General features: G+C 41.8%; 6 protein-coding genes and 1 non-coding gene across 19 annotated transcripts; 4 read left to right on the top strand and 3 right to left on the bottom strand.

Annotated features, from left to right (window-relative positions):
- Positions 1–25,485: 25,485 nt before the first annotated feature.
- On the top strand, positions 25,486–58,111 carry LOC135493249 (glycine receptor subunit alpha-4-like). 3 transcript variants are annotated; one of them, XM_064780387.1, is made up of 10 exons: positions 25,486–25,537; positions 43,284–43,376; positions 43,805–43,828; positions 45,207–45,298; positions 50,668–50,735; positions 54,502–54,722; positions 54,901–54,983; positions 55,228–55,365; positions 55,837–56,294; positions 56,760–58,111. In XM_064780387.1, the coding sequence occupies exons 2-10, from the start codon at positions 43,315–43,317 to the stop codon at positions 56,997–56,999; spliced, it is 1,386 nt and encodes a 461-aa protein (XP_064636457.1). In that variant the 5' UTR covers positions 25,486–25,537; positions 43,284–43,314; the 3' UTR covers positions 57,000–58,111. The 3 variants fall into 3 exon arrangements, with proteins under 3 accessions (XP_064636457.1, XP_064636455.1, XP_064636456.1); XM_064780385.1 differs by lacking the exon at positions 25,486–25,537 and adding an exon at positions 38,923–39,027; XM_064780386.1 differs by lacking the exons at positions 25,486–25,537; positions 43,805–43,828 and adding an exon at positions 38,923–39,027.
- Positions 46,530–46,601, bottom strand: Trnag-ucc (transfer RNA glycine (anticodon UCC)). Its single transcript has one exon. It is a non-coding gene; the product is annotated as a tRNA-Gly (tRNA).
- On the bottom strand, positions 57,888–64,240 carry LOC135493252 (C-C chemokine receptor type 7-like). Of its 2 annotated transcripts, XR_010448215.1 has the most exons (4): positions 62,093–64,240; positions 60,506–61,770; positions 58,667–58,887; positions 58,127–58,399 (listed from the first exon to the last, which is right to left on the bottom strand). XR_010448215.1 is itself a non-coding variant. In XM_064780389.1 (3 exons), exons 1-3 carry the CDS (start codon positions 59,296–59,298, stop codon positions 57,888–57,890), a joined length of 1,032 nt encoding a protein of 343 aa, XP_064636459.1. In that variant the 5' UTR covers positions 59,299–59,437. The 2 variants fall into 2 exon arrangements, 1 of the variants encoding a protein (XP_064636459.1); XM_064780389.1 differs by lacking the exons at positions 60,506–61,770; positions 62,093–64,240 and adding an exon at positions 59,000–59,437 and having other exon boundaries at positions 57,888–58,399.
- Positions 64,241–67,751: 3,511 nt separating this feature from the next.
- On the top strand, positions 67,752–78,374 carry LOC135493251 (uncharacterized). Its single transcript, XM_064780388.1, has 6 exons — positions 67,752–68,705; positions 74,938–75,145; positions 75,472–75,707; positions 76,070–76,194; positions 76,397–76,528; positions 76,725–78,374. The coding sequence occupies exons 1-6, from the start codon at positions 68,454–68,456 to the stop codon at positions 76,996–76,998; spliced, it is 1,227 nt and encodes a 408-aa protein (XP_064636458.1). The 5' UTR covers positions 67,752–68,453; the 3' UTR covers positions 76,999–78,374.
- Positions 78,375–78,587: 213 nt separating this feature from the next.
- On the bottom strand, positions 78,588–84,215 carry LOC135493136 (tubulin beta chain-like). Its single transcript, XM_064780101.1, has 7 exons — positions 84,105–84,215; positions 82,019–82,238; positions 81,565–81,809; positions 80,722–80,929; positions 80,059–80,301; positions 79,574–79,759; positions 78,588–79,203 (listed from the first exon to the last, which is right to left on the bottom strand). Exons 1-7 carry the CDS (start codon positions 84,159–84,161, stop codon positions 79,022–79,024), a joined length of 1,341 nt encoding a protein of 446 aa, XP_064636171.1. The 5' UTR covers positions 84,162–84,215; the 3' UTR covers positions 78,588–79,021.
- A 2,000-nt stretch (positions 84,216–86,215) lies between these two features.
- Positions 86,216–91,748, top strand: LOC135493788 (glutamate--cysteine ligase catalytic subunit-like). The gene is made up of 10 exons (XM_064781360.1): positions 86,216–86,385; positions 86,928–87,160; positions 87,471–87,539; positions 87,818–87,919; positions 88,310–88,556; positions 88,744–88,866; positions 89,016–89,255; positions 89,515–89,791; positions 89,911–90,123; positions 90,349–91,748. The coding sequence occupies exons 1-10, from the start codon at positions 86,254–86,256 to the stop codon at positions 90,516–90,518; spliced, it is 1,806 nt and encodes a 601-aa protein (XP_064637430.1). The 5' UTR covers positions 86,216–86,253; the 3' UTR covers positions 90,519–91,748.
- Positions 91,749–92,548: 800 nt separating this feature from the next.
- Positions 92,549–136,496, top strand: LOC135493778 (E3 ubiquitin-protein ligase MYCBP2-like). 10 transcript variants are annotated; one of them, XM_064781332.1, is made up of 64 exons: positions 92,549–92,820; positions 93,534–93,612; positions 93,834–94,058; positions 94,475–94,628; positions 94,881–95,252; positions 95,535–95,713; positions 96,295–96,462; positions 96,726–96,867; positions 97,151–97,227; positions 97,437–97,647; positions 97,884–98,051; positions 98,458–98,613; positions 98,817–98,997; positions 99,182–99,336; positions 100,145–100,207; positions 101,005–101,253; positions 101,397–101,478; positions 101,627–101,835; positions 102,137–102,422; positions 102,557–102,843; positions 103,027–103,246; positions 103,680–103,814; positions 105,010–105,190; positions 105,517–105,709; positions 106,071–106,342; positions 107,745–108,164; positions 108,284–108,505; positions 108,642–108,955; positions 109,163–109,403; positions 109,678–109,875; positions 110,046–110,390; positions 110,497–110,640; positions 110,838–111,350; positions 111,550–111,721; positions 112,298–112,512; positions 112,815–113,168; positions 113,409–113,667; positions 114,064–114,159; positions 115,135–115,419; positions 118,136–118,312; positions 120,289–120,390; positions 120,600–120,975; positions 121,174–122,746; positions 122,991–123,192; positions 123,420–123,625; positions 123,847–124,017; positions 125,744–125,791; positions 126,045–126,188; positions 126,421–126,661; positions 127,315–127,448; positions 127,593–127,898; positions 128,132–128,400; positions 128,689–128,839; positions 128,934–129,208; positions 129,408–129,498; positions 129,695–129,814; positions 130,089–130,187; positions 130,471–130,599; positions 130,864–131,115; positions 131,251–131,442; positions 131,645–131,752; positions 131,988–132,197; positions 132,392–132,665; positions 132,857–136,496. In XM_064781332.1, exons 1-64 carry the CDS (start codon positions 92,705–92,707, stop codon positions 132,970–132,972), a joined length of 14,304 nt encoding a protein of 4,767 aa, XP_064637402.1. In that variant the 5' UTR covers positions 92,549–92,704; the 3' UTR covers positions 132,973–136,496. The 10 variants fall into 10 exon arrangements, with proteins under 10 accessions (XP_064637402.1, XP_064637409.1, XP_064637403.1 ...); XM_064781339.1 differs by lacking the exon at positions 118,136–118,312 and adding an exon at positions 119,184–119,213 and having other exon boundaries at positions 99,182–99,354; XM_064781333.1 differs by having other exon boundaries at positions 99,182–99,354; positions 123,847–123,996.
- Positions 136,497–144,179: the final 7,683 nt, after the last annotated feature.

Raw genomic sequence — 144,179 nt, 5'->3', positions numbered from 1 at the left:
CTTGGGAATGTTTGTGATCGGTTTCCAGCGCATGATGATGGCTCTAGCCCAGTTCTCTGCTGTTTTCTTGCTTATATTCCTTTCATTCGCACTGATCTTTACAGAGCTTCTGAAATTGGACTGCTCCAGAATGGAATTCGCAAACTATGCCAATGGTTTCTACAGCACATTCACCATTATGTTAAACATGGTGCAAGTGACGGAATTCCGAGAGATCCAGGTCTTATTTCTCATTAAGATCCTTCACATCGCCTTTATTGTTGTTGTGACCATTCTCCTCATCAATTTCCTGATCGCTGTCATGTCGACCAAACACTCGGAGATTACAGAGAACGGCACGATCATTCACAAACTCCATCGCCTCGAGATAGCCATGACTGTCGAGCGGAGGATTGCATTTGTATTAGGCTGGGCCTTTCGCTGCAAGCGGCGGGTTTTTGATCATAAGATTCTTGTTCTGAAGAATGCAGCCAAAGCGGTGAGAGGATGACTTGACATTTTGGGAATGGAAATTTAAAGAGAGACTAGTGTAGGCGTGAGCCAGGTATGTCAGATTAAGTCACACGAAGGCAGGGCCTCTTCTATCTTAATACAGAACATAGTAAAATGTTCATGTTTGTATGAGGAATATAATATGTGCACAATATGCATGTAGCCACCTGAATACCTATTAAGAACCTGAGCCCCGTTTGTGCCACGGTTCTTAACACTTTGACCCAAGACACTGCTGTTCTTGACTTGATGATATAAGGACAGTGATAGATCTCTCTATACATACACATTAGACTAACGTTTAAAAATGATTGTTTGTTGTGTGTTCAAAACTTTCAAATATTCTACAAATGAGACACACTGCGTTTATAGAAACATTTAAAATCTGCACCCAACTTGACGAGTAATGTTTCATGTTGCTTTGTTTTTTGTGTGCATTGAAATGTTTTCGGATCACTAAAAGGGGCTGAGCGCGGTCAACGGATATTTAGTGCTGACGAATGCACAGCCCTGTGTTAGTGTATGGTGTCAACGTGCTTGTATCCATTGGGTAACCTTCTGCTTGACAAATACAAATGAACTAATTAGTACATATCACCACAGAATCTTCTGCTTTTTTTTGTCGTGGCAGTCATTGTGAGAGTGCTTTTTATTTTAAGAAAAATAGTTTTGTATACATTGCTAAGAAACAGGCATACCGTACCGTACCCAGTGTTAAATCTTCGAGACCACGGTAGATAATGGGTGCGGGCATTCTCTGAAGCTGACTTAATATTCAAGCAATAGTTCTCTCTGCATGGTTATCAGGTGTAACTGACACTTTGGATAACTGTTGGTCGAAATCACCGGTAAATTATCACGGACACCGGAATACATGAATTCTAGTGTTTACGATAAAATAATACATGACATTAGAATAGATGTACATTTATTCTAACATCAACGATAAAATAAATTGTAAAAAAATCGATATCTATGCATGCTCGTGAAGTCTACTGTCATTGTAGCCAATGATACCGCGGTGGAAATAATAACCACCGCGGTGGAAATAATATCCACCGCGGTGGAAATAATATCCGCCCGGTGTCAATAACGAATTAGCTCCCGCGGTGGATATTATTTCCACCGCGGTGGATATTAATTTCCACCGCGGTGGATATTAATTTCCACCGCGGTCAATATTAATTTCCACCGGGGTGGATATTTTTTTCTTTGGCGGTGGTGGGAATTATTATTTTTTACCCGGCGGTGGAAAATATTTTTTCGGCGGTGAGAAATGAATCCGACGGCGGTTGTAATTCGAGAGAAAAAAAACGCATTGTAAAAAGAAAAATTTCTATTATATTGAAAATAAACTCATGTCCTCTATGGGCCACTGCATCTATGGGCCACCGTACTGCATCAACCTGGATACACAATCAAACCTCATGACCCCACTCAACCTGAGCTATCTGATTGGCTCCTGCAAATGACATCATTTCAGCACGCGCGAGCATTAACAGTATTTCTGTGACGATAGAATAGTGCATTGATTGATTAACGATTCTTGAGATCAATTCAATTCTTTACAGCCGCTTAGATATCCGATATTTTTCTGTAATCCACATTCTTGAACCCCCAAATTTGATTTGATATGATTGGTTTGTTGTGCAGGTTCCCGGTTGATGTACACGTACACGTACATGAAGCACGTTCAAAATTACGAATGACTTTGGTGAATTTTAAAAAAAGTAGACGTTTCTGTAACTGATAATGACATTACGATTCATGTGATTAATTTGCTCTTTTCAGCGACTTAAATATCGAAGACACCGGAAATATTTAAAATGAAAACCGGAAATTGTATTCCATAGAATGAAAAAATTCCTAGACGGAACGCTTTTATAACTCTGTAACGCAGAAAAATCATGGCGACTACAGTCTACAATCATGTTCACGTACCTTGATTTAATAAACTAGGTCACATGCTTTGTCACTTTATTTTCTGTCATTTTTGTCATTGGCATGTGTTGAGGTTGAACTGAGGTATGACAACACCGGCTGGATGCTGATAGGAGAGTGACGTTACTTACATCTAAGCAGTTCAATCTCGCGCACTGCTCCTTCTTGTCAAACATCGTAGTGAAATCGTAATGGAAAACGTCTGGCTTTGCGCCAGACATTGAGACTAATAAGTGAAGAACTAATAGGTAAAGAACTTTTACTTGCGCGAGACTGCTGTGATAAAATTATCATTGCAGAGACTCCGGTGACGTACACATATATTTTTTACAATCAAATATGCCCTCAAAAGACGACATGGAATGATTATTTTATTGATATTTCCTACTATATACCTTCCAATTATCACTTTATACAAATAGATCGGCGTTAGGTCGCATGCTTTTATTTCCTGGTGACACTATAAAGCAAAATAGTTGCAACCCCGTAAATGCGCTATAAGTCCAATAATAAGTGACGGTGACCCGTTATAAATGTTTCGCCAGCTTCGCTTTTTTGCCGCTACGCGGCGCTTTGGGCCCTTGCGTCCAGCACGAAGGATCCAACTCTGGCCAGAATCTGAGAGGAAGTGGCGTTATTCGCCCGAGGCGCCTATGTAGTTACATGAGTGTTGAATTAAATTAAAAATTATCAGGATGTTTCAATAAAGAACACCTTTCGTGCCGTTTTGATATCATATCGAAAACCATGCAGGTTTAAGAGAATGATTATTAAGCTGAGACCTATATCCTCTCAAACTGCCATAACTGTCGATAAGAGGTACAAAGCAATTGAGATACATCCCACATCGGCAATGCAGGAGGTTGTGCTGCAAGTTAGTTCTCGGTTAGTCCAGAAGTCGGCGCTTTCCAAAAACATATATTTTATATCAACCTCGCAATCCATTTTGTCTAAATCGCTAGCTCTCAAGACAATATGTCCTCATGTTCTATTAATCTGCCAAGGGGCGAATCATTTAGCGCCATCTGAACTAAATGGTCATATCGGGCTCAGTCGTGGAGACATCCATTTCTCTCTGGCTAATGAACTGCGGACTCCCTTATGCAATTGACATTCTTTATGCTTCTTCTTAGCTGGTTCTTTTGACATATTCTGGCAAGCCGTCTGGTATAAACAATGATTTCATCGTCACTTAATTCGTTATCATCTTGTTGCGCTGTCGACCTTTTTGTTGTTTTTCGTTCGGTGAAAAAAGGGTATGCCTGGTTGCAAGAAGAAAAACTACATGCAAGCATTTAAAAAAGGAACATAATGAGACGTGTCAACCATCCATAAGAAATATTCCGGACACTTGCTCATTCCCATTCATAACCTATCATCATCATTCTGTCATCACCACAGCCGGCATCATAACCATATTGGATTTTTGTCGCAGGTACAGTACATATTATGTATATGGAGTTAACTATGTAGGCTATACTTTCCACCGGTGTATCTGTATATCTTGCTTTTTCTCTCTGATGGCTGAAGTAGGAGGCCTGTCTGATCATTGTGCCTTCACATGCCGATTAAAGGGATCATTTTATCAGCGTCTCGCTATAGGTTTCCTTTAAAGACGGCATCCTTTAGATTTGTGTAGATTGTGATTAGAGCTCTGAACAGAGAAGAAACAGGAGCCTACTCTGCTATGGCTCTGGTGTTTTAAAATCGGGGTAGTTGTTGTATTTTCTTAACTTATATTCCGATTTCTCTACTTCAAGGACAGTTTCGGCCATTGTGTGGGCTTCTTTGGGCAGTCAGGTCACGGGTATAACTTACTCTGCTGAATTATCTACCCCTCAACGACACAATAAGTCCTTTGACATGGAGCCCCATCACTCTTACACCATTGGCATCAATTATGCAGTACGGATTAGCGAAATAAATGAATGGGTATCAAACTTCTTATCTAACTTAATGTCAATTTGTGATGCTGCACATGTAAATGAAGATTTGTTGAGGGCTTCTTGGTATAATTCGGGTTTAAACGATTGATGCGAGATCGGAGCCAATTGTCTAACATACTCAAGAGGGCAACTACTAGTAGCTGGTAAGACAGTTAAACGCGCCAATGGGCCATAAATAATTGAGGGACTAACTTTGATCTCCTTATAACGAAACAAAGCTGAGAAACTTGATAACTTAAGCATCTCGGATTCATTCGTATAGTCATAATTACAATCAAAATGCGGTGTGCATTCCCCTGGTAAAAAACCTTTCGACGTGTATCGAAGTACCAATTTTATTTTCGTGTTAATGACATAAATGTTGCATTCGAGTAGACATTTGGTGAAATTTCACCCTGGCGCCAACATTGATTCCTAGTTGTGTCGGTCCCAATGGTTTCATCAAAGTCTTTGTACCCTCCCGACGAAGCCATTATTTGCAAGTCTAATACAAATTACATGAACATTTTAGCTACTTTCGGGATGTAGTTTCATCATGTATTGACTTAAAAGGCGATGCAATCGAATTAAGTGCCCAATAAAAATGAGTTTAGAACGATTGGACTTCATTATGTCTTTTTTCTTTTAAGATTCTCCCCAGTGGCTTCAAAAAGTCTTTGTAATATATCTCGCTGCATCATGACTACACACTGGTCCTTTACATTCCATTTTTGGGTTGATATCAAAGGCGCTATAAACGAATTAAATGCCATCGCAAAACTGCATGTCATGGCGAATCAGAATTCCGGAACAAATAACTGTCAGTGTAAACATGTAGATTTGTTTACACCCTTGTTTAAATCATTTCGCAAAAGCACATATCAGGGTCAGCCGTTTGAAGGGATAACCTGCGCGTTAGACGCGTTGCCAGGAGCCAAATACTCCTTCTTGCGCCGCCAGTGCATGGCCCTGCAGGAAGTAATGCATTGTCCATTAACCTCGCTGTGGATTTTGCCTATTCTTTGTTCAGAATGCAAAAAATTACGCTTGGTACTTTTTTGCAGTAGCATCCTCAATTTCTGGAGTTATGGATGCAAATCTCTATTTAATGTACATCTCGTCGCGCATGTATTCATAAATTCGGAATTAAAATTAATAACAAAAAAAATACAATGACACAGTGGGGAAATTGTGGCAAAGTTTGTCATGAATATGGATCCACTGTCGCGTCTGTTGACAAATTATGTGAACGTTTTTAAAAATCGTGGCGGCCTAGTGTCTCATAAATTGCACGATGTCATTATCGTCATAGATCAAATGCAACATCGGCTACCTTTGTTCGCCTAAATTCTCTCTCCAATTTGTTAAGTGCCATTCCACGGTGCCGGCCATCCACGATACATTTTTTTTAAAAATTATCGACATTCCTTTATAAGCAGTATGACCATGACTATACTATTCGAGAGCAATTTGATTTCACATTATAAACCAATATCTAGATAATGTCATTGGTTTGGTATATTTACTGAACATTCTAAAACTGTGGCAACTGTCAGGCTGACCAAATGTTACGGTTCTGCATGACAAAGACTTCCCAAATAGAATTAGCATCCGGTTGCGTTGGGCTTTCACGGATGATATCGGATCAGCCAGAGGAAATCATCACAAAATAGTCGTTTTCAAGTGCAAGTAAGTTTGTCATCCATTTCTGATTAGATATTCATAAAAAATTTCATAAGATATTCTCAGAAATTTCCTGCAAATACCTAAAAGTGCATTTCCAGTGCTCTGATTTAGAACTGTATACTGGCGTGATACCTGCTTCCTAAAAGTGCTTTTAGCCACATTGTGTGTTTGCATCGCCCCTGGCAACGTACTGTCAACTTCGAGGAGGAAAACCAAATAGTCCGCAGAGACCGCGTGCAACGTTTATGCTCACACACGTCATCTGGTAAATCGGAATATCAATTTCTATTTGTCAGAGGCTTTATTGACAAAAGCGGTACACAATTTAACAAATTCACTCATTGCAGGTCAAGATGAAGAACGGAGGTCAGCCCGAGCTGGCCTCTTCATCCAAAGTTCAGCCCTGGAATATGTGGTACGAGAATGAAAATGTCGAAGAACTTTCGCTGCAACCATGCCAGGATACACTCACCACCATGAACTCCGTGCTTCAAAACCCACAACCAATTCTGGCTGGCGAAAGCAAGTATGAGTTATTGGAAATACTGCAGTCAGATGATATCAGTTCATTTAAATATCTTCTGGAGAATCTATCTGAGAATGTGGACAAGAAGCGAATTGTGAGTTTACTGATAAAAAATGATGAATTCAAACACGGCTTTGAGAATAGTTATAACAAAGGCTTCCTCAAAATGTGCTACTTCTGTTACCCTGCGACATTGGCAGCCATGTTCTGTTCAAAACAAATCCTGGAGTACTTGTGCCGAGGGTTTGGGGACGAAGTTCTGCAGACGACGGATGTTTGGAATAGCAACATGGCGCATGCACTGATTCTTGGGAGTTCTATGGAATTTGCAGAAGAGACGGAATATGTTGATTTGTATCAAAGGCTTTTGCGATTTTATGGAAAAGAACACCAAAGGAAACGATTACTTCATGCAGAAAACGAGGACGGACTGAGGCCACTTGAGTTAGCTACCAAACTTGGAAAATTCAAAATCGCAGATAGCTTCATAGAAACAAAAGGTGTCTACAAGTTACAGGAAGAGGTGTCCGGTCCTGTCGTACAGTGCAGGTATGATTTTAGTGAATACATCATGGCCGGGTCAAGGAGGGAATTATCCCCGCTAAGAGACTTGGTTAATGTAACTGAGGACAGGATGTGCGCGCTCCGAAAGAGTGGCCTGATGTCCTCGCCAGTCATCGATGCCTGGCGGAGCCGTGTCATCTCCTTGATGCGCCCAGCCGTGATCGCCTGGTTCCTCTACCGAGTCGTCTACTTGATCTTCGTGTACATAAACATGATCGGCTCAGAGGCACTTTTTAGGAAAATGGAATACGTATTGCTTACCGGCGACAACAGTATGAAAGCAATTTTTGGTACCTATATCTCAAACGCAACAACCGATGCTGATATTCTTGCAAAGATGTACTCATTTGTACCAAATTTGCCGCGAAATAAGAATGCTTCATTGGTGTGCATTACTAGAGGCTTATTCAAGATGTACAGATCGCGGACTAAAAGTGATGAATTTGTTGACGATTCGCGAAGCATACTAATAGCCATAGGAGCGTTCTCCCTCAGCATTGATGCCGTTGAGCTGGTCTTGGTGGTGATACGCAGATGGAGAAACCGAAAATTTAAAAAACTCGCAGGGAAGAAAAGTCATGCTATCAGTTCGGCATTTTTCAGGGCTGCCTTTTTCCTGTTCAGTGTTGGGTACATGATCTTCTTCGCAATTGGCATGAACATCCTATCTGCTTCACCAACTGCAGAGAACCCTTCCGCATACTCCTCGGGTCTCGTCCGATTCGCGGTCACATCATACGGCGTAGCCAAAGTGATGACTATTTGGAGCTTGCTCTACTTCATGCAATGTCTCCCAGGCTTGGGAATGTTTGTGATCGGTTTCCAGCGCATGATGATGGCTCTAGCCCAGTTCTCTGCTGTTTTCTTGCTTATATTCCTTTCATTCGCACTGATCTTTACAGAGCTTCTGAAATTGGACTGCTCCAGAATGGAATTCGCAAACTATGCCAATGGTTTCTACAGCACATTCGCCATGATGTTAAACATGGTGCAAGTGACGGAATTCCGAGAGATCCAGGTCTTATTTCTCATTAAGATCCTTCACATGGCCTTCATTGTTGTTGTGACCATTCTCCTCATCAATTTCCTGATCGCTGTCATGTCGACCAAACACTCGGAGATTACCGAGAACGGCACGATCATTCACAATCTCCATCGCCTCGACATAGCCATGACTGTCGAGCGGAGGATTGCATTTGTACTAGGCTTGGCCTTTCGCTGCAAGCGGCGGGTTTTTGATCATAAGATTCTTGTTCTGAAGAATGCAGCCAAAGCGGTGAGAGGATGACTTGACATTTTGGGAATGGAAATTTAAGAGAGACTATAGTGGAGGCGCGAGCCAGGTATGTCAGATTAAGTCACACGAAGGCAGGGCCTCTTCTATCTTAATACAGAACATAGAAACTGTTCACGTTTGTATGAGGAATATAATATGTGCACAATATACATGTAGCCACCTGAATACATATTAAGAACCTGAGCCCCGTTTGTGCCACGGTTTCCCAAGACACTGTAGTTCTTGACTTGATGATATAAGGATAGTGATAGATCTCTCTACACATACACATTAGACTAACGTTTTGCAATGATTGTTTGTTGTGTGTTCAAAACTTTCAAATATTCTACAAATGAGACACACTGTGTTTATAGAAACATTTAAAATCTGCACCCAACTTGACGAGTAATGTTTCATGTTGCTTTGTATGTGTGCATTGAAAATTTTTCGGATCACTAAAAGGGGCTGAGCGCGGTCAACGGATATTAAGTGCTGACGAATGCACAGCCCTGTGATAGTGTATGGTGTCAACGTGCTTGTATCCATTGTGTAACCTTCTGCTTGACAAATAAAAATGAACTAATTAGTATATATCACCACAGAATCTTTTGACTTTTTTTGTCGTGGCTGTCACTGTGAGAGTGCTTTTTATTTTAAGAAAAATAGTTTTGTATACATTGCTAAGAAACAAGCATACCGTACCGTACCCCAGTGTTACATCTTCGAGACCACGGTAGATAATGGGTGCGGGCATTCTCTGAAGCTGACTTAATATTCAAGCAATAGTTATCTCTGCCAATATTAAGCTGCATGATTATCAGGTGTAACTGACACTTTGGATAACTGTTGGTCGAAATCACCGATAAATCATCACGGACACCAGTATACATGAGTTCTAGTGTTTACGATAAAATAATACATGACATTAGCATAGATGTACATTTATTCTAACATCAACGATAAAATAAACTGTAATAAAATCGATATCTATGCTCGTGAAGTCTACCGTCATTGTAGCCAATGATATGTTGATATGTTACATTGATATTTTTGGCATCAACTATAATCTTTAAAAAACCACTCCAAGCTGTCAGTCGCGGGACGCCGAGATGTCAAGTAGCTGTACATACATCGCATCATGAGCTAGACCTGTAAATAACGAAGCGGTGATCAGCATTCGACCGGGAATTACACCCATTTCCCTTGGTGTGTGAGGCACTGACCTTAACCAGTACGCCTCTGCACTCCAATCATCGTGTCCCTTTTCACAATACCTCCGATTTCTGGCCAAGTTGATATCATATTTGTCAATATGCTCTTGGTATAACCTTATTACAATTGGCATCCCCGAAGAGCCCTCGGAGACGATTTCATGGCCCCAATACTATTAAGGGTGATTGACTTGCCTCAAAGAGATGGCTTTACGCGAGGAGGGAATGTAATTTCCCGAAAGTGTTCTCAAGTAATGGCATTTGCAACTTTATCGGTTTTGGTGTGTACTGCCGTCCAGTATTGCATAAAGCTACTCTTCATCTTGTGCGTGCGCTTTCAACTTTCCCCTAGCGTGCGTAGTAAAATTTAAGCTATAGGTTCAAGTTAACGGAGCATGTCAAAATTAACTTACAGCTAACAAAGTCACTGCCGCTGTACGTTACTCCCTTGACCCCCCCCCCCCCTCCCCCGGGGAGACAAACAGCATTGTGTGCGGCGGGAATAAAATATTCTTCAGATGGCGCCGAATCTTCATTGGAAAATGCATAACATTATAAAAGTGTTCCGTGTACAGTTTCCGGCTTAAAAAATGGGTTACACTATTCGCTTTAGTCAACATTAATTTTCATATACATGTAGAAAACCTGAAATCGAAACTACTGCCAGAAGCACATTAAAAACTCAAACAGTGCTGTATTCAATTGGGGAAACTAGTTTTCCGTTCACATGTAGTTACACATTGATGCCAATTTACTCTGAGTAGTTTATATTGGCATATTCCAATGGTCAATAGTTGAAAAAGAGTTGGTCGGAAAAGAGGATAAACGGAAAATAAGTACTCCACTGAAGAACGATCTTATAAAAGTAGTCGATATTTGTGATTTAAAGCTATGAAGTATCTGCGATAGTAATTACTTTATGCAAACAGAAAACGATTAATTTTGACCGAATGCTACAGTAAATTATACTATAGGCTTCTGGTACATAACGCCATGAACAAGCAGACTTTTATGTTTTCAGCAATTTATTATGAAATGCATGCAATGTTCGTGCTATGGCTGTCGCTTGATGATGTTAAAGGCAAGAAAGCACCAAGTTATGAATATTGAGATAGTAACACATTTACCAACATCGCGTGTTCATCGGGCAATCAGACGTGAAGGATACGAGTACAGTAAAGTTTTGACACGCCAATAAAAGCTAGCGTAAAAACACTGAACATTTTAGGCTGTTGCAGTGCACTCTAATGTGGCATCGTCGTGGTTTTTGCCCATTCTCTCAAAATGAAAAAGCTCCTTTGACTACTTTTGCACTAGATCTTCAATTTCAAATGCAAAATTCCAGCTGTCTGAAATAATGTACAGATATCCAGAGACGGGTCTACCTGCCACCATCAGCTTCAGCACCATTATACTGCAACGTTATGTGTCTCTGAAAATAAGTTTAGTACCAGTCAGTCATTGTTAACCACTGCACCATTCATTTGCGATGTCGGTAAGGTTATCTTCTTGGCTGTCTTAGTCATTGAAAAGGCCTATTAACGTGTATTATCAGTGTTCCTGCGACCAGCCAATGACTAAGACAGTCGCGAATAGTCACCAATTCAAAACTGCTGCAACACCAGGAGAACAATCACGTAAAAGGCGAAACGTACGGCAGTTTGCGAGATTTAGAAAAAAATAGCCACTACTGTATCGCGTATCCAACGAGATGAAAGCAAAGACACATTTTAATTGGTCAATTCTCATGACCGGTCGGGTCTTCCTCAGCCACAGTATAAAACCAGATTAGTTTCGAGATTTACGTTTAACAGGACAAGCACCATAACGCCATAACTTGTTGCTTTCAATCCGACCCTCGAAAATGCAACTCCTGGTCATCATTGCTGGAGCAATCGATTCAACTAGACGTCAGCTGAACTGTATAACGCCAGGCGGGCTAGCTTGTGGCTCAGTTACCGGCCCGCTGGCAGCAGGGGCGGTCACGAGCTTTCTGCGATGGATCATACTTTATCACGGGACAAACTATCTATCGATTCTGTTTAATGGTGGATGATATTGTGCCTGATTCGCGGTTTTATAAGGTAAAGCGAGTTAGATTACCTTTTCTCCTTTTCTTTTTTAGATGTGGGCAAAAGCACATTACTTCAAAGTAATGTGTTTTGATGTAAGTTATTTGACTTAACAGAAAAAGACTTCAGCACTAAACTAGGTATAGTAAAGCTTGACACTCTATTTCGTTTATACTTAAAGGGGTTTTATAGGCAGCAGCTAGGTAGGCAAGCTAACGTTACACGAAGTCGCCAATAGGGGTCTCTCCTCTCTCACAGTACGTCAAAACTAGTCATACTTTGAGGAATGTAATGACCCAATGCAGTTATTGTGCATAGTCACCCGAACATCGCCAGTTTAACTTCCCGGGTCCTGCATATAGTCCTCTTTTAAGTTGTAATAGCCAATGTGTAACATCCATGTTGCTGATATCACGAAGAAGGATATATTGGTTCCTAAGCATCTTTGTCGTTGGTGAACAGGAATCATTAACCCTCTGACGAGATGTAGGAGAAGCCTGATCTCAGGATGCTATACTATTATGCATCGCATACAGTAACAAGTACATTACACGTGTATATATGAGACAGGCAATTACGGATGACGCTCAATTCCTCCCCTTCGTCATATTGAACTCTGCAGCCTCCACCCATACTGAAGTGCGCTGTCTGGAAGCTCAGCAATGTCAATACATTGAGGCTAAAGATGCCTTTAAATCGAATTCAGTTCGAAATCACACAACATCATCCAATCAAATTACTAGTATATATTTCATAATGCGAGTGATAATATTCGATCAGTAATTTCGTATACATCCTATAGTTCACAAACGTATCCCTGAATTCTGTGCCTGACATATGTGTCCATCAATCCCGGGGGCACATTCCACATGGCGAGAAATGTATTGGGGTTATGAAAGTTGTTGGGCTCTCCGCGTGTCCATCGGTCGAAATAGTCGAGTTCGATTCCTGATGACTGCCAGTAAAATTTATTTCTCTTGTTGCGCAGTCCTCCAAGAAATACCCAAGTTTTCTTGTCAGAAATACAGATTATCTGAAACATCACCATTATCAATATTAGACACGATTCTAAAGTGAAGGCAAAGCTTAAGGTCCCGGAGAGCGTCTGAGCATGGTTTGTGTCTGAGCTGGGGAACATTATAAGATACTTATTACAACATAGTATTTAGGAATCACAGAAAATCAACACAAGGAAAACGAATGACAGACAATTCGATTTTTTGTTTTCAAACATAATTTTCAAATCATTTTTTCTCTTTTTTTGTCAGCTAAAATACAAACCTTCGTGAAGAATTTATATAAAATATCGAATTCGTTTCGGGTTTCAGGCTCAACCAACTTTCCGCCATATTTGGTCCTACAAACATTCGAGGCAATGTTAAAGGACGCCATTGAGATCGTTGAGTGAATGTAACATTTAGAACCATGGTAGTCTCCAACTGTACGATATGGCAAAGGACAGTCTGCAATTGATAATAAAAACATATCTTGTATCCTCAACATGTTGAAGCGCATACTTCTTGTCAAATTCGCTGAGGCTTGTTTCATGCGGAGCTACGTCTCTGAACCAAACCACTAAACATGATTTACTAATTTCAGCCTGAGTCAATATGTAAAGAAGAAAAGACTTGTGATGAATACATTTGTGTATGGTGCTGCTCCCCAATTTCGAGTCATCCCCAATTTCGCGAAAACCCGTTTTTTCCCGTTTTCTCGCGCGTCACTTCGTTTCCAGAGAAGAAATTTTCTGATTTTTGATTTTCATTTCGTTCCGCAAAGAAAGCGCCCAAAATGCGTCCTAAACAGGCAAGCAATTCTCTAATTACGTTCAAAACACTGGGTCAATACCTAGGATCATGCACACTACACAGAAACACAACAATCAGTCGCGCATGCGCAATACCCGCGAAAATGGGGAGCCGCTTCGGATTTGTTTTGGTCTGCATCGATCTTTCAGTGAGCGATTTCAAGATTAATTCACGCTAAAAACATCCACGCAGCACCCCAGATATTTCATTATTGATCTCAAATTTCGTAATAAATAAGCTTTTGCGTGTATGGAATCGCTGGAAGCTAGTAAATCTGCACTTAGTGATAAGACCCGCGAAAACTGGCTCCTACATGATACATCGTATCATCTGACGTGGTGCTTGATTTTATCATACTACCTCTGACGAAGATACGCCTAACAGAAGACACTCGTTTTTATCCCAACTGTGATAAATGCTGAAGCCTCATGTAAAACAATCACGCGCCTATATTAATTCAATGTACTTATAAACCAACATCGACGGCATAGAATACTCTGATAGCCTATCAGCATGAAATAATTTCTTCATGCAATCGTACATCATGCGTAAATGCTCACCATAAAGGAATATCTGTAAGCTATCATGCACCATCATCATGCAATGTCAACTCGTTGAATGTTAAAAACAAATTTCTCGCTTTAAAATGTGTTTTTTTACCTCTGTGAAGATAATATGTTTTTCTTGACGTCATTACGAACGGTTTGCCTGATGACATCTTATAACCATTGCATGTCACCATCCCAGCTGGTCCAGTCTTCCTTATGCTAATCCCGGTACAGCTGGGCTTAAGATGACACAGGAAAGCACAAAATGTGACTTTCTTTACGACCCTTGGCCCAATGTCATGGCTCCAATAAACGTTCCCCATTTCGAAATGAAGTGTGTAAAATCGTCCGTTCCGAATGTCCATTTTTGGTTAAACAGTTTTAGACCAGTGACGGAACGATCTCGTGGATCGTGGTACCATTAGATCAACAGCGCCGGTACCTCAGGAATTCTAGGTACACGCAGTTGGAGGGATCCAGAACAGTAGGCAAATATGATCGGAGCATGTTGAAAGTGAGTTGCTTCCGTGACCGTGGTTGATTGAAGTTTTCTTTCAATTGTATGTTCATTCGTGAAAAATGGAACTAGCTGTATTTCGTCGGGAAGTCCATGATAGTGTCTGTGAGCCACCGAACTGCTACCAATTGATCTCCTTATCCAAGAGTATCTAAGTTGCAGGCACTGTTCATGCTCTTCTTTGAACTTAATTCTAATCCTCACGATCGATTTAATGAAATCCACAATAATAAAGTACTATACAAAGCAGTGTACAATATTGTGTGTGTGTATATCGATTTGGATAGCACATTTTGTGTGTTGTTTGAATATTGAAAATCAAGGTAAGCACTGACAAAAAAAATCAACGAAGTGTTCTAAAAATCTAAATCTTCTCCCAAAAATGGTGATGATGCTTCCCATTGTAGCTAATGTGAAAGTATTCTTCACTTGCACGTTTTCACCAAGACCACGGATGCAGTAGCTGGTTGGTATTCGTAACATTGGGAACCCGATTCTAGTTACCGGCTTAAAATAACACCTGATTGGTCATTCCGCAAGTTAGCAATATCATCTGTGTTGTAAACTCGTTCGAAGATATCGGCAACAGGGGTTGTTTAAACCATCGCATTCCCTTGGTATATTCGACCCTCGCATCAGATATTCAGTTGAGTTAGCATCACGCAGACATTTGATACGCTACCTCTTATCATTTGAGTGAATTCTGCAGCATTTTAATTACTAAATGCTTCTTTCAGATTCGTACTGCATGTTTTCTCAATTAGTTGTGTCTATGGTGTGACTCTTACAAAGGAATACCAAGGCGTGCTAGAAATTCAGCAAGAATGTCTGCAGAAAAAAACGTACATGTATAACTTAAAAACAGCTCTCTCACACTTCCTGAGCATTATTGATCCAACCTCAGTAAAGAAAGATTGGTCCCGTTGAACACAGATGTCGTTCTTTTCTGTTTAATTTTTTTTTTTGACAACGTGAATATTGAGATAGTAAAACATTTACCAACATCGCGTGTTCATCGGGCAATCGGACGTGAAGGATGCGAGTACAATAAAGTTTTGACACGCCAATAAAAGCTAGCGTAAAACACTGAACATTTTAGGCTGTTGCAGTGCACTCTAATGTGGCATCGTCGTGGTTTTTACCCATTCTCTCAAAATGAAAAAGCTCCTTTGACTACTTTTGCACTAGATCTTCAATTTCAAATGCAAATTTCCAGCTGTCTGAAGTAATGTACAGATATTCAGAGACGATTCTACCTGCCACTATCAGCTTCAGCACCATTATACTACAACGATGTGTGTCTCTGAAAATACGTTTAGTACCAGTCAGTCATTGTTAACCACTGCACCATTCATTTGCGATATCTTCTTGACTGTCTAAGTCATTGAAAAGGCCTATTAACATGTATTATCAGTGTTCCTGCGACCAGCCAATGACTAAGACAGTCGCGAATAGTCACCAATTCAAAACTGCTGCAACACCAGGAGAACAATCACGTAAAAGGCGAAACGTACGGCAGTTTGCGAGATTTAGAAAAAAATAGCCACTACTGTATCGCGTATCCAACGAGATGAAAGCAAAGACACATTTTAATTGGTCAATTTTCATGACCAGTCGGGTCTTCCTCAGCCACAGTTTATAAAACCAGATTAGTTGCGAGATTTACGTTTAGCAGGCCAAGCGCCATAACGCCATAACTTGTTGCTTTCAATCCGACCCTCGAAAATGCAACTCCTGGTCATCATTGCTGGAGCAATCGATTCAACTAGACGTCAGCTGAACTGTATAACGCCAGGCGGGCTAGCTTGTGGCTCAGTTACCGGCCCGCTGGCAGCAGGGGCGGTCACGAGCTTTCTGCGATGGATCATACTTTATCACGGGACAAACTATCTATCGATTCTGTTTAATGGTGGATGATATTGTGCCTGATTCGCGGTTTTATAAGGTAAAGCGAGTTAGATTACCTTTTCTCCTTTTCTTTTTTAGATGTGGGCAAAAGCACATTACTTCAAAGTAATGTGTTTTGATGTAAGTTATTTGACTTAACAGAAAAAGTCTTCAGCACTAAACTAGGTATAGTAAAGCTTGACACTCTATTTCGTTTATACTAAAAGGGGTTTTATAGGCAGCAGCTAGGTAGGCAAGCTAACGTTACACGAAGTCGCCAATAGGGGTCTCTCCTCTCTCACAGTACGTCAAAACTAGTCATACTTTGAGGAATGTAATGACCCAATGCCGTTATTGTGCATAGCCACCCGAACATCGCCAGTTTAACTTCCCGGGTCCTGCATATAGTCCTCTTTTAAGTTGTAATAGCCAATGTGTAACATCCATGTTGCTGATATCACGAAGAAGGATATATTGGTTCCTAAGCATCTTTGTCGTTGGTGAACAGGAACCATTAACCCTCTGACAAGATGTAGGAGAAGCCTGATCTCAGGATGCTACTATTATGCATCGCATACAGTAACAAGTACATTGCACGTGTATATATGAGACAGGCAATTACGGATGATGCTCAATTCCTCCCCTTCGTCATACTGAACTCTGCAGCCGCCACCCATACTGAAGCGCGCTGTCTGGAAGCTCAGCAATGTCAATACATTGAGGCTAAAGATGACTTTTCATCGAATTCAGTTCGAAATCACACAACATCATCCAATCAAATTACTAGTATATATTTCATAATGCGAGTGATAATATTCGATCAGTAATTTCGTATACATCCTATAGTTCACAAACGTATCCCTGGATTGTGTGCCCGACATATGTGTCCATCAATCCCGGGGGCACATTCCTCATGGCGAGAAATGTATTGGGGTTATGAAAGTTGTTGGGCTCTCCGCGTGTCCATCGGTCGAAATAGTCGAGTTCGATTCCTGATGACTGCCAGTAAAATTTATTTCTCTTATTGCGCAGTCCTCCAAGAAATATCCTAGTTGTCTTGTCAGGAATACAGATTATCTGAAACATCACCATTATCAATATCAGACACGATTCTAAAGTGAAGGCAAAGCTTAAGGTCCCGGAGAGCGTCTGAGCATGGTTTGTGTCTGAGCTGGGGAACATTATAAGATACTTATTACAACATAGTATTTAGGAATCTCAGGAAATCAACACAAGGAAAACGAATGACAGACAATTCGATCGTTTGTTTTCAAACATAATTTTCAAATCATTTTTTTCTATTTTGTCAGCTAAAATACAAACCTTCGTGAAGAATTTATATAAAATATCGAATTCGTTTCGGGTTTCAGGCTCAACCAACTTTCCGCCATATTTGGTCCTACAAACATTCGAGGTAATGTTAAAGGACGCCATTGAGATCGTTGAGTGAATGTAACATTTAGAACCATGGTAGTCTCCAACTGTACGATATGGCAAAGGACAGTCTGCAATTGATAATAAAACATATCTTGTATCCTCAACATGTTGAAGCGCATACTTCTTGTCAAATTCACTGAGGCTTGTTTCATGCGGAGCTACGTCTCTGAAACAAACCACCAAACATGATTTGCTAATTTCAGCCTGAGTCAATATGTAAAGAAGAAAAGACTTAGTGATGAATACATTTGTGTACATCGTATCATCTGACGTGGTGCTTGATTTTATCATACTACCTCTGACGAAGATACGCCTAACAGAAGACACTCGTTTTTATCCCAACTGTGATAAATGCTGAAGCCTCATGTAAAACAATCACGCGCCTATATTAATTCAATGTACTTGTGAACCAACATCGACGGCATAGAATAATCTGATAGCCTATTAGCATGAAATAATTTCTTCATGCCATCGTACATCATGCGTAAATGCTCACCATAAAGGAATATTAAGCTATCATGCACCATCATCATGCAATGTCAACTCGTTGAATGTTAAAAACAAATTTCTCGCTTTAAAATGTGTTTTTTTTACCTCTGTGAAGATAATATGTTTTTCTTGACGTCATTACGAACGGTTTGCCTGATGACATCTTATAACCATTGCATGTCATCATCCCAGCTGGTCCAGTCTTCCTTATGCTAATCCCAGTACAGCTGGGGTTAAGATGACATAGGAAAGCACAAAATATGACTTTCTTTACGACCCATGGCCCAATGTCATGGCTCCAATAAACGTTCCCCATTTCGAAATCAAGTGTGTAAAATCGTCCGTTCCGAATGTCCATTTTTGGCTAAACAAGGTTTCAGACCTGTGACGGAACGATCTCGTGCATCGTGGTACCATTAGATCAACAGCGCCGGTACCTCAGGAATTCTCGGTACACGCAGTTGGAGGGATCCAGAACAGTAGGCAAATATGATCGGAGCTTGTTGAAAGTGAGTTGCTTCCCTGACCGTGGTTGATTGAAGTTGTCTTTCAGTTGTATGTTCATTCGTGAATGGTTCAAATGGAACTAGCTGTATTTCGTCGGGAAGTCCATGATAGTGCTGCTGAAGATGACATAGACATGCTTCTAACTTGCCGTTATCTACTTTGAAATACAGTAGTCAAGGGTCGCCGATGATCTGGAGTCGCCGCTGAGTCAATCATATACGCGGCGGTACCTCTGCATTTCTGTCTGTGAGCCACCTAACTGCTACCAACTGATCTCCTTATCCAAGAGTATCTAAGTTGCAGGCACTGTTCATGCTCTTCTTTGAATTTAATTCTAATCCTCACGATTGATTTAATGAAATCGAATATTACAATAATAAAGTACTACAAAGCAGTGTACAATACTGTGTGACACTATAACGATTTGGATATCACATTTTTGTTGTTGTTTGAATATTGAAAGCAAGGTAAGCACTGACCAAAAAAAAATCAACGATGTGTTCTAAAAATCTAAATCTTCTGCCAAAAATGGTGATGATGCTTCCCATTGTAGCTAATGTGAAAGTATTCTTCACTTGCACGTTTTCACCAAGACCACGGATGCAGTAGCTGGTTGGTATTCGTAACATTGGGAACCCGATTCTAGTTACCAGCTTAAAATAACACCTGATTGGCCTTTCCGCAAGTTAGCCATATCATCTGTGCTGAAAACTCGTTCGAAGATATCGGCAACAGGGGTTGTTTAAACCTTCGCATTCCCTTGATATATTCGACCTTCGCATCAGATATTCAGTTCAGTTAGTATCACACAGACATTTGATACGCCACATCTTATCAGAAAAATACTTTTGAGTGAATTCTGCAGTATTTTAATTACTAAATGCTTCTTTCAGATTCGTACTGCATGTTTTCTCAATTAGTTGTGTCTATGGTGTGACTCTTACAAAGGAATACCAAGGCGTGCTAGAAATTCAGCAAGAATGTCTGCAGAAAAAAACGTACATGTATAACTTAAAAACAGCTCTCTTACACTTCCAGAGCATTATTGATCCAACCTCAGTAAAGAAAGATTGGTCCCGTTGAACACAGATGTCGTTCTTTTCTGTTTAATATTTTTTTTAACAACGTGAATATTGAGATAGTAAAACATTTACCAACATCGCGTGTTCATCGGGCAATCGGACGTGAAGGATGCGAGTACAATAAAGTTTTGACATGCCAATAAAAGCTAGCGTAAAAACACTGAACATTTTAGGCTGTCGCAGTGCACTCTAATGTGGCATCGTTGTGGTTTTTACCCATTCTCTCAAAATGAACAAGCTCCTTTGACTACTTTTGCACTAGATCTTCAATTTCAAATGCAAATTTCCAGCTGTCTGAAGTAATGTACAGATATTCAGAGACGATTCTACCTGCCACTATCAGCTTCAGCACCATTATACTACAACGATGTGTGTCTCTGAAAATACGTTTAGTACCAGTCAGTCATTGTTGACCACTGCACCATTCATTTGCGATGTCTGTAAAGTTATCTTCTTGACTGTCTAAGTCATTGGAAAGGCCTATTAACATGTATTATCAGTGTTCCTGCGACCAGCCAATGACTAAGACAGTCGCGAATAGTCACCAACTCAAAACTGCTGCAACACCAGGAGAACAATCGCGTAAAAGGCGAAACGTACGCCAGTTTGCGAGATTTAGAAAAAAATAGCCACTACTGTATCGCGTATCCAACGAGATGAAAGCAAAGACACCGGTCGGGTCTTCCTCAGCCACAGTATAAAACCAGATTAGTTGCGCGATTTACGTTTAGCAGGACAAGCACCATTACGCCATAACTTTTTGCTTTCAACCCGACCCTCGAAAATGCAACTCCTGGTCATCATTGCTGGAGCAATCGATTCAACTAGACGTCAGCTGAACTGTATAACGCCAGGCGGGCTAGCTTGTGGCTCAGTTACCGGCCCGCTGGCAGCAGGGGCGGTCACGAGCTTTCTGCGATGGATCATACTTTATCACGGGACAAACTATCTATCGATTCTGTTTAATGGTGGATGATATTGTGCCTGATTCGCGGTTTTATAAGGTAAAGCGAGTTAGATTACCTTTTCTCCTTTTCTTTTTTAGATGTGGGCAAAAGCACATTACTTCAAAGTAATGTGTTTTGATGTTAGTTATTTGACTTAACAGAAAAAGACTTCAGCACTAAACTAGGTATAGTAAAGCTTGACACTCTATTTCGTTTATACTTAAAGGGGTTTTATAGGCAGCAGCTAGGTAGGCAAGCTAACGTTACACGAAGTCGCCAATAGGGGTCTCTCCTCTCTCACAGTACGTCAAAACTAGTCATACTTTGAGGAATGTAATGACCCAATGCAGTTATTGTGCATAGTCACCCGAACATCGCCAGTTTAACTTCCCGGGTCCTGCATATAGTCCCCTTTTAAGTTGTAATAGCCAATGTGTAACATCCATGTTGCTGATATCACGAAGAAGGATATATTGGTTCCTAAGCATCTTTGTCGTTGGTGAACAGGAACCATTAACCCTCTGACGAGATGTAGGAGAAGCCTGATGTCAGGATGCTACCATTATGCATCGCAAGTACATTGCACATGTATATATGAGACAGGCAATTACGGATGATGCTCAATTCCTCCCCTTCGTCATACTGAACTCTGCAGCCGCCACCCATACTGAAGCGCGCTGTCTGGAAGCTCAGCAATGTCAATACATTGAGGCTAAAGATGACTTTTCATCGAATTCAGTTCGAAATCACACAACATCATCCAATCAAATTACTAGTATATATTTCATAATGCAAGTGATAATATTCGATCAGTTATTTCGTATACATCCTATAGTTCACAAACGTATCCCTGAATTCTGTCCCTGGCAAATGTGTCCATCATTCCCGGGGGCACATTCCACATGGCGAGAAATGTTTTGTGGTCATGAAAGTTGTTGGGCTCTCCGCGTGTCCATCGGTCGAAATAGTCGAGTTCGATTCCTGATGACTGCCAGTAAAATTTATTTCTCTTGTTGCGCAGTCCTCCCAGAAATAAAAAAGTCATCTTGTCAGGAATAAAGATTATCTGAAACATCACCATTATCAATATTAGACACGATTCTAAAGCGAAGGCAAAGCTTAAGGTCCCGGAGAGCGTCTGAGCATGGTTTGTGTCGGAGCTGGGGAACGTTATAAGATACTTATTACAACATAGTATTTAGGAATCTCAGGAAATCAACACAAGGCAAACGAATGACAGACAATTCGATCGTTTGTTTTCAAACATAATTTTCAAATCATTTTTTCTATTTTGTCAGCTAAAATACAAACCTTCGTGAAGAATTTATATAAAATATCGAATTCGTTTCGGGTTTCAGGCTCAACCAACTTTCCGCCATATTTGGTCCTACAAACATTCGAGGCAATGTTAAAGGACGCCATTGAGATCGTTGAGTGAATGTAACACTTAGAACCATGGTAGTCTCCAACTGTACGATATGGCAAAGGACAGTCTGCAATTGATAATAAAAACATATCTTGTATCCTCAACATGTCGAAGCGCATACTTCTTGTCAAATTCGCTGAGGCTTGTTTCATGCGGAGCTACGTCTCTGAACCAAACCACCAAACATGATTTACTAATTTCAGCCTGAGTCAATATGTAAAGAAGAAAAGACTTGTGATGAATACATTTGTTTACATCGTATCATCTGACGTGGTGCTTGATTTTATCATACTACCTCTAACGAAGATACGCCTCATAGAAGACACGAGTTTTTATCCCAACTGTGATAAATGCTGAAGCCTCATGTAAAACAATCACGCGCCTATATTAATTCAATGTACTTGTAAACCAACATCGACGGCATAGAATAATCTGATAGCCTATCAGCATGAAATAATTTCTTCATGCCATTGTACATCATGCGTAAATGCTCATCATAAAGGAATATTAAGCTATCATGCACCATCATCATGCAATGTCAACTCGTTGAATGTTAAAAACAAACTTCTCGCTTTAAAATGTGTTTTTTTTACCTCTGTGAAGATAATATGTTTTTCTTGACGTCATTACGAACGGTTTGCCTGATGACATCTTATAACCATTGCATGTCACCATCCCAGCTGGTCCAGTCTTCCTTATGCTAATCCCGGTACAGCTGGGCTTAAGATGACACAGGAAAGCACAAAATGTGACTTTCTTTACGACCCTTGGCCCAATGTCATGGCTCCAATAAACGTTCCCCATTTCGAAATGAAGTGTGTAAAATCGTCCGTTCCGAATGTCCATTTTTGGTTAAACAGTTTCAGACCAGTGACGGAACGATCTCGTGCATCGTGGTACCATTAGATCAACTGCGCCGGTACCTCAGGAATTCTCGGTACACGCAGTTGGAGGGATCCAGAACAGTAGGCAAATATGATCGGAGCATGTTGAAAGTGAGTTGCTTCCGTGACCGTGGTTGATTGAAGTTGTCTTTCAGTGGTATGTTCATCCGTGAATGGTTCAAATGGAACTAGCTGTATTTCGTCGGGAAGTCCATGATAGTGCTGCTGAAGATGACATAGACATGCTTCTAACTTGCCGTTATCTACTTTGAAATACAGTAGTCAAGGGTCGCCGATGATCTAGAGTCGCCGATGAGTCAACCATATACACGGCGGTACCTCTGCATTTCTGTCTGTGAGCCACCTAACTGCTACCAACTGATCTCCTTATCCAAGAGTATCTAAGTTGCAGGCACTGTTCATGCTCTTCTTTGAATTTAATTCTAATCCTCACGATTGATTTAATGAAATCGAATATTACAATAATAAAGTACTACAAAGCAGTGTACAATACTGTGTGACACTATAACGATTTGGATATCACATTTTTGTTGTTGTTTGAATATTGAAAAGCCAGGTAAGCACTGACCAAAAAAATCAACGAAGTGTTCTAAAAATTTTAATCTTCTGCCAAAAATGGTGATGATGCTTCCCATTGAAGCTGATGCGAAAGTATTCTTCACGTACACGTTTTCACTAAGACCACGGATGCAGTAGCTGGTTGGTATTCGTAACATTGGGAACCCGATTCTAGTTACCGGCTTAAAATAACACCTGACTGGTCATTCCGCAAGTTAGCAATATCATCTGTGCTGTAAACTCGTTCGAAGATATCGGCAACAGGGGTTGTTTAAACCATCGCATTCCCTTGATATATTTGACCGTCGCATCAGATATTCAGTTGAGTTAGCATCACGCAGACATTTGATACGCTACCTCTTATCATTTGAGTGAATTCTGCAGTATTTTAATTACTAAATGCTTCTTTCAGATTCGTACTGCATGTTTTCTCAATTAGTTGTGTCTATGGTGTGACTCTTACAAAGGAATACCAAGGCGTGCTAGAAATTCAGCAAGAATGTCTGCAGAAAAAAACGTACATGTATAACTTAAAAACAGCTCTCTTACACTTCCAGAGCATTATTGATCCAACCTCAGTAAAGAAAGATTGGTCCCGTTGAACACAGATGTCGTTCTTTTCTGTTTAATATTTTTTTTGACAACGTGAATATTGAGATAGTAAAACATTTACCAACATCGCGTGTTCATCGGGCAATCGGACGTGAAGGATGCGAGTACAATAAAGTTTTGACATGCCAATAAAAGCTAGCGTAAAAACACTGAACATTTTAGGCTGTTGCAGTGCACTCTAATGTGGCATCGTCGTGGTTTTTACCCATTCTCTCAAAATGAAAAAGTTCCTTTGACTACTTTTGCACTAGATCTTCAATTTCAAATGCAAATTTCCAGCTGTCTGAAGTAATGTACAGATATTCAGAGACGATTCTACCTGCCACTATCAGCTTCAGCACCATTATACTACAACGATGTGTGTGTCTGAAAATACGTTTAGTACCAGTCAGTCATTGTTGACCACTGCACCATTCATTTGCGATGTCGGTAAAGTTATCTTCTTGACTGTCTAAGTCATTGAAAAGGCCTATTAACATGTATTATCAGTGTTCTTGCGACCAGACAATGACTAAGACAGTCGCGAATAGTCACCAACTCAAAACTGCTGCAACACCAGGAGAACAATCGCGTAAAAGGCGAAACGTACGCCAGTTTGCGAGATTTAGAAAAAAATAGCCACTGCTGTATCGCGTATCCAACGAGATGAAAGCAAAGACACCGGTCGGGTCTTCCTCAGCCACAGTATAAAACCAGATTAGTTGCGAGATTTACGTTTAGCAGGACAAGCACCATTACGCCATAACTTTTTGCTTTCAACCCGACCCTCGAAAATGCAACTCCTGGTCATCATTGCTGGAGCAATCGATTCAACTAGACGTCAGCTGAACTGTATAACGCCAGGCGGGCTAGCTTGTGGCTCAGTTACCGGCCCGCTGGCAGCAGGGGCGGTCACGAGCTTTCTGCGATGGATCATACTTTATCACGGGACAAACTATCTATCGATTCTGTTTAATGGTGGATGATATTGTGCCTGATTCGCGGTTTTATAAGGTAAAGCGAGTTAGATTACCTTTTCTCCTTTTCTTTTTTAGATGTGGGCAAAAGCACATTACTTCAAAGTAATGTGTTTTGATGTAAGTTATTTGACTTAACAGAAAAAGACTTCAGCACTAAACTAGGTATAGTAAAGCTTGACACTCTATTTCGTTTATACTTAAAGGGGTTTTATAGGCAGCAGCTAGGTAGGCAAGCTAACGTTACACGAAGTCGCCAATAGGGGTCTCTCCTCTCTCACAGTACGTCAAAACTAGTCATACTTTGAGGAATGTAATGACCCAATGCAGTTATTGTGCATAGCCACCCGAACATCGCCAGTTTAACTTCCCGGGTCCTGCATATAGTCCTCTTTTAAGTTGTAATAGCCAATGTGTAACATCCATGTTGCTGATATCACGAAGAAGGATATATTGGTTCCTAAGCATCTTTGTCGTTGGTGAACAGGAACCATTAACCCTCTGACGAGATGTAGGAGAAGCCTGATGTCAGGATGCTACTATTATGCATCGCAAGTACATTGCACATGTATATATGAGACAGGCAATTACGGATGATGCTCAATTCCTCCCCTTCGTCATACTGAACTCTGCAGCCGCCACCCATACTGAAGCGCGCTGTCTGGAAGCTCAGCAATGTCAATACATTGAGGCTAAAGATGACTTTTCATCGAATTCAGTTCGAAATCACACAACATCATCCAATCAAATTACTAGTATATATTTCATAATGCGAGTGATAATATTCGATCAGTAATTCCGTATACATCCTATAGTTCACAAACGTATCCCTGGATTGTGTGCCCTATTGTGTCCATCATTCCCGGGGGCACATTCCACATGGCGAGAAAAATATTGGGGTCATGAAAGTTGTTGGGCTCTCCGCGTGTCCATCGGTCGAAATAGTCGAGTTCGATTCCTGATGACTGCCAGTAAAATTTATTTCTCTTGTTGCGCAGTCCTCCAAGAAATACCCAAGTCATCTTGTCAGGAATATAGATTATCTGAAACATCACCATTATCAATATTAGACACGATTCTAAAGTGAAGGCAAAGCTTAAGGTCCCGGAGAGCGTCTGAGCATGGTTTGTGTCTGAGCTGGGGAACGTTATAAGATACTTATTACAACATAGTATTTAGGAATCTCAGGAAATCAACACAAGGCAAACGAATGACAGACAATTCGATCGTTTGTTTTCAAACATAATTTTCAAATCATTTTTTCTCTTTTGTCAGCTAAAATACAAACCTTCGTGAAGAATTTATATAAAATATCGAATTCGTTTCGGGTTTCAGGCTCAACCAACTTTCCGCCATATTTGGTCCTACAAACATTCGAGGCAATGTTAAAGGACGCCATTGAGATCGTTGAGTGAATGTAACACTTAGAACCATGGTAGTCTCCAACTGTACGATATGGCAAAGGACAGTCTGCAATTGATAATAAAACATATCTTGTATCCTCAACATGTTGAAGCGCATACTTCTTGTCAAATTCGCTGAGGCTTGTTTCATGCGGAGCTACGTCTCTGAACCAAACCACCAAACATGATTTACTAATTTCAGCCTGAGTCAATATGTAAATAAGAAAAGACTTGTGATGAATACATTTGTTTACATCGTATCATCTGACGTGGTGCTTGATTTTATCATACTACCTCTGACGAAGATACGCCTAACAGAAGACACTCGTTTTTATCCCAACTGTGATAAATGCTGAAGCCTCATGTAAAACAATCACGCGCCTATATTAATTCAATGTACTTGTGAACCAACATCGACGGCATAGAATAATCTGATAGCCTATCGCCATGAAATAATTTCTTCATGCCATCGTACATCATGTGTAAATGCTCACCATAAAGGAATATTAAGCTATCATGCACCATCATCATGCAATGTCAACTCGTTGAATGTTAAAAACAAATTTCTCGCTTTAAAATGTGTTTTTTTTACCTCTGTGAAGATAATATGTTTTTCTTGACGTCATTACGAACGGTTTGCCTGATGACATCTTATAACCATTGCATGTCACCATCCCAGCTGGTCCAGTCTTCCTTATGCTAATCCCGGTACAGCTGGGCTTAAGATGACACAGGAAAGCACAAAATGTGACTTTCTTTACGACCCTTGGCCCAATGTCATGGCTCCAATAAACGTTCCCCATTTCGAAATGAAGTGTGTAAAATCGTCCGTTCCGAATGTCCATTTTTGGTTAAACAGTTTCAGACCAGTGACGGAACGATCTCGTGCATCGTGGTACCATTAGATCAACAGCGCCGGTACGTCAGGAATTCTAGGTACACGCAGTTGGAGGGATCCAGAACAGTAGGCAAATATGATCGGAGCATGTTGAAAGTGAGTTGCTTCCCTGACCGTGGTTGATTGAAGTTGTCTTTCAATTGTATGTTCATTCGTGAATGGTTCAAATGGAACTAGCTGTATTTCGTCGGGAAGTCCATGATAGTGCTGCTGAAGATGACATAGACATGCTTCTAACTTGCCGTTATCTACTTTGAAATACAGTAGTCAAGGGTCGCCGATGATCTAGAGTCGCCGATGAGTCAACCATATACGCGGCGGCACCTCTGCATTTCTGTCTATGAGCCACCTAACTGCCACCAACTGATCTCCTTATCAAAGAGTATCTAAGTTGCAGGCACTTTATGATGCACTGTTCATGTTCTTCTTTGAACTTAATTCTAATCCTCACGATCGATTTAATGAAATCCATTATTACAATAATAAAGTACTATACAAAGCAGTGTACAATATTGTGTGTGTGTATATCGATTTGGATATCACATTTTGTGTGTTATTTGAATATTGAAAATCAAGGTAAGCACTGACAAAAAAAATCAACAAAGTGTTCTAAAAATCTAAATCTTCTGCCAAAAATGGTGATGATGCTTCCCATTGTAGCTAATGTGAAAGTATTCTTCACTTGCACGTTTTCACCAAGACCACGGATGCAGTAGCTGGTTGGTATTCGTAACATTGGGAACCCGATTCTAGTTACCGGCTTAAAATAACACCTGATTGGTCATTCCGCAAGTTAGCAATATCATCTGTGTTGTAAACTCGTTCGAAGATATCGGCAACAGGGGTTGTTTAAACCATCGCATTCCCTTGGTATATTCGACCCTCGCATCAGATATTCAGTTCAGTTAGCATCACGCAGACATTTGATACGCTACCTTTTATCATTTGAGTGAATTCTGCAGCATTTTAATTACTAAATGCTTCTTTCAGATTCGTACTGCATGTTTTCTCAATTAGTTGTGCCTATGGTGTGACTCTTACAAAGGAATACCAAGGCGTGCTAGAAATTCAGCAAGAATGCCCGCAGAAAAAAACGTACATGTATAACTTTATTGATCCAACCTCAGTAAAGAAAGATTGGTCCCGTTGAACACAGATGTCGTTCTTTTCTGTTTAATTTTTTTTTTGACTACGTGAATATTGAGATAGTAACACATTTACCAACATCGCGTGTTCATCGGGCAATCGGACGTGAAGGATGAGAGTACAATAAAGTTTTGACACGCCAATAAAAGCTAGCGTAAAACACTGAACATTTTAGGCTGTTGCAATGCACTCTAATGTGGCATCGTCATGGTTTTACCCATTCTCTCAAAATGAAAAAGCTCCTTTGACTACTTTTGCACTAGATCTTCAATTTCAAATGCAAATTTCCAGCTGTCTGAAGTAATGTACAGATATTCAGAGACGATTCTACCTGCCACTATCAGCTTCAGTACCATTATACTACAACGATGTGTGTCTCTGAAAATACGTTTTTGAAAAGGCCTATTAACATGTATTATCAGTGTTCCTGCGACCAGCCAATGACTAAGACAGTCGCGAATAGTCACTAACTCAAAACTGCTGCAACACCAGGAGAACAATCACGTAAAAGGCGAAACGTACGGCAGTTTGCGAGATTTAGAAAAAAATAGCCACTACTGTATCGCGTATCCAACGAGATGAAAGCAAAGACACATTTTAATTGGTCAATTCTCATGACCGGTCGGGTCTTCCTCAGCCACAGTATAAAACCAGATAAGTTGCGAGATTTACGTTTAGCAGGACAAGCACCATAACGCCATAACTTGTTGCTTTCAACCCGACCCTCGAAAATGCAACTCCTGGTCATCATTGCTGGAGCAATCGATTCAACTAGACGTCAGCTGAACTGTATAATGCCAGGCGGGCTAGCTTGTGGCTCAGTTACCGGCCCGCTGGCAGCAGTCACGAGCTTTCTGCGATGGATCATACTTTATCACGGGACAAACTATCTATCGATTCTGTTTAATGGTGGATGATATTGTGCCTGATTCGCGGTTTTATAAGGTAAAGCGAGTTAGATTACCTTTTCTCCTTTTCTTTTTTACATGTAAGCAAAAGCACATTACTTCAAAGCAATGTGTTTTGATGTTAGTTATTTGACTTAACAGAAAAAGACTTCAGCACTAAACTAGGTATAGTAAAGCTTGACACTCTATTTCGTTTATACTTAAAGGGGTTTATAGGCAGCAGCTAGGTAGGCAAGCTAACGTTACACGAAGTCGCCAATAGGGGTCTCTCCTCTCTCACAGTACGTCAAAACTAGTCATACTTTGAGGAATGTAATGACCCAATGCAGTTATTGTGCATAGCCACCCGAACATCGCCAGTTTAACTTCCCGGGTCCTGCATATAGTCCCCTTTTAAGTTGTAATAGCCAATGTGTAACATCCATGTTTCTGATATCACGAAGAAGGATATATTGGTTCCTAAGCATCTTTGTCGTTGGTGAACAGGAACCATTAACCCTCTGACGAGATGTAGGAGAAGCCTGATCTCAGGATGCTATACTATTATGCATCGCATACAGTAACAAGTACATTGCACGTGTATATATGAGACAGGCAAATACGGATGACGCTCAATTCCTCCCCTTCATCATACTGAACTCTGCAGCCGCCACCCATACTGAAGCGCGCTGTCTGGAAGCTCAGCAATGTCAATACATTGAGGCTAAAGATGCCTTTTCATCGAATTCAGTTCGAAATCACACAACATCATCCAATCAAATTACTAGTATATATTTCATAATGCAAGTGATAATATTCGATCAGTAATTTCGTATACATCCTATAGTTCACAAACGTATCCCTGAAGTCTGTGCCTGACACATGTGTCCATCAATCCCGGGGGCACATTCCACATGGCGAGAAATGTATTGGGGTTATGAAAGTTGTTGGGCTCTCCGCGTGTCCATCGGTCGAAATAGTCGAGTTCGATTCCTGATGACTGCCAGTAAAATTTATTTCTCTTGTTGCGCAGTCCTCCAAGAAATACCCAAGTTTTCTTGTCAGAAATACAGATTATCTGAAACATCACCATTATCAATATTAGACACGATTCTAAAGTGAAGGCAAAGCTTAAGGTCCCGGAGAGCGTCTGAGCATGGTTTGTGTCTGAGCTGGGGAACATTATAAGATACTTATTACAACATAGTATTTAGGAATCTCAGAAAATCAACACAAGGCAAACGAAGGACAGACAATTCGATTTTTTGTTTTCAAACATAATTTTCAAATCATTTTTTCTCTTTTGTCAGCTAAAATACAAACCTTCGTGAAGAATTTATATAAAATATCGAATTCGTTTCGGGTTTCAGGCTCAACCAACTTTCCGCCATATTTGGTCCTACAAACATTCGAGGCAATGTTAAAGGACGCAATTGAGATCGTTGAGTGAATGTAACATTTAGAACCATGGTAGTCTCCAACTGTACGATATGGCAAAGGACAGTCTGCAATTGATAATAAAAACATATCTTGTATCCTCAACATGTTGAAGCGCATACTTCTTGTCAAATTCGCTGAGGCTTGTTTCATGCGGAGCTACGTCTCTGAACCAAACCACCAAACATGATTTACTAATTTCAGCCTGAGTCAATATGTAAAGAAGAAAAGACTTGTGATGAATACATTTGTGTATGGTGCTGCTCCCCAATTTCGAGTCATCCCCAATTTCGCGAAAACCCGTTTTTTCCCGTTTTCTCGCGCGTCACTTCGTTTCCAGAGAAGAAATTTTCTGATTTTTGATTTTCATTTCGTTCCGCAAAGAAAGCGCCCAAAATGCGTCCTAAACAGGCAAGCAATTCTCTAATTACGTTCAAAACACTGGGTCAATACCTAGGATCATGCACACTACACAGAAACACAACAATCAGTCGCGCATGCGCAATACCCGCGAAAATGGGGAGCCGCTTCGGATTTGTTTTGGTCTGCATCGATCTTTCAGTGAGCGATTTCAAGATTAATTCACGCTAAAAACATCCACGCAGCACCCCAGATATTTCGTTATTGATCTCAAATTTCGTAATAAATAAGCTTTTGCGTGTATGGAATCGCTGGAAGCTAGTAAATCTGCACTTAGTGATAAGACCCGCGAAAACTGGCTCCTACATGATACATCGTATCATCTGACGTGGTGCTTGATTTTATCATACTACCTCTGACGAAGATACGCCTAACAGAAGACACTCGTTTTTATCCCAACTGTGATAAATGCTGAAGCCTCATGTAAAACAATCACGCGCCTATATTAATTCAATGTACTTATAAACCAACATCGACGGCATAGAATACTCTGATAGCCTATCAGCATGAAATAATTTCTTCATGCAATCGTACATCATGCGTAAATGCTCACCATAAAGGAATATCTGTAAGCTATCATGCACCATCATCATGCAATGTCAACTCGTTGAATGTTAAAAACAAATTTCTCGCTTTAAAATGTGTTTTTTTACCTCTGTGAAGATAATATGTTTTTCTTGACGTCATTACGAACGGTTTGCCTGATGACATCTTATAACCATTGCATGTCACCATCCCAGCTGGTCCAGTCTTCCTTATGCTAATCCCGGTACAGCTGGGCTTAAGATGACACAGGAAAGCACAAAATGTGACTTTCTTTACGACCCTTGGCCCAATGTCATGGCTCCAATAAACGTTCCCCATTTCGAAATGAAGTGTGTAAAATCGTCCGTTCCGAATGTCCATTTTTGGTTAAACAGTTTCAGACCAGTGACGGAACGATCTCGTGGATCGTGGTACCATTAGATCAACAGCGCCGGTACCTCAGGAATTCTAGGTACACGCAGTTGGAGGGATCCAGAACAGTAGGCAAATATGATCGGAGCATGTTGAAAGTGAGTTGCTTCCGTGACCGTGGTTGATTGAAGTTTTCTTTCAATTGTATGTTCATTCGTGAAAAATGGAACTAGCTGTATTTCGTCGGGAAGTCCATGATAGTGTCTGTGAGCCACCGAACTGCTACCAATTGATCTCCTTATCCAAGAGTATCTAAGTTGCAGGCACTGTTCATGCTCTTCTTTGAACTTAATTCTAATCCTCACGATCGATTTAATGAAATCCACAATAATAAAGTACTATACAAAGCAGTGTACAATATTGTGTGTGTGTATATCGATTTGGATATCACATTTTGTGTGTTGTTTGAATATTGAAAATCAAGGTAAGCACTGACCAAAAAAATCAACGAAGTGTTCTAAAAATCTAAATCTTCTCCCAAAAATGGTGATGATGCTTCCCATTGTAGCTAATGTGAAAGTATTCTTCACTTGCACGTTTTCACCAAGACCACGGATGCAGTAGCTGGTTGGTATTCGTAACATTGGGAACCCGATTCTAGTTACCGGCTTAAAATAACACCTGATTGGTCATTCCGCAAGTTAGCAATATCATCTGTGTTGTAAACTCGTTCGAAGATATCGGCAACAGGGGTTGTTTAAACCATCGCATTCCCTTGGTATATTCGACCCTCGCATCAGATATTCAGTTGAGTTAGCATCACGCAGACATTTGATACGCTACCTCTTATCATTTGAGTGAATTCTGCAGCATTTTAATTACTAAATGCTTCTTTCAGATTCGTACTGCATGTTTTCTCAATTAGTTGTGTCTATGGTGTGACTCTTACAAAGGAATACCAAGGCGTGCTAGAAATTCAGCAAGAATGTCTGCAGAAAAAAACGTACATGTATAACTTAAAAACAGCTCTCTCACACTTCCTGAGCATTATTGATCCAACCTCAGTAAAGAAAGATTGGTCCCGTTGAACACAGATGTCGTTCTTTTCTGTTTAATTTTTTTTTTTGACAACGTGAATATTGAGATAGTAAAACATTTACCAACATCGCGTGTTCATCGGGCAATCGGACGTGAAGGATGCGAGTACAATAAAGTTTTGACACGCCAATAAAAGCTAGCGTAAAACACTGAACATTTTAGGCTGTTGCAGTGCACTCTAATGTGGCATCGTCGTGGTTTTTACCCATTCTCTCAAAATGAAAAAGCTCCTTTGACTACTTTTGCACTAGATCTTCAATTTCAAATGCAAATTTCCAGCTGTCTGAAGTAATGTACAGATATTCAGAGACGATTCTACCTGCCACTATCAGCTTCAGCACCATTATACTACAACGATGTGTGTCTCTGAAAATACGTTTAGTACCAGTCAGTCATTGTTAACCACTGCACCATTCATTTGCGATATCTTCTTGACTGTCTAAGTCATTGAAAAGGCCTATTAACATGTATTATCAGTGTTCCTGCGACCAGCCAATGACTAAGACAGTCGCGAATAGTCACCAACTCAAAACTGCTGCAACACCAGGAGAACAATCACGTAAAAGGCGAAACGTACGGCAGTTTGCGAGATTTAGAAAAAAATAGCCACTACTGTATCGCGTATCCAACGAGATGAAAGCAAAGACACATTTTAATTGGTCAATTTTCATGACCAGTCGGGTCTTCCTCAGCCACAGTTTATAAAACCAGATTAGTTGCGAGATTTACGTTTAGCAGGCCAAGCGCCATAACGCCATAACTTGTTGCTTTCAATCCGACCCTCGAAAATGCAACTCCTGGTCATCATTGCTGGAGCAATCGATTCAACTAGACGTCAGCTGAACTGTATAACGCCAGGCGGGCTAGCTTGTGGCTCAGTTACCGGCCCGCTGGCAGCAGGGGCGGTCACGAGCTTTCTGCGATGGATCATACTTTATCACGGGACAAACTATCTATCGATTCTGTTTAATGGTGGATGATATTGTGCCTGATTCGCGGTTTTATAAGGTAAAGCGAGTTAGATTACCTTTTCTCCTTTTCTTTTTTAGATGTGGGCAAAAGCACATTACTTCAAAGTAATGTGTTTTGATGTAAGTTATTTGACTTAACAGAAAAAGTCTTCAGCACTAAACTAGGTATAGTAAAGCTTGACACTCTATTTCGTTTATACTAAAAGGGGTTTTATAGGCAGCAGCTAGGTAGGCAAGCTAACGTTACACGAAGTCGCCAATAGGGGTCTCTCCTCTCTCACAGTACGTCAAAACTAGTCATACTTTGAGGAATGTAATGACCCAATGCCGTTATTGTGCATAGCCACCCGAACATCGCCAGTTTAACTTCCCGGGTCCTGCATATAGTCCTCTTTTAAGTTGTAATAGCCAATGTGTAACATCCATGTTGCTGATATCACGAAGAAGGATATATTGGTTCCTAAGCATCTTTGTCGTTGGTGAACAGGAACCATTAACCCTCTGACAAGATGTAGGAGAAGCCTGATCTCAGGATGCTACTATTATGCATCGCATACAGTAACAAGTACATTGCACGTGTATATATGAGACAGGCAATTACGGATGATGCTCAATTCCTCCCCTTCGTCATACTGAACTCTGCAGCCGCCACCCATACTGAAGCGCGCTGTCTGGAAGCTCAGCAATGTCAATACATTGAGGCTAAAGATGACTTTTCATCGAATTCAGTTCGAAATCACACAACATCATCCAATCAAATTACTAGTATATATTTCATAATGCGAGTGATAATATTCGATCAGTAATTTCGTATACATCCTATAGTTCACAAACGTATCCCTGGATTGTGTGCCCGACATATGTGTCCATCAATCCCGGGGGCACATTCCTCATGGCGAGAAATGTATTGGGGTTATGAAAGTTGTTGGGCTCTCCGCGTGTCCATCGGTCGAAATAGTCGAGTTCGATTCCTGATGACTGCCAGTAAAATTTATTTCTCTTATTGCGCAGTCCTCCAAGAAATATCCTAGTTGTCTTGTCAGGAATACAGATTATCTGAAACATCACCATTATCAATATCAGACACGATTCTAAAGTGAAGGCAAAGCTTAAGGTCCCGGAGAGCGTCTGAGCATGGTTTGTGTCTGAGCTGGGGAACATTATAAGATACTTATTACAACATAGTATTTAGGAATCTCAGGAAATCAACACAAGGAAAACGAATGACAGACAATTCGATCGTTTGTTTTCAAACATAATTTTCAAATCATTTTTTTCTATTTTGTCAGGTAAAATACAAACCTTCGTGAAGAATTTATATAAAATATCGAATTCGTTTCGGGTTTCAGGCTCAACCAACTTTCCGCCATATTTGGTCCTACAAACATTCGAGGTAATGTTAAAGGACGCCATTGAGATCGTTGAGTGAATGTAACATTTAGAACCATGGTAGTCTCCAACTGTACGATATGGCAAAGGACAGTCTGCAATTGATAATAAAACATATCTTGTATCCTCAACATGTTGAAGCGCATACTTCTTGTCAAATTCGCTGAGGCTTGTTTCATGCGGAGCTACGTCTCTGAAACAAACCACCAAACATGATTTGCTAATTTCAGCCTGAGTCAATATGTAAAGAAGAAAAGACTTAGTGATGAATACATTTGTGTACATCGTATCATCTGACGTGGTGCTTGATTTTATCATACTACCTCTGACGAAGATACGCCTAACAGAAGACACTCGTTTTTATCCCAACTGTGATAAATGCTGAAGCCTCATGTAAAACAATCACGCGCATATATTAATTCAATGTACTTGTGAACCAACATCGACGGCATAGAATAATCTGATAGCCTATTAGCATGAAATAATTTCTTCATGCCATCGTACATCATGCGTAAATGCTCACCATAAAGGAATATTAAGCTATCATGCACCATCATCATGCAATGTCAACTCGTTGAATGTTAAAAACAAATTTCTCGCTTTAAAATGTGTTTTTTTTACCTCTGTGAAGATAATATGTTTTTCTTGACGTCATTACGAACGGTTTGCCTGATGACATCTTATAACCATTGCATGTCATCATCCCAGCTGGTCCAGTCTTCCTTATGCTAATCCCGGTACAGCTGGGGTTAAGATGACATAGGAAAGCACAAAATATGACTTTCTTTACGACCCATGGCCCAATGTCATGGCTCCAATAAACGTTCCCCATTTCGAAATCAAGTGTGTAAAATCGTCCGTTCCGAATGTCCATTTTTGGCTAAACAAGGTTTCAGACCTGTGACGGAACGATCTCGTGCATCGTGGTACCATTAGATCAACAGCGCCGGTACCTCAGGAATTCTCGGTACACGCAGTTGGAGGGATCCAGAACAGTAGGCAAATATGATCGGAGCTTGTTGAAAGTGAGTTGCTTCCCTGACCGTGGTTGATTGAAGTTGTCTTTCAGTTGTATGTTCATTCGTGAATGGTTCAAATGGAACTAGCTGTATTTCGTCGGGAAGTCCATGATAGTGCTGCTGAAGATGACATAGACATGCTTCTAACTTGCCGTTATCTACTTTGAAATACAGTAGTCAAGGGTCGCCGATGATCTAGAGTCGCCGATGAGTCAATCATATACGCGGCGGTACCTCTGCATTTCTGTCTGTGAGCCACCTAACTGCTACCAACTGATCTCCTTATCCAAGAGTATCTAAGTTGCAGGCACTGTTCATGCTCTTCTTTGAATTTAATTCTAATCCTCACGATTGATTTAATGAAATCGAATATTACAATAATAAAGTACTACAAAGCAGTGTACAATACTGTGTGACACTATAACGATTTGGATATCACATTTTTGTTGTTGTTTGAATATTGAAAGCAAGGTAAGCACTGACCAAAAAAAAATCAACGATGTGTTCTAAAAATCTAAATCTTCTGCCAAAAATGGTGATGATGCTTCCCATTGTAGCTAATGTGAAAGTATTCTTCACTTGCACGTTTTCACAAAGACCACGGATGCAGTAGCTGGTTGGTATTCGTAACATTGGGAACCCGATTCTAGTTACCAGCTTAAAATAACACCTGATTGGCCTTTCCGCAAGTTAGCCATATCATCTGTGCTGAAAACTCGTTCGAAGATATCGGCAACAGGGGTTGTTTAAACCTTCGCATTCCCTTGATATATTCGACCTTCGCATCAGATATTCAGTTCAGTTAGTATCACGCAGACATTTGATACGCTACCTCTTATCAGAAAAATACTTTTGAGTGAATTCTGCAGTATTTTAATTACTAAATGCTTCTTTCAGATTCGTACTGCATGTTTTCTCAATTAGTTGTGTCTATGGTGTGACTCTTACAAAGGAATACCAAGGCGTGCTAGAAATTCAGCAAGAATGTCTGCAGAAAAAAACGTACATGTATAACTTAAAAACAGCTCTCTTACACTTCCAGAGCATTATTGATCCAACCTCAGTAAAGAAAGATTGGTCCCGTTGAACACAGATGTCGTTCTTTTCTGTTTAATATTTTTTTTAACAACGTGAATATTGAGATAGTAAAACATTTACCAACATCGCGTGTTCATCGGGCAATCGGACGTGAAGGATGCGAGTACAATAAAGTTTTGACATGCCAATAAAAGCTAGCGTAAAAACACTGAACATTTTAGGCTGTCGCAGTGCACTCTAATGTGGCATCGTCGTGGTTTTTACCCATTCTCTCAAAATGAAAAAGCTCCTTTGACTACTTTTGCACTAGATCTTCAATTTCAAATGCAAATTTCCAGCTGTCTGAAGTAATGTACAGATATTCAGAGACGATTCTACCTGCCACTATCAGCTTCAGCACCATTATACTACAACGATGTGTGTCTCTGAAAATACGTTTAGTACCAGTCAGTCATTGTTGACCACTGCACCATTCATTTGCGATGTCTGTAAAGTTATCTTCTTGACTGTCTAAGTCATTGGAAAGGCCTATTAACATGTATTATCAGTGTTCCTGCGACCAGCCAATGACTAAGACAGTCGCGAATAGTCACCAACTCAAAACTGCTGCAACACCAGGAGAACAATCGCGTAAAAGGCGAAACGTACGCCAGTTTGCGAGATTTAGAAAAAAATAGCCACTACTGTATCGCGTATCCAACGAGATGAAAGCAAAGACACCGGTCGGGTCTTCCTCAGCCACAGTATAAAACCAGATTAGTTGCGCGATTTACGTTTAGCAGGACAAGCACCATTACGCCATAACTTTTTGCTTTCAACCCGACCCTCGAAAATGCAACTCCTGGTCATCATTGCTGGAGCAATCGATTCAACTAGACGTCAGCTGAACTGCATAACGCCAGGCGGGCTAGCTTGTGGCTCAGTTACCGGCCCGCTGGCAGCAGGGGCGGTCACGAGCTTTCTGCGATGGATCATACTTTATCACGGGACAAACTATCTATCGATTCTGTTTAATGGTGGATGATATTGTGCCTGATTCGCGGTTTTATAAGGTAAAGCGAGTTAGATTACCTTTTCTCCTTTTCTTTTTTAGATGTGGGCAAAAGCACATTACTTCAAAGTAATGTGTTTTGATGTTAGTTATTTGACTTAACAGAAAAAGACTTCAGCACTAAACTAGGTATAGTAAAGCTTGACACTCTATTTCGTTTATACTTAAAGGGGTTTTATAGGCAGCAGCTAGGTAGGCAAGCTAACGTTACACGAAGTCGCCAATAGGGGTCTCTCCTCTCTCACAGTACGTCAAAACTAGTCATACTTTGAGGAATGTAATGACCCAATGCAGTTATTGTGCATAGTCACCCGAACATCGCCAGTTTAACTTCCCGGGTCCTGCATATAGTCCCCTTTTAAGTTGTAATAGCCAATGTGTAACATCCATGTTGCTGATATCACGAAGAAGGATATATTGGTTCCTAAGCATCTTTGTCGTTGGTGAACAGGAACCATTAACCCTCTGACGAGATGTAGGAGAAGCCTGATGTCAGGATGCTACTATTATGCATTGCAAGTACATTGCACATGTATATATACGACAGGCAATTACGGATGATGCTCAATTCCTCCCCTTCGTCATACTGAACTCTGCAGCCGCCACCCATACTGAAGCGCGCTGTCTGGAAGCTCAGCAATGTCAATACATTGAGGCTAAAGATGACTTTTCATCGAATTCAGTTCGAAATCACACAACATCATCCAATCAAATTACTAGTATATATTTCATAATGCAAGTGATAATATTCGATCAGTTATTTCGTATACATCCTATAGTTCACAAACGTATCCCTGAATTCTGTCCCTGGCAAATGTGTCCATCATTCCCGGGGGCACATTCCACATGGCGAGAAATGTTTTGTGGTCATGAAAGTTGTTGGGCTCTCCGCGTGTCCATCGGTCGAAATAGTCGAGTTCGATTCCTGATGACTGCCAGTAAAATTTATTTCTCTTGTTGCGCAGTCCTCCCAGAAATAACAAAGTCATCTTGTCAGGAATAAAGATTATCTGAAACATCACCATTATCAATATTAGACACGATTCTAAAGCGAAGGCAAAGCTTAAGGTCCCGGAGAGCGTCTGAGCATGGTTTGTGTCGGAGCTGGGGAACGTTATAAGATACTTATTACAACATAGTATTTAGGAATCTCAGGAAATCAACACAAGGCAAACGAATGACAGACAATTCGATCGTTTGTTTTCAAACATAATTTTCAAATCATTTTTTCTATTTTGTCAGCTAAAATACAAACCTTCCTGAAGAATCTATATAAAATATCGAATTCGTTTCGGGTTTCAGGCTCAACCAACTTTCTGCCATATTTGGTCCTACAAACATTCGAGGTAATGTCAAAGGACGCCATTGAGATCGTTGAGTGAATGTAACACTTAGAACCATGGTAGTCTCCAACTGTACGATATGGCAAAGGACAGTCTGCAATTGATAATAAAAACATATCTTGTATCCTCAACATGTCGAAGCGCATACTTCTTGTCAAATTCGCTGAGGCTTGTTTCATGCGGAGCTACGTCTCTGAACCAAACCACCAAACATGATTTACTAATTTCAGCCTGAGTCAATATGTAAAGAAGAAAAGACTTGTGATGAATACATTTGTGTATGGTGCTGCTCCCCAATTTCGAGTCATCCCCAATTTCGCGAAAACCCGTTTTTTCCCGTTTTCTCGCGCGTCACTTCGTTTCCAGAGAAGAAATTTTCTGATTTTTGATTTTCATTTCGTTCCGCAAAGAAAGCGCCCAAAATGCGTCCTAAACAGGCAAGCAATTCTCTAATTACGTTCAAAACACTGGGTCAATACCTAGGATCATGCACACTACACAGAAACACAACAATCAGTCGCGCATGCGCAATACCCGCGAAAATGGGGAGCCGCTTCGGATTTGTTTTGGTCTGCATCGATCTTTCAGTGAGCGATTTCAAGATTAATTCACGCTAAAAACATCCACGCAGCACCCCAGATATTTCGTTATTGATCTCAAATTTCGTAATAAATAAGCTTTTGCGTGTATGGAATCGCTGGAAGCTAGTAAATCTGCACTTAGTGATAAGACCCGCGAAAACTGGCTCCTACATGATACATCGTATCATCTGACGTGGTGCTTGATTTTATCATACTACCTCTGACGAAGATACGCCTAACAGAAGACACTCGTTTTTATCCCAACTGTGATAAATGCTGAAGCCTCATGTAAAACAATCACGCGCCTATATTAATTCAATGTACTTATAAACCAACATCGACGGCATAGAATACTCTGATAGCCTATCAGCATGAAATAATTTCTTCATGCCATCGTACATCATGCGTAAATGCTCACCATAAAGGAATATCTGTAAGCTATCATGCACCATCATCATGCAATGTCAACTCGTTGAATGTTAAAAACAAATTTCTCGCTTTAAAATGTGTTTTTTTTACCTCTGTGAAGATAATATGTTTTTCTTGACGTCATTACGAACGGTTTGCCTGATGACATCTTATAACCATTGCATGTCACCATCCCAGCTGGTCCAGTCTTCCTTATGCTAATCCCGGTACAGCTGGGCTTAAGATGACACAGGAAAGCACAAAATGTGACTTTCTTTACGACCCTTGGCCAAATGTCATGGCTCCAATAAACGTTCCCCATTTCGAAATGAAGTGTGTAAAATCGTCCGTTCCGAATGTCCATTTTTGGTTAAACAGTTTCAGACCAGTGACGGAACGATCTCGTGCATCGTGGTACCATTAGATCAACAGCGCCGGTACCTCAGGAATTCTAGGTACACGCAGTTGGAGGGATCCAGAACAGTAGGCAAATATGATCGGAGCATGTTGAAAGTGAGTTGCTTCCGTGACCGTGGTTGATTGAAGTTGTCTTTCAGTTGTATGTTCATTCGTGAATGGTTCAAATGGAACTAGCTGTATTTCGTCGGGAAGTCCATGATAGTGCTGCTGAAGATGACATAGACATGCTTCTAACTTGCCGTTATCTACTTTGAAATACAGTAGTCAAGGGTCGCCGATGATCTAGAGTCGCCGATGAGTCAACCATATACGCGGCGGTACCTCTGCATTTCTGTCTATGAGCCACCTAACTGCTACCAACTGATCTCCTTATCCAAGAGTATCTAAGTTGCAGGCAATTTATGATGCACTGTTCATGCTCTTCTTTGAATTTAATTCTTATCCTCACGATTGATTTAATGAAATCCATTATTACAATAATAAAGTACTATACAAAGCAGTGTACAATATTGTGTGTGTGTATATCGATTTGGATATCACATTTTGTGTGTTGTTTGAATATTGAAAAGCAAGGTAAGCACTGACCAAAAAAATCAACGAAGTGTTCTAAAAATCTAAATCTTCTGCCAAAAATGGTGATGATGCTTCCCATTGAAGCTGATGCGAAAGTATTCTTCACGTACACGTTTTCACTAAGACCACGGATGCAGTAGCTGGTTGGTATTCGTAACATTGGGAACCCGATTCTAGTTACCAGCTTAAAATAACACCTGATTGGCCATTCCGCAAGTTAGCCATATCGTCTGTGCTGAAAACTCGTTCGAAGATATCGGCAACAGGGGTTGTTTAAACCTTCGCATTCCCTTGATATATTCGACCTTCGCATCAGATATTCAGTTCAGTTAATATCACGCAGACATTTGATACGCCACATCTTATCAGAAAAAAACTTTTGAGTGAATTCTGCAGCATTGTAATTACTAAATGCTTCTTTCAGATTCGTACTGCATGTTTTCTCAATTAGTTGTGTCTATGGTGTGACTTTTACAAAGGAATACCAAGGCGTGCTAGAAATTCAGCAAGAATGTCTGCAGAAAAAAACGTACATGTACAACTTAAAAACAGCTATCTAACACTTCCAGAGCATTATTGATCCAACCTCAGTAAAGAAAGATTGGTCCCGTTGAACACAGATGTCGTTCTTTTCTGTTTAATATTGTTTTTGATTCATCGAATCAACCGCCGTCCTTGCATGGTTGTCGAGTAGAAGACACAACATAGTACATCGCCGTGTACATATCTGTGTACATCTACATGTGCTTCTGTTTTACCGGGTTTCTAATGAAAAGCGAGGCAACCAGGAGTGCGGACAGTCGATGTCATCGATTAACAAACTGAGAACTTATGGCACAGCTTCCGTTGTTGTTAGCTTGGAGGGTCCTCACTTTTGCTGATGTTCACGTTGTGATGTTAACATAAATAACAAATGCTTTTTTCCACTTCAGACTAGAAGTTTCACATAGAGACACAGACTCAATGATGTTGATCACTGCGATCCTCCTTCTGCTTCAACTTCATTATGGTTCTCCAAGCCTACGGTGAGTGGATTATATACCTGCAAGTTCATTGGAAATCAAGCCCTAGCCCAATGAAAATCATTTAAAACTCTTAGAAAAATAGGTTTTTGAGCTAATGTTTTTCTTTTCAGTTAAAAATATCTATGTGCCTATTTTGTTTACCAAATTAATAATAATTTTTTAAAAGCTAAAAAACCTTTCTATTAGAATGATTTTGGTCCAACAAAATCCGGCAGAAAAAACTCTGCTCCTTGACGACCACCCTGTTTAAGTTGCCATCCACTCAAAATCCTTGAACACAGACCAAAGAATATTCGTTATGTTCAGTCACGTTATGTTTAAAGAATTATTTTCCAACATATCCAGGGGGAAGCAACATAATATTCATTTGACCATGATTTCCTTTTGTAATTCCAAACCGAATGAGTTGAGATGTTTTGAGATTTCAGACGTGCAAATGCGACAAACTACCGGTAAATACAATCTTTATTTATTTGTATGATTGTGCTAGCATGGTTGATACATTGTATATAGATAGGCATGTGATAGAACCAATCGCAGTACCCATAGCAAAAGCATAAAAGAATGCATGTAAATATAGCCGTAGATAGAGTACGGAATGCTTCAGCATGTGAACTGTACATTTGGCAAAGTACAATTACAAGTAGAACGCGTGGATGCTGCTGCAGTTGGACCATAAACCATCTTTTTTATAGCTGGACTACATCTAAAGTTAATGGGTCTCCGTACGTTTACATACAAGTATACGCAAATGACATTTAGTTTTTTGATTCGCTATACACTTTTTTGAGTTAGTAGCTTTAAGCATGTAGCCATAAGCATTGCAGTTTTGCAATGCATTTAAAGATTAAACTTAGAAAATACATCACCCCAAATTTGTCGACATCGTCGCATCTGTTTGCGCTCTAAAATATTCATAACATTTGCACTATATGCTATCAAATTGGTCGATAGGTTTTAAAAGTGGTAATATTCATTTCATAACACAGTTGATGTCAAACGTGAAAAGGCAATATTGAAATACTTGCACTGGCTTCCGTCAATCTGGCTAAACTGAAGATGAAGGCATTTTCAATATAGAGCATTTGGACCTGATATTTTGGATGTAAAAAATACTACATGGAAAAGGTCATTTGGTGGATTAACTTATTTGTAGTTCTTCCCCTAAGAGGTATGGCAGTCAAGTACATTTGTATAGTCTTGTTGAAATTAATAGTCTCAATTGACCTGCAGTTAAATTGGGACCCGACATACGCTGGCGCAATATACTAGTACACGTACATGTATTTAAATACATGTGCCAACAACATGTTCGAGAACAAAAAATAAATTGAAATTTAAAAAATTGTGGAGCTTCCACAATTGCTAGTGTAAAGTACGTTTGTGTAAAATGTTTTTTGATTAAAAAAGAAATGCGTAGACATCCACTTATCAAAACAAAAATTGGAGAGATATCATTATTTTTTGGAGGAAAGCAAGTAGACTAGTTAATCCACTGATCTGCTGTTATAGTTCCCCTAGGGACAGACAGTATATTGTTTGACTATTTGAATAAGGCTACACTCTTTGAAATCAAGGTTTTGGACTTTTGAAAACATTTAAGAGGTTTTCAGCCAAACACAAATATGCAAACCGCAGAAGTTTTTCGGCGAAATCTCAAAAACCGTCATGGACTTTCAAATTTCTCAAAAACATCCGCGGATTGAATATTTGTGTTGGCCAAAAGACCTTGAAATGTTTTGATTTTTCTTCAGAAGCGCTAGCCTTTATTTCTGAGAGTATTTCTCATGTATAAATATACAATACAAGTAACTGCTTCTTTTCTTTCAGCATTGGCCTCAAAAATGAAACCCACGAAGAGTTCATACATCGATTACTTAAGACCGGCTACAATCCACACTTACGGCCAGGGTTGGAAATAGGTGAGTCCAGACACTTACTCATATCCAGAATCATTCTGATACTGTCAATGTCCCATCTAGGTCAAACCTGAAGGTCAAGGACATTAGCTTTTCTTAGGACGACAACCCCTTTAACAGCGTACTTTGTCACGACGAACCACAAACATACATGTGAAATCACCATGATACATGTAGTTTTGGCCATCTCTTCACTAATCCAATGGTTATCGCCCAGCAACATCGATGTTGTCTAGGTATTCTCCCAATGTCAGCACTAGCATGGCCTAACGTGTTCCCTACCCATCCGGATGGCCAAGGATGAAAGAAGGACGCGTCGTCCATATTAATCTTAACATTATTGACCAATCGAGGACGAGGAGCACTTTTTCCGCTCTCCTCCCGGAAATATATTTCTAGGAGTGCAGAAAACGTCACTTATTTGATATGTTGGAGGACGAAAGAAAGTAGGGCAAGGCAATCAAATGCGGCCGCGTCCATTTTCATAACCCATCTCCTCAAGTCCTTCAATCTGCATTGCAACGCTGACCAGAAAAGCAGGTTATCGTAATTGACTGTGCACCGGTTGCAAATGTACTGTAGCATTTCGTGTATCAGTATGGTACATTTTCTGGCTGGAGCTGTGAGAGCATGCTTTCTTCCTGTGGGTAGTAAATCCTACTATTGTAGGATCTTCTCGTAAATTTGTTTGTTGAAAACTTTTTCTAGGGTTTCTACAGCGGGGTAGACAGACGTTTTCAGCTGGGTTTTCTTACCCGGATCCCGGTTGTTGGCGACAACCCGGCAGCGCAATATCAGCGAATATTGCTCTGCCATGCTCTACAGGTTTCCGTGAGTAAAAGATAACCTAACCCTCTGTACGGCATGGCGAGAGCTTCATCTTGGTATGCAGAATCAATCCCCAGCATGGGTGGTTATCAGTCCGCTAAGAAAGCAGACATGATCCACCACTCGCAAGAAAAGCAACAGGTCTCGTGTACTCTGGTGATATCTTTATTTTCATTGCAAACGTGGAATACGATCTGATGTTAAAGTTCTATGAGGCATCTTTACCCTTGTGGGTTGACCCAACAGGCAGATGATTTTCGATACATCACATGTATGTATTAAGGGTCATCCCATCAGAAAATTGAAACGGGCAGTTTGCAAAACAATACAAATATTAGCAAGTATGCAGTATCTAATCTACTTGATATTGGTGAACAATTTATATCAACCAATGATTAAAAAAATATGCGCTAGCCGGGAATCGAACCCGGATCTAATGCTTGGAAGGCATCAATGCTAACCTTTACACCACCAGCGCCCGTTGATATAATGCTGCTTGCCCTGGAGAAAAAGCCTAGGCTATGCAATCTGTTTCTGCGACCTTTGCAAGGCTTTCTGTATTGGACATATCAGATTATCTATTTCATTGGTGATTCTGTCAACATAACGTCTGAGTCTTTTGCTACAGAAAACGGCACAGTCAGCAGATTGTGCGGAAGACCAAGTAGTCTATACATATAACAGCAATTGGAAAACGATTAGCCACTCTTAGCTAGCTGGGATATCTGCCAAGAAGAGATGGCATAGCTTTCAGTCGCTAAGAGTAATCGGGGCAACAACCAAGTCAAGAATGTTGCCAACAATCATCTACGATCCTAGAAAAAGTAATTGACAAGCATCTTGATACCATTTCCAACCATCTTTAATCATTGTACAAGCCGATGTGTCTGTCCGCTCTTCCACCGCTGCCACAAGGACAATGGAGTGATGGAAGAGCGGAATTAAGAGCAGACAGTGAAATGGATAGGTTACAGGTATTCAATAAAGCTACTCTTATCACAGCAAGAATTGATAGAAATACGAGAAAAAGCCTTATGTACATTCATCTCTGTTTCTCTTCTATTTCAATTATTTCCAAAGCTAGTAACACACGAGGGGCTAGAATGTGGCTTAATCATTTAAGGGTGATCTAAAATGTGATATTTTCTCATCATTTTTCTGTTAAATAAATTATATCAGACGCAACATTCTGACAGTTACATCCGTCATCTTTACAAATATACATGTGATTTAAAAGTGATATGAAGTAACTTTAAGAAATACAAATTTAGAATTTGGTATCGGAAAAATTTAACTGGTTAGGGAATTTTGCAGAACAAACGGCTTTACAATTCTGATGGGAAAGGGAAGGTTTTCATGGAATGCGATTTGAGAAGATTATCTTATGCTTTGGCTGAGAAACACATTTGGCAGATGTATCCGACTGGTAGCTCTTCGTTGGCCGATACCGCACATCCCTCTAGCGTCGTAAAGTAACCCACGGCCCAGACCAATCATGCCCACCCCACCAAGGAATTTTCAGATAATCAGTCCGGCGAAGCAGGACCACTTTAAGTACAGCAGATATTCGATTTCCTTTGGGTAATGAATAAAATAACGCTGGCCAAGCAGTGATTAGTCCATTAATCATGGCCATTGGCATGAGATTTCGAGTTCAAAACCAATACTTTTATTTATGAACTTGGGATCTTCACGCTGGCAGATTTTAATCCACTTAGTTGCGAGTATAAAACTAAATAAGTAGCATTTGCTTTGACGAGGTCGATGTGATAGGAAAACCTGACCGTGGAATGAAGTGTCATGACATAACGAATTCTATCATACACTTTAAATCTCTCAGGTTTCGTAAGGGATTTCTATGAAGAACCATACCTTAATTCGTCACCATACAATTGGGTAGGGCACTCTTTTCGGCAGGGATATCTAAAACTGCTACATCGGTAACATTATAACGTGGGAGCAAAATTAACATGATATCATGATGGATGCACACTGAAACAGTACTCTCTATAATGGGTGTTCCAGTGAGCGTGCGGGCCGGCACCTCCGCCAAATAAAGTAAACTTTTTTGTCTTATATGTCAATGCCTAAATATCAAAGAGATTTCATTTCCCGGCATGCCTTAGCGGAGACATGATTCTGAGACACTCGTGCAGTAGAACTGGTTGAACCTCCATGTTGTCTTCTGACATGAAAAATGGTGGTCGGTGCGTTGAGTTTTAACACTCGGGATATCATAAATATGATATGCAATGAATAGAAATACGCCAAGGGGATGATTGCACTGTGTGACTGGAAGTTGTGTCTGGACACGGACGATCCTCGGATTCACTCCAGTTGGTATAAGATGCTTGCCGATGAGGGCTTTTCTGCACCAGGTGTCAAAGCTAAAGTATGATGGCTTTCCAGTCGTAAAGGAGACGCTGTTGAAGTGTTGCTGTCAATTACTGATGTGCCAAGTGTGTGACATAAAACTTGTATCATTAGTCGAAAACATGAACCTCTATGACCTTTAATGATCGAGCAGCATGTTCGTTGCTATTATTGCTGTGGGATTGGTCATCGCGTTGCAAATAGCATCCCGCGAAGTTACTATTTATGGCTCACAAGGTCATTTGCATAAGATAGTGATGACGTTTTAGTCACGTGACAGTCGGACATCAACACTTATTTCTACGCATTTGAGCTTATTTCAAAGTCAATTATCTTTGACCCTGCATTGTTTTTAGCATGAATGATACCATAGAGTCAGAGAGAGAAATATTCAGAACAATTATGTAGTATTTCCAAAACTCGGACATGTGCCAGATTGAATCTAACTGTCCTAGTTAGAAAGCCTGAAGCCATTACGAAAACCGCATGTTTGTCCGACATTGCCTGTAATTCAGCGTTGGGGAAATAGAAGGCAGCAGCTGCAGTGACGTCATCTTCGCGGAATGCTATTGGTTCATGTAGCACGTGCTGTATCTCTATACTGAAAATCTTAAAACTGCTGTACATCACTGCTGGGCATTTATGGATTCTGGCCTATCCTGTAGTATAGGATGCCTTGGAGATTTCTGCACATTATTGACGCTATTGGCTTGGTTGCCCGGGCTCGAGTCGATTCTCTTGGAGTCAAGTCTGCATACTTCGTTCATCGTATTGGTATAGCCCACTGTGATTTTATTAGAGGAAACCTTGGGTGTGGGATTTATGATGATACCCTGTCACCCAAAATAGTATTGACAGTGCAAACATATTTTAAGTGTAAAAAATTCATGGTTAAGTATCAGAAGGCTGATTTCCATGCACATTCCTGGTAAGATACCGACAACACCAATGACAATGCGAAATATCTCAAACTGCTACTCAAAGCCGGTGGTTCTGGCCCGGGATGGCACGACAGGATCTGAAGCCCTCGAGATATGGCACAATAAGAGACATCGAATCCATCACTGTGTCCCGTCCCAGCACCCCCTTCCAATATCCAGCAATATTCCAAGCCTGATTTAAACATCAGTTCGACAACCCGAAAGGAATGCCCAAGAGTGAAGCAGTGTCGTTTGAATTGGATATCAGTTGTTCCCAATCTCTCTTGAGAGACACTTCATTGTTTCAATCCACTATCAACCCTGTTACTTAATTATGTTGGTTCTCAAACAAGCCATTGGCATATACACTTGGGTTAAGAGATGCAAATTTCCTTGTTGCTTGCAACTTGATTAGTGGTTCTGGCAATGGAGTAGCAATTATTGGGGTAGTTACTGTAATAGTTGGGGCGTTCGGCGTGCGGCTGAAAGAGCTAAATTGCCAGTTCAAATCACTTTCAAAATAATTCGAAGTATGTATGTATTTGTGCATGGACTGATTGTATTTTCATGAAGTACGATGACAAAGCATACTTCAGTATATATATGCATATCTCACTTTAACCGAATGATCCTTAAACTGAGCTTCGAAGCGGACAACATCAAAACACTTCATCACATACACATTAAACATTCAGAATCTACATGTAGTTTATATAAATCAGATAAAGACAAGAACTTTACCCTTGCCGACAGTGTATCGTCAGTGCATTATACTTGACGGTGCACCAAACCCGACGTCCCAACGTTTGAGTGCATGTGGCTTGCTTCATTATTTATAATTTCAACATGGATTTCATTTTCTCGTATCCTATTTGTTGCACCTCTATAAAGTATCCACAATTTTGAAAATTTATTGGCATATTGTGTTTCATTGTTCACGGTTGCGCATACTTTAAAATTTCTACATAACTGTTTTGGTGTATTACATTGTAGTAACTCTGAATACTTTAAAGACCAAAACTCCTTTAATCGCCATACATGCGTACGTTTACCATTATATAGTCATAACATTTGGCATCAAGCCCTCATCTACCCAAAGTCATATCACACCATTAAATAAGTATCCTACATAAATGTTTAAGCAGTCATATCGATTATATTTGTCAGCCATTGCATTTTTCATGTGCTATTTTTTGTTCCTTGTTTTCATTCATTGCACTTGTCATGTTGAGATTTTTTCTTTCGTTTCAGAGCAAGTTGACCGTATACTTGTTGGCGTCTACATCAATTCCTTCAGCGCCGTAGATGAGATCCATATGGTAAGACTCTTGTATAATTTTTTATCATCAAGTTATACTCAGGGATTTCTGAAAGCAGAATTTGAGATTAGTTCCGGTGGTATTATCCTATCAGGACATCATAATTCTGCGTCCCCGGCGTGATCATGTCCGATAGACCAATCAGAAGGCTCTTTGTGTGATTCGTTCACATCAAATTGGCTTAGTTCGGAAATGGACGAATGGTAAACAAATGCTGAAAACTGACTGATGAAAACAAAATAATTTCCATCTGATATGATTGATTGTAATAACGGAACAGAGAGCTTTTTTGTTCCTAATTCCCATCGCAGAGGAATAATTTGTTTGGAACTATCTCGGTGTCTGCGGACTAATCACACCGATTCTATCGAAAAAATATCTAATTTATTTACGGGTTTTCTGCAGGGATTTTAAATACGGTGTAACCATAAAAGAGTGGTTTATAATTCTTATCGTTTATGAGAGAGCTCGAACTCTCTACTTAGGTGTCTACCTTGTTACACATATTATACCATTTTGATGAAGAAGCATTGCTCTGGCTTTATCAGTGTCCTAAGGGAGTGATTACAAAGCTGATAATTTGCCAGAAACATCCTAGGCAATTCGCGTAATTGCCTAATAAATAAAACTGGTCGACACCGGAGGAGGTCGCTAGCCATATCCGCACTTGCCCCAAATGACTTGGCTAACCATAAATAATCAAAAGAGACCTGTCACTTCCTTTTGGAAGTATCTTACTCGTGTCTCATTCTCGTGACAAATTGCGCCGCGTAACATATCGGACGTGTTACCTCATAAACATGCGAATCGGCGCTTAACTAAATCAAACCGACGTTCTTGGTAGTTTCATCCAACGCTGTCTAACTGTGAAAAAACTGTGGCTTATATGGTCTGTTGGAAAATTCCGACCTCTGCAATTTTGGTTATATTGTGAACTGATGTTCGAAAACTTGAAGCTTCTTTCCTCACTTAATACCGAGACAAACCTGATATAATCGCCTTTATGAATACATGATTTAATAGCATAAATAATTTGCAAGAATATGACCACAAATATGACTGTATTTTTTTTTCTGTTGTTATTCTGTCGTCGGCTGTGTTTACTATGATTTGTTTGATGGGACGAGTTCCATCAAAGGCATGCAGACTTTAAAACGAGAGAATAGCCTTTATACTTATCAAAGTGGTGAGCACTCTCGATGGAGGGCGATATAGCAGAATGGTGTCCTTTAAAGCTTTATCCACAGAATGGTTGCAGATAGTGATTTGTCAGACATTTTGTCTGGATGTTGCAAATTCCAGACTGACAGACACCCCATTACTGAGAGAAGAATGGCCCAGACAGCATAGTTTATAGTTACTTCGAAAACCTCTCTAAATGCAAATGCATGCCCTCCATCACTAAATGTATTGAAATAGTTGAAATTAACACGAAATGAGAATGTCAATTTCCTTAAATACCACTCCGACATAAATCTCAGGATGTCAATGAACAACTTTGGGGAAAGCTCGGTAATGACATCATTCCGTGTCCACTATGATACTAAACCGGCAAGTACGAGTCTGGCAAATATCGGAAAAGTACGGTATCGGAAATTAGATTACGTCTTACGTTACCTAAAGTTACCTAAATCCAATAGCTAATCACGATGCCTCTTAAAGAACGGAACTATCGATCTGCCTTGCTGATACCTTCTTCAGCAGCAAATCTGTGATTTGTCTAAACATGTATTGCCGAGACACACGGCCACAGCAAAATCGTTTACATGTACATGGCCACACTGTACACTCATAGAATTAAAGGATTTTGAGCTTATGAAAACCTTTTCCGGCCAACACAAGTATGCACAACGTAGGTTTTTCAGCAAAATAAAAGCATAAAATCGTTTTCAGAATCTCAAAACCTTTACTTCTAAGAGTGTGCGGTTACACAAAATAGTGTTTGTGCAGATTCTGTGCTGGCTCAACAGTCTAGATGATTGAAACAGACTCCACGCAAACCACCCTCAGTCATTACCAATACTTTATGAGTTACTAAAGAAGAAGACACCAACATCATTCACCGTATAGGTTTTGCAGATTTTATCTGCATTTGTAGTTACTGCACGTTCGCGGCCGCAGTGTAGTTTCGAGAGCCTCAGATTTTTTGAGTGATAAATGGCCCATTTGCTGAGCGACAACAACTGATACACTCACTGATAGTTTGAATCATTAGTTTGTTCAAACTGGTCATTTAACTCACACGTGAAGCATTTCGCAAGGGATAGATTCACTACTATCTTTACTAAATTCACAGTTGGTGTAATAGTAACTACCATACCAGATTAGTTGCTTTTACTAAAAATTTCAAGAGTGCATGCAGTAGCATTTCACCGGGCGTCCGTAGAGAATTATAAAGAAGGGGGCACATGGCAGTGGGGAGGCGGCTATTAAAGAAAGATATCTGCCTCGTTAACTGGGGCATTGAAAATTAAAGGAGTTCGCCACAAAATAAAAGTGACCAGATGCGCACTCCAGCATGGTTAAAAATGTATTTTGGCGAAGAGGTACAATATGGCTATACCCTGTTAAAGAACTCGGCGCACCATGTGATTGAAACATCCCTCTCGGCGGGCTGTTGACGACTTCGCAAGAAGCTAACATTTTGATTATGGAGCCAATACTCATCACCCGAATTTGATGAAACTCAAAACAAAGTACACACCATAATCTGTCACGCATATTGCTGAAGGTTACGATTCTAAATGCCTCAAGTACCATTAACCAAGTAACGTCAAGCCGATGAACCAAAATTAAATACACGAAGAGGCCCTTTGTCAATTTCTTTTGCCTTGACTGTCACTTTTGGCAGTTTTTGCAAATTGTGTAATTGATTTCAGTGTACATGTACGCGTTAGGGGGATGGACCGCGTTTACATTCGATAGGTTTGGAACGTGTGAAATGTACACCACATTTCGACCAGCCTGCAGAAACGGAGTCCAGAAGCGTTAGCCATTTAATATCTGCTTTGAGTTTGTTGCCTCTCTGGTCGATTGTTGGGCAACTGGTGCGTTCAACTTCGCTCAAATTTACATTGGACCCGCGCTAAAAAAAAGCAGAAGCACCATACATGCATATGGCAGGCACCATTAATATACAAAGATTTCTGAAAAGGTCCGATTCCTCTACAACGTGATCGATGCTTCCCGATGAATTTTGCCCCAGTTCGGAAGAGCAGATTCAATGAGAGAACTGTCAGATGTCTTGAGGGTTTGTACATTTGAGATGTTCATGTAGACCCGTCCACATTGGCCGATAGAAATCTCCTATACCCGGCTCCTATATAAATGGACCTTTCGCTAAACTAATGTGCATGTACTTTCTAGATCGATGGACAGTCAATACAGAAATTCCGGCCAGCGGGTTACAATATTTTTGTATGCATCTTGACAGTGCATCATCATGCCGTGCACGCACGTATATTGCGCATTTGTCATTACCCACTGAACTTTCGAATATGGTCTATAATTATTTGGGCACATTAGTAGATTCTTATCAGAAAACCCTCATGACTTACTAACTCCTAGATCATCTGAAGGAAACCCATTGACTTCCAGTCAAGTAAGATTTTCATCAACCAAGCGTGGTATAATGCATATCAACGTACATGTACATTGTATTTGGTTGGTTCAACAACTAGAGATGGGTATGGCAAGAACCTTATTCCAACCTTCTTGCCGATGCGGAAAGCAAGGTGCTACGCTACAAATATCTTTTTCCTTCCAGGATTACTCCGTGAACGTGTACCTGCGCCGAGTCTGGAACGACAGTCGCCTGGCCTACTTCCCTGACTACAACGAGTCCATGACCCTAAGTTACATGCACAAAAACATCTGGAGCCCGGACTTATACTTTATAAACGAAAAAAAGGGATATGTTCACACTATAACGCATGAGAACCGTCTCTTGAGCGTCAGTCCTTATGGCAAGATCACCCTGAGTGAAAAGTAAGTCTAGTCTCACTGTTTTAGATAATGTCATCCCAGTAAGGCAGGGCAACATATTGTATGGAATCTGAAGATGAAGAATTTCAGGCGAAATTTAAAAATTTTAAAAAAGGGAAGTTTTTGCGGGCTGTGACTGTCATTTGGAATAACAACAAGTTCTTATCTGTTTTTGTTCCAGAATGTCTATCACCCTGACGTGTCATATGAATTTGGAGTTTTATCCACATGATGTCCAAGTATGTGGCATGTATATGGAGAGTTGTGAGTAGCTCAACCTGAATTCGATTAACTTCTTGTTGACCTGTTTCGACTACTGACCTATGTCACTTTGGGTTGCTTGACAACGCAATAAAGTAGGCAGGTCATCGTCTTCTTCCCCATCAAATACATACATACATACGTAGTCCCGGGGGCAAACCAGACCCACGCCCCAAGCAGCAAGATTGATATGTTCTCGCCAATGCCCTTATTCATATTCAATACCTACATTCTTCCGTGTTTTCAGATGGTTATACAACGCAGGAGGTGATGTTTGATTGGCTACCCGGGGACAACGCCATCCATAAAAATGATGATTTAGAGTTACCCGAGTTCACGATAGGTGAAATAAAATGGGGCAATTGTACGAAGAATTATTTATTAGGTAAGTCAGTAACTACGCCAACCGAATCAGAAAATGGAATTTGGGTGTCCCTGTTTTAATAACGTGGTATTCTTATTGTTAGTAAATCAATGATACAGTCCCGGCGGACTTTACCCTTACCAATGCTATTAGCTGATGGCTTGTTACCTATTAGCACAACGCCTTAATCAATTAATTGAGGTCAAGATCAAAGAGTTTCGCCAGCATCTAACATGGCCGTCGGGAACTGAATCCAAACATATAATTACATGTATAATGAAATGTCATTGTTATCCCAACTAATACGGCTAATGAGACATACTTTGACCGATTACTAGTGTCAATTTTCAAATTAGAACTATCAATGCGAAAGAAAATTAGGACAAGATGTAATCCCTACTGGACTTCAGCAAATTACGTAGGAGGGAGCATGAAACACGATTCATCGCTCGATTACCTTGGTGACCAAGTATATGTCTTCTTCTCTTTCAGGATCATTTACGTGTCTCTACGCCAAATTTTATTTCAAACGGGAAAGTGGGTATTACATAATACAGACCTACGTGCCTAGTATTCTCTACGTCTTCCTCTCATGGGTTAGTTTCTGGATTGACTACAGAGCGGCGCCAGCGAGAATCTCACTCGGACTCCTAACGGTGGTTGCTATAACCACCCAGAGCGCAGGCGCGAGGTCACAACTTCCTCGAGTGTCATATATCAAAGCAATAGATGTTTGGATGGCGACTTGTCTGACTTTTGTGTTCGGAGCTCTGATAGAGTTTGCCATTGCTAATTTCTTTGCCCGTCGAGCGGAAGCCATTAAAAATAGACTCGAAGAAGAAGCGAAACAGAGATTGTTTATGTCGGAAAATGCTAATTCTACGATGGAGATGGTTGAGACGCCTATTGACGGGTCTGGCGATAATAACGATAGGAATACGAACCATAAGGTAAAGTTAATCAGGCCAGTAAGGGTAGAATAAGAAGTTGGAATTGAAGAGAGCGAAAAAGCTGTATTAATTTATCTTGTACAGTGAACTATTCAAGGTAATTATTCTTCTGATCATGCCCATCCACTGTAGTGTTACAGGGACCAGCACTGAAACCCACCAGCCACCGCTAGGCATTATGTCTACAGCTTCAGGTTGGTTTGCCTAATGACATTACAGTGCCATTGATTTATTATCATTATTATTATTATATTCAAATATTGCCAAAGAAAACAAAGAAGAAGAACTACATCAGCCAGCGAAAAACCTACAAGTCTTTAGCAGGAGAAGCCAGCAAAAAACCTAAAGGTCTTTAGCAGGAGATGCTCATCAGTGCAGTGGCCATCTACGCTTAAGAATGTACCCAGGTCCGAAGCTGGCGAACATGAACCTCCAACCGAAAGATAATGATTACCTTTTTTTCAGGCCTACTACGAGGAAGACGAAGTCAGAGTCAGACTCCGGCACAGTTCGACAGGGACGAGTCTCCAATCGCACTTCTCCCACCACGCGGCCGCCAATAGAAAAAACGATGCGTGTGCCGCGTTTTACGACGGCGCTGATGCCACGGATTTTTACTCTCGCTTTATGTTCCCTCTCGCCTTTATTGTATTTAATATAACTTATTGGATCTACTACACACAGTCGACACAGAATACGAAATGATAAGAAACTCACTCCACACAAACATTCTTCTCAGTGATGGAACCAGAGCGAGAAAACCAAGATAGCACAGCGAAATCATGTGTACCATATCATTCCTGTGGAAGTCCGTCAATACAATTTAATACATCTAATCGTGAAAATGATTGTATAGTTGTATTGCCCGGGAAAGCGGTTGAGATGGAATGGTCAATTATTGGTAGATCATCGGTCTTCGACCCGTACTCCCGAACCCTGCAACAAATCCGCCTCTTCCCTTTGATTCAGGTTTAATCCAGAGTTGGCGAGTGCGTGTGTGTGAATTGTTGACTGCATGAGATGGCCTTGGGTGATCTTGTCAAGCTGATACCAATGGTGAGAGGTGCAAGGGTAAGATCAAGAATCTCTTCTTTGGAAACATTCGATCATCGTATATACTTAAAGATTATGTCCAGTCGCACAAAATCACATTTCGGCATTGTTGATTTGAATGAAAAACTACATTTTATAGCTCCATTCTCGCGGTATTTGGTGAAACAAACAATTTCGGTGTCAATTCCTCAAACTAAAAACATGAAATTTGATATGAGAAGGTGCGGCCTAATTCTTGTGTGTGAACGTGTTTGTTGTGTGTGAGTGTGCGTATAATCGGTGTCAAACCAATAATTGGTCGTGTACAGTTGTAAAGTTTTGGTAATAAAACGTCGTATTTCTCCAAATGCGTGTCATGATTTACACTGGACTCACTTGCAAATTCCAAGACAACAATATAACCCACAGGATTCCTTATTTGTTTGACAGATTTCGGAGACTGTGGGCGATAAATGCCTGTCTGAAAGAAGAAAAATTAACCCGTGGCCACCATCAAGAACTACAAAACCTACGAATCGCAGTAAAGCACCACCACCAACACTAATACGATGCTTGTTTACGGTAAAAGATTGCAAATATCTGCTTAAGGACAGCTTTGGTGTCATTTCTGTACCGCCTACCGCCACCTAAGCAGTAAATGTAAAAATTGCAAGCATAGTTACTGATCCACACCAGAAATGTCACACCATTCTCCAACATGTAGCGTAGATTCCAATATGGCTTCGTCATGTCATACCGAGAGCTGACCTCGGGAATTCCATGGATTAAATAATGAAACCGAAGCGGAAGTGACGTCACGATATAGCCGATACAGACGCAAACTAGCATGCGCGTGAGATGTTGTGTTTCCGCCTTCTGTTGGTTGTCAATTTCTGCATTTGTACCCATTTTGAGGCGATTCTTTGACGCTTGCTTTACTGTCACGATTATAATGAAATTGCTTAAAGTGATCGTGGTAAAAGGGAGGATTGTACCACACACAAGTTGAAAGGAGGACGTCATTATCTCAACGACTTCGTTTTCGGGAACAGAAAGAATCAACGTTTTCACACCTGAAAAAAGGATTACATTTTAAATGATAGGTCAGGACTTCGGATGATCCACATTCTTCCTCAATCATCACATACTATGCATAGTCCACTTCACGAAAAAATTCACTCGTCGGATTTGTGGTGATTTCACACACAGCAAATGCAGCAGTTAAATAAAATGTAACACCAGTGCTTCATCTAACACCATCTACAATACATTCCTCACCAGAATCGTACAAACCATTTGAAGCAGCAACATACAGAGAAAGGCTAGAAAGGCCTACCTACCAGTCACTTCGTTATCTACGAATTTGAAGGTATAAAATGTATTTAGATTTAGAATGGCGATCACCACAAATCCGCCAATGGTGACTTTCTTGGCCCTGCTGATGGTACAGATTCGTCGTGCGGCCATCGGGAAGCGGACAGCTATCAGGCGGTCAATGGACATCACGGCGAGGACGTAACCTGATATCATGGCGAAGGTGAATTGGAAGTACCATGACAGCCTGAAAAACATATAGCATTAGCATTTAGACTACTTTAGCACAACGGGTGAATTTGCACTTGCATCAGCATCTTTTGAGACAACCATGCACCAGATGGAGTTTTGGTGCTTACTTTAGTATGATATCCTGATGTTCGCTAAAGTACCCATGTGGATCATGATAACTGATTGGAAACTGCCAAACCATCTGCATCAAGAAGAGGGAATCGGCCACCGATAAACCTAACATGTAGGTACACGTCGAAACGTTTCTGTTATGTTTCTGAAAGGCGACCATTCCCGCCAGAATGTTTCCCGGAATGCCAAAAACAACTGGTACGATCCATAGATACTTTGTAATGAGCTGGACAGCCAGTGCGAGATGAGGGTAGTCTTCCAGAGAAAGTGATCGAGTTTGCCAGGTCGAAGTCATGGTTTAAGAGTCGACGGGTGAAGAATGTTGTGACGATGTATGTCATGCATTATGCATTACATGGCTCATTTCTGCAACATCACCGCGGCAGAGACCTTGAGTCACACAAGTCTTGTTCAGTGTTCTACTGGCTGCGGACGACGCTTGACTTGTATTGCCAAAAACATCCTAGAAGACCCGGCCAGTGCAGGAATTCTTCAGTAGATTATCACAAGTCGAGGCAATACCACAGCAACCGTTGTGAGTAAACGACCAGATATACTCTATTCTATCATTTATTTTCCTGAACGCTTACCCTATATGTACCTCTCTGACCTATTAGTCATGACCAGTCAGCATAAATGAGCGAGACCTTGACAATAGTTCCAGGCGCTGCCGCTAGTGCGTATACTAGACTAGTTCATATAATACCCACTAGCGGTAGGATCTGTTACTAAGATGGTCGTACATTTTAGTCTCTTGCACTGGATGCATGTATTATTGATAGTCAGTCTAGAGTCTTTCAATATGAATTTAGAATTTAAATTATTGAAATGCTTTGATCAGTCTGAACACCAAAAGAGAAATCCATTCGAAGCTGCCCGGGACAATTGTTAAAAAGACGACAGTGCACAACAGTGTAATGGTGATGGGTAGTTTGTGCTGTGTCATTAATGTTTAGTTTGGCGGGTCACCATCTTTATGAACTCCGTGACAAGGTTTGGAAGATCCCATAGTACCAAGTCTGAGGATATTTTAGTACGTTCGATAACCAGTGCAGCGCAAGGGGTAAGCACCGGATCTCGCACTAGCCCCGAGGAACGATGAAGTAGCGAAAAAATGAGGGACCCAGGACCGGACTGAGGGTGCGTCTACGCTAAAACAAGCACTCGCTAACCTCACTGACCACAGTTGTCACTTATTTAGTTAAACTTATTCCATTGCCTCATCATTTTGCAAGAGAACTGCATTGTGATGCGATAAAAGATTTGTTGAGATTCGTTGATGTCGTAAGGCCGGCATTTGCAGGATCGTTTTCCATCTTTTAACGAAAGGCTTATCCGCTCCACCGAAACGAAACGCTGTAGCGCTTACTCGCACAGGCACGGGGGAAGTAATCGAAGACGCTGCTACGATGTTTTATAATCTCGTTTGGCTATGGCTCTTGAATGAACAAAAAAAGAGGTAAAACTCCTCGTTATGGTTTAAAACCAGGAAGGACACGTACCACAACATTGCTTCTGATACAAAATAGGAAAATGTCTATGAGATGGCAAATGTGAACGAATCATTTTAACCAGCAAGTAACTACTGGAAGAAAAATAACTCGTTTTATCTATTTATACAACCGAACAATGCAGTTGTAACTTGATGAAACCTTTTTCTGCGGTTCACAGAATAGACCAAAGATAGAAGAGTTGGTTTTTTAAGAGTTGTTATTCATAGAAGAGTTATCGATTTTGAACAGGTCGCGAGCAAAAAAGTGTTGACACTATTTTCGTGTATCACCATTGTTGTATCTGCTGCTTTTGAAACTGTTTGAGAGCCAAGCTAAGTAAGTAGATTTACCCTAAAGCATTTCACCGTATAAGTGTATACTTGATGTTTAGGCAAGACCTTCCCCTGTTCATTTGGGTGTATGATGAGATTCAGTAAGCTGGCTTGTTCAGACATGGTCCCGTTACAAAACCTTCAAGCAACCGTAGTGAATCTGCGTTGCATAAACCCTGTTGGTCAGAAGCAAGCATTTTACCGACAATAACAACACACCATGTACCAAGCAAATATGCTAAATGTCTTGCAGGAATCTCATGCGTACACTGATTCACGTCCAAAAGAAATTTTGACCGGAACTCAACCCAACGGAAGCAGCGTAATCATACATGAAGATATCCCGGCGTCCCGTTTCTTTGGAGGCACTTTTGTCGAAAGTGTGCCTAACGAAAAATTAGCACAATTAAAGATTCATGCCATATCTTGATACTTCTTTTCGGCAAAATACTGAAACTATCTGCCTTAGGACAGCTTTTGTGTCTTTTCTATACCGCCTTCCTCCGCCGAGGCAGTAGATGTAGAAATTACAAGCATAGTTAATGACCCACACAAAAAATATCAATGCATTCTCCAACATGTAGCGCAAATTCCAATATGGCTTTGACATATCATACATCACACTGACTTCTGGGATACCAATTATCAAATAATGAAAACGAAACGGAAGTGACGTGGCGATGTAACCGATGCAGACGCAAATGAGCATGCGTGTGAGATGTTGAGTTTCCGCCTTTCGGGGATCTTTCGAGTTGTCGATTTTGGCATTCGTACCCATTTTGAGGCGATCCCTCGAGGCTTGCCTCACTGTTATGATGATAATGATGTTGCTGATACATATAGTTGTGAAGGGAAAAATGGTCCCGAGAACTAAATGGAAGGTTGATGTTAAGATCTCAATTGCCTCATTTTCAGGAACGGATAAAATCAACGTTTTCACACCTGCAAAAGGAAAATAATGGGTACATATCGTTGTGCACATCTTCCAGCAGAATCTTGAAATTACTACCAATATATGCACGACAATTTTAACTATGATCTCAAAGACACGTAACCAGCAATGCCCTTCAACCACTGGAAGCCTTGACACATTGAGAGGCAGAATGCCGATACAAGGAGCCGATGTTGGCTCATCAAGCGCCTGGGGAGTGTCCTGAAGGAATATCCAGTTCGCTATCCGGAGCTGGGTGATTTTAAACAAGATAATTGAAGTCAATATTCTTTTATGCAGTTAAGTTTATTCGATTTAAATTCCCCCACTTACCACTCAAATCAACATATTTAAAAGTAAAGAATGTGTTTAGGTTCAGAATAGCGATCACCACAAAGCCCCCAATGACGACTTTCTTAGCCCTGGTAATGGTGCAGAGGCGACGTGCGGCCATTGGGAAGCGAACAGCTATTAGCCGATCAATGGACATCACGGCAAGAACATAGCCCGATATCATTGCGAAAGTGAATTGGAAGTACCATGAGATCCTGCAAAAAGGAAATTAATCATACCAAGTATAGATCTTGGTCATATTGATGAAGGCATATGCTGGCGGCACCAATATAGATATGCCGTACAACAAACAAAACAGTCATAATGACCAACCATCAGCCGTTAGGATTCTATGCTTTTATTGTGAAGGTATACGGACCTACTCGCAGGCTTCATCGTCTTCACTTTAGGAAAGGAAAAAGCTTTGTTGAAATTCCAAGAAAGAAACTCACATTTTTAACGCATTTGTAACAGTATCTACGATATCAGGTAGATAAAGACCACTCACTTCAATATCATGTCATGTTGTTCGATAAAGTATCCTCTGGGAACGTAATAGTAACTGAGGGGAAACTGCCAAACGAGTTGCAGTAGAAACAGCGTGTCCGCCACTGACAAACCTAACATGTAGATACAAGTTGAAACGTTTCTGTTGTGTTTCTGGAAAGCGACCATTCCCGCCAACACGTTTCCTGTGACTCCGAAAACGGCGACGACGATCCATAGGTACTTTAAGATCACGTCGATGGCGAGCCGTAGCCCTGGGTATTCGTCCACAGATGACAATCCCGTAAAGTCAGAGGTCGTCATTCCACAGAAGTAGTCAAACACAGAAAATTGTAACTTCTAGACATTCATTTTAGCGCTTCGTGGTGAGTATCTCGTATCCGACCATCGGGACCATGAGTGCGTGATACGATACCCGCTAGCGGTAGGAACTACTACCAGGATTAGTGAAACCGCGTTCCGAGTAAGACGCATCTTGACCCTCAACGTATTGATTTTGCTCACCTTCCATGTATGGGCGGAGGCTACGGAGTACCGCTGGAAGTTCAGTATGTGATCCTTGCACTGACTAGCCTGAACACCATATAGGGAAGCCGTACGAAATCATTGCAGTCGTAACATCTAGAACCTATTTTAACATCATACTGTTTTAGGCATGACAAGTGTTTTTATAAAATACCATATCATATCATCTGTCAAAAGCGAATAAAAATGTATAAAGATAGATGATCTAAAAATGCACAAATTGTGGTAGATATAACGGTACGGTTATCAAGCATTTCACTGAGAGAGAAAAACTGCCGTCCAAATATAGACTGATCGTTTCTGCTGGCTTGGTCAAATTTTGAACTTCGACAACTGAATTGGTCAGCTGACCAATTTCCCAGTCATAGGTCCTGGACCAAGCCAAGTTGTTCAAATTGGCCAACTTATGTTTTGGCTGAACTAATTAATGGCGGAACATATTGCTGTAGACAAGGAACAAGGTTGGTCCGAGTGTAGAATCTTGGCGAACACGCTCAATCAGCATCAGCAGTAGCTTGTCTGAATACATTTACCAAAGAAGACGACTCATAGTTCAGCTAACGTAAACACAGATGTTTGTCTCTGACGCCTATTGAGTAAAAGAGCCCGGGACTTCAACTCTTGGCAATAGTATTTCGAACCTATAATGCAACACGTAGGGCCAAGAACGTAGTCCTCGCACCCGTTTATTAGACATTCCCTCTCCCGACTGATGATGAGCTGGATATTTTCTCAAGCACGGTAAAATACTGAAACTATCTGCTTGAGCACAGCTTTGGTGTCATTTCTATACCGCCTCCCGCCACCTAAACAGTAGATGTAAAAATTACAAGCATAATTGCTGATCCACACAAAAAAGATTACCGCATTCTCCAACATGTAGCGTAGATTCCAATATGGCTTCGATAAGTCATACAGTGCACTGACCTCTGGGATACCAATTATCAAATAATGAAAACGAAACGGAAGTGACGTGACGATGTAACCGATGCAAACACAAATGAGCATTCGCGTGAGATGTTGCGTTTCCGCCCTTTGGCGATCTGTCGAATTATCGACTTTTGAGCCCATTTTCAGACGCTCCTTTGCAGCTTGCTTTACGGTGACGATTATGATAAAATTGCTAATGCATATTGTGGAGAAAGGGAAAATGGTTCCCAAAACTAAATGGAACGTCGACGTCAAAATCTCAATGGATTTATTTTCAGGAACTGATAAGAGCAACGTTTTCACACCTAAAAAGGAGATGGAATTAGACCTTCGGATGCGCCCATTCTCGGGCGCGATCCTATCTCTTGGTCCCTTCGCTATCTAACCAGCAATGCCCCTAACATTTCGAACAACTTTGGAGGCATTGATGGGGAGGTGGCCGGTAGGACAAGGGACGTCTGAGGCGGAGTTTGCCTTGCCAGCTTATGGTGAACGGCTGGAATGGCTGGAGACGAAGTCATGATCACAAATTCTCAAGCCATCCCTCTCCACCTAAATTTGAGGTGTTATGAATGCATGTCAGTGCAGAGGGAAAGAAAAGCATTGTGATACTTACCACTTAAATCAACATATTGAAACGTAAAGAATGTGTTTAAGTTTAGAATGGCGATCACCAGAAAGCCCCCAATGACAACTTTCTTGGCCCTGCTGATGGTACAGAGGCGACGTGCGGCCATCGGGAAGCGGACAGCTATCAGGCGGTCAATGGACATCACGGCGAGAACGTAGCCTGATATCATGGCGAAGGTGAATTGGAAGTACCATGAGATCCTGAAAAACATAGAGCATTAGCGGCGCTGCTGTATCAGCAGTGCATGGTCCGTTATCAACCTCGCCAAGCCCTCTACCATGTCTACTACAATCTGCGGGATTTGTTCAGAATTTCATGATGTGAGAACCTTGTTGTCCAGACCTGACCAGAGGTGTTCACCTCTCCCACACTGACGCTGCCATCGTAATGGCTCAGTGTCAGTGCAGAACGGAAGACACCAAGGGCTGGACCCTTGGCGACCTCTTGTTAGCCACGTGCTTCGCGCGAGCGCCAGTTTCGGAGCCAGACGTTTAGAAACCCTTTTGACAACACTCTACGTGGCTTTAAAAGAACGATATTTCAAAAAGATTGTCAGCACTTACTTTAATATAATGGCCTGCTGTTCAATGAAGTAACCTCGAGGGTCGTGATAACTGAGTGGAAACTGCCAAACAAGCTGCAGCAGAAACAAAGTATCTGCCACCGATAAACCTAACATGTAAGTACACGTCGAAACGTTTCTGTTGTGTTTCTGGAAAGCGACCATTCCGGCCAACACGTTTCCCGTAATCCCGAAAACAGCGACGACGATCCACACATACTTGATGATGGCTTCAGTGGCGAGGAGTAGCTCCGGATACTCCTCCACAGATGGCGATGTCGTTTCCTCGCGAGTGGTCATGGCTTTAATGTCGAGAGGAGGTTCTGTGCCAAAGAATGAAAAGCAATGCCATGAACCGGGCTTTAGCAATTGTCATTCTCCAGTACCCAAGCATGCGAAGACCTCGCAGAGCTGGGGCTTCAGTTTTTCTGTTTTTTATGAGTTTTTGCCTTGTAGGCATAGCATCCGCCGGTCAGCATTATTTCGGGAAGGCTCATTTGCCAGCATGTTAACCACCAATGTTTTGCATCTTACAAAGACGTAAAAGAGGACCGGCTACATCATTAGAAGGAGCTATATACGACCATAAAGTTCAGGGTGATTTGCCTTGATGAGTATTCCTTTCATCTACGTCCATCAGCAACTATACAATGCTTCATGTTGAAGATACTGAGTAAGTGCGGAACTTTCGATAGGTAACACAGATCCAGCGAAGAGCATCAAAACAACCTGAGGAACAACAGGTTTCTACCAGCGATGTACGTGTTGCGTCCTAGAAAATTCGTTCGTTCATCAGCAGTCGTACCCGAGAAAGAGTATAACAAGTATATGAACATCAATCTTGCAAAGAATTGCAATTTGAACGTGGTGTGTCATGGTGTGTCAGGACCGCTTTCTTCTATCAATATCCACTAGATGAAATTTACATGTATATTCAGTGAGTATTTACACAATTAGAAATTTCAAATTCGAGTTTGAATTTTTGAACGAACGTAGCAGGCCTTTGAATTTGAAAAGGTCGCCGTCCCTTCTGTGTATGCTCTGTGATGATCAATGTAAAAGTCGAAGCCTGCACATAAACGTCGGTACCCAGATAGATATAATTTGATCCTGGTAACGGTCGAATAAAATTGGTATCATCATCATTATATAGCCTATCAAAGCGCTTCATAAAAAGGATGTGGGGAGGTCACTTCTGGTTTAGAATTACATGTAAGCGGTGTACGCAACATACATGATTAAATGTAGATACGTCGATTGCAATGGGAAAAAATTTCACCGAAGCTTACATTTGAACCAGTTTTTACCGGCAGTTTACAGCGCGTTCTCAAATCCTGGATGCCAGAATTCGATACGCAGTTGGCTTAGTAGCGCAAGAGAAGCTCTCGTCCACGAAATGCCAGTGCTAGATTCCTTGCGAAGTTGCCAATGCTGTACTTTGTGTACAAATCATATGACAGCATGACGCAATGATACTGCAGTAACTCGTTATGGCCCGGTCACAAGAACGAAAAGGTCATTAATGAGGCACGAGCAAAATCACGAGGTGGCAGTGCCGAATGATAATTCGCATAATGCATATAGATCATCAATCACATGACGTCCGGAAAGTATAATTTACCCTTTTAATGAATTAGGATATACTATTAATAATTATTCCATCATTATTTAGTTGTACAACAACAATCATACGATCTTTAATAGCTATCGCCCTACGTTCAATTTCCGAATGTGAAGACCAATATTACGTAGTTTTGATGATTTCCATGGAAAGCATTCGAATTGCATTTTCATCGTTGCTACAACCACTAGTTTCAACAAATGTTTCGAGTTAACTCAGGTTCTACAGGTAAAGACCAGTGCCAGTTGACTCGAAAACATATTCTTCTTCCACATCGTACGCCGTATCTGATTCTCTGCCAAAAGATAAGCAAGTGCTGGTTGGAAGTAAACAAATTAATAAAATGTACTGCATTCTGACCACGTGATCAAGGGGTGCACACAGGACGGTTTACAAACGATGGATCGTAGTACTTTATAAATATACTAGTATTCGAATTCCAGGTGGCGAAGAAGACCTTTTTTTATTTACATGTGTGCCTTTTCACTTCCATTGCATGTGCTTCTTTTCACTTGCTAGCGACACCTGTTAACCACGATAATTGGTAGTATGCCAATCACCAATCTCCCTGACAGGTGAGAAATACGGTCTGCGACGGTGTTTCTTTCACCACTTTTGGAAGATATAGCTTCCAATATCTCTTTTATTAGATAAGACTCCTATCGGTTGTCCTGCACACAGTTCACAGGTAAATCAGGCATTTGACCCAACATACCATTGCAAGAGAGTTGTTTTCGCAATCTAAACAGCAAAACAAGCAGAGAACAACGCAAAAAAACACAAAACGAGTTGAAGGCCTACTTCAAAAATACTTTATTTTGTATGTCATTTACAAAAGAAAACCATTACAAAATGACCTGAATTCGCATTCAAACCAATATATCTGCAAAACATTCTGTGAACATTTCATATTCGTCGGTAATAAAGTAAAATAGCACCACGTTTGTGAAACTTGCTCTGATGTTACAAGCGATTACGTATAATTCGTGTAGATTTGGAGTTAAGGACTTGTTGACTTATCTTAAGTCATTCCATATCGATTTGACCCTAGATACTTATAGCTTTGAACTGATATATTGGGCCGACTGTTGGAACTAGGATGTATTAATTACTGTTTGATCTAGTTTTTAGTACGTGACGTCGACCGCCGGCAATACCATGCTGGAGTACAGAGTGACGGGTCCCGGCGGCCTGTGGACGGACCAAGGACCACTTCATTTCGCGCAAGAGCATTGTCAAGTTAACAAGTCCGCTAATAGTCTACCTGGATAAAATCGACCATGCTTTTCCATCAACGGGGACCGTAATCCGATATTTTCTTATATATATCAACGGGGAACATCCATAAAGTTCTGTAACTTGGATATTTCGCAACTTTTACGAGGAAAGTGGCAATCGCAGATTCATCTCGTGATTGTAGAGCAGATCCAAAGAGCACGTTGTTGCAGCGAGGCTGAATCTGTCGTCATCGACAGTCTCGACACACAAGGAAGCTGGCTAATTTAAACTTGTAGTTGACCACATCAACAACTCTGAAGGAAAGGATAAGACGCAGTTTTCTCGGCATCAACAAACAAATTCGTATATGGGTCTCGGGAGGTACAGACATGTTTTCAGAAGCGTAGTCCCAGGCAAAATGTCCGGCCGGTATTTTGGATTATCCCCCGCCTTTCTTGCCATGGCGTTGCTGATCTCACTACAGATGTGTTCATGTTTCGTGCTGCGGGAGAAATCTGACTATAAACCATACTATAAAGGTAACAAAGTTAAGCCAGTGTACAAGAAACGTTTGAAGGACGATCTTCTTGGATATGACATATCAGAACCGTTGGATGTGGTAAGTGATCGTAATTAGCCAAAGAATTTACCGAATTAGGCCAATTTAGGCCGGCAACTTTACTGTCTTCTGTCTTATTAGGGAAGGATGCAACCAATAATGGAAGTTGCCAATTTATAAAAATCAGTTTGAATTAACCACTTAAGGTCGAAAGTCATTGACAAATAAAATGACGCATTAAATCTGGCAAGGGTAATGAGTGGCCATCGCACGAACTGTTGGTACGTGTATTTCCATTAGATTGGCCCATTATCTCTTCTGGTAAAACAGCTTTGAAGCGTCTTTGATGCGGCCAGTAGTTTTCGAGTTCATTTATCTTATCTTTCTTCTTCTCATTATCTGTCAGTATGCTTTGTTCTCCACTGTTTTTCCATTTACATTGGTATCTGCGGGCCCGAACTTCTGCCGTATATCCTGGGGCAAGGTTAAATTCTATTGAATTATCATTGATTGTTGACTTGACTTAGCGAAGTCAAGCAGACATGTCATTCAAGGTTCTTGGTCAAGTGGTACCCTTAAAATGTTGTGTACATGGAGGTGTCATGACTTGTTGGTATACCAAAAGTCTTTGGCAAATGCCACTGTCAGACGAGTTTAACAGTATTTAAGTCGGCCATACCGATCTAATGTCGTTGTGGGTATATCCATCCTTGAAAGGAGAAGACGTTAGGATTGACATTCACTGCCAGTAAGTCGGTAAGATATTTGGACAACGCCAACTGGCCAAGCATTCGCCACTTTCCTCAAGCAGTAATTTGGGACTTCCCGACTGGTATTGACTAATCAAAAGAGAGCTATCATGCTTGATTGGTACAGACAGCACGGCCATCATCACATAAGGTTTTTTTTGATTGGTCGAACCTGTCATCTGACAGGAAGTCTTACATGATTTCTGCTTGAGGAAAGTGGTGAGAAGAACACGTAAATTGATATTTCAGACTGTTTGAATCCTCTGACAACTATATAAGTGACGACTTCCTTCGATAGCATATTACATACGTCAGTCATAAAATGTCGGCCTTTCTGAACTAAACATTTGCAGACGTAATCTGGTCTTCTCCAAAGTGCATATTTGTTGATGTATGGGTACTTTGAGCGTTTTGAAAGCGTGGTCTAAGTCTCACACGGGGAATATATTGATTAGCCAGGTATGCCTTAACAAAAACATGGTTATTCACTGAGTACTTACAGTCAAATGTTGGTTGGTTTTTCGTATGTTACAGAGTGCTCGTATCAATATTTGTTGGTGAGCATGATTTACTAGGACAGGGAGATACCAGTAATACCTATGTTTGTATTGGTAAAGACTTGGAAAATGTTGTAATTAGGCAGCTTCCTACTACTTTAATTTCGAATTTTTATAAATAACATAGTATATGGAAAATATTACAGTGGCTTACCGATGACTGTGGGCAATCCGCCGGCGGTCATACTGAATTTTCAGCGGTATTGCCCCCGTACCGTAGCCTTCGCCCACGTTGTCTGGAGGCTGAGGAAATGTCAATACATTAAGGGGGGAGATGCCTGCAGTGAACGAACCCGATACAATCCGTGTTCAGGAGAAAATGAACAATATTTTCAATTCTAAACGAACATTGAAGTTAGATCGATCGTAGACTGCATACTTCATGTAAAAGTAAAAATCACATTATTTGAAAAAAGGTATGGCAGTATTCGGGTTTCAGTTGATGCCGTCTTTTTTCTCCTCAACGGGATGGAGAGAATGATGGCCTCAAAAGTAGTTGTCATATAACACCCATGCTCTCGTTTACTAACCACGAGCCATTACTGATGCCATGACACGTATAAAAACAATTTCAAATTCCATTAACCTTCAGATAACAATGAAACTAGGACTACCGTTTTTTAGTAATGGTATAGGCAATTATCATATCTCCGCGACATTTGCTTACATATTGACCACAAACATCAACAATTTCCATGTTCTTCATGATGTTATCTTAACGTATTTCGTCATTTATTGTTGTAGTCGATGGTTCTGTTGCCGTTGTTGCAATTTTAATGACGCAATTATTTCCGTGTGTGGGAGTCTGCAAATACATGTAATGCTTTAATGATAGAAGTGGTATAGCAGCATTGTATATTCATGAACACGCCAGTCACATACACGGACTTCTTTCGTCGGTCAACAATAAATCGGAGCAGCTAACACAAATACTATTGGAAAACATTGCAGGGTCGTCTGGCTGGCCCAGCAAATCTCGATATATCCCCACCACCCGTATACGGACTCCGTCTTTGTCTATGCTTTTGTCGTTCAATGCATCATCTCCTTATCAATTCACCGCGTTTGCGTAAAAGCTAAATGAAAATTTGAGAGATATTTCTGATTGCTCTTCTCTATAAATGTTATATATGCAGTGACAAGAACAGTAGACTGAATCTTCACGAGACATTGTTGCAAAAATGTTTTGAAACTAGGGGAATCTAATAATGCCTACTGGCAAAGTTTGGTTTATTTGCCACTGTTAATTTTTTATTAAACAATCCGTGGTATTAAGTGATTTCCTCTGTCCCAGATGCAAGTAGTTTGACACAAACAGAGAATGAACTCTAGACCTCCGATCGTCTACCCTTGCCCCATGATACTTGGGGACAAATCAATGTTCTCGTGTTCATTTTGGGACATAAACATTGCGACACAAACAGCATGATGTGGGTTACATAAACATTCTGATGGCTAAACAGATTGTCTGCCTTTGGGCTATTTTTCCATTTCGTTTCTCACATATTGTTTTCTTTTGTCATTACCACCACTTCTTTTGACACAGAGGTTAGGTTTGGCCAGGTTGAGGTATCCCACCGATAAATTGCCCAGTGACTCTGATATAAACTATTATAAACATGGTTACTCTAAACTAAGCACTTGTACTTGTAAGTAGTGATGTTTGTTTGAGTACGCCAGCTATTTCGGACATTTCGAGCGTAAAGCAAGCAGGTAATTTTAACCTAATTAGTATCAGAGGGAGGTGACGATAACATTTCCAAGTATAAAAAATAAGTGGTCATTATATGCATCAAAGAATCAGGTCCGATAACGATGAAAGATGTGTTGCAAACATTTAGCAGGGCATGCTATGGTTGTGTTTCATGGTTACTTGTTATTAACATCGAGGTTATTCTCAAAACCAGACACGATATTCGAGCCTATTCTCTCTATTACTATTATGATCAAAATTTCTCATTGTAATTCATGATTATTTGGGGTGGTCTAGCAAAGTTCACGCACTCACACATTTCAAATCGTCTTTATTGTTAAACACAGATTCCGCGTCAATATAAACTCTTGACCACGAATTAAGTGTCATATGCGTCATTGTATTTGCACTTAGACGGCACATGTACCGCTATTTACTGATAGGAGCAATTCAGACATTTCGACCCCTTTGAGAGGGGCACTTAGGATTTCAAGAATCATTATGAAGGACACTGCTCGTGAGACGATGGGAGATTTTGAGTATCTATCCGGAATTCCACGTAATATCATAAATTCTGTGTCGTATACATCGGTAGAAGCCCTTTTTTCATCATTGTAAAAAACACTACAAATAGACATATCTGGCTTCATTTAGTCAGCATCAGTAGGCCCACATGTGATTGGAAAAGACTTATACTCAAAACTTGCTTGATATCATTGGCAAGCTGTTGAATTTTACCCTAAAACAGCGTCGTTACGATGACTTGATTTGGTTATTTCACAATCACAAGATTAATAGTCTCCGTCAAAGGAAACATACAGTGTGTCTAGTGGCCGCTCGGATCTTTGGCTAGCGGTCGCAAGGTCAGTGGCTCGATATATCCCCACCATCCGTATACGGACTCCGGCGAGGTCTCCCCACCGTGTTTGTAAAATTTTGTTCCAATATCAAAATGGTCGTTTCACCTGGATGTGGTTATCTCTTTTCATTTGCCCGGAATGGCTTCAATGAAATGCCACCGAAAGAAAAGAAAGTCCTTCAGTTGCCTCAATTACAGGACGCTGTCTTCATAATGACTAGTTATACAAACACATCATCATTTATTTTATTGGCTATACTATCTCTCAAGTAGTCGTATAACAGTCTTGTTGTCTTAAGATGTTATACACCGGTCTCATTTCGAATAAAGAGACCATGTCTAATAGGTGCCATTAAGATACTTGAAACTCAATTCAAAGTCGGCAAACCATTAAATCTACATGAACTTTTAAATCTATTGAATCATTCCGATGGCTATCTACAAGTTGAATTTACGTCGATTATCTTAATCAACAGGGTTAGAGATAACCCACGAGATTTATCTGTGTATTTCTCATAGTCAAGGGTAAAAGAATGAATTTAAATTGGTGCTGAAAACTGAACTTGACCCGTCTGGCAGAAATCATCTCTGCAGCATTACAACAATACCTGAAACCTTAACTTGACCCGTCTGGCAGAAATCACCTCTGCAGCATTATGACAATACCAGGTAAATGAATCAATGATTTACAAGTTGTCTCACCTAATTTCCCCTCAGGGTTTCTTGTGTGCCTGCAACTACGTTCCCCAGTTAAGTCAAGGGCCATTCGCTTGAGTCCTTTACGAAGCAAACGACCATGGGATGATGCTGTGAAACCAGGGCACACTTGTCAGGCACGAATCCTCGAAGGACCGCTCAGAGCCACAACCGGCCGATCGGCCTGCGTCTGTCCCGACGAGGTAGTACATGTATTCCGGCATCACCGAATATGAAAATGGTATTGCATGCAATCATGAGTCAATAGGTAAACAGCACAGAAGCGAGTGAGATTTTCACCAACATTTTTGATGTAAAGCTGTGTGTACATCATTGACAGAGCGAATTGGGAAATTATTGCTGAAACCAACAATACCATGCGCAGGTGGAAATAGCCCGATCCGGCTACCGCATGTCCATCGAGGAGACATTCGGAGAAAGAGTGTGTGCCTGTCACTATATGTGTGTTCTTCCACGGCCGATATTGTTCCAACAGGATAATTTACTTACTTAATTCCTCAAATAACCTAGTGAAACAGCTGTGAAAACACAGTTGATGCATTCATGTAGTGAATGAACACTTGACTTTGCTGTGACATGTAAATACTATTGTCTAAAGTTTACAAAGTTTCGATATCAAACCACCCTCCCGCAAATCTAATGGCGACCGCTTGATATCGAAACCCGCCGTGTCAGGCAGAGGTGATCGAAGGTGACACGGGATGAAACACTACCGTGTTGGAATGTGGCAAATATTTATAAGCTAGTTAAGAGATAGGGTCGTGGACAAAATACCGGTAACACTTTTGGGGATATGCCTGGGCATTACTTTCCTGGGCATGTTGAATTCCGAAGCTCTTTTACAGCCGTAAAAAATGTAGATTTGTTTGCCGAAACATTCAGTAGGCCACTTTCCAGTTTCAATGTACAATTCACTGAGTACCTTTTTCTATGTCTTTGTGATAATCATTTAGACATGCTGACAGCGGGAAATGAACTACTGACACTGCAAGGATACTTCCTGGTTCCGAAGCATTTAATATTGGGTGTAAAAAAACGTCATGCTACTTTCTAACTTGAATATCGCTTTCAAATATTTTTTTCGAAAACTATTTACATGTATCGTATAGAAATGAAAAATTGTCGCGATAGGATTCCCCTCATTGTTGGGAAACACTGAAAAACATTTAAATAATGGAAAGTGCACTGTAGACAATATGCCCAAAGCAGATGTTAATATTTGAGATATATGAAATACTAGACAATGTTAATCGAAAAAAATAAGTGATTTTTAAAAATCAAACCCTTTAAAATTTTCAAATCTACATATGATGCTATGCACTAAGAACTTAACATGTGCTATTCTGTAAGTTCCCTCCACCAAAGTTAAACTTCGTCTTGGTTTTAAGCTATGTCATATACAATACTATTAAACCATTTTGATGTACAAGTGATTTCTTAATAGGTTTTAATGGCCATTTAATTGAGCATAACAACTTCCTACTACACTTATTGCATATTCAGTTTTTTCTTGCTTCTTTTCTGTGGCCAATAATAAAAAATAGCCCGGACATTCTATCCTAGGACAAACCTCTGTACACCGTAAAGAAAGCTTATCTGCCGATCATGCAGAAGAGACATCTTTCAGGTATTCGATCCGACCGAAAGGGTAGGCGACAAGTCGCGTTTATGGATGTGTCCCCTGGCTCTAATTAAACTTCCCATTATTTACTCCCAGGTTGAAATGAAGCCCGTGTCGATATACCAGTTCGAGACGGAGCTAAGCAATGCACAGGACTACAGAGATGTGTTACGGATCTTTTACGGGAAGCATTTGTCGGACAACGTCGTGGATGAGATTCTCGAGGCAGACGTACCATACGAGAAACACAAGCATCACCGGGAACACGGCTACTCATCAGATCGGAGGCACGACCTCCGGAGAGGTGAGTTGGAACTCGCCTGGTTTGATGGGGGTTTGGGGAGACAGGGTGTCCTTGTGGCGATTTCGGTTGTGGAAATGGTATACTCGAATACTTGGAGGCTGAGTTACCGTTTCACGAAAAAATATATGCATGTAGTTACTTTGATCACAAACTCTGCTGATATCACTTACAAAAGCTTGTATTCAGCACTCGGGGAGAGAAGTTACATAATATTCTACATACAAGCACAGATCTAACAGTAAAATGGCTTATCTGTCTGATTGGAGGGACGATTGACCTGGGTATAATTTGGAAGATCAGAGTGATGACCTATTGATCTTTTTCAGACTATGAAGCCGCGGTAAAACATATGGACGAAATGAGGGACAGCGAACTCACAATGTGCAAACCCCGGCCAAAGGTGATACACATGCAGGACAATCTGAGTATGGGCACAAAAATATTGTTCTGGCCAAAGTGTACGACGGTGTATAGATGCGAGCAGGACTCTGGTTGCTGTGGCCACGACACCGCCAGAGTATGCCTGCCCAAAACAGTCGAAAGGGTCGCCAAGCCGTTTTTCGTAAGTACACATTCTTAGAGATATCTAAAAAAGTAAAGGAGCCTAATACATTTTTGATAATATAGATCAATGCTGATATATTTCTTCGTCTACAGCGTAATTTGATATTGCCTGTCTTTTGTAGTGTACGTGTACTTTAAAATGTACGTTCGAAACGGTACAGCACATTGCAGTGCTTGGCCTGCCGATTGACACAAAATCTACTAAAGGCTATCGGTCAGAGTTTTACTATTCAACGCCACGGTCCAATCCTCTTGCGAACATCTTTGTCTATCGCCAGAACCATGAGAACGGTCAAGTTAAAATAGCTCGATTCGCATGTTTTTGTCATGAGAATTGACCAATATTGTTTTGTCTTTCAGGTGACAGAGCGCATCATGGGTACAAATCGTGTCAAACCACGAGTCGAGCGCTTCACAGATACGTTCGTCTTCGAAAACCACACATCGTGCGAATGCCAATTTAAATCAACGCATTTCAAGAACAAGTACGAATCATCTCATATTTCTGTTGGAATGGTTAACTGCTGAATTCAGTAAACAGTTTGTGTCGAAAGGTCATATTATATCTTGTAAAAAGGTATCATCGTTTCCCTTTTACATGCAGTTTATTGATCTACACATTCCGTGGTGATAATGATAGCTTTTCAAATAGCTTCGTTTACGAATGATTTTTCTTTCCTCATTCAGATGCAGCGAATGTCCTTTCCCATACACATTGACCAAGGGACCCCCTGACTGCATATGCGACTGTGACCCAGGAAGCATCGTCTGTATGGAAATCAAAGTGGGGAACCGGTCGTTCGATGAGAAGCCTTTACAGTAAGTTACCTTTGACCTACTATATTTCAAAATCTTTGTCTCTCTCATTTGGCCGGCCCCAAAAGGCGCCTACGATGACACCAACTCTCTTAGAAATAAAGATGTTTGACATTTTGAAAAACCGAAATAAAGACCGATTACTTTCAAAATTAGTTGCTGTCTATTATCCATTAAGTACATGTTACTTTCCCATCAGATGCATTAAAGAAGAACTGTGCCAAACGCCACTCTGTGCATACGGCAACTTTGGCACGAGGAGCGTGCGGTCAGGGTATTGCCCTGCGAAGAAGAAAGAGCTGCCCTCCTCCGACCAAGTATTCCAACCACTAGACGTGCTCCTGGTCCGAGAAAAGGAGATGGACAGGTCATATTTCGACAGCCTCGAGAATGGTAGCGGGTTCGATGATGACATGGAAGACGATGAATACGGTGAAGAGACAAATTACCTTGATTACAGTCACGAACCTTAGCGACTTGCTTCGAAAATTTCCGGAGCTTATCGGTTACACTCGGGTATTTCCGTCCAGGCTTTGAACTCTGTCGGGAAACTTCGTCAATTCTCAGCACGATATAAGCTCGAATGTTATGTATAATTCCTGGGCGGTTACAAACATGACGTTCAAAGAATACAGCGAACGCTTGCTTACATCGATGTCCGGGTCTTTGCCTGTCATTGTGGGACACGCTGACATGGTTGAGACACCTTCTGATGTAAAAAAATCTGCTGAAAAGTCTGTTTATTTTACGAACGTGTGCCTTATTGGGGATAAGGGATGCTTTACCCAGTTCCTTTTCGTGTTATACGTAGATCATGGTAAAAATATACATGTATGTAGCTAAATATCTTCTGCGGAATGGCTCCGAAAGTGAATGTATTTCGCAATAACAAGTTTTTCTGTGTTTACTTCACGATAACATGGAAACAGTCTGAATTTTGGAATAAACAAAAATTGTGGTATACCGATGGATTTGTGAATGGGGATAGAAAAAGTTCGCCTGGAATGTTAACCCACCTTCGAGAGGTAGAACAAGACGGTCTCTCTGTTGGTATTCGACTTATCACTTTATAACCATAACTATTTATTCGAGAACTTGTAAATAATTCGCTGGTCAAGAGTGAAATTCTCAAACAACAGACTTTGGCTTACTTTGTGTGTCGCAGGTAACATGAATTATTACTAAAATCGCCCTTAAAGTCATACTTTGAGCAGAAATTCCTAGCAAACATCCACTAATCGGCGTTTTTTATGGCAAAAGCTGATGCTAAATTAGACGTATCATTATAAATATGTTCTTATCACCTGATTGATTAGAATTTTTCGTGAAGACACTTGCGGGGGATGTTACTTTTTGTGTTTGTATGTTTGTCATCAATGTAGCTATCAGATGAGATAAGTTTCTGATTGTGTAAACTAACGTAAATGCGTAGTGGTAGCATATTAATGAATCACAAACTTTGCGTGCAGCACTGAGAGGTGACGTGTCGGGAATCGGTTGGTCACCCGCATCACGATTGGAGGCTCGAGCATGACATCATGCCTATTTCCGAACGACGAAGCGTAATGAGCGCTGATTGGTCGAGGATCGTGTATTGGTTCCCAGTCTGCTCACATGGGGCGCTGCATTCACTATTTGTTTGCCAAGCCACATTGCGCCAGTGAGGAAAGTCTATTGCATTTTTTGCAAGATTGTCAGCAGGAGTTGCTTGCTATCAAAATCGCATTGCGACTGCACTGCCCGTGTGACGGAGGTTGCCTTCTTCGTGCTTTTAGGAAGCAGAAAAGGCAAACACTGTTTGATCATCTGTAAATTATGTAAATAAATGTAGTCGATATATCATGTATAACTGTGTCGATCTTCTTATCTAAACCACTGAAACTCTGCAATCATCGGTCAGAAGAATTATCGCATGGCCCGATCTCAATTATGGTTCACTAACACCTCATCAATTCCTTCAGTGTCTATAGATCGGTCAGTTTGGTCAGAGATTTGACACATTCTCAACATTCCTTTTCATGATTACCATAAAGGCAGACAGTTCCTTACATAAAAAATGGGGATAAATTTATTCTAAATATTCAATCTTTACAAGTTCTTGTGAAATAAATTACGTACATGGATGTTCTAAAATGAAAAAAAATATACATATCTGTTGTATAAAAGGTTCAATGATAAATAATATAAATCTGCATAGGACGGCATCAACATCTAAGTTACTTTTGTACATGGTCTTATCAGCACTAAATTCAGTTCAGAATCTTTGAATGATATTTAGTCATTCTTGCAACAATCCAAGAAAAAAACGTGTGGCGAGTGTTATGTAATCTAACGACAGCCTATACCAGTCCCTACCATACTACAGACGAATACAAGTTTATGACGGTACGAGTGCTCATATTTTTCACAGAATGTGACTTTAAGTCTCGAATAACAGCATCATAACATACATGTAGATGTAGCGAGATGCAAATGTCTTTTTTCCGATCTACAGTTCTAATTTTCCTCGCCCCCTTCTTCCTCTTCGTCAAATTCTCCTTCCTCTTCCGCTGTTGCATCCTGGTATTGTTGGTACTCTGACACGAGGTCGTTCATGTTGGATTCTGCCTCGGTGAACTCCATCTCATCCATACCCTCGCCTGTGTACCAGTGGAGGAAAGCTTTGCGGCGGAACATAGCTGAAAGAAAGACCAAAATACGTTACTGACTAAGAACAACATGCCTGGAACCAGAAAGTCCTGTTGACAGAAGAATTGGCTAAAACTTTCAGACAATTGAACGGATGAGTTTGGCACTCCATCTAGTGCTATGATGTAGGCCTACATGTACACAATATCAACAATGACACATGATACGCTGGCAGACTCGTACCATTGCTGAGCGTCCACGAGCATGGAATTATGAATAATGACGTGTTGCCTCATCAGAGAGAGATTCTGAACACGAGTTGCCGGTCATGAACGACGCCATGAACCATGCCGAGCTAGAGGCCGTGTCTGAGACCCCACTGTTACCACAACAAGACTCAAGGATGCGGCCGGTTCTCACCTGTAAATTGCTCCGAAATTCTCTTGAAAAGTTCCTGGATGGCGGTAGTGTTTCCAACGAATGTGGCCGACATTTTCAAACCTCGTGGTGGGATGTCGCAGACGGCAGTCTTGACGTTGTTTGGGATCCATTCGACGAAGTAGCTGCTGTTCTTGTTCTGCACATTCATCATCTGTTCGTCAACCTCTGAAAAAACATTTGAGATAAATGTTAAGAATTAAAAGTTTAATCTCTAGAGATATGTTGATTAAGTAAATAATAGCCAATTACGCACACAAGTTTGAAGTTTTGCCTGAAACTCACGTTCACATGTTGCTTTTTGGTGTCGCCAGAAACAGACGTTGGCATGAGAATGTGTGTGGTGTCAACAGTTGTGTTGCGAACCTTGGGGCATATTTGATTGGCACAGAAAGAGAACTACACGGACAAAACATGGACGCCGATGATGACCCTGATGGTTAACTAAACAGTGCGAAAAAGCTTACCCTTCATTGACATCCTTCCCCTGAATAACGCGGTACACGTCAAGTACCGTCCGTGACGAGGGTCACAAGCGGCCATCATGTTCTTGGCATCGAAGATCTGGGAGGTAATCTCTGGGACGGTCATGGCGCGGTATTGCTGACTTCCTCGGGAGGTGAGCGGGGCGAAGCCGGGCATGAAGAAGTGAAGACGTGGGAATGGTACCATGTTGACGGCGATCTTCCTGAGATCAGCATTTAGTTGACCTGTGGAAATTATAACAATTGTTAGAAAGGATCCATTCAACAATCTGACTTAGAAAAGAGCCTGAGTGAAATAGATCCTTAGTGAAATAGATCCTTGGAACCCGAGATTTTAGTTTGAAGCATAGTTACGAGCCAGTGCTGCTATCTGGCACGGCTACCCGTCACAACACGCGTGATTCTTGACTGCAACCTACTGAGTAAAAAGGAGGGCACCAGTATGGAAAAAGTTGGTGTATCGGCGATATATTTTGTGAATATCGTCAAAGATTCAAGTATATTCCCTTTAATACATAATATATTCCCTTTAAAAGCAACGCACTTCTAGATCACTGATAGCTTGTGAGCAAGCACTATTGCCCCGACTGATGAGACAACGTCGCCCTAATGCATTGGTACCATGAGTACACTGCCAAACCATACCTGGGAATCGGAGGCAGGTCGTGACCCCTGACATGGTGGCGGAGATCAGATGGTTCAAGTCCCCGTATGTGGGTGTGGTCAGTTTGAGTGTGCGGAAGCAGATGTCGTAGAGAGCCTCGTTGTCGATGCAGTATGTTTCGTCAGTGTTTTCAACCAGTTGGTGGACGGAGAGTGTGGCGTTGTATGGTTCGACGACGGTATCGGAGACCTGAAGAAAGAAGGAGATGGAACGAATGTAAACAGTCGTACAGGCAGAATACGATTATGTTATCTCATGACAAAAACAATCGCTTAAAGGTTCGGGAGCATACATTGGCACAGTCTTCTCATGGGAAGTTGCGAGATTTGACGAGAAGAACTTCCACCGTCCTGACAAAGCCACCGTAGTCACTGGTGAAACTGCCGAAAATGTGCAGTATACATGTATTCGAATCCAGTGAACAGATTCATCAAATATTTTTGTTATTGAAAACCGCCTGGATGAATGAAGCCATACACCTGTGTAATCAAGGTCAATCAATCATTGAAAATTACAGAGTATTGACTACTTGTAATGAGGAATAATTTATACAACAGGTGAATGAATGATCGCCATTCAGTGGGAGCATTAAATAACAACTGATAATTATACTCCCCGGACCCGGCACATGTTTTTATGATATCACCAGGGATTGCCGGAAGCAGAATTTCTGGTTAGTTTCTGTGGGATGTCGAACCAAAAGTGCCGAATTCTCTTTGGAAAGGGGCGAATGAACAAAATATGATATGGCTTCTCGGATCGAAGATATCCGCTATATTTCAATCAGTTTGTTTAAGAGGCGATATAAACTGAAAACAACGCACCTTAGGCGATGGCACAACACTGAAAGTGTTCATGATCCTGTCGGGGTATTCCTCCCTGATCTTGCTAATGAGGAGGGTCCCCATACCAGCACCCGTACCCCCTCCTAGAGAATGTGTCAGTTGGAATCCTTGTGGGCAGTCGCAGCCCTCGGCTTCTTTACGGACCACATCGAGGGCAGAGTCGATCAGTTCAGCACCTTCTGTGTAGTGTCCCTTCGCCCAGTTGTTTCCAGCGCCGCTCTGACCTGGAGATGAGATTTAAAGGGGGACTATAGGCTGGGGCCGAGTGGACTAGATTCACAGTTGTTTGTGTATCCACCTATCTGACAATACATCGATACTGTTCTCGCTACATTATGCACGAGGATTATCCGTGTGGTACGAATTACTCATGAGCAATTTTTAATGAGCAGAATGTAATTGGCTTGAACATGCTGTAAAACACGATCCTCACCAAAAACAAAATTATCGGGTCTGAATATTTGTCCAAATGGTCCAGATCTGACGGAGTCCATGGTTCCAGGTTCCAAGTCGATGAGCACTGCTCGGGGGACGTATTTACCGCCCGTTGCTTCATTATAATAGACGTTGATTCTCTCTAACTGAAGGTCGCTGTCGCCGTGGTATGTGCCGGTGGGGTCTACGCCATGCTCGTCTGATATTACTTCCCAAAACTGAAAAAACCCACAAAGATTTAAGGAAACCGTCATGAAACGCACGATTACGAAATTGAAAGTTTTGAAAGGCCCGATAAAAAACTTATACGGGAACAAGGTTTAGTTGTATCTGAGCGGTTTCGAGGAATCCTCACGGTGGCAGAGTAGTGGATTTTATTTTTACTGAGACTCTTGGTCTAAATTATCCACAATTTCCGTCAGTGCACTTCTCAAATTACATTGTAACTCGCGATGTTTATTTAGATATTATGTGATCGAAAATAACTGTTTTCTTTACTAAGTGAACTTGAATATTCAATCTAAAAATTATACTCGATTTACCAAATAGTACACAAGTTGATCCCTAAGAAAACTCCCTCTAACACATAGTAGGAGAATAAATGGAATTAACATAGAAAGTAAACATATGAAATAGTCCGGGTTCGCTGGATTACTGCGCGAACAGGACGGAACGCTAACATTGTTTTCCTAAGTAATCCTCCGCATTGTGTCTTGACACAATGGTAGCGTGGAGACTGTTTACCTATCTAATCCATACTACTATCTCGATAATCTGGCAATGCTTTGACAGGGTTTACTCTAGAGTTGCTATGGCTCGCGAGATTTTTTTCTCAGCTAACATTAAGCATGGTCAGTGAGAACATGTTAATCAAGACTGGTCATAACCAAAGGTATAGATAGACGGGCTTTTCAATTGTGTCTTGTCCAGTGGAAGCATGTTGCCCTTGAAAACGGAAAAACTCAAAACCAAAACACTCATTATTGGCAAAACGGTATTCCACCGGTAACCCTTTTAACTTGATTGGCAAAAAAAATAATGATCATAATTCGCTGATACCAAGACGATGATTTCAAATCTTTTAAGCGTTGCACGACTGTTGTTTTTTGCCATTATGGCAGTGAAAATACTTCGCGACGAAACTGAAAATAAAACAGCCATTATATTCTGGTAAGAGTCAGTTGGCGTTGGCCTGCATGTTGCTTTTGTAAGTCAAGGCACGGGTAGTAGTATTTCTGAAGCATGTCTCACAAGCTTGCTCGATATCATGGTATAATTTTGCCTTTCGGCTCGATTTCGAAATTTTTCCGAGTACCATACAAATGATAAATTAGCAGGATATTACCATTTATAAACATACTGCCATTCCCAAAACTAATCTATAAGCAGCCCAGGGGTCTGTTCGACCTGGCGTCAGTAAAAATGAGATTTAATCAAAGACAGTTGTTTTCATTGTCATCGTTTCTCATTCTCATGGTGTTTATGATTGGGGTTCATCATAACGAATAGAATTTTGATTGTAATTGTTGAATAGTTGAATTGAAAATTGGTCCCTTGCCGCGTGTTAATTTGGGGACAACTTGCTGGGGCTGTTTCAACAATGCAGTTAGCAGTACCATAAAATCTACGAAGTTCAAGAATGTAACCATGAGAAACCGAAATCAAAGCTATGCCTTGGCGTAATAAAAGACTAGAGGATTTCGTGCGTGGGGCGGAAATCGTGTATTTCTTTAGTATAAATTAATTTGAAAGTATTGACAAGATGACCAGACTTAGCAGCCTCGAGGCAGTTCTGGCCATCCGGAGCCTGCATCAAGGACCAGCTTTTCGGTGACGGATTAAGAGAGACGACAGCATCTGTCAACCGAACAGAAATGTCCTTTCAAGATTGAAAGGTCAGCGAAGAAGTATAAAACCGAACGTACCGTAAGAAATAGCTCCAGGTCAAAAACTATTAAGTCGACGAGTTAACCTTTAATGTACTTTTAAATTATAATGGCAATTTGCTTTTATGTCAGATGGAGAAGGCCTTGAAAAAGACAATGAGTTGATGATAATTAATGACATTGAGAGACAAAACCTACCTTTGCACCGATCTGGTTACCGCACTGCCCGGCCTGAAGGTGGATGATTTCTCGCATGATGGCAACTTGTGAGTTATGGTAGTCTCCAAGAAATAGAAAGGAGAGGTCCGAGTGGTGGCGATTGTTTGAATAAAGATATCTTGTGACCAGACTGATTTAAACACCCCGCCTAATCACTCAGGCAAAGCGAAGTCGTTTCGTCCGCAGCAAATAGTTCCGTAGAATAATTTAGTTTTTGCTCCTCAAATTTGGATAAATAACAAGGGAATGAGTTTCTGTGTGAACTGAGTAATCTTGAACGTGAGAAAATTACTTCGGTGTCTTTTGGTGAAGGTTAATGATATAATTAGGTGTCTGTCTGCGCGCACGGACACAAAATATTCGCACTAACTAAGGCTGTGATAGTAGCGATGACAACGATTCGTGTGTATAAAAGGTAAGCCACGTGGAGTTGTGCCAACCTGCCCTGTTGATGTGTTGACGAAAGGATTACTTCAGGCCACTAGAAATTAACAGTATTTTTTGGTTCTTGGTCATTTCTCTTCCCATTAACAACACGGAACCGGTGTAAAGTATCATTTCAATAAACCATGAAATCCTAAAATATTTCGTGAACACCATTGAGGGTTAAAGACATCACGTTTTCAAAAGTCGGCCGGGTATATCTCTGTGCATTTTGGCAGAACCTACTGCACAAATTTGGTCCACAGCTGATATAGGTGGTGATGATCCGTGCTGTTGCGATGTCACACACTCTATGAAGAATCATTAGATGAGAATACTTTTAATAGCCTACTAATAAGAAATCTTTTGATAGCTTCGTAGTCCTCCAAAATAAGAATCGTTACACACTGGAACGGCGATCTGTGGTTCGAATCCCTGTCAAGGCAACCTGATTTTATTGTACTTGTACAATATCTAAAGGGTTAATTTGCACAGAGTTTCAAACTCATACGTTTTTCCAGCAGTTGATATACCGTAATCTGTACTGCTGTTTTGTTTTCAGTTTCTAGGGCTCCATGGCAATAATTTGCTTTCGTAAGGGTTATGAGATTAAGGTCGCAAATTTCATCAATTGCCCCTTAAATCCCTTAATCCTGTCATAACATCGCCGGAGCCGACGAAAGGACGCGCTGAAATAGTCCGCCTGGGCCCATGCAAGTAGGCTGTGAAATTGGATTCAGTGCTTGTGTGTGAGATATCCCTATGCCTAGTTTTGTCGGCACTCATCTGAAAAAGGCAATGCATGACGAATTTCTTAGTTTATATATTTCTTCTCAACCAGCGTGGTTCCAAGAATAAAACAAAACGAATCGTAGAATGGATGATTTCGTTTCGGTTTATCAATCATAGAAATTGCAAATTTTGAAATTAAGCGGGCTATCATTGGCCGTTCACGTTGGGAAGAAGGTGTGGAAATCTCGACCATTTCTCTAAATCTTCTTATCAGAAGATCAGAATACTGTCAGTTTCATACGAAAGCCCTCAAGACTCATTCGAAATTCGAGTTTCCAAATGACGCGACGCATATCGTAATACTTTTTTTCAGAAAAGGGCGCGCAAAATTAATGGTTAGAGCTTGGGTTACCCTTTGCTGGTGCCATCATGCCTACTACGACAACAGCTGGAACTCGCGGAAAGTTTGCATCATGGATTTGTTTCGTCCCTTATTTGTGTGTTTACCTTTCCGTATTTTTCTGGTAGCGAATAGGGACAACAACATAAACGAGATGTAACGTGGCCGCGGTCACCACCGGACGGATACTACATGTAGAAAACAACCGGCTAATGATGAAGAGAGTAGGTAAGTTACACGGCGGGCGAATGTCTACTGATTCAACAGATAATCAGAAAGCTGCGTAAGCTGCATCAAGTGATTACACGCCCTGTGTGACATGAATGGAGAACGAATATCAACAGTCGCACAATATTGCTATAATAACCTCTACAGATGAACAATCAAACTTGCTGTCAATTGAGATGAGGGCAGGCGTGCGCATCAGAAGTATGATGGGTGAGGGTATTAATAAGATGCAGCAGCATAGGCTTATTAAGGGCCTATATAAGATCTATTCACTCAGATTGCGCATCTCAAAGGTTGCAGGGTCCGCGACAGGTGAAAATAAAAAAAGTTGTTGTAGACGAAATCATGGCTTCGTTGAGTTGGGATAAGATTTGTGAATACAAGGAAGAGGCAAAAAGGATAGGCGTAGAACAGTTTATTCGGGCATTTAAGAGATGCGAGTATCAAACGAACAAAACGTTCAAATGGGGCGATGAGGTATGTGCAAAGTTATTTTATAATAGGTACAAGGCCATGATACATTTACACGTACACGTACATGTTATTCCCTATTTTTGGTGCGAAATATGTTTTTTTTTAAATGTTCAGTCACGGAACTATTTTTAAGAATGATCCAAAGCAAGTATCAAAACTTGCAACATATTTTTGTATTTGAGTAATACGTCTATCGATACGGACATATACGTTGTCATGAGATCGTAGAAAAAGGTCGGATTTCATGTATACAAAACTGACCTCTTAATCCACGGAATTATTCAGGCCCCGCCGCAATTTTTTCCAGCTAGTGTTGTCTGCCCGATAACTCGATAAAATATTCGCTCAGGTTGCACCTCTTGAACTGTCAAATATTTGTTAATCAGAGACTGGAACTCTTGGCAATCATTTATGAGTAAAGCTTCATGGAATTGCTAAGTGACAGTTGAACAAATATGTATTTCCCGGCGTGTTTCATTCTAATTTCCTTCTACTCAGTGATCATCATCTTCAATAATCATGAAATTTCAATGGTCTTTTTTCAGATTGAATACATGCTGGTGAAGATTGACCATCAGGAGCACACTGCAAAGCTACATCTGAAGGCCACGGACGTCATCCCCAAGCTCAAGGAGCATGAAGACAGCGCGACCGATGCGGGCCTGTGGTGCTACGAGTATGGTACCCACATGGTGGAGAGTTGTCCGCTGGAGCCTTTCACCGCCTTTGAAAATTTCGGCGACTCATTGGTTGGCGTTGAGGCGAGCATGAGACGGAGGTAAGAGTGGTAACTCGTTTTCCTAACATGACAGGCCCAACGCACTCCAAAGACATTCAGCTAATATTGGCTCGGACTTCAGAGATTGGTTTTGATCGCAACTTGCCTTGACGATTCTCGACGAACAAACTTTTTATAAGAAGAGAAAGTAGAAGGAGAAGAAGAAGGAGAGGAAGAAGAAGAAGAAGAAATTCACAAATCTTTTAATTTCCAAAGATTAACTTATTTATTCATAAAGTAATTATTGTACATGTATGTGAATTTGACGCCATTTGGTTGTTTCATTCGGTTTTGTTTGACATAACTTCAGGCGGACACTGTTAAACAGTATTTGTAAAGATGAAGATGGGACGTGCCTCACGCTGTCCAATTACCCCAGGTAAGAATCTCGTCCAACTCCCAAACAAGCGGGCACAATTCCATCAAAATATTTCTCCAACAGTTTTTTTTAATTAGAGAGGAAAGTCACAGATCACAACGCGAAATACAAGACGAACGCTGAAGAGGACTTCCCCATGATAGTGCTCTTTTCCTCACAAATTGATTTTGGTGGGAAAGCTATGTGAATGGAGTTACGAAAGAAACTGCGCCTTGCATGGTATCACGATTCAATTCAATGAAATTCCATCTTACAATCAGCCGTAATCTTACTTGCAGGATGGGAGCAGCCAACTCCACTGAGCCACCATCAATACCGATCCCAGCACTCAGCCAGTTCTTGCCCGAGGCGATTGAACTGAGGAGCAACCTCAGATACAAGTAAGAGAGAACGCGAAGTGCTTTTACTTTCACTGAGTTACCGATTGTTTAAATACGCAGTCTGCAGAGGAGGTTTATTGTCGAGGTTGGTTGGTTCGCTGCTTGGAACGACGACTGGCGAGCTAGGCATCCAGATATCACGATATCTTCGGAGTCCGACAAAAGGCGACATGGTGCCATGGTACATGGGACAGATTGTCCCTGTCCAGGCCCTGGTTGGTCAAAGCAAGCTTTGTAACGCTGGAGTTTACTGATGCCTGTACTGTTGCTTGAGTCACGATTTTGAATTTTCTGGTTGGTCCTGGCTGTTTTCGTCGTTGTCGGTATTTCCGAACAACAGTCTCCCGAACTACTATCAACTGCGGAATTACATGCCTTTTTATATTTCAGAGCGATCGGTAGACACGTACAAGAGAGGAGTGGAAAAAAGTACGCCTTGTACGTGCCAATTTACAAAGATGTAAACACAACAGCCCCGGATAACGGCACCAAGTCCGACCCCGACGACTACCGTATACTCATGGACGCTATGGGATTCGGCGCCGGCTGTTCTGCCCTCCAGTGCACCATGCAGGCCACGAACGTCACCGAGGCAAAGGTCATGTTTGATCAACTCACTGCTTTCGCCCCTGTCATGGTGAGTAGTCAGTCTCGAACACAGATTCACCACTGCAGTGTTGGGCTCTTTCGATGAAGTTACAACACTGCCATTCATATTGAGAATTACGTACCGATACGCTTTGGCACTTTTTCATTATAGATATGCGATGTACTGACTTTTAAACTCGGTATTCAGGTCTAAGTCTTCCCATTCATTCTTTCAGCTTGCCTTGTCTGCCGCTTGCCCAATATGGCGAGGTTACCTCTCAGATATAGATGGCAGGTACGAGGTGTTCAGTGAGGCCATGGATGATAGGACGGACATTGAAAGAGGCAACGGGCATGGGGTGAGTCAGTTAACGTAACTTCGTTAACCTCGCTTTTCCCTAGACTGTTCTAGACTCTCGTGAAATAACAGCACTATTTAGGTACGTTATAAACGTAACTCGTCTTGAGCATTCTAAACAGTTGTAATAATTCTGTTGTTTTATTTCAGGCCGAACATGCTCAGCTGAAATCCAGATATGGCGGCGTTGACCTATACATCTCCACTCAAGGTCATTACTACAATGACCAGAACCTGAAGACACCAGAAGCTCTGCTTACAAAGTTGAAGAACGCAGGAATCGACCACGCATTCGCAATGCACGTGGCGCATGCGTTTTCCCGCGATCCGCTCTACCTCGCAACCCACCCCAGCCAACAAGACGATGAAAAATCTACCTATCATTACGACGTAAGTTTAGCAAGCAATCTTACTTGAATTCAGAATGTTATGTAAGTGAGGATGAAATGAGCCATCTGGTGGCAAACTATCGAACTCAACATGTCAGTACAAGTTTAATAGTTCTCAAGTACCAGTAAAACCTTTATAGTTTATGGTTTGACTCAACTTCATCAATGGCCAATTCAAACTATCGGTAGTTGACGCTGCGGCCAAGACGAAACATCTTTTCGACGAGGTACCTTTTAAACATGAGATTTCTGTTCTCCAGGCCATTAACAGCACAATCTGGAAGACTATTCGCTTCAAACAACCCTGCCCCATCACCAACGCCGGATGGAGGGTCGAATTCCGTCCAATCGAGGTCCAACTTACCGACTTCGAGAACGCCGCCTACTGTGTTTTCATGGTACTACTCACGAAAACCATCCTTCATCACCGACTGAACTTGCTCATCCCGATGTCGAAGGTGGATGAGAATCTCCGTAATGCCGCCAAGAGGGACGCGGTGAGAGAGCAGACCTTCTCCTTCAGGAATAACATAGAAGGTAACAACAATTAAATGCGCCTGGTCTGGTCTGTTTTAACCGCACTATTGTTCTTCTCCATTTGCCGCCAGATGGCACTTACCATTTCTTTAGGCTGTAACTCATCAATTTCTTTCTAGGAAAAGAGGAACCATTCACAAATGGATCAATAAACGGTGGGACAGATTACTTCAGAGAAAGGAGCATCGACTACATCATCAACGGGTCAGGCGGCGGGGGTTTCCCGGGGTTGGCGCAATACATCCATGACTTCATTGCGACGCTCGCCCTGGACAACCAGACGCACGAACAAGTCACCAACTACGTCAAGTTTATTCAGGAGAGAGCTAGTGGTAAGGACGCTTCATCTAAGATGCTGGAACATCGCGTTTTTTAAATTTCCCCTTACCTCTCATAGCCAGCCGAATACACTGCCGCTCGCTCGCACCGAGGCCTAAATTCTCATTCTGTCGTCTTTTTAAAGGGCAGTCGCTTGAATAGTTCCGTTCAGGTCTTTATGACACCGTTTACATAACATTGTACACGAAGTATCAAAATCTCATTCTTCTTCTTTTTAGGCAAACTCATGACCATCGCTCGCTGGCAACGACACTTCGTGACCTCACATCCGGACTACAAACAAGACTCCATCGTCATTGAGAAGATACAGTATGACCTGCTGAACAAATGCGACTTGATCAGCCGCGGAAAGTTACGTTGTCCAGAGCTCCATGGATCTTTTCTTTAAAAGTCACTATTAGTTCATGCCGACTTCCCGGCGTTACGTCAATCCAAGAGTCTCCATATTTCAAGGATGGACGCACAACTGACGCCGGTAGATCGGCATGCTATTAGGGTTGAAGAAGAACGAAGACCTCTTTTCTCGACGAAAGCTGACCATGTATTTTCAGTCTCACTTGGAGACTTTCTCCGAACTGAATAGGCTAAGGAGGTTCCCTGGATAAAAAATTATTCCTTTCATACTGTTAGTCGCATCAGGGACACAAGAACTAGTCCCCGATTCCGATACCGTGTGAGAGGATTGATGCTATTACGATTTACGAAGCCTTACGTGGAATAAGACATGTTTGACAAGTCAACAAAATAAAGACGAAATGTGTTCAAGATGGCGGACAAAACCGCGGGAAAACTTTGTCAACAAGTCTCACGAGGGCATACAAACCAAGTCAGAAACGACACCTAAACCGACGCTTAGAAGCGACAACCACAAACCTTGAAGCGCTACAACGCAGGTAGAAAGGTTTAACTTGACGGAAAGGCGGAAAACATAACAGGAAAGTTGAGCTAAGACGTTAAAATTCGTCCACAGACAAAAACACCGGTCCACTTCACAGAGCAGACAAAATGGACAAGAGCCAGAGTCACATGACCCGATCTGACTTACCTTTCTCGTCTGGTTTCTCGCCCCCGCGAGACTGGAAGTGGGAACTTCGTCTGCTAAACTATTTACAAAACTTATCTAAACAGACATGGCACAGGAGCGCAATAATTATTATGGACGGACGTTAATACGTAATAGTCCGTGTTTTTGCGAAGCGTTCCTTCTATCGAGGTGGGGCAAAAAATATGTTTGTACTCCGATATGTATTCCGATATATTAGTACATTTTTTGTAAAACTGTTATTGTTGTGTTCAGACATGTGTACATTATGTTATATCGTGATTGTGCATGGGGAAAGGATATTATGCATATTATTATTATTATTATTATTATTATGTTTATGTAGTACTGCTATGCTTTGTATCATCTCATATTCCGGACGGCAGGAAAGTTGCAGTAGTGCCCGCGGAGAAGGTCGTTACACTGCATGACTACTGTCAAGACAGCCGTAACGGCTCTTGGCCGAGTTGCAGTGTTTACTTGGGAACACCCATTATTTGTTTCGGGAATTGTGTAATAGCCCATCATATTGATGTTTCATGTACTGTGATAAAAATGGACAAAAAGATGACCTGAGCATTTTATGAGGTTGACGATATGCAAAAATTAAATAATGAAAAAAAATAAATCAGAGATATTGTTGATATAAGTTGTTTTTTTTAGTTCATACGATTCACCGTCGAGTACATATAATGCCCGACCACCCTTAGATGCACAACTAGAGGACGCCCTAGTTGTCATGCTTCACCCGTATCTTTTTAGTGTTTGGAGTGTATGCGTCTTTCAGTTGAAGTCACATCATTTCATCACGGACCCAATTACTTTACAATACTTCTATTCATAGATTACTTCTCAGCACATAGATAAGTCACTGGTCAGGAACTGTATACAAAGAAAAGACAGGATAAACCACATTGTCACAATCAACGTAAACTTGCAAAAGGCCTTCTCCCGTGGCTTTTAAAGGGAAAGACAAGTGTTGCAACGAAATCATTGCAAACCTAATAAGTTTTGGATGCTGCGATCACATCTAGAAAGTTGGGACGGCTCCTTATCGAGTTTACAGTATCTAAATTTGGTCCGTCACTCTCGTCTGAGCCACTTCGAATAGCCAACAGTGCCTCATCACTGGACGATATGCACATCCAGAACTTGGCCCTATGCCAAGTCTGGTCTGTAATTCCACTGTTTTCATTACATGGAGTCCTGTGTGCTGTGCGTGCCAAAGATAGAGGTCACATGCTTTATTCGTCGCCGAAATCCTTGACTGTCCGTGACGTTTAGCTCAGCAAAGCTATACTAGATGGCAGCACCTGACGGCATTTTCAGTTAACCTAACGACCGATAGATGGCTAAATCGATCCAAAATGGCGATTTATTCCCAATTTCGACATTTCAGAACTGAGGAAAAATTGCTGGAATATCCAATATTTAGGGATTCCAGCCTGTCGAATTAGATATATTCATTCAACATATGTCACGGATTGCTCCTGGGCCTATAATTCTGCTACAGGTAGCGGAATTTTTGCACTATGGCCGCCGCGGCAGTGATGGAAAACAGTCGCTGTCATGTTGCACAATTTTTGCAGGGCCAACACCTTGCAGGGAAATTTCATGAACTGTTTACGGAGCAAGATGAGAGTAATAGGTACTGTTATAATACCACTTGGCTTGATCTCGTTGTGTATTTTTGTTCACTATTGCATGGTTTGAAAACCCCATTTATTGTATGATTAGTTCTGTGTGAAATTGAAAGGGAACCTAAACTTGCTGAAAATATTTAGGCCTAGAGTCTCTGTCTAGGGTTGATATTTTGTGCAAAATTTTAGTTTTACTTTCACTTTTCTTGGTAAGCGATTCGCGTTGACAAATACAAGTCCGCCTATTCTATGCCTACCATTGATTGATGTGAATTACTCCACTGAACATCGTCTCAGACTTTAGGCCAATTGAGTTCTCTAGCCTCCTATATGGCTATGAAACTGTGACTCATCACTCACTAGCACTTAATTCAGTTCAGTTGCTGCAATTTTGTTTAAGGCCAACTGCCTCCAATGATTTCCAATTTGTAAACATTGGCTTGATGACTCGACTGCCTGTTTGTAACTCTTGATTACAGATTTTTAAGTGCGATTTATTGTAATTGGTGCATATTCCAGGGCATCCAAAAAATCAAACCTGGTTAGAAACATGAAAGTGATTGACGTCCCCCTTGGCCAATGAGAAAAAAACCTGGCCAATATCCCCTAGTTCCAAATCGGCGCTTAGGCATGAAACAAACAGAGCGAATAGAATAGAATGCTAAGAAGACGGTTTTAACTTTCTTATGTTTTAAATTTTCTGATGAATTGTATTTTGCAGGAAGAAAAGTGATAAGAAGAAGCCAATTAAGAAGAGGGCTAAGGCCAATAAGGGCAAGGATAAAGGGAAGCAAGCGAAGGTGAGTGGGCAAAGATCCAGCTGAGAGCCTCAGAGCCTGTAGTGGTAAACACTGTGGGCAACCACGCAATAGGGCCTGGGTTCGAATCCCGCGGGAACCCATGAGTTTTCTTCTGCATTATCTGGAGCCTGTTAAAAATCTAGGTTTAGCTTCCTTTGCTTTGCTTGCACTGAACATTTTGGAATAAGCGAGTTATAGTTTTGAATTTTATATTTTTGCAGCGGGATAAAAGTCCTGAACCAGTCGAAACCGCACCGCCATACCTAGAGCTGCATGGCAACCCTTCAGCATTCAACGTGTTCTGTACGATCCGTCAGTGCGTTCTCGATCACCAGGCCCGGGATTCGATACGAGCGTTTGCAGCGGCTCATGGCACTGGGATATCGGAGGGAGAAAGCGATGAGGAGGAGGATAAGATGAAGGAGTCCATGTTGAAGATGCCAAAGGTGAGATTTAGGTTGCCAATGGTATCTTGAGTGTATTTGAAACTAAAAAGGAACCCTTGCGGACGTGCTTATAAAATGTGCAATTTTGGGTGACCCGATCGAAATCATTGAGTTTTGAGTACACCACAGATAGTTCATAAGCTGGCACCTTGCTAGTCAATAAAGTGTGTCAGGGTGTGTCTACTACATTCAGCTAGTCCAAATATAATGACGTATAATCATCATGGGTTCCTTGTCAGAACAAAAGGGCTGGTCTGTTGCTTTATACAGTGTACATGTGAATACTAGTATGCCAATAGGTGGAACTTGTTGCAGAGGTTTTACTAATAACACTAACAGCATATTGCTCAATAGCCTCAAGTGAGTTTTGCCTTTTTCTTGAAACACCCTGTAATGTGATGTGGTCGGTCTTTCAGATTGTTGGCCTCGGTTTGTGTGGCGTATTCGAGCTGATCAAGGAGACCAAAATGAGTCATGCGAGTCTGTGCACCAGGGCGTTACAGGCATTGCTCGATATGCTTCAGGGTCAGATGCCAGAGGGTATGAAGTGTGAGCCTGGGGAGGTCGTTGGTGAGTAAATAGAGACAGTAGTTTTTTATTCATTGTCAGCACCAGGGTAGGGTGTTGGTGAGACTAGTTTGGTTGAAGTGTTTGAGCTCTGAACTTCGGATGTGCCAAATTTCACCACCACACCTGTTTCTGTCAGTCTTTTGTGTGGGGGTACCACAAGGTTCAGAGTGTGAACAAATAGACTAATGGTAAACTTGTTTTCCCTAGTTGTTCTCAAGGTGCAAGTTTCAGCTTGTTGTTCATCTCTTTCAGATTCTCTTTATTATCTCCTGATGGATCTCACAACCAAGCCAAATCCCGACACCAGCATCGGTTGTTACAGCCTCAATGCCGTTGCGTGTGCCTGCCTCATCTCGCTGGTCATAGCACGTGGCGAGACGGGGAAGCTTCTCTCGGCCGTCGCTGCGATGCTCATGAGTCCAGCCGCCCTGGCGTCACAGGACGTCAAGGTCCCTGGTATCCTGACGTCCTTGCAGCGAAGTGTTCAGTCGGTGCTACTCGGAAGGACAGCACATCCTGATTGGCTAAATAATGGAATACCGCAGAAAGCGCAAACAGAGACTATAAAATTAGCTGATTCTAGACCAAATAAATCTGGAAGTTATAAAGTGTCAACCAAATCTGGTAAGTTTTCCATCCTTATTCTCGTATGCTCCTTGGCATTTCTCTCACAACTCAAGAGACCGTTCAGCTGTCAAGATCTTCTGCCCAGGAGTTAGTGACAAACATGATATCAGAGTATTGAATCAATCTGGAACTAATAATGAGTAAAGACCGAAAAAGATAAAACATCACCAACCAGGCCTTCAATCGCCATGCTGAGAAGACGTTTCAAATATGAATCAATATTTGGAAATATCTTGATGAAAGTACCCTCTTAACAGTTTCCTAATGTTGCACTTTCAGCTGCTGATGGAGGTTTCCTCCATAGTGCCATAGCTACCGATGGCAAGTACTTGTACCTCCACACGAGGGAGGGTCTTCAAAAGATAGGCTCGGGCTACAATAGCACTATAAAAGGTCACATTTATATGTCCAGGCCTGACTTTCATCCGAGACAGAAAGGTTGGCTGGCTTTTGCAAAGGTAAGTTGAGTTGATAATTGCATCTAAATGAATTACGTAGCTAGTTTAAACCGATAGTTCCTATGCGTACCACAAGCCAAAGGCTCTACCAAAGACAAGTAGTACAATTTATCATCAATGGTTCTGTCTAGGGCTGGTCAATTCATCAATGATTATAACCAGGGGCTTGTGCCGGGGAAGCCTGATATGTGTTAATTAAACTGCAGCCCTGTGATCTTCTTTGTTCATAAACATCATTATGACTTGGTCTTGGACATCTCTGACTTCCCCTGAGCACAGAAACAACTCTGTCAATGTATTTTGCCTCAGGTGCGCTAATGTCTAAACCTCAAAGTAGCGTTGACCTCCTTGTCTACAGATTTCGATCTTTTATGACTTCTTAGATTATATTATAAACAGTTAAATGAGTTGGTTTTAGTGATCATGTCCCTAAGCTCTATTGAATACAGGGGTCAACTTGTCAGGTATTTTGCCTCAGGGGCGATGATGACTTACCTCAAAGTATCGATGCCTCCTAGTCTGCAGATTTCGAACTTTTATGAGTTCTGACATATAATCATATTTGTTTTTTCTTACTGCAGGGCATGCTGTTCTTTAAGGACACAGAGAGCTCTTCATCATCATTATCTGTGATAAATACGGACACTCTGGAAGAGGAGAAACATTACCTGTTTGAAGGCAATAATATAGGCTCGAATATCCTCTTCAGTGATGGTGACTACATAGGCAGGCTCGCAGCTACGAAAGATGTAAGTCAGAGTGTTGTTGCCTCGTCAGTGGTTTATTTGCTAATGGTATTAGTGTCTCTCCTTCTGAAAGGGCCGGCAAAGTTTGGAGGCTTGGACCTGGAGCTCATCCATACCCATGCACTGGGCGAGGCTGTACCTGATATCACTCCCAGAGCCTGCAGAGGTGGTCCAACTCTCAAGATGATCGTCCCAAAGGAGTGCATTTGTGGCATCAACATATATCAGTACACAGGTCGCTCATGCGGTGTCATTTCTGTTTTCAGGATAGCTTTGTGGTGCGGACGTACAACCCTGTGTGTAGTCCTATGCCAATAGTCAATGAAATACCTCTCAAGTTAGCTAGGAAGTGCTTGGATACATTTGGATCATCTACATTTGATCCGCTGACCGATATGCGCACGATATGTAAGTTGAACCGATTATGTCGTAATTTGATTATCATTTCGGCTCATCTTCATTGAATCAGACGAGACTGGAGGCAATATTGGAGGCCTACTAGTTTCCTTTAATGAACTTTCTTGTGAACAGACTACATGTATCACATTTTGTGTTTCAGTGTTTAGAAATCAGAGTATTAATGTGTAGTCACTTAGCAATTGCAGTTGAAGTATCTCCCCATGTGAGAAGTTCTGAAGTACTTTTTCCAGCCATACTCTTCTTGATGTTAAGCAAGAATGTGTCATTTCAGGTACTAACCATGAGGAGGAGGCCGTAGCTATCGCTGCAGGGAAGGAGTTTGCCTTGATCAAGACCACCTCGGGAAAGGTCAGTATCATGTTTTGAAAAATTGGTGTTCATACTCAAGATTTAAGTTGGTAAAAACTTGAGATCTGTGTTTCGGTTGTAACTTAAACTCTTCTGACAAAAATTTGCGATAGACTCTTGGGAATGGGAAAAACTTTCCATCAAATCTTTCATCATAGACTTGATGAAGTCATTTAATTACCCAGTAAAATTGTCTTTGTACATTTCAGATTCTATTCACTGGTAAAGCACAGGTGCTAGGAATCAAACACGGAGGTCCAGCAGCAGGGAAGTGGGCAGAGCTGTCTATTACCAAATCTCCAAAGATTGTACAGTTTTCCATCGGGCATGAGGGGATGCATGCCCTGTTGGTTGCGGACGATGGGAGCGTGTTCTTTACGGGTACCCCCAAGAGGGGAGAGGATGGTGACTCAGGGATTGGTAAGTCGTCTGCAAAATTACATGTTGGACGTATCCTTTGACAGTATGCTGAATTTTGTCCTTGGTATAGATATGTGTCGCTCTTTTTTCTCTTGACTTGAGATAATGCGACTCTGGTGTGATATCATTCCTTGTTTCGAAGTTGCTAGTTTAATTGAACTCTCTCCAATATTACGTTTGCGGTGTCAATTCAAGAGTCTTCTCTGACGTTTATACTTTTGATTGACCTTCTCCAGTTGAAGGCCGTCGTGCGCTGAAGCCTACTAAGCCGAAGAAGATGATAAAGTTGGAAAGTAAAGTCATCACGTCGTCGTCTTGTAACTACGGCACTTCTGCCGTGGTGACAAAGGATGGGGAGGTGTTCATGTTCGGCAAGGATACCATGCACTGTGATCATGCTAGCGGTAGGTAAAAGATTTCCGAAATATTAGCCTGTCTTTCCTCTTTTGATTACTACATGTACCCAACCCCAGTCAGATGTAACTTGTCATAGAAAATAACCTTGCAGCGAGGTCGAAGGCCAGCACATTTGTGAACTGGATGGGCAGCTGACTAGCATTTCTTGTAAGATGGGGTCTGAACCCCGTCTGGTTGCCACTCTTCCCACCCAGGTTGAGCACAAGTGAGGCTGCTGGCTCCTTGATAGCTCAGAGAGCCCCTGTGGAGATTAATGTCAGTGGTCTCTGTGCCGGGTACTTTGAGACCAATTCTTACTCAGTATAATCTGATAGCTATGGCATAATCAGACATACTCTTTTCATGAATCAGTTGAACAAAGGACGATTGTCTGATCAATGTACTTATTTTTAGGCCATGTGACTGACCTGAAGGATGTGGCAGTCATGACGATAACTCTCGGCAAGGCTCACGCGGTCGCCTTAACCAACGATGGTCAGATCTACACGTTTGGTCTCAATAATAAGGGCCAGTGTGGCAGAGACGTTTCTCTGGGAGCATCTAAAGAAGGTCAGTTCAAGATGTCATCGTTTCTTCAGGTTTCTTAAGTAATTCCAAACTCGCGTCAGATTTTCCACAGATCTTATCAAGTTCTGTATTCCTTGGGAGTAGTGACGATACCCGGTATTATGAAAATCGGCAACAGTTGCCTATGCAAGACAGAAATTAACCGAAACCTGCCTGATCATGTTTTCATCTGCTTTCTATTTCAGCTAGCAACAATGTGACCATGGCCGACGAAGAAGAGGACATTGAGGTGGACGACTTGATCTGTGCCCCGGGCGCCCACAAGTGGAAGAACCACGAATGCATGATCTGTACGCTCTGTGGGGAGTGCACGGGTTACGGCAATAGCTGCGTCAACAGTGGCATGCCTGCCAGGAATCCTGGACAGTGAGTATCACATCTTCTCTTGCTAGGCTCTCCACCAGAGAATGAATGTGACAATGAGGCATGCTCGATTCAGATTGACAATGACACTCAGAAATTTTGAGCCCAGATTGCATTGACATCAAAGCAGATGTGATGCAGATATGCCAAACCTTCTCCTGTTAGTTTTCATTTTGTCGAATTGCAGGCCTTGTGGATGTGGATCCGGAGAGTCTGGCTGCTCCGAGTGCGGCTGTTGTAAGACCTGTGCTGGAGAGCCCCAGGACCCAGAGAAAGGCGACATAGGAATCCTGGAAGCCATCACCAAGAACAAGGACGACATACCATTCGATTTGCTTGTCGGTAAGCAGATCACTCTAGGTTTGTTATCCCAGTCATTTTAAGTATTTCATTCAGTCAGTCATTGTGAAGTGAAGGTTAATAACTGGGTGTGGGGTGTGGGTTTGAAGTAACATGGCCCCAATTGTTTTGTCCCCATGTCTCTACTCTCCCTGCCAAGGTGTTGGCTCTTTTCCGTGTCATAAATGCGCCCCGAGGTGGCAGAGGTTCAGCTGAACTTCAGGTACTGACAGAAGACAAGCATCTACATGTTGGCCGTCATATTGTAGGAAAAACATTGAAAAAGTCCTGTTAGTTTTGAAAGGTTATTTTGCTGCATGGCTTTGCAAACTGACTTGTGAACTGCAATTCAAATTAGTCCTTCACTTCTCAACTGGTTGATTCACCTATCACCCAAGGTATGCACAGTACAGCACCTCTTCATGTATTTCGTCATGACCTCATGTAGTTTTTCAAGTTGATGTTCACGTGTCTTTAGTTGCCTTAACTTCATTTAAAATGCCAGTCATGATTAACATGATGGAGCTTACACTTTACCTGTAGTTGTTGTTGAATCTTTATGGAATATTGTTGTAGCTAAAGTTGATGTAGCTCTTCATTTCTTCACAAATAATACACAGAAATTCTCAAATTGCTAAGGCCTACTGCAAGCCCATGGGTGACGTACACATATGATGTTCTCAACCTTGTGGTTTTGGTACGTTTGTAGTTGATTGGCCGGTAACGGTACCTAATCTTCTAAATTGAACTGGAGCACGCTGCGCTTTTGAACTGCTAGTTAATAAACTATTTGTAAAAATTGTACCTACAGATGTAAAAGAAATTCGCGCTAAGAGTAGAAGTTGCGTTCAACCAAGAGATAGCGGCATTCTTGGTAAATTTTATTTTTGTGTGGGCATGTGGTAAAATCCTTGCTAGGGGATGTCGATGTGGAGTTGACTACAATCTGTGTAGACTACATATTCACGCATGAAAAAGATGACCCCTTTGAAATAGCCTGCTTGAATTCCGAAATCGTGTGTAGAAAACGTCATTGGAATATTCGGTCGTGATGTCTTGTGGTTTGTGGGTTATTTGTACAGTACGTTGTCCAAAACCATTCAATGTCATTGCCGGTATGGGAATTTACTAGAACTAATGCTTTTACTGGCTTAGGTGAATACCCCAGTTCAGAATGTAGCCCTACTAAATGCATGGTATAGAATTCATTGTACATGTACATCTATGATCGCTTGGAGTTTTGTGATTCTTTGAAGTGTGCATGATATTTCAAGATTTACCTTGATTCTGCACCTACCTGTTTCACTCTGATTTTTTTTTCGTCAGAAGTTTTAGTACTACTCTAGATGAGCACAAACTTCAAAATAATAGTCTGTAGGCCTTGATTTTTGCAGTCCTTCAAATAGAGACTAAGGGCCAAATTCATAAAGGGTGTTTAAGGGTTAGACGTGTGTAACTTCTCCCTGATCAATTTCAGGGCCTATTCATATTCTGTGAAGATTTACATGAAGGACCAGAATATGTCTATTCAGTAGTTAAACGCTGTTTTAGCTAAACGCCCTTTATGAATTTGGCCCTAAATGTTCAGTACATGAGCATATGAGACAGGTTTTATTCTCTAGGGTCTCCTTTTGAGAGTTGGCCTCATCTGCGATTTTATGAATTTTTCAGGGCGAATTGGTGCAAGAAATCTCGACCAGTTGACAAGAAAGATCGAAGAAAAGAGACAAAAACTAAAGGCCAAGGCTGTTGCCAGGCAACAGAAGGTGGTCAAAGGGATGGCACAGGCCTCAGGAGGTGAAGGCAGCAGTGACCATGAGCAGGATCATGCCAAGACTGTCAGCTTGCCTCCGGCACAGGTGGTAGTCGGGACAGGGGAACGCCCAGTGGTTCAGGTCTCTTGTGGTCTTCATCACACTGGTAAGTAATTTGGATTGGATTTCTGCCGAATTTTCTTAATTTTCTTTTCCAGCGTAATTGTGGCAATTTCCTTATAAGTTGAATTTGATTAGACTGTGTAATATGTATCCACTTGGTATTCAACTCTCCTCATATCTTTTCAGTACTTCTTCTGGATAATGGTGATGTGTACACATTTGGAAGCAACCAGTATGGTCAGCTGGGACTGGGGGATACCACAACAAGGTAGGACTAATACATTTGATAGGACATGAATGGAACTTGAATCATTTTAAAAGAAAATACTCAATTACTTTGAGCAAAACCCATGAAAAGGGTAGTGAGGTGTGTATAAACCACAAGCATCAAACTTCTGAATGCATCTTTATTTCAGGGGTACCCCAACCTTAGTTCCCCTCAACACCAAGGTAGTCCAAGTGGTAGCAGGAAGTTCTCACACTGTCGTCCTAACCAGTAGCGGTATGATCTACACGTTTGGTGCGTATCAGAAATCACAACTTGGTCGACCGGGCCCTGATGAGAATCAAGCAAAGGACAAGAAGAGGTTGTGGTACGCAACGCCAGCACCGGTCCCAGGGATTGGTAAGTAAAAACCTGTTGCTTTTGTATATATTGATATTGGTGGTCGATACGTTGTTTTACGGACACCCCCAGCCCTCCAGCCCTCCATCCCTGCCCTCCCCCCCCCCTCGCAGAAGCATGAAATCAAAACCCCTTCTGTTCTTGGGTGTTCTCTTGTTTGACTTGGTATTGGAGACTGCCAAACATTTGAAGGCCATTTGTGACAGCGCAGACCATCAAATAAAGTTGGTAGAGTTCAGTTACGCATCCTGTTCTTACCATTTGAACTTGGCATGGCACTCTCTACCTCTCTTTTTGTCAGGTGCAAAGTTTGGGCGTCGCGCAACCTGGATCGGAGCAAGTGGAGACCAGACCTTCTTGCGTATAGACGAATCACTAATCAACGCCCACACCCTGTCGAGATCGAATATCTTCTCCAACCAAACGTGTATCGGCCTGATCCCGATGGGTGACGACTCGCCGATGATGATTAGGTGTTTGATCATCAGCAAGCAGGATGGGACTTGTAAGAGCTTTAGTAGCCATGACCAGGCCGATCTCAGCAACCAGAGTGTTTGTCTGGATCCATTCTTTGATGTGTTGTGGAGGTTGGTATCTTTTTGGATAGTTTAAGAAGTTTTTACTAGTTCTGTAAAGTTTTCTATTGGAACCTAGTTAGAGTGTTTTATAGTCATAAGAAAAGACTTATTTGGCATTTATTATTTCTTTCTTATCAATACAGCTACAACCCCAAGAAGAGACACATCCTGTGTTATAACCTACTGAGGTGCGAGGTGCGCGAGGCCCGGCCCTCCATTGACCAAATCGTCAGCCCTGAGTTAGCTGTGCCGTGTAAACCAGGGACGATCACATCGAGGAGCAACTGTGCACTCTACTTGCTAGGTTGTCTTGATACTCTGACCACTGCCAACAGAATGGGTGTGACTGTGATTGAAGAAGACAGGGAGAAGGCATTGGCCAGCAAAACGTACAGCAAGGAAGACTTCAGTGTCGTCAATCGGTTCAAAAGTAAGTTCTTGTGATAAATGCTACACCAACTACACTATTACTCCTTTCTCCCCGGGCATCGCCAAGTAAAATAGTTCAGGCCTTGGGTCAAATACATGCCTGACACAACTAGCTATAGACCTGTTCCTTCTATTCTTCCACTTTTCCACCACAGTAATAACTCAAATACAATGCTCTTTGCAGGTCATGGTGGTGGATGGGGCTACTCTGACCATTCCGTCGAAGCAATCCGATTCTCAGCCGACTCTGACATCTTACTTGGTGGATTTGGTTTGTTTGGAGGAAGGGGGCTCTACTTTGGCAAGATCAAGCTGTTTGACCTCGGTCCTGATGGGGGCGAGAATGAAAGCTTTGGAGACCTTTTGGCAGAAACGGAGGAGATACCATTTGAATGTGGTGCCAGGTAGGCAAAGATTAGAGTTGACAGATTTTTATTTGGTAATACAACATCAAAAACTTATAATCTGCTGACGAGGAAGGTTAAGTATTAGCAGTAACTGATTCAATCGTGTGGAATTGTACATGATGGCATGGAAAATTGTTGTGATAACGCTTAAAAGTGGAACACTTCATTCAACGTGACTTTAAAAACAGATATTCTAACTGCATGCTGCGGTTTATCGCCATTTCGCCTACAATCATTTCGCCTACCTGCCATTTCGCCTATTTCCCATTTCCCCTATTTCCCATTTCTCCTACCTGCCATTTTGCCTACCCGCCATTTCGCCTACTGCCATTTCGCCTACATACAGAAAATGCCATTTCACATAATTCTGAATATATTTTCGATACACCGCATGCTGCTGCTTACCCCCAACCCTTCTCGTAATTTTCAGGGAGAAATACCCAATCCTGTTCGATGAGCCCATCCCACTCCAGGCAAACTCTTGGTACTGTTCGTGGGCCCGCGTCTCTGGCCCAAGTAGCGATTGCGGATCAAGCGGGCAATACAGCATCGTAACAGAAGACCAGTGAGTACCCATCTTTATTTTTTTGTAACATCTTCATTTTCTCTGCAGAGAGGTATTCACTATCTATTTCGGCGAACCGATACTGCTGCGATCTCATTGCTGGTATGCCACCTATGTTAATATTTCGGGGCCAAACAGTGATTGTGGGTCATGCGGCCAGTCGACGGTCGTGGCTGAGGACCAGTAAGTCTGGATGAACTGTTACCTTTGTTACTTAGAAGTGTGCGCTTGGTTTCATCTTATCATTTTCTCAGGAATGTGTTGATCATATTTATATTAACTTGAAAGAAAGGGGATGGGAGTCGGTGAGAATATTGAGACAGTTTTGGTAGGCTTTTCTCAATATCGAACTGTTTTCATATCTTTTCTAGTCCAATGCTAACAATATTTTGATTTTATTTGAACTCGGAATGAACTTAACCCAGTGTCAGGCTTTTGACTCTAACACCTAAATTTATGTAATATCCTTCTGCGGTCAGCCTGCAAATTTACCTAATCAATACAAGTTTTTTTTAAAACACTGATAGCATGAATTAGTTTGAACAAACAGTTCTCTTACTTTTCAAATTTCACAGAATAATAGCACCGACTAGACAGTGGCATGTTTAACTATTAAAAATCCAAATTTCTGCTCGTAATGTGAAAACAAGAGACATTTTGTTTGGTTGTGTTTCTTCAATTTTGCATTAACTTTACCAAAGTCTGCTCTCTATGAATGTCATGACACTATCCTGTCACACTGGCGTCAGTGAACTGAACTTGGTTAACTTGGCAGTCTTGATTAAGCTATAAATTCTATCGCCATTACCAAAAATAAATGAATTAAGTCATAACTCATACACCTACGCAATGATAAATAAAATAGGAAGTGACTACTTGGCAAGCCCGGCTTACCAAACAGCGACTTTTTCTTGTCCTGAATGGAGAGTCGAACTCATTAATATTAAAGTAAAGTCTCCAGCTCGCCAAACAGGGTAGATTTTTTACCTGTTTGGCAAGCCCGGCTGGCCGAACAGGGTGGCTTTTAGTGCTGTTTGGCAAGCAGCTCTCCAAACAGGACAAAAAAAGATACCTGTTCAGCGAGCGGCTTGCCAAATAGACCCGGCCAATAAAGTAATACAGTTTCATTTCAGTGCGATGCCAATCTTAAGCTCACATGTTAAAATAACCATGAACTTTATGTCTTCTCTCCCAGGGTTGTGTTCAAATTCAAGAGTTCCAAAAAGTCTAACAACGGTACCGACGTGAATGCCGGTCAGATTCCTCAGATCCTCTACCGACTACCCACGCATGAGAGCGGTTTGAACAGCAGGAAGTATTACCCACAGGAGTTCGTCCATATACTCAGCAAGGATTTCTCCAAGACGGTCTCGCCTGTAAGTTATGAGTCCCCGATGATTTGTATTCTGCTTGCATTGTTGACCAATTTGTAATGTGTTGTAAGAGAAATTTGGAACCCGATTTTGCTCACCTACCACCAGGCTACAGTGACCCAGGCCTACTATTATTAAGGAATGTGTACCTCGTGTATGTTAATATCAAGCCTCTTACGGCAAATGAAAATTAGTGCCAAGTTGATCACATCACAGGGGCCTGGGGTACGGGAAATCGGGAAAAGATCACTCCCCAAATTAGCTTACTTTCCACCTGTAAACTTGTCATCTTCACCCCATCGTGCAACTCTAATTGTGTGATCTTTTAGGACTGTTTTGAATCGTTACTCAAACTCCTTCACTGGAGTTGGAACACGTTCAACGCCGTCCTGATGGAGATGGACCAACTCCAAGGAACCAACATGACCGCCGCACTCCTCGACCTGGAGAGGCTTGTTTACATCACCATGGCAACGCTACGTCTCATCAGCACGTTTATCTGTGAGGTTTATCCAATAGGAGGTGAGTTTAGCCCGTAGCTGGGAAGAACCCGCGTGAGCATAAGTGGACGTATTTGTGTTGTTTTAGGAGATTCTTCAGTGCTTTGAATGAGATCTCAAAGCCAGATTTCTGTGTGTGTCTGCGCTGTCTAAAGATCCTAATGCGTAACTTGAAAAATAGCATCAGCCAAAGTCTGGAATCACTGGCCCTATTTGACACAGTGCTAGAATCCTTTGCCACAGTGCTAGAATCCTTTGACACAGTGCTAGAATCCTTCGCCACAGTGCTAGAATCCTTTGACACAGTGCTAGAATCCTTTGCCACGTTTGCAAGTTCATCAACCATGTCAAGAGAAATTTCAATGTTGTGTTGTCTTTTGCAGCATCCAAGAAAAGTCCCCAGGAAACCGGGAAATTGGCGGAGGCAGTTGGTGAGACCAGGATGCTACTGCGCCGGATCCTGTCAGAAAATCGGCCGAAGATGCTGATAAGGAAATCGACCAATCACGGTGCTCCATTGCCTCGGTATCTACAGCTGCCAGATCAGATCCTTGAGGAGTGTCACAGGACGTTTGTGGCGTGTTTCCACGCATTTTATCCGACAGGGACACTCAAGTGGATTTGTCTGTGTGACCTTCTGAATTTCATGGACCCGGTAAGTTCAGATAACGCTTTAAAAATGTTCACCACACTCGTAGTCTAGGAGTACGTAGACTGTCTGATCCCTGTAAGGTGAAGTAGACCTGTGTGTTGGTAGATTCGCTCACTCCTAGAAAGTACCTTGTTGTGCTGGCTGTTGAAGCTCCCTAGCATGTTGAGTGTTGAGATGTACTGTAGAATAACTCCTAAGGTACATGTACAGCTGCTCTACATGTACAGCTACTCTACATGTACAGCTGCTCTACATGTACAGCTGCTCTACATGTACAGCTGCTCTACATGTACAGCTGCTCTACATGTATAGTCAAGAGTTGGGATCACTGGCATATCTGGTGAAGGAGTAACACCAGATAGGCTGAACCATTTGCCAGACGGGGGGTCCTATAGTGGATATAATGCAATGCATTGGTGCTACAGGCACAGATAACCCCCTATTGGGCAGTACCCATTCACTCGTTTCCTGGAACAGATTTACCCGTTATCTCGTGTGACAAAACCTGCATATCCCATTGGGCAAGGTGACATGTTCAAAGTCTAGAAAATACTGGGTTCTTAACTATGCTGTATCGTGATTTTCAGCTGAAAATATCTAAGGAACCATTTCCACAGGTAGCTCATGAAAATCATCAGTCTAGCTGTTTTTGATTTTTACAACTTACGGATATTTATTTATCAAATTGTTGTCAGTTCAATTCAGTTTGTCGGGTCTTATCTTATGATGATTTGGTTGTTGTCGTTCTGGTCAGAGGAAAGGACGATTTATACGCGTTCTGACATGTTTGAGACAGATTATCAGAGTCATCTGGTTCATACTCAGTAACTTAGTTTTACCTTTGTTCTCATAGTATCCTCTTTAGTTCTTCGCAAACGAATTATTTTTGTCGCTGCGACGTGGGACGTTGCCATTACAACATCACGGCCGATTACAATTTAATGTTCAGCTTTCCGATCACAATCTTCATGTTGTCATTGCTACGTCGCAGGTCACAGTGATAGAAATCGCTGGTTGCGGAGCACTTTACTGTCAGTGAGGTTGAGTGTTGTGAACATGTGACCTCATCCCCTAGAGCTGAAATGAACACTCTCTTTGTGTTAAATGTATGTTGGATCGTCAAAGATATTCCTGAACCATTACCCTTAGCCTCATGATGTCAATAGAATTAGAACCTGCATGTGAAGGCGTCTCCGCAATTGACAAGCCAGATTACACATCTCAGAAAGCCTTGGCCTAGGTAGCCCAAGAAGCTTTTGAGCCCTACCGTAAGGCTGGTGCCTCCAAAATAGTCCTATTTTGGGAAAGAGTTGTGTTCGGATTACAGAATGAATTTGAATGAGCAGAATTTCGTGCATAACATTCGAACCCACTTGTGTGCTAACCGAGTGACATCATCTTACAGAGCTACCACGATGTGGAAGGATTCGGACGTCTGCTAGCAGCTGTGATGGAAGCCCTGTGCCACCCGACTGTCAAGCTGACCAGCGTCTTGCCAATTAATTGTGAACACGAAACGGAACTCCTCCTCAAACAGCAGTACAAGGTCGACGACAATGAAGCCGACTCACCCCAGAGTGGTGACCTGTCATGTTTCCCACTTCTCGTCTCCCACATGACACATCGTACGGAGATCGAGGGAATCGGGACGACGCACTTCAGCTTCAAGGAGGTGCTGGATAAGCTGATGTCAATCATTGTGTTGCCAGTTCGACAGGCTATGAAGCAGGAACACGTGATCTATCCGTCTCGACTCGTGTCGAACACGTGTAGCCTACTGGCTGCTGTCATCAGTGAGCTGACATCGTCTGCAACTGGACACGAGGTAAGGAAATAGTACTTTAGAGGTGTTACTTGTGTGTATTTATAAGTTACCTCATTACTGGTTCAAGAGCGCTATCGATCAGATAAGGGCATAAAACACACTTTTACTTCAAATTTCAGGTTGACACAACGCACTCTACGACTCGCCCTTTGTACACGACGCCAAACCGCTTCACCAGAATGAGCCAGAGTGCGTACTGGAATCCAGGCAATGGAAGCCCTGACTCCGTCTGCTTCTCTGTGGACCGCCAAGGCATTGTGATAGCAGGAGTTGGAGTCTACGGAGGGGGCCCACACTATGACTATGAGCTGGAGCTTTTAGATGAGATCACCCAATTAAATGTAAGTGTTCTTCTTTATTCTACTTCCTTGATATCATGTTTGTCTGTCTAGCTAGCTCCGTTTTTTTTCTCGAACCATTCACCACAGTTGAAAAATAAACTCCCATGGTTTTGAAGTATGAATAACTTTTTTCCAGCAAAATGAAAATGGTGCTGACCCATCTCACACGCAGCGCTGGAACAGTATCGAGATCGTCAAAGGGTCCTACGGAGGGGACGACTGCGTCAACAATATCGCCGAACTAAAATTCGAACGACCTATCCCCATCAAAGAAACAACAAAGTATGCCATACGGTTGCGTAATCACGGTTCGCGGACGTATAATGGCGATGGTGGCATGGCGAAAGTCAAGTGTGCCGATGGAACGACATTTTCGTTTAGTGCCTGCTCGTTGAGTAGTAACGGGACAAACCACACGAGAGGACAAATTCCTCACGTGCTTTACTATAGGTGAGTACCGGATAAGGCATTTTAGTCCTTCTACTTTCAGTTTCGGATAATTTACCCAGGAAACGTTTTAAAGAGATCTGGCAGAGGCTGTTGTACGTCTTTTCATGCTTGAGAAAGTGGTACAAATCTTCGTGGAAAAACCAATTCCAATAGCTGAACACGGGATGATGAATTGTGTTACAAAACCTCTTGTTGATTTCTTTCCAGTGCGCCTCAAGAAGGAGAAAATCGTGCCCAAAGCAGTAAGCTCCTGGCTGAGTATCAAGCCAGGAAGAATGCCATCACACTCGTCAGCACCATGGTGCGGACGTCTGCCGACCTGCTCCACAGGGCACAGGGATATGTCGACAACTCGTTTAGCTCGGTGCTGGGGAAGGCACACATCTTCTCATCTCTCTTGCCTTTGGTGTTCTCTTATATTGGACCAGTTGCTGCTCTTGATCCCAGGGTAAGTGGTATGTGAGTCGGCTGTTGATCAAACCCCTTATCATTCTTGATGCGTCTACTCTGATAGATTCATGTGGTGTGTCCTTTGTACAATTGTAAATCTTTCCTCTACCTCAGGTTGGAGTATGGGTTAAATGGAAACCACACCTCCTACTATTAACGAGCTTCCAAGTCCCTCAGTCGTCAGAGGGCCTTGGTGTTGGTCGGCTCTGGCATAGGTGAATGATACCAATGAGGGCGTATCAGTGCATACATGTCTTTTCTTGATATTTCAGAGTGCGGTCCAGGTTCTAAATCTTGTCCAAGAAATCTTGCCTCCAGCTGCCGCGTTAAACAGTCAGGGTCTCCCCGCGTCTCCGAAGCATCGCTCGCTTGAACCAGGCGCCTCGCAGGAGAACACGACCACATCACAACACTACGCTGTCGTGGAGAGTGACCATCCTTATAAACCAGCTACAGTGGCCAACTACAAGGTATGCGAATCGCGAGAAGTCGGGCCTATGCAGAGATCATCTACGAATCAAAATCTTTGAATATGCTCTGATGTGATAAGGAGACAGGGTTGAATTTGTTGTTTGCTCAAAGTGAGGGAATGTGGAGATCAGGTTTCCAGGATCATATGTTCACCATTTGCCAATTTCAGGTATCCTTCCCTGAGTGTGTGAAGTGGATGTCCCTTGAGTTCGACCCGCAGTGTGGTACAGCCCAGGCCGAGGACACCTTACAGATCTACATCCCGTGTAAAAGATATCGCTTACCGGGGCAAAAGGATGGTGCAGAGAAGCACAAAGACCTTCAAGACAGCGTACCGGTCCTCAAGAAGTTTAATGGGCTTACCAACTGGCCGTGTTTGGCTCTGCTTCTCCCTGGCAATGAAGTGAGCTTCTCCCTCGAGACCGCCTCAGATTATGTGAAGGATGACAAGGCCTGTTTCTATGGGTTTAAGTGTTCCATCGTTGGTTATGAGTGGCCAGTGAAGCCTGATGAGGTGAGTATAGGCAACTGATGCAGTGATGATGCGATTTTGACTGAGAAATGTAAACGATTCCGAAAATGACTTACTTCATTCAAAATTCTCTTTCGTTAACTTCCAGGGTATTGTGCAACTCGAGAAGGCCATTGCGTACCTTGGTGGCATGTGTGCGTCATCTCTGATGAGGAAGGACATCATCTTACCCCCTGTCTCCCTGGACGAAGCCGATGAGGACATGGACTTCATTGAAGAGAGTTCGGATCAGGTCAGTTGAAATGAGAGTAATTTGAGAAGGCAGACACTTCTGAGTCTGATCATGGTCAGCAGCTCTACATTGTTAATGGAGCAAGACTTGGGTAGCTACAAAATTCCTCAAGGAAAGGGAGCCAGTGCAAATACTCCTGTTGTGACCACAATCCCTTCTGGTTTAGCCTAACTTGCTTTAACTTGTTCTGATTCTAGGTGTTCCAGGCCCACCCTTGCCTCCTCAGTCGGGGCTTCGCCCTCTCCCACCCACTGAACATCAGCCAAGCTCTTGAGGGTAGCCTCCCCTTCAGCTGGCAATCTAATGAGAGAGCATTCCTCAAGGACTTTGTAGCCTGCACACCTGGCACAAGCGGGGGACGGTTAGCGAGGTGGCTTCAGCCAGATTCTTACCTGGACCCAAAGCAGTGTGATATAGTCTACAGCAAAGAGGAACTGAGGTGTAGCTGGCCTGCTGTGATCACCGTGATCACCAAAGACCAATACGGGCAGGTGGTCATGGTGCCAAATCTCAAAGTTGAAGTAAAAGCAGTGCCGATCGAACACAAAGACTCCTTGGATGATGAACATAAGAAGTTACGACGTCTGAGCAAACAGGATGATATCAACTCGATGACGTTTGGTGGTCATCCACCGCCGCGGTTGGATATGCCGTATGATGTGACACTCAAAGACAAGAAGGATGCCTTCCATGCCATTTGTATGATGAAGGTAGGTAGACTGACCGACCTGATGATGTAAACTGTGGGAGTGTCTCATTGTAGCCTACCAGAAGCAACGGACTTGGATACAGGGGCAGCCGTGCATCTCTAATCAGATCCCTAGTCACCAAAAAATAGGAAATATGACTATCTTCTTTGCCACAATATTCTGTTTTCAATCGTTGACAAGTATTGTCTCTGTCTTTCAGGCCTATGAGAACTACTCGTTTGAAGAGCTGCGCTTCGCATCCCCAGCTGTGAGACGACCAAGTGAGAATATGTTGGTCAGAGCTAACAATGATGGCACTTACTGTGCTAACTGGACACCTGGTAGTATAGGATGGTACAACCTTCATGTCACTATTGACGGGTTTGAGACGGGTAAGTTGAATTGATCTTGATACATGCATGACCTATTACTTTCTCTGTATACATGTAGGAAGTGTTACTTCTGTGGAGAGACATGGGCTCAGTTGCAGAATCCCTGATAAAGGTCATCACTGTTACACCTTCTATGGAATCTATGGCTTCTATGCAATCAAGCCGAGGCATGTTCCATACTATAATTTTGAATGAAGTTAAAGGGTAACACGTGTCAAATTTCACCATATAATGTTTTAGCTGTTTTTGACAAATTACTACATCACTTTCTCATAGATCGGTAAGGTTTTCGAATCGAAATGCACATTTTCTAGGAATTGATGGTTTAATCCCGCCCGGAAGGCTCGCTTCGATGCCGTTTTCGTTGATGACGTCACAACATGAACATTTTCGCGGTCGCGGTGGTTTACATTCAGCGATTTTATAATAAATCTAATCAAAAATGGAGAATTTGAGCTTTACATTTGTGATCAACAATTAAAAACGACGTATTTCCGCAAAATTGTAAATCACATCATAGTATCACTTTAAAAATGACCCAGATAAGACGCTTTCTTCATTATGATTCCATTGCAGGCGATGCGTACAAAGTTGATGTCAAGGAGCCACCCCAGGGAGTCGTCCCGCCAAACCAGGGCGCCAGCATCAAGAAACCAAGCCATCAGCCGAGCAAGATGAGGAAGTTTGTCGCAAAGTATAGTGCTGGTCTCCGTGTCCGTCAGAATCCCTCGCTGCAGAGTGAACAGATCGGAATCATCAAACCAAACGGGATCCTCGGATTCACTGATGAGGTAGGATATTTTTTCTTATACATGGATGAGGGGTGCAAAGGTACAGGTACCAAATAGACACAACACATGCAGGCCTGTGTTACAGTGGCTTTCTTGTAGAGAGATGGATAGCAGTGCTTGAGAAAATTACTAAAAGTCCCCTCATTTGAATGTCAGGGTGGCCAAAATGATGTTACATCACCAGACTCTCATGCAGCAGATTACAAGTTAGTGATTCATCTGTAGCGTTATAATGCATTGAGTCAGTTAACACAATTGGCTTGTGTCTTTTTGACTATTGAGATTGTAATTGTTCTTTACAGATTCATAATGATGATGGTGTCTGGGTTCGCCTGAGTGCTGACTCCATCAGAAAATGGTGCACGAGTGGCCAAAGTGAGGCCTGGTGTCTACAATACAACCAGCACTTAGGCAAGACCCTCCTTGTCCCTGTGGAGGAACCCAAGTCAATACTGGATGAGATTATCAAGGAGAGGATACTCCGTCGTCTGCCAGAGTTGATCGGGGACCGACGGAGGGAGAAACGCGGTGGGCCGGGACTTTACCAGGTTGTGAAATGTGGTTCGTCTGGACATAATGTGCGATGCCGTGCGAGTATGAAGGCGACCCCTATTGGCATGCTGGTGCTGGGGAATCAAATAATGGTTGTGGAGGATGTAAGTGTTGGAAATTGACATTTTGATTGAAGTTCTCTCCTTGTCAAAGTAAACTGGTTCATGATTAATTCAACTCGGTGAGCCTCCCTGGATGGATGAACTTTGGTTCAACTTTTTGGCAAGTTGCATTTCAAAATATATACAATAGTAAGAGCATGTTTAAAAATTTTCTGCATAATGCTGTCTGTGGTCTCTCTTATGAAAAATGTATTCATTCGTAATCCAAATTCTCCTTTCTAGTGTGTGAACTCCGAAGGGACGTGGGTCAAAATGGATCAAGACAGTCGACAGCGATACTGTCACGAAACGGAGGGTGAGGCCTGGTCTCTTGCGCGGGGACCAGACGACATCGAGTACCTACAACATGAATGTGAGCTCAGTAGCGAATCAGACGAGGCCAAGTTTGGTTTTGGGAGTGGCGACGAAGCTCGGGGGTTCGACTTCTCGAATGCTGCCCAGCAGGTGCCAGCGTTCAATGGATTTGGTTCAGATCAGCATGGTAGGTTGATGCACTGTTTGTTCTATTAGATATCGGCCTTAGATGTGCTAAATCACATAAATGTGCTAATTCACATAGATGTGCTGATTCACATCACCAATTTACCTCTCCGCTTCATGTTAAGACCAAATTGATGGAATTCGTTTTTCTTTCCAAAATGTTACCGATCCAACCTTTGTCAATTCCAAAAATCCCACCAGGTATCAATTATTGATTTGGTCATAAAAAGGTAGCAGGCAATAAAAAGTTTGTCGTTGTCACCCAACAATGCCTTAGAAAGTACATGTAGTTACTTAGGAAGCCCCGTGTAAAAAACATGAGCAGCAAATATAGTTAGAAAGCAGTGATCCTGTTGTCCGAAACGACTGGTAGCGCTCATGGGTGATTCTCTTTCAGACAATGACAAAACGCCCGGTTCCATGGATGGCTCGTTCACGAGTGGTAGTAGTCCATTCATATTTGGCCATCAGGCACCCGGACGAAGCCAGTCAAGTCAGTTCACATTCATGATGCTTGTTATGTGTTATGTGTTTCCATTCCTCTCCATGTAACACTTCAAGTTCAAGTCTGGTGTGGGCATTTTAGTTTTCCCATAATTTTGATCTTTTCAAATGCAAGCGAAAAGAGCTGCATCTATCCCTGAGTATCCGAAATCCTGAGGGTGTCAAGTCACATTGGTATTTTTTCAATGAGGCATGTTGGTTCTTAAAGAGTTGTAATTTCTCCAATACCTTGTCCGCATTCATTTATGATAGGGGTACTTTCTCACTGCTTGATCAGGCCTCTCGTTGAGGGTTACATAAATGTTATAACTTTTAAAATACCCTGTAGCCCTAGTTTGGTGATGGGCCATTTCTTTGTGAAAGTGCAGCATGTATTCCCTCTGCATGTGGTTTCAGATCTGTGTGTTAGATTAGAATATCTTTCTCAACATACATGTACATGTACGTGTAGCACCAAATATATTCATTATTGGTAGCACATACCTTTGTGTGCACACTGTCCCCCCAAGTACTCAGTCATTTTGTCTCCTTAGAACTAGTTTGTGTTTGTCCGAGTCCTGGGCTGCTGTAAGCCGTGTCTTCTTGAACCAGTTGGAACTTGACAGGAAAGCCTAATCTAGTCTGTAGGTTTTATGGTGTCAGATCCCCAGTCATGTCAGAAATTTGACTTTTCTTGAGTCTGTTTCATTTTTCTCAACATTGTGCGCTGTCTTTTAAAGTAGGAGTGACGAACTGGGATATTGGCAAGTTTTTGTGTCTCTTTCTACATTCATGTTTTGCAGGAAGGTTCTCTTTGAAGATGCTGGCCGGATGAGCCTGTAGGCCCCTCTTTTGTTCAGTACATCATGTCATGGTCTTATCCAGCTGTTTCTATGTAGTTCCCCAGCCCAATGCAAGGCTTTCCAAGTACAGATGCCTTGCAGTTTTTTTCGAGAGTACCAACGATCATGTTTATTTCCAGAAGGCCTGACGTTCGGCGACCCACAAGTCAAATACGATGGTAAAGATGTCAACCAACCTGTGCCTGGCCCGTCGTTTGGTACCCCCCATCACCACGGCAGCCCCAAGATGATGAACGGACACATCCCTGGACATGATAAACCCGGGCTCAAACCAGGCGCCAGTAAACCTAAGGATCAGGCATCGCCACAGCTCGGTTCGTCGCCGAAGATCTACACGACCGCCGAGAGGGCAGATCTGCCTCCAGAGCTACAGGGCGTCTCGGTTAAGGACTTAGTCAAGGCATTAGGTGAGGGGCATTTATTTTTGTTGCGTTCAGAAGATGCATGCCAAGATAAGGCCATAAAAAGTGGTTCAGTTAATGGCCCCCTATTTCAATTTGAAAGGGAAATGGGTCTCAGATTTTGGTCAGTATTTTAGCTTAACATTTGTTGATACCTGGTAACTGCTAAAAGCTATTCAATTGCTGAACCACTTTTGGGCTAGCAATAGTGCAGTACATAGACAGCATTGTCAGTTTAGTGATTGCAGTGCTTTACGAATAGTCAACACTTCTGGCTCCTTAGTTTTATCAGTGTTCCACATAAGTCAGTGTTACTGTCACAGTAGTGTTCTAGATTGTGCACTACCGTTTGAAATTTCATTGATGCGAGAAAAATTGTGTTTTCTGTAGCTTTGTCAATGTTAGGTAACACTGCTGATTATCAAAGTTGAACTCGAACCGTAGCTACTAAGTGTGTACAATTTGCCACTACGTGGTATAAATGATTCAGGTACGTAAATTACACAAAGAATATTCCCTTTGATGACGATGTGAATTTCTAAACAGATATTTTTGTTTGATACATTGTGGCCGCGTCAGGATTTTTCACGTCATGTGGTAGCTGTGAGATCGATGAGTATTTGTGTATGAACGGTATGTAGATTATCGGAGATTGCAAGTGTCTCTTTGTCTTCATCTACATCATCATCTCCTTTATTACCACAATCATCATCATAATCATTAATCGCAACTGAGATTTGTCTCATATTTCAGTAGCGTTCAAACATCAATGGTTGTATTCCATCATCATCATCATCATCAAATTTTCAGCATGGACTTCCTTTGTCATCTGTAGCCTATGAATACAGACAGCTTTCATCTCCGTTGGGGACAGTCGTCATCATACACAGTGGCTTTGAAATAATTTGATTGAGTTGATAAGTTATTCTATAACGCAAGCAGACTATAAGCCGTAAATCCTTTAACAGTTCCCTATTTGTCTGAACAACCAGCTGAATCTCAACGCTCCATTGGTTTCTGTGGATTTCTACTACAATATTCTTTGTTTATTGTTCATTTTGTTGATTGCAGGCATTCCTTTCAGTTCAAAGTGTGATTGCTCATGTGTTTCATATCCATATTCATTTGCATAGCCCACGATCATGTCATTATTCCTCCTTATCTTGATGTTGTTGTTCTTGGCCTCAAAAGCTTCAATGTAGCCTCCTCTCCTTTGGACCTCTGGCTGGCAAATATCCCAGATACGGCATTAGAAAGTTCAATCTGTTCGCTGGAGATGCTTCCTTGCAACATCAATGGTAAAACTGCAGACTATATCCAATCTATTTGAATCCAGTGAACCCGATTGAACTTTCTGATGTTACTAAATGCTGGAAACGTGAACCAGTATCCCAGGTGTGAAATACACGTATTTCCAAAGAGAATCAGTTGTTTTTGAGTCCCATAGGAGATCGAGGATATCCTTGAATGTTTGGAGACATCACTCTCAGTCACTCTTTCAATGTCATCAATCAGTTGGTCCCTGATGAACCCCAAGGGTTGTATACCTAGTTTTAGGGATGGTGAGGAGCTTCCATAAATCATGCCACAAGGTTGGTCTGAAGGAATGATATGCAGGTCATGCTCTATCAGACGTCCCTAAGATAAGGAACACGCCCATAGGGGTTCGCGGGGCCTGTTCATTTCATTCTCATCGTTTCTCTCATGCATGATATGTAAACTTGGAAATGCTGGGTTATGATGTTCAAGAATTGGACAAACACATTCCTTGCATCTCAAATTCATTTGTGCATGCCTTTGATTGCTTACCTTCGAATAGAATAAAACCGTTTCCACATAGTGCCGAATTAAAAAACACTTTACAGTTTAGATAGGCCAACGTTATCAAAAATCGTTTCTTGAAACTCAATATGTTCGAGTTGGAGCCTTCCACAGTCAGTCTTTCCAACACATGTAAATTCCATTCTAGGTTTGGAAGGCTCGCTAATGCTAATCGTTGATATTGCACTTGATTCGATCGGTGAGATGAATTTTGATAAAATGTTTTGATTTTGGAAACAGATTGTTCTATGCTGTATTTCATTGCCGTTCAGGGCCTGCTTTTGGGGTTGGGCTGAAAAAGGAGAAACTCAACCAAATATTAGCATAGAACAACTGTCATTATGAGCATGTGCCATTTTCTTACTCAAACACCAGACATCATACCCACCATGTGAGAGCACAGTTTGACTGCTTGCGCTTCATGCTTCATATGACGTTATTCATTTCATGCGCATTTGTCCAGTTGTAATTTCAGATGGATCGATGTTTTTTTGTCGGCTCCTGATTTCAACAGTTTTCATTTTAACAACCAGTGAAGGACTGAGTAGACAGAAAAATGTACATGTATGTTCATTGTGAATTGGTTTGTTTAGAAAGTTCAACATTTTCGAAAATTGTGTCTGGTTCAGAAGTCTAGCGTGTTGTCTGTGCAGAAGGCAATTCCTCAAACAGCACTAAAGTCTGTGACATTATCATATCTACATGTAAAAGTGAGGCGCTATCTCCATTTTTGGCCGCACTATTACCAAACCAGACACTTCAAAGCTTCTGCTGGAAGAAGTCTCACTCAGTCCTTCAGTGGTTAATGTGTCACTCGGAATATAGATGGCACTTTTGCGGCACTGTTGTACTAAAATCCATCGTTTTCTTCGTTTCCCCTCCCGACGCTTACAAAAACCAGGCAAAGTCAGGCAGGAGAAGCACCTCAGGCAACAAGCCGAGAAAGCCTTAGAGAGACCTGACCAGATGGCCCCTGAGTACACGCCACCTGTGACCCCAGAGCGGAAGACTCTCGCTCAGCGGTTGCATCCGTGTGAGCTCAGGGGCGTCTCGGTCAAAGATATTATTAAGGTCATAGGTAAGGTGTTTTGTAGTGGTTGTTTATGTTTGCATGTATTTGTTTTGGTCACACAACGGCAGACGACACTTTATGGGTACTCCCACAAAGTGCGTCTGCTCAATTTTGTGACCTTATTTGTTTTCGGTGCTGTACCCAGGTCCAAATATCTTGAAACGTCTAGTGTTTCAACTTGAAATTTGAGAAGGGCACGGTCAGAAAAAGGCAGGGTGCAGCCCCCTGTTTTGAATGGAAATGCTTTGGCCACTGATAAAAGAAGGCATAGCAATAAGAGAATGCTGATAAAAGGCTGAGGCACTAACCTTGGGAAATGGGAGAGGAAAAACATGGATGAGGTGTCTGTAAACAGTACCAAAACACGCATCGAAGACAGAATTTCGAGTTCATTGCCAGTGGGAGCAGTATCGATAAGAGCTGTTACTAGGGGAAATGATTTGAGAACAGTGATGAATCAATCGAATTCCGAGTGATCTGTTTCAATCCAAATTTTTGAATGCCCTGCTGGCTGGAACTTTTCCATTCAGTCTTTGGGTACAAACAAGCAACCACTTGCAGTGAACGGCATCGGGTTTTTTTTCACTTCTAACATCCTAGGCTTTCAGTGTTGTGAATGTTGATATGTACTGTTTTTTAATGATATTTGAGTTTTCCCTATCTGATAAACTTCTGCTTTTCAGCAATAGACAATATTTGACGCAGACAAAATCAGTTGTTTGTGAGCCGCTTTGCCCAGTTTACATCAAGATTCTGTGTGGTGTTTTACAGAATAGCAATGCATTTGAGTTGGGATGTAGTGCATAGGATATCAATTTCTTGGTGAACAGCAGCTAATTTTTGACTCATTCACTGATTCCCTTGTTTATGTTGCCAGGCCCTCTTCGTCGTAGAGCCCTGCTGTCCGGTATGTGGAGCCATGTCTTAGCTTGGTGTGAGCCCGAATGAAAGACAAATAGCATGGTGTTAAAGTTTTACTTTGATTTTGATTGCAATCCCCAAGTTTCAGAATTACCGATTATTTTCAAGTTATCCAGTATTCAGTTAAAATTAATGATTAAAACAGTAAGTTTATTATGTATGAGTGTAAGAGAGGTTCAGATCCCTGGGCTCATAATCTGATTGTGATCTAACAGCATTTTATTCCTCATTAAATTTGCATCAAGTTTGCCACCTTCATTCTTACCTTGGAAATCAAGAATTGAAATCAGTAATCGTTAAAGGCGAATTCTTTTACGTTATTGCCTGTTATAATGTGACTGATGGAAAGAGTGTGTCAATTAACAGCGTGTTTTAGAATTTTGTAAGTTACATATCTCGAAAACTTACTAATATGTAATTTTTTGGCATGGCGTTGCACAAAGTTTGATAGATTTTTGGATAAATTCCATATATTCTACAAATCTATGATATCAAGTTATGCTGGAATAACATGGTGGTGTTGTGAATACGGAGTGCTACACCACAGTAATTCCCCTCCAGCCATCCCAACCCACCAGCATGGTGTGTTATATGTTACAGGCATGGACTTGACCTCCTAAAGTAATTTTCCATTAACTCTCTTTCAAATATTTCTCTGTATTTTTTTCCTGCTTCCGTGTAATTTTCAATGTTATAATTTCTCACAGTGCAGTTTTATGAAGAGTTTATAAAACTGCTTTACATTTTAGAAGAGAAAAACTAGTTCGAGGCAAATTCTCAGTGACACCTCGCATTTATATTGATAGTCAAGTCACTGGACAAGTCAGTGTCATTAATACCATTTACCAGTGCCATGCAGCCAAAAAATTCAAAATAAAAGTTCTCTTTTGAAACAGCCGTCAGTCAGAAGAATGTGCCTTATTTGTAGCAATCAAGCTGAAAGGAAAGTCATTCCAAAGAATGTCCTTTCATTTTTCACTCCTAGCGAGTCTCAGACGTTCTGGTATGATGCCACAGTTTAGTGATTAGAGAATATATGGCCGTTCCTCTGCTCGTTACAGGTGAGAGCCGAGCCAATGGTAATGGAGCAACGCCACCTCAGACACCGCCTGGTACACCCAAGAAAACGATGTCAAGAAGTTCAAGCCCTAGGCCTATACCTGGTAAGTGGAAAACTTGACACCTTACCACTAGAGTGATGCTGTCATTTTGCCCCAAACCATGGCTGCTGCATCAGTTTGGCTTCCGTTTTAGCTGGTGAGACAATCAATACCGACACATCACTGCTTTGTGAAGTTTGGACATGAACCTGCTCAGGGTGTTACTATAACCAAGTAGCTTCCATTCCATCTCCTTAACTTTTTTGTTGCAGGTGCCACAAAGAAAGACTCGCTCAGTTCCAGTCCACTGCATTCCCTCTCGCCACGACGGGACCCCACCCTTGCTCCCGACTCACCACGCAGGGCAGAGAGTGGTGCCAGTGCCTACTCAACGCCTCCTCAGACCCCTCCCATCCTTGGATCTTCACCCATGGGAAGCCCCAGATTCGGCTCACCGACTTGCCTTGGTGGCAGTAGTGCAGAGGGCCCACACCTCACGGAGAGCCCATTGACTGGGAGCCCACTTCGAGTTCCCGCAGGGAAGACAGTTGCTCAGGTCAAGCCTACTATCCCAGCAGGGCCTCATGATGGCGTGAAGGGTCATTTCAATATCGGGATGTCACCGCCCAAGTGTGACGATACTGTAAGGTGAGTTGTCCAGTACCTTCATAGGTTTTTGATTTCGATATCGATCATTTGGGTGCTGTCCAGTGATATTTTGCACCTCTTGCATAAAGTCTAATCTACCAGTAGCTGTCCTTCGAAGTCAATCAATGGATCAAAGTGGGGTAAATTGCCTTCCTTATGTCACCTCCAGTACTGCTAAATTATGCCTTCTTTCTTCAGGCTCTCCCCAAAGACTGGAAGGAAGGATCGCTCCAGACAACTGAGGTCAAAGCGAGAACGTGCCGCATCACCAGTGTCCAAGGACAAGACGTCATCAGTTTCAAGTTCCCGATCAAGTTCGTTACAACGAGAGCCAACAAAACCACCTCCAGACCCGATAAAGGAGGCTTTGTCTCCCACTGTTGCTGAGTGTCTGCGGGCAGTGTTTGCGGCCTTCCTGTGGCATGAGGGAATTGTCCATGATGCAATGGCCTGCGCATCTTTCCTCAAGTTCCATCCAACTCTGACGAAAGAGCTCGGTGGTCGGGAGCGGGAAAAAACCAACGATATGTCGTCGCTTGAAAGGAATCGGGAGAGAGAGGAGCGTTCAAGGAATCGTTACTCAGCGGAGGTAACAATGGAGCAACGTGATCAGTTGGCGGTATCAGTGGACCAGGTCGTTAATAATAGGAACATTAATAAAAACCAGTTCATCAACAAACAAACAACAAACTCACCACAACGATCGTTGGAAGTTCTATCATTTTTGCGTGACAGACATAAGTCAGAAGGGGATGGGTTAAATGCGGATAAGGATCTCTCCGATATTGACGATTTTGAAAATGAAATTGAGTCTGATCTTCCCCCAACCATGCAACACCTTGTCTACTTCTGGGAAGAGTTAGTGGAATTAACTTTGAAAATTATCAATCAGAATTTGATCTTGCCGAGTCCGGCAGTCGGGACGCGGATGAAAAAGAACGATAAGAAAGACAAGGAGAAGAAAGAGGAGAAAAAGGGGAAAAAGAAAAAAGATGGAAAAGCGCCATCTGGGCGTGGAAATCTTTTTGGGGAGGCGGCCGCTGGTGCTGATGGTGTCCGTGGAGGTGATCGGGAATCCGTTTGCGAGCTTTGCGGGGGTGTCTACCCCTATCCTGTGACCTACCACATGCGACAGGCTCATCCTGGGTGCGGACAGCATGCCGGGGGACAAGGTTACAACAGTGCAGGGCACTTCTGCGGGGGCTGGGCAGGAAACTGTGGCGATGGTGGAATCGGCGGGAGCTCTTGGTATTTGATTTGCAACCGCTGCCGGGAGAAATATTTGAAAGATAAACGCCAGGCTATGAAAGAGAAACAAAAGAAGACAAAGAAGAAGTCTACGCCGCTGAAACAACCGTCTATAATGGTTCCATTAGAGCCACATCTAGTCATGAAAAATAACGCAATGTTCCTGCTTGATCTTGCCAGTGCGGCCGGCTACATGCTACCGCAAGAAAACCAGAGGAAACCGCACATACGGATGGATAATAATCTACCATGTGTCAGTGAAGATGGGGTTATCGACCAAAGCCCATTCCCGCCTGTGCCATTTTTGTACCTTTGCCACAAGGGGGCGCAGGGGGCTGATAGTGCATTTGCAGAGGAAGTGATATATAGTGAGGAAGACGGAACGTTGATACGGTCAGTGGATTCTCCAGAGCGGAATGGTCGACCGCCATTTGGTACACCTGATCCAAAGCAGAGGTTCTCAAAGTCGTGTACAAGTCCTGACTACAAGCCCGGGATATTCGTCAGTCATATAAGTCCGCAGGTTAGTATTGTTGATGATGGGCCTGACTCAATGAAATGGCGTCTTTTGTTGCATTCGTATAGCCAGGATGTAGGTTCTCTGGTAAGCTCTGCCAAGACATAGCTCTAGAGTGCCGCTAGCTATAGACTCCCTTAAAGTTGGGCCCAGTTGCTTGCTGTTTTCATCATTGAGCTGTTCATGTTTGTTGTTGGACAAAATTTTGAAAAACAGAATTGTCTGAATAATTCTTTGATATGTCTTACAGGAGGAATGTACTAAGAAGCCACCAGTCAAACAGCAACCCAAGAGTGCCCAGGTCAGCCCCGAGTCTGATTTAGAGGCACCGAAGAGGGTCGTGTTCCAGAGGAGTATCTCTGAACTTGCTACAGGCGACCAGCTGTCCTCGAGTGATTGTACGGGTAGCCGGGTGGTGATGAGACGCAGGAACAACAGTGGGGGAATAGCAGGTGAGAAGTCTTAGAAATGGTTTTTCGGTGGTATTTTTTACCCTTTAGACATTTAGGCCCAATTGTCTCTTGTCACCTGTCATGAGCATGACTTCGGCAACTTGATAACAACTCATTGCTCAGTGATTCTTATTTACAAAAAAGCGATAACCTGTGACTGTAGACAGAGGTATTCCTGTCAAGATTGGGTTCAACTGACTCATAAGATTACCAAATTTGTTTTTCAGATGGAGGCATGTCTTTACTAAAGCATCCCTCAGCTGCCATGACGAAGTTGATAGGATCCGTCGATAAGGGTCAGTGTAAAGGAGGGGATAAGTCGTTACAGCGGCCAGTCATGTCGTTCATCATGCAGCGCCACGATCTCGAAGGTCTACAGATTGCCATGAGACAGTCTCTCAGGAAGGCAGCTTGTAGAGTTTATGCATTCCAGGTACGTTCTGTGAAGACGCTATTTAGCCAGTTTTGGTGTGTCTGTTTCACATAGGCCTAATGCATTGTGCCTCGAATACAGGCCTTTTGTACAGGTGTCCTCATTTCTCATTCTACTTAACATGTTAAGTTGACGTATTTTAAAGCTATGACGTCACAAAGTTATGACCCGATGTAACCAGTTGGATAATTCAGTGTCATGTGAAACATTCATCTTTGCAGGCTTTGAATTGGCTAATCAGGAGTACCTCACAACTGACCTGCCTCCACGACTTGCTTTGGTTCTGCGTGTCATCCCAGATGGCGCCGGTGATCGAACACGAGGAGGAAGATGAGGAGAAGAAGAAGAAGGAGAAGAAGGATGCTGAACAGGTAGACAAGAAAAGACTTGTTGTACGTATTGTTGTTGGCAGAGGCTGAAAGAACCGTGGACAATATAGACCATGATATTCCTCTGTAAGAGAGCAGCTTCAGACAGTGATAGATCATAAGTCACCCATTCATTTGCTTAGTATTTGACAGAAAATGCCAAGATGTGTGTCTGGTGATCAGATCAATGATGGTGTTTTTGACGTCTGCTTCAAGTGTTGTAATGATATAAAATGGATGGGTGGCATTGTGAATGATTTTCTGTACGGTGGTGCCCTCTTTCACAGGACGTAGGTAGTGATCTGAAGTCGCGTTCTTTTAGATTGGATTCTGTTGCTTCTCGTGTTGTTCGATGTCAATTTGTATTTTAAGTGAACTGTCCGTATGAGTTGAAAAATCTCCTGGGCATTGCATGAAATTTGCTTTATACATAACCTTACCAATAGGATCTGTTTGATATGATTAGTGGAGGCTTTGTTCACCAACTGGTTATGATATTAAGTTTCTTACTTTACATGTAATTGTCTTTGACCAGTGTTGGTACATGTAGTAGCTGTTTTGTCAGGTTCTAAGTCACATGCTTTCTTTTTGGAACTTTTTCACTGCCAAGTTTTCATTGGAAATTGATGATCCTGACCAAGATCCATATGGCTCAACAAAAATATAAACAACAAAAATGTCTGTTTTCAACTCCTCTAACATTCTGTGAAATATACTTTCTATTGTAGCCATCAGGCAAATCAATGATGCACCATGGACATTTGAAATACGCGCTGAATTCAGGCTTTTATGCCTCAAATTCGTGGATGGTGAGATGAATACACTAACTCGTCACCAGAGCACATCTCTGTCAAAAGCACTACTGTATCTTGATACTAATTTGAAAACTTGATTTGAACTTGAAATCAAATTTTGGATTCAGCATCGGTTCATGTTCGTATGTTGTATCTGTACATTATTGTAAACTCTATGGATAGATATTTGATGACATCACAACGGTTCGTGAACACTTGGCCAGTCAATACAGTGTTTGTTGAGAAAAGCTGTGACGAACTGGTCTCCTGGTGCTATTTCTCTGATATCATAATGATGCTGGACCCATCTATCTTATACTCTTTCAATACTTTTATGATTTTTTTGTTATCTGTTGTTGCATTTTTTACACGAGTCATTCATAGAGACTCGGATATGAGCAGACGACTTCGATATGATTCTTGAATATGTTGTTAACTTTGTCACAGGCTGCACGACGCACTTGCATTGTTTACATCTTTATAAACTACATATTGTGGTGCTTTGAACCCACGACCTCCTGATCACTGATGCTCTTCCATCATGCTTCAGCCCTTCATTTCAACCCTTTAAGTATTTCGACCTCCAACATTCACAAAACCCATTCTTGGCAGTGAAAGAGTCTAACTAAACCAACTAAGGATTGAAATATGTTGCTTTTTATCATTTTGTCTGTGCAGAAAGTCATTTTGAACGCAAGATTTTGTTGCAACAAGTGAAGTGACTTAGTTACGACATGCGTCTTTCAATCCTTTCTGATTTTGAGATTTGCATCAAATGCTCTTGGTTTCGGAAGCTTTTGTCACCAAAAAATTTCCTCATATGTGAAAGATTTCTAGTAATTGCTTGACAAATCATCTGAAACTGAGGGCATTGGATATTCTTGTGTTTATAATTTGTGTCAGTTGTTATGTCCTTTGTTTAAAATTTTTTCCATCTTATCGTTGTCGTTTTCTAGGTGGTCGAAAAAAAGAAAAAGAAAAAAACTCGAAAAGAGCATGAACAGGTAATGGCCGGTGGTGTCATTGATTTGGCGTTTGTGCACTTGGGCGTGTTCTAGTCTTGCCAGTGTATGAAAGGTCTGTCTTGAGGTGGTGACAGACTGGCTTGTTGTGTCAACATTTTGTGTCAAAATTGAGATTGAAAGTGACCTACCTGGTTCTTTCCTTGTTGTGTACATGAACCTATGTATTTCAGCTGAGCGCATGGCCCTTGGGCCTCTTGTTACCAGAATCTAACCTCCAGGTCTTTTTTTGCAGGAAAAGGATCGAGTATGTGAGCACCCGATGTCTGATATTAGTATAGCGGGTGAGATGGCAAATATATTAGAGCAGGCGTTCCATACATTCCTACAGACAGTCTCAGACGTTATGATGTACCTCCCGTCAGGCAGCTCGTTACAGGTGAGAATTTCACAGAGCCACCAAATATCCTTTTGTGTTTCAGGTCCAAGCATTCCGGTGATGGGCAGTTTGTCTCTCCAGGATGAGCTGAAATGATGTAGTTGAAGTTTGAAAAAAGCACAGAGATGTTAAAATTATGCAGCCATAGTGAAAGCAAGTGTGTGAGATGTGCTGATGAGCACTACTGGCACTTAAATTTGCACCAAATATTGACCGAAATTCTCTTTTTTAGCAAATGGCTGTGAGGTGTTGGTATCTCAAGTTCCGTCACTCGGATCATCTGTTCTTGCACAAGTCACACGTGTTCAGCAACATCAGTAAGATTCTGTCAAAGTCGGACGAGGAAAACGACGAAGTGATCTCAATATTGGACCATACTCAGGCTAGTTCCAAGATCCTCTCTCTTCGGGATCTGACACCAATGGTGGAGATCAAGGCGTCCAGTCGACAGGCCATGATCAGCAGTCTAACAGGTAGGGAATGAGGAACCGGCGTTAAGATAAATGCCAGTGGCGGCGCCACAATCGATCGTACCTTCTGACGCCATGACGTCATTTTCTGGTCTGTTGACGTCGCATGAGGTCAATCACGGAAACCATTGCGTACATTTTTGCACAGGATTTCAACAACAGAAAACGTGCCCAATAACTGGCATCGCGCATATTTTCCGCAAAATTATCTTAAGAAACTGATAGCTCAATAGATTTAAAACAGGAAGATGCAAACGTCGCCGAAATCGGTCGAAAATGCGTGATCGTTTTCGGGCTCAGAAATAACATGATAATGCATTGGAAATGGAGAGTTTTGGTATGATCGATTGCAGCGCCACGCGGCGGATAAATCGTGCCGGTTCCTCATTCATTGCACATATCTTCTATCTACCCAACATATGCTTTCTAGACTTTGTCTATCAGTCACCTGTTGTGGGGTTGGTCGAGCTGTCATCTTGGGTGTGCAAAGTGACCATAAAGATGCACTGTTTCTTGCATTTCGGACAATGATGCAGTGTCGCTTTTAGAAGCTGGTGTATCATTGTGTGTTTTCAACTGAAAGTAACATACATGTAGGTAACGCGTTTCATTTGAATGAACATTTTTATTGAGATTCCGATGCTTCCATTTTGCAGATAATTCCACGGAGACATTCTGGGAGAGCGGAGACGAAGACCGCATCAAAGTCAAGTCGCTAACCATCACCTGTAATCAGCAGTCACACCCCATGACCATATATGTACACATTGACAACTCAAGGGATCTAGGGGTAAGTGGAAACTCAGTCGGTCCCAAGTCTGCTTGGCCAGGTTGCTTGACAGCATTTCGACATCAGGGCTTCTAGCATTTTGACATCAGGGCTTCTGATGAATGTATTTGGCTACATTATAATGAACCACTGCCTTTCTTCCAGAACAAAGTTTCGAACGTTTCATTCAGTTGTGGACCAAACGCTGACGAACTGTTGAAACAACAACAAGTGGAAGTCGAAGCTCGCCACATCGGCTGGGTGCGCTGCGAACTCCCGGAAACAAACACCAAAGTCATCAAGATGGAGCTGAAAGGCCCGGATAACACTCTACGGGTACGCCAAGTCAAGGTGCTGGGTGGGTTCGATGGCGAGAGGATGATGATTGGGGGTCAGCCGGTCATGGCCGTGATGCAGCAAAAGAACTGTGAGGCGGAGACGCTGAAGGTGTTCCGTCTGCTAACTTCACTGGTAAGTCACGAATTTGATTTTTATCAAAAGTTTGCTGGGAATATCTAGTATAGCACTTCTGGGGCCCAGTATATTCTAAGAGATATGTGGGCATGTTATAACTTGTTCCAACTTGTTCCAACTTGAAACCGCGGCTATAAATGCAACTACAAGTTTGACTATTGCCGATCCCCGAATAGGCCAGAATAGGAACTTTTGCTAAAGATTTTCATAACTGACTTCTCGCTTGACAGGTGTTCGGTCGACTCATCTCCAATGATGGCTCCGAAGACAAAGAGCGTGAGGAGCAGAAGGAACTGGAAGGCAGCGACATCGCGTGTGAGGGCGAGAACGACCTCAAGGAGCACATGGTGGGCATCCTGTTCAGCCGCAGCAAGCTCACGCACCTACAGAAACAGGTGTGCGCTCACATCGTGCAGGCCATCAGGAAGGAGACGGTACGGGTCCGGGACGAGTGGAACACGTCTCTCACCAAGAAAGTGCCAAATGGTGAAAATATCAGGTATGTACGAGAAGGTTTCTCTTGCCTTCAGTTCTTTTCAGTGTTTTGGCTTTTGTTCTCTTGTCTCTCTTTGTTTGTGCTTCAGCATCAAACTGTTTCTAGCTTGGAACCTTAGGCCTAGTCTCCAACGTGGCTGAGATATTGTCTCATGCTGATTGATTATTCCTTGAGGCTGCGGCAATATCATCAAGCAGTCTCATTATTCTGCCAGTCGGTGTTCCTACCCCACTGATAGGAAGTTGAGCTCCCCCTACTCGTGTCTAAAACCCTTTCACCCTTTCCTTCCAGGGGTTCTGATGGCTACTGTTTTGAACTACTCTCCATGGTGCTAGCATTGAGTGGCTCAGCTGTAGGGAGAGCATACTTGGCCCATCATAACGACCTGTTGCATGATTTGCTCACTTTGCTTCACACGGCTACACCAAGGGTGCAACGACAGGTAAGAAACTCCTTAACCCACCACATCGAATTCTCATTCAACTTTCAAAATGTGTTCCATTTGACGTTACCGTTCTGATTTCCGTCTGTTCCAGGTGACGTCTCTCCTACGACGAGTCCTCCCAGACGTCACACCTCATCGACTCGCCTCCATCCTCTCAGTGCCAAAGCTCCCGCCTAAAGACTTCAGCGTAATCACGGACTCGGCCAAGTCGAGTAGCAGTCTCTACAACTTTGATTTGAAGCGGCCTGGCATTCTTGATGTGTTCTTGGCGTGTATAGCCAAGGCACTGACTGTCCAGATGAAAGTGAAGAATGGTGCTGGGAAGGGTGTGACGTCAGTCACACTCGAGGATTGTAAAGTATTGCAGTAAGTTGTTCAGGGTTTCTTTGAGATGTTAAATTTTCGTGATGAGGCAGTAGCAACGGGAGGGATGAAAGATCTAAAATGCTCAATTTTAGGACTCAATTGAAACCAATATCTCCTGTTTTAACCATGAGAGATAGGTAAAATTCATATGGTTTGCTTATCATTCCTTGTTTACAAATTAGTAAAATTCTTGTTTCAGTGATAAGGGGGACAAACGTTGGTGGTTGCAGGGAAAGATGTCACATAAACTTGCAGGAAGTATAGTGAAACTACTTAAGGACATGTCCTCAGTAAGTGTTCTCCTTATTTCTGTGCAGTTGATTTTGTAAAGACTATCCAATTTGTTCTAACATGTCTAATTTCATTGGCAAACTGTCTTCTGCATGGGTCTGACTCAAAGTGCTATTGCAGAGGCTATTTTAACCTTGAAAAAACTTGACGAAGCTTACAGGTCATCTGATTTATCATATTTGTTCTGATTTCCAGGGCAAGTTGTCTGATGCGTGGGCGTCTGTGACTAAAGGTGCTATTGCAGAGGCCATTGTTGCCTTGACGAAGCTGGAGGAGGCATACAGGTCACCTAATGACTGCATAACAACTCCAATGGTAAGTGAGGCAAACACCGCAGAGCTCTGACTCAAACAGTACTGAAATAAGGAAGATTTAGTTGTTATGTGGATAATCCAGCCCTTAGCATACATTTTGTGTTGCTGTTCAAACTCTCAAGTTGATCCAAAGTTTGAACTTGCATCTTCGTCTTTTGAAGGAAAGGTTTCACAGCAGTATTGGCAAAGTTGCTTAGAGGACTCACAGTGTTATATCTTTTACATGTTTATTGCAAGCACCGTGAATAAATGTTCTATTCATTTCTTTATTGCAGCTGTGGTTGGCACTGGCGTCGCTGTGTGTGCTAGATAATGAACATGTGGAACGACTCTCCTCGGGTCAATGGGTCAACGGACAAGCCAATCAGCAGCGGGTAAGTCGACCACTGAACTGGACTAGAACACCAAAGAGATCTTTGGTTGTAACTTGAGAAAACGACCGAAAATTCGCAGTAGAATTGTTCATTTGTACCAGATGTAATTTTGCAAGGGAATGTCTTTCAACTTTGCGGTATGATAGTCTTCTGCACCAAGTGAGTTGACTGATGAAGAAGTTTGAAATGGATCCAGGTATTAAACCTAAATAATTTGATGGGATGTCGCGATCTTTCTGTCTGAATGGATTGTAATATCTATTTCTGTCTCTACCACTTGCAGCCAACATGTGACAATCATGACGATGGTGACACTGTGGCCATTATTCTGTGTACGTTATGTGGCAACCTCTGCGCTGACTGTGATCGATTCCTCCACCTACACCGCAGGACCAGGTCTCATCAAAGACAGGTAGGACAACTTTCTCTTTGTCTTAAAACGGCTGCAGTTTGCATGTATATCTATCTGACATTGTCTAAAGTGATTTGGCTATCAATATGAGTAATGTATTGCCTTTGGGTTTATCTGAGGCTGTCCGGTGCACTACGAGAGTTCAGTAATTTTGCAAGAAAGTTCTTCTGGCAGTATTATCAGTCACAACTTCTGCAGTGACAGCAACCCATAACTAACCCTGCCAGTCTTCCATCACCTAACCAATCTCTTTTCCGTCTCTAGGTGTTCAAGGAGGAAGAGGAGGCCATCAAGGTTGACCTCCACGAGGGATGCGGTAGGACCAAACTCTTCTGGGTTATGGCCCTAGCGGACTCCAAGACCTTGAAAGCGATGGTCGAATTCAGGGAGGGAACCAAGGGGAAGATTAGTGCCGGTAAACCAGGGAATGTTGTAGGAACTTGCCGGTTCTGTGGTGCGACGGATAGCACTGGGATTCTCGCAATTGGAAATATCTGCTCTGATGCAGAATGTCAGGTGAGCAAGTGTTTGATTTCCTCTACATGCAGCCACTTCACTTGTCTTACTCACATTGGTTTCAAATTTTTACAGATTTCAGTAGGGCTTGCAATGAGTGGTTTCTAACGTATTCTATTTCATATATTCTCTCAGGAACACGCGAAGAATGCTTGCAGTAAAACGCACCCCTGCGGCCATCCGTGTGGGGGGTTCTGTAATGAGAATCCATGTTTACCCTGCCTCCATGGCTGCAATAAGGAAGGGGACGGCTCGCTCAGGCAGGATGCCGATGACATGTGTATGATATGCTTCACAGAGGCGCTCTCCAATGCTCCGGCGATCAAGGTAAAAATGTTATCAACATCTTTAGAATTACATTTTTCAAATTGGCTCTGCAACAACAAATGTAGGAACTGAAGAAGTTGGATCAATAGCAAAGGGGTTGGTAGCTGATTTAGAACTGTTCTCTAAAACAACACTTGCTATTTTGTAACAGAAAACACATGCATGAGAATACTGAATTAATATTGATATCTTTATATTTCAGCTGATTTGTGGGCACGTGTTCCATTACCATTGTTGCAGGAAGGTCCTCGAGAGGAAATGGGTCGGTCCAAGGATCACCTTCGGATTCTCCAAGTGTCCTATCTGCAAGGTAGAAACAACTTTACATGCACATCATGCTTATTACTTCTGAGTAGGAAAACCCAGTGGCAGCGCTGTCTTGGACTGGCACAAGTAGCTTCTCTGTGGTCGGCCGAAGATAATTTTTTATGGTAGCTGGCTGTGGGGTCCCAAGGCTCTCGGCTGCTCTTCACAAAAAGCTTGAATAAAACCGTATTTCACTGATCCATTTTGAAAAGCGTCTGATTTCGTGTTTTCTTTTCTAGGGTGACATCGAGCATCCAGTGTTGAAAGACCTCCTCGATCCCATTCTTGCACTGTACGAGGACGTCAAGCGCAAATCCACGATGAGGCTGGAGTACGAGGGTCTTCATGTGGCCAAGCCGATTTCGACGCCTGGGACAAGATACTTCAGCGATCCATCCGGGTTTGCTATGGAGAGATATGCATACTATGTATGCTACAAGTGCAAGAAGGTTAGTGAAACCACCATTTCGTATCCATGTAAGCTGCCATTGACTAAATAGGATGTGCTGCAGCGGTGCAGTAGTGGAACAGCTGAAGACAGCCATTAGGCAGGTTGGGTGCTCTGCTAGAAACTGCAGTCCACTGACATTGCATGAGATAGATTTGATCTTTGTATGGTTTATTACTTTCTCCCCTTTTCCAGGCTTACTACGGAGGCGAGGCCCGCTGTGATGAGCAGGCAGCGGACTCCGATGAATACGATCCCACCGAACTGGTATGCGGCGGTTGTTCTGACGTCTCCCGGGCACAGATGTGTCCCAAACACGGCACAGACTTCTTGGAATACAAATGCCGATATTGCTGTTCTGTGGCAGTCTTCTTCTGCTTTGGGACGACTCATTTCTGCAATGCCTGCCATGATGATTTCCAGCGGGTGACCAACATTCCAAAGAGTGAACTTCCACATTGTCCTGCAGGTGAGCTGTTATTTGGTTTCATTAGTTTTTGATCTAGCCTAGTGCCAGTTTCAAGTGTATCCCTTCGCTTTCCTAACCAGTTTCTGCCTACGGATGAGACACAGTTGTCCCAGTTCATATCAAGGATATTCCTTCTGGACCTGTCCTACAAATGTTTCATTATTTTCACTCTTCTCTTGGTTCCATTGCAGGTCCAAAGGGGAAACAACTAGAAGGCGATGAATGCCCTCTTCATGTACAGCACCCACCTACGGGTGAGGAGTTTGCTCTGGGTTGCGGTGTCTGCAGGAATGCGCACACATTTTGAAAACACAGAACCTAGGAAATTCTAATGTTCTTCTCTATTGCATGTTGGGGATTGAATTGATCGCGATCAGATGTGCTGCCCTTGATTTAACTCGATGAGGAATTTCACCGAGTTGATAACTGATCACAAAGTAGAGAATACTGAAGGCAAGAATGCCATGGACAATTTCCCACTGGATGTTAAGCAGACAGCTCCAGTATCACATACTGTGAGATGAGTTTTCAAGCCACAGTCAATCTTCTGTAAAACCTGAGCTTCGAGACTTCTAATTCAGGGTGACAGTTCTATGTGCTCTGACATGACTGGTGTAGGCCTACTTGTGCATCTTCACTGTCTAAAGCTTGTTTGATACCTTAGAATAATAAAACTGGTGTACCGCTTGTGGAAGAAACAGTCTGTCTGTTTTCTGAACAGCCAGTATCCCGAGTTGAAGCCAAACTCTCTTCAGTATGTTACTTTTCTCTATCTATCTCTGCACGAATCAACACTTCTGATTTTCTTCTCTGTGCCACGTAGGTCCTCTCTAAAGCTGTATGCTATCAATTTCCAGTCAGTTCCAGCGCTATCAAACTGTATATATTTGTGATGGGTAAAGATACGAAGGTCTGCTTCACAGGTCATTAAAAAAAGCTAGGGAGTACTAGATGTTTCTTCCTATAAATATGCTTTGAACCATTGCTTGTTTGAATAAAATGGAAGTCAAAAATTCTCGAATGAAATCAATTAATCAAAAATGTATACCAGTGTGTACATGTAGTTGCCTTTGTAGCATTTCGACACATACAAATCAGGGGCATTAGTTGAACCAATGAAATGGGGAACTGTTTGCAGCTAAAGATGTTTTTAATTTTCTACTTTTATAACCGTAGAATAACATATTCAAGAAAATGGCTTTAAAATCATGTAAAATTTGGCGCAGGCATCGTAATGATAACTTTCTACTTCTTCTCTTTGAAATGATGTGGGGTCACCTGGGCGCTTTTTCCAAACTTTTGGGGGTCTTTTCTCATGACTTTCTAGTATACATGACATCACTCATACCTCTATTACTCCTCTCATCAATGATACTTTTAATGAAGTTTTCTTGTAGATCTGCTTAAACTTTGCTTCAATATCAGCTAGACTTATATCTCAGTGCGTTGGGGACGATAAAAATGAGACTGAGCTAAGACACGTCTGCCCCAGGAATCGTGAATCGATGTTGTCGTCGGACCAGGATCTGTTGACGGCTTATTGTAGAGTTGACGTCAGTCTGTTAGAGAGGTGACGTTGTGGCGGGTTGTGACATGGTTGTGACATCACTAGGTTGTGCCATGTCCTCCCGTCTTTGTAATGTGGAAATAAATCGGGGTTGCGTAGCGATGTGATAAGTTTTTCTGTTGTCGTAGTATCGTGCTGACCTAGTTTCTAGGTGATATTAGTGTGTACAATTTGTCAGAGACTAGGGCCAGCAGAAAATAACCTTTAGTTGGAATAGGTAATGTTTGTTGCATGTGCATGTGTAGGAAATGGTATCAAACTTTAAAGTACCTTGTAGTGTCTCATAGATTAGATAAAGGAAATTTACTCGGACTTAATTTAATTGATAACTTTAGTCATCTGCTGTGGCCTCTTGTAATGTAATTTTCTTCATCGTCCCGATTGGGTCACAACCGCGCTAGTTTTTTCTAATCCTTGGGGATTGTACGTGTTTAATACCCTGCCAGTATTTTGGTTTGTGTTGTGAATTTCGTATGGTTGGTTGATCTTATGACGTTACCTGCTTCAACCCAGCCTAAAGAAAAATCAAACTCGAATTTGCAAACATTTTGATTGTGTACATTGTAAATACTTACAGAATATCCATTTCAACAATGCAGTTTTGTAGTCAGATATACAAATACTATGCCTACCAAGTTTCAGCAAATTTTCATGCATAATAACTGCACTACAACACTGTATTTCTATTACAATGAACATGGACAGCGTACGCCTTTAAAAGTTGTCTTGAGCATGCTGTAGCCCATACTCGCCACTGGACTGCGGGAAATTTTGGTTGAATTGACTTTTAATTGCTGTCCCTGCTGTGTTTTGCATAATTTGGCTTACCCCTTAAGCAGGGGCTTGGAGTACTTCAAAATGTATTTGATTTTGAATGTTTGGGGAGCCCTGGGCGGGTTGAAAAAAGCTTGGGGATTTGGCTCAAGTTTGGTTGATTTTGAATGTTTGGGGAGCCCTGGGGTTGAAAAAAGCTTGGGGATTTGGCTTAAGTTTGGTTGATTTTGAATGTTTGGGGAGACCATGGGGTTGAAAAAAGCTTGGGGATTTGGCTTAAGTTTGGTTGATTTTGAATGTTTGGGGAGACCATGGGGTTGAAAAAAGTTTGGGGATTTGGCTTAAGTTTGGTTGATTTTGAATGTTTGGGGAGCTCTGGGGTTGAAAAAGCTTTGGGATTTGGCTTAAGTTTGGTTGATTTTGAATGTTTGGGGAGCTCTGGGGTTGAAAAAGCTTGGGGATTTGGCTTAAGTTTGGTTGATTTTGAATGTTTGGGGAGCCCTTGGGTTGAAAAAACCTTGGGGATTTGGCTTAAATTTGGTTGATTTTGAATGTTTGGGGACCCCTTGGGTTGAAAAAAGCTTAGGGATTTGGCTTAAGTTTAGCTTAAGTCCTCTTGTTGATGATACTGCCTGATTTGGGTGATTTCTTGGGGCTGAAGAATAGTGGTTATACAGTGAGTGTCTTGATGAAATATGTGTGATATATTAAGTGGATGCCTTTTAGTAATAAAGGTTATTACATGTAGTATAATATGTTATTGACCTCTTTATGGAGGTATCTACTATTCTAGAACACACCAGCTTTACAGTTTGGCTGAACTGTTGCTTGTAGAAGGGTGATAAGGTTGCTATGGTTTAAGCTTACTTTACAAAACTTGATTTAGGCTCGATGCTGGTTGTTTGGAATTTGCAACCTCAAAATAATGGAAATGTCTGTACATGTTAGTACCAAGGATTAATACTGAGAATGCCATGCTGCATGGGCAGAAAAATAATCGATGAAGACAGGTTTCAGGTTTGTACAAGCTGTTCCAAACTTCTGTCTGCCTTCTTGAATGATTACCAGCATCCTTAGCTACCCTTAACATGTACAGTGAGGTACTATTTGCCAATGAAGTTACAGACGCATGCTAAATTTACAATTTTTACTCTCGTGCCAACTGATGGTCTCTAAACACTGTCAAATAATATTGTAGGAGGTTCTTAAGCATTGAACTTGTTTACAATAAGTAAGTGATTGTACAATAATTAGAACTGATTGTACTAAATGATTAATTGATTCTCGAATCTTTGATTAGTTTTGGATTTTCATTGTCATTACTGTTATTTGTTTCGTATTGGCGTTGATGAAGATGTCATATGTAATTAAGTGGATGTGTACATACTATAAATACGTGTAATCTCAGATGACTTAGGATTAAAGCTGCATCACAAGTTCTCTAAAATCAAGGAGATTTTAATCATTGTAATAAAAATGTGTACAGAGTATCTTACGGTGTTTGTTTTTGTTGTTTTTTGAGACACCAAGTAGTGCTGGAAAGTGTGGGATTTTTTTGATACACCCAGTCTGACAAACAGTCCAAAATGACTTGCCTCCCTGGCTTGCGTCAGAGACGCTAAAAGATCAATCAGAAATCTGAACAGTTTGCCGCTTGTCCCAACTGACTCCTGGGCTGGATTCTCAACAGGACATCCCGTAAGATATGAACAAGGGTGACCTTGTTTTTATATGAACATAATAGCTATTGTTTCGCCCCCAAATAAAACAATACCCTTAACCTTCTGTGATCTTCCTTTTGAACTGCAGCACCTTGACTGATCCCAAATCCATCAGAGTAGAAATATCACCACGACATCGACGGAGGAAAACCCGATTCGAATTTTCCGGGCCAATTCACAGCCGCTGGTGGTATTTAAACTCGTTACCCACGTAAACTAGAAAATGATGATGTCGTCAAGTGTCATTGAGCTGGAAAAAGATTCATTTCTTGATCTGTAACGACCATCAAATGATCCGTTGTGACCCAAACTCCCCAGCAGGCGTCTTGAACGGTAATTGGAATTTTCCGCCGAGATGGTTGTCGCTATTATCGCGTTTGCGGGCGATTGCACAGCACCACCGATTGCGATTTATCATATTCCCGCGTTAGATATCCTGATAGTCTGCTCATTTCAAGCATCTTGTTCGTCGTCTTCTTTTGCCGCTGCAATTCGCTCCGTCCTTTGCCACCAATCAAAGTTCGGAGGGTGAGATCATCAAACAGCAAAAACGGAGAGAAGCTTGTGCCGGCCACAGAAAACGATTTATAGGGCAGCAAAGACATCGGACGGGCCGAGATAACGGGTCACAGCATTTGCAACGCTTTTTTATATTCCCCATGTCTCAGTTTTTACATATAACTGAAAGATAGTTCGAAATACTATGACCTGGCATTACCAAATTAATGAACGGAAACCAAAAATATTACACTCGGGCAAGGCGCGGAATCAGCGCTTACCTTCTTGTACCATTGTTTCTTTATTCGAAATTCGAAAAAGCTTTAGATCTGAGAGTATTGCGAAGTTGGCCAAGCATGGCGATTGGATGATCCTATATCAAGTTTCTTTGAAAGAAAACACTCATTTTGAGAGATTTCACAGGAATCCCATTAGAATATTTGAGTAAAGCACTGATGCGTAAGTCTCACTGAAGCTAATCTGATCTCCTCTACAAACTGTCTTTGTTTGACGATCTCAAATGACACGAGAAACAAATAATCCCTTGGGTAGGTTCATCTCCTCAACTCAATCGACATCCGCATCATTTTAATGACACAACAAAGCTAATCGTCTGCTCGCCTCGTTCTGGTTCACCACGCCCGCGGAAAATGGCCGCCATCTTGGGTACCATTTTGAAACTTGGGGTCGGCAAGCAATAAACAGCCTCAGATATGCATCTAATTGGGTGATTTGCACTCAATTTCGATAAAAGTTCTTTATGTTCGCTTCAGTTGGAATGATTGTCCTGTAAAATGTCTTTGAGAGCGATCTAGACCACATGGCATCTTTTGTTTTGCCACTTCCCGCAGCCGGGAAGAACTCTGAAAAGTGAAAGTGAGAGTACACTCATCATTTTGTGCCATGACCACGCGCCAACAGCATTCGATTAATCAGACTGACTGACTGTCCTACAATGAGACTGGAAGACGGCCAACCAACCATTGTCAGAAACCAATTATTCTCTAATATAACCAAAGCGCTGGTTTGATGCTGCCACTCACTTGGGACAACGATTAACTTCATCAACTCTTAATTAAAATGATCTGGATTGGTCCCTTGTCGATTGCACAGGTACCCCTTTCATCCGGAGAAAAAGTCACAAATTAATTACATCTGAAGCACTTAGGATGGGATTAGAGTGAGGCCGAGCAAGGTGAGGCCGTTGCTTCACACAATAACCACCTTATGTCCTGGGTTTGGAGGCGAGGTCAAGCAAGGCGTGGTCATTACCCGCACTCATGGTCTGAAATACGCACAGCATTCCGTTTTATAAGGACTCTTCCCCTCGTCGCAATTACGTGTTGTTACGGCAAGGAATTATCTTAACAACAACAACAACACTGAACGGCCACCGCGCCCCTGCGTGGAGGTTGCAACGTCACAGCACGTGTTCGGCGACTCTGTCATTTTACCAGCGGGGCGTTGGCAATAAATCTTCAGCCAATCTCACGTCACCTCTTCAGGGACATTCGCACTCTGATTGGAATTGAAGAACAATACCCCGTGTGTGGCCTCATTTAAAGCTCGATTCGTGATTTGATTGTGATTGCTTCCGAGGAAGGGCGATGCTATTGCCTGGCAAAGATGTGATTTTTATAGCTTTGCTAACTTAGTGTTGCCGTCCACGCTTTTCCTGGTTCCCAGAAAGTAATATGAGACCTTTGGAGAGGCTACATAAACACGATTAGTACTGCAGCAACATAGGTCTAGTCGTTGACTAATTATTGGCATTACATTCGATATTCTTCCAAGAAAAGTGAAGCTATAAAAAGGTAAACTCCTGAGGCAGTCCATTCGACGTGCTTTATACATACATACATCAGAAGTACGAGGCCGCTCCACTGCGTCCGGAGTGTATATAAAAGTACCCAGCAGCCATGAAGATGTCATTGAACGTCATAAGCAATGACTACCTAATTGATTTGGAGATGGTTTTGCAGTCATGATTTATTGATTGAGACCATAGAAAATAGATGTGTCGCAAACATGATCCTAATTAAAAATGCCATGCAAATTTAAAGGAAATAGCATCTGGGCACATACAATACACATACATTAACCTTGAGAGTTCAGCGGTGAATTTAACTGATCTGTAATACCGTCGCTTACCTAACAGCCATCATTCCTCTGAGGAGCTATATTTGCCAATTCAACCTTCCAGCAACAATAGGCCATTTCGCTTACCATCACTGACGAATGTTCGTGCAATGCAACCGCGCCGTCTATTATCTGTGTCTTCAGCCGCGTGGTGTCCAGTTTTTCATGTCGAGTCGTGTTGTTATTGGCAATGATGAAGGCAAGTGCGAGTGAGCGCTGTTTGCATCATTTCCGCCATCAAAACTTTCAGTGATGAAATTGGAAGCAACATTTCTTCTATTGAAACTTAGAGTGATGTACATGTATATGGAAGTTGCAGAAGTCAACAGGCCGATGTGTCAACGAGGAAGGGTCATTTCAGTAGCTTTGACGGGGCCATTTTTTGTGGTGATCGCTTCCAGTAATGATCTTTCAATTTGATTGCCAATAAACGAGTACAATTCTTAAAGATTAGATATCGAACTTGAAACAACTGATCAACGCGGCTTAATCACGAGAGGATCGTAAAACTCAGTTACAGCTCACTGGTCTGGCACCAATGATAATTTCGAAGCCTTGATTAAATTAAAATGTCTCCCTCTGCACGAATGGAAGCTTGTAAACAAGCACTTCGCATGCGAAATAACAATTAAAATGTTGATTACTATTGTAATTCCGGGTATACTTGGTTGGACATCAGATAGGTAATTATGCAGTGGCTGTGGCTGTAACGTGCTGGCCGGTTTCTTCAGCACTTAATACCAATGGACGATCTTTGATATTCTGGCCATGTTTGTTCAAAGCAACGAATTTACTTACTTTGGGCGTTAACTTTATCTCAACGGAATCAATGTCTACTTGGCTTAAAGTGAAAAGCGTTACGCCAGGAAAACTGTTGACTTTTCATCGACACTGCTTCGAATGATCTACTGTACAATTCAATAATCAAGAAATGTGGTGTAAAGATTTAACGTACTGGTGACTACAAAATGTATGTGTCATTGTTTAATTCAACTACGTTATGCCTCCTGCCGTTTCAAACGGGTTAAAGACTAATCCACTGTACAAGTCCATAAACCAGCGAAATCTGAGAATCACCAAATGTCATTGACTAATTCGAGGACCTTCGAATCCATCTTGGTTCGAGATAACTAAAGAAACAAACTGCGGATATTGTCCAGGCTGCCATGAACAAGAATGTTAATACATTTCCCAAGAGAATGCAATGTTTCTTTGGTTCTTGTTGGCTTAAGATATCTGCACTTGCGTAAGTAGACGGTCCATTTTGTGTCTGCCTCCAGCACATGTTTGGTTCTCGCCAGTTCGTTTGGACAACAAGCACAACGTGTTGACTCAAAGTCAACGCGGACTGAACGCGGCATGGTCCTCGGGTGCGCGCAGTCAGAAATCGTTGATCCAATGCTGGTGTCTGCTCTTGGTATTAAAAAATGGCCACTCTTGGTAACACCCCGGACGCAGTGGTATCGGTCTCGTCCTTCCTCATTATGAATCGTGAATATAGGATGACGGATGGATTGCCTAAGGAATCTACTTAGAGTCTTGCCGTGCGTCGAAGCCGTACTTTTTGACCTAAGGTACATGTTCATGTACATGACTGTATAGCCTTGACCAGGACATGTCAATGTTACTCGTCACAATTTTGGTAATTGCGTTGATTGCTGAAGTGGAGAATGACCTTTGAATCAAGCATAGTTCGCCAGGCAGATTGGGTACTTCCTGCAATGTCACAACAGCGGGTTCCTTTGCTAACCTACATGTATGCAGGTTTCTTTGCCAGCAGCTACGCAAGGGAAAATACACCACAGCGGGAATGGAACCTTGTTCATCATCATTAGCATTCTTGTCCACCAGTGTTCGTCCTCCCCTGCCTCTGCACACCAATCCCCCAGGAACCGCGGACAGCTCACAGCGTAAGAGATAAGGCCAAGATTAATGGACAACACAATCCATGTTCCATTACTCGAACCATCCATTGCGATCTGTACATTTTCATCATTCACAGTGTACTGAAACATCGGGTGTTATTGCCAAGCATATCTATTTCCATCACCATCAACTGGTTATGAAGAGTAACATCGCTACTCAGATCGCCACAAAATTTTATCTTCTGCGTGTGGTAGCAGCCCCAAGCATTTCACGAATCGTACGGATACTACAGAAACTACAGAATGGTGTTTTCCGTTGATGTTTTCCCATCAGCAACGGAAGGCCTCGAAGAGATATAAGATGTTGGCGAACTACTTTCCACCAGCATAATTTTGGCGGACGCCAGGGGCTATTCTTCCTCACTGGGGCCAAGTAGATTTTACTTCCAAGACAAGGTTACCACTGCATGAGATTGTGAAAATGTGCCTTTGGTCAAAGCCTCCCAAGCCATTAATCACCGTTTACCTGACATATATCCGTTGGCTCCATTTGGATAATAAGTCGTCCGCGGTCTTCGTTCACCTCTTACGGTCTTGTGTTGCTGCCTCAATTTGCCTCTATGTCAGCTTCAAGACCGTTAGTTCCTTCGAATCCCTTGCATCATTCCATCATGACCGTTTTTCCTTCTCATCACATCACAATAAAACAGCCTACAGCCCACCTAATAATACTCCCTCGTCGTAATTTTTCTTTTAGGCCGTCAAATAAATTCTCTCATACTGGCACAGCAATGCTTCTATTCTCACAGTGCCCAATTCTTAACTAATTTCCTTTAGGATCACCTGCTATATGCTGCTAAGATCGTCAAGAAAAAATGATGTCAATCATATAGCTTCCTGGAGATATCTTCTTTTTCTGCTTAAGCTCATTTATATCAATGCAATTAGTAGTTGATTTAGCGATCCTTTGGAGTAAGGAAGAGGAAAAAATGGCTAGTGATGCGAGTTCGTGAGCTATGGTATGGTTAGAGAGTCAGCACCAGTTCTATCCCCAAAGCCAAATGCATGTACGGTTTCTATTAAAGGGAAAACATGGACACCAATAGCCGTAGTTTGACGACTTCCAACAGAGCCGCAAATGCACCGATATCCCCCTGTAAATACGAAGCCATAATGGCCTTAAATAAACAAAAAGATGCATACCGTGTATGTGTTCTACTCCTTCTATGACCACTGACTTCTGACTGAGTTGGGTTCGCTGCAAGTGGTGTCACCTGGCGTGTTCAAATGCTAACACTTTCTCGCCGGCCTGCGGCATAGTTTGTCAATGCATATTCTCTCCCTTTAACCATACACCTGCACAGTTTCAGCTCTCGGGTAGTGTTTTGTACTTGAGCGTAAGTTTCATCATATTTCATTTTTACACCCTTACTTTTTTGATAAAATTCGACACAATGCTCTCAAAATTTGATGGGAAAAAGCTGAGGATCGCTGAAACGGTAAATAGCATACATGTATGGCTGACAAGACCGATCCATCTCTGCGACCTCTACGGGCCACACTTGTTAGTTAAACAACACCGTATCATCAATTATCTTTTCTTAATTGCATCAAATTCAATATGACAATTTTATATGCAATCTTTTATCGCTTTAATGAGAATTTTAATTGAATTTCCTAACGATGTTTCAGTGCCATAAATGGCACCAAGCTACGACAATTAGCGCAGCAATCTAAGGCGCGTCTGTGCCGTTTATATCTTCTCTTGCGCGGGGAAATAAACGATATTTAGGTTGCACCTGCCTCAAGCTGTTCAGAGATCTCCATAGAAGGAGTTGCTATTAACTGCAGATGCATCTATGGCTATTTCAGTTACTCATCAATCAGTAGGCTGTAAGGTACATTTGTAGTTAGACCATATTGCTTCGCCAAAGAAATCATAGCGTTACCCCGCCCCCCCCCCCCCACCCACCCACAAAAAACTGGTCAGTTTCTTCGAACGATAGTTACCAGTTAACTGTACGCAAAACTTGTAAATAAGACTCGCCTGATACTATTAGCATGGAGAAAAGAAAAATTATCAATCAAGGGATTGCGATATCAGATTTAGTGTGTAATCCATCACTGTCCATCTTGACCACCAAGGTTTGGGTATCTTAATATCAATATATTACGGCTACATTCAACGGGGGCATATGGACCATAAGGTTCAGGATGACCACTGTACGACTGTGGTCTTGTTTTGACCAATAAACTGCTAACGGTACTGACCTTCAGCGCGTTCATCCGGTGCCAGAACCAAATTGATTGAGATGACAGCCCAGCAAAAATATATTTTATTGCACAAAAGATAATGGTACAATGATAAACACAAATTCCCTGGAGCAGAAGTTTCATTTCCACCAGGGCTTTGGACGTTGGAAAAAAACCATCCCGTCTGCCAGAAGATTTATAAAATGCCAGCCTTATACTTGGCGATAAATTCATGTGTACCAGTTGACGGAGTAGTTATCTCCTTTGGGAGTGAAATATGGCATCACATTGAAATATAGCATCGCTAAGCCTGTCCAAACATGAGACCGTCCCTCGTGACGCCAGAGTTCACCATTGCTTTCGACCAATCCGCGCACTCCCTGTGATGCATATTTCATCATGGTCAAACGACTTCTTCTTGCAGCCGCTCTATATCGTAATGGCAAACGGAAGAATAATGTCAGAATATGCATAATTTACTGCACTTTTCCTGGCTAGCTCTCATTCATGTATTTTGTATCATCTAGCCCGTTATATATTACAACTTGACACCAGTATAGTGGTCCAGACTAACAGGTAGTTATTGTGAATTAATCATTTATCCAAGCGTTTGTTGCAAATCTCGACAATTCTCTGATGACCAATGTCTCATGTGCCACAGCGTCGTTTCGTCTGTGGTATCGTTCCCATCCTGCCC

Source organism: Lineus longissimus, chromosome 9 (genome assembly GCF_910592395.1).
Source record: "Lineus longissimus chromosome 9, tnLinLong1.2, whole genome shotgun sequence".
In the NCBI taxonomy this organism is placed as follows: Eukaryota; Metazoa; Nemertea; class Pilidiophora; order Heteronemertea; family Lineidae; genus Lineus; species Lineus longissimus.
This window is presented reverse-complemented; position numbering and strand designations above follow the sequence as displayed.

What these genes read in the sequence shown, in the direction of transcription:
- LOC135493249 (XM_064780385.1), top strand. Translation starts at nt 38,996, where the DNA reads ATGATATTGTGCCTGATTCGCGGTTTTATAAG. An exon ending in TATGGTTCTCCAAGCCTACG is followed by an intron (nt 43,377 to 43,804) that starts GTGAGTGGATTA and finishes TTGAGATTTCAG; the next exon opens with ACGTGCAAATGCGACAAACT. An exon ending in TACGAAGAATTATTTATTAG is followed by an intron (nt 55,366 to 55,836) that starts GTAAGTCAGTAA and finishes CTTCTCTTTCAG; the next exon opens with GATCATTTACGTGTCTCTAC.
- LOC135493252 (XM_064780389.1), bottom strand. Translation starts at nt 59,298, where the DNA reads ATGACTTCGACCTGGCAAACTCGATCACTTTCTCTGGAAGACTACCCT. An exon ending in CATCAGGATATCATACTAAA is followed by an intron (nt 58,888 to 58,999) that starts GTAAGCACCAAA and finishes TATGTTTTTCAG; the next exon opens with GCTGTCATGGTACTTCCAAT. An exon ending in CGTAGATAACGAAGTGACTG is followed by an intron (nt 58,400 to 58,666) that starts GTAGGTAGGCCT and finishes TCCTTTTTTCAG; the next exon opens with GTGTGAAAACGTTGATTCTT.
- LOC135493251 (XM_064780388.1), top strand. Translation starts at nt 68,454, where the DNA reads ATGGGTCTCGGGAGGTACAGACATGTTTTCAGAAGCGTAGTCCCAGGC. An exon ending in TCAACGCATTTCAAGAACAA is followed by an intron (nt 76,195 to 76,396) that starts GTACGAATCATC and finishes TTCCTCATTCAG; the next exon opens with ATGCAGCGAATGTCCTTTCC. An exon ending in TTCGATGAGAAGCCTTTACA is followed by an intron (nt 76,529 to 76,724) that starts GTAAGTTACCTT and finishes CTTTCCCATCAG; the next exon opens with ATGCATTAAAGAAGAACTGT.
- LOC135493136 (XM_064780101.1), bottom strand. Translation starts at nt 84,161, where the DNA reads ATGCGAGAAATCATCCACCTTCAGGCCGGGCAGTGCGGTAACCAGATC. An exon ending in ACCCGATAATTTTGTTTTTG is followed by an intron (nt 81,810 to 82,018) that starts GTGAGGATCGTG and finishes TCTCATCTCCAG; the next exon opens with GTCAGAGCGGCGCTGGAAAC. An exon ending in AATTTCGGAGCAATTTACAG is followed by an intron (nt 79,204 to 79,573) that starts GTGAGAACCGGC and finishes TCTTTCTTTCAG; the next exon opens with CTATGTTCCGCCGCAAAGCT.
- LOC135493788 (XM_064781360.1), top strand. Translation starts at nt 86,254, where the DNA reads ATGGCTTCGTTGAGTTGGGATAAGATTTGTGAATACAAGGAAGAGGCA. An exon ending in CTGCTTTCGCCCCTGTCATG is followed by an intron (nt 88,557 to 88,743) that starts GTGAGTAGTCAG and finishes TCATTCTTTCAG; the next exon opens with CTTGCCTTGTCTGCCGCTTG. An exon ending in CTTCAGGAATAACATAGAAG is followed by an intron (nt 89,792 to 89,910) that starts GTAACAACAATT and finishes ATTTCTTTCTAG; the next exon opens with GAAAAGAGGAACCATTCACA.
- LOC135493778 (XM_064781330.1), top strand. Translation starts at nt 92,705, where the DNA reads ATGGCCGCCGCGGCAGTGATGGAAAACAGTCGCTGTCATGTTGCACAA. An exon ending in TAAAGTGTCAACCAAATCTG is followed by an intron (nt 95,253 to 95,534) that starts GTAAGTTTTCCA and finishes TTGCACTTTCAG; the next exon opens with CTGCTGATGGAGGTTTCCTC. An exon ending in TATGCTACAAGTGCAAGAAG is followed by an intron (nt 132,198 to 132,391) that starts GTTAGTGAAACC and finishes CCCCTTTTCCAG; the next exon opens with GCTTACTACGGAGGCGAGGC.